Source organism: Oryzias latipes, chromosome 17 (genome assembly GCF_053564925.1).
Source record: "Oryzias latipes strain Hd-rR chromosome 17, Olatipes_Hd-rR_3.1".
Lineage (NCBI taxonomy): Eukaryota > Metazoa > Chordata > Actinopteri > Beloniformes > Adrianichthyidae > Oryzias > Oryzias latipes.
This window is the reverse complement of record NC_136253.1, coordinates 13,380,567-13,524,745: the sequence shown is the minus strand read 5'-3', so window position 1 is coordinate 13,524,745 and position 144,179 is coordinate 13,380,567. Positions and strand designations below refer to the sequence as shown.

The 144,179-nt window shown below is 42.8% G+C and overlaps 1 protein-coding gene and 1 long non-coding RNA gene across 4 annotated transcripts; both read left to right on the top strand.

Moving 5' to 3' along the window:
* Positions 1–43,647: 43,647 nt before the first annotated feature.
* Positions 43,648–47,268, top strand: LOC144986702 (uncharacterized). The gene is made up of 3 exons (XR_013650553.1): positions 43,648–43,730; positions 44,682–44,739; positions 47,059–47,268. It is a non-coding gene; the product is annotated as an uncharacterized LOC144986702 (long non-coding RNA).
* A 1,286-nt stretch (positions 47,269–48,554) lies between these two features.
* On the top strand, positions 48,555–125,814 carry LOC144986701 (uncharacterized). 3 transcript variants are annotated; one of them, XM_078934475.1, is made up of 15 exons: positions 48,555–48,821; positions 51,310–51,409; positions 51,546–51,649; positions 51,719–51,994; positions 52,103–52,196; positions 52,276–52,343; positions 52,449–52,667; positions 52,856–52,921; positions 53,000–53,122; positions 53,214–53,279; positions 53,388–53,468; positions 53,564–53,629; positions 53,845–53,896; positions 124,400–124,689; positions 124,806–125,814. In XM_078934475.1, exons 2-15 carry the CDS (start codon positions 51,310–51,312, stop codon positions 124,938–124,940), a joined length of 1,740 nt encoding a protein of 579 aa, XP_078790601.1. In that variant the 5' UTR covers positions 48,555–48,821; the 3' UTR covers positions 124,941–125,814. The 3 variants fall into 3 exon arrangements, with proteins under 3 accessions (XP_078790601.1, XP_078790602.1, XP_078790603.1); XM_078934476.1 differs by having other exon boundaries at positions 53,845–53,878; positions 124,806–124,940; XM_078934477.1 differs by lacking the exon at positions 52,856–52,921.
* The last annotated feature ends 18,365 nt before the right edge of the window (positions 125,815–144,179 follow it).

Genomic DNA, 144,179 nt, shown 5'->3' with positions numbered 1-144,179 from the left:
ACCCGTTCTTTGAGGGCTTTTTGAGGCGTTTTCGTGTCTTTGTCGTCATTTTTGCGACTACAATTTTGTCGTTTGTGCGGTGGTGTTGTGCGTGTGTGTGTATATTTTTGTTGCGTTACACAATTGTCGTGTCGTTTTGTGCTTTGGGCGACTTTTGACCCCGTTTTTTGGCGTTTTGACGCGTTTTTTTGACGTTTTGGACCTTTTTGAGTGTTCGACCCTCGTACCAGTTACAATATGGTCCTTGCACTCTGTGAGTGCTGCGGGCCATAATAATAAAAAAACTTTCGAAAAACAATATAGAAGTTTTTGCAGTCAGGTGGCCTATGTATTTCAATGCAGCCTGTCTTTTACTATAGGCTGGGCATGTCTTTTTAGCTTTAAACCCGTCTTTTGAGGGCTTTTTGGGGCTTTTTTGGGTTTTTGTCGTCATTTTTGCGACTACAATTTTGTCGTTTTTGCGTTGGCGTTGTGCGTGTGTGTGTGTATTTTTGTTGCGTTACACAATTGTCGTGTCGTTTTGTGCTTTGGGCGACTTTTGACCCCATTTTCTGGCGTTTTGACGCGTTTTTTTGACGTTTTGGACCTTTTTGAGTGTTCGACCCTCGTACCAGTTACAATATGGTCCTTGCACTCTGTGAGTGCTGCGGGCCATAATAATGAAACGAAGCAGAAACAATATAGAAGTTTTTGCAGTCAGGTGGCCTATGTATTTCAATGCGGCCTGTCTTTTACTATAGGCTGGGCATGTCTTTTTGGCTTTAAACCTGTTCTTTGAGGGCTTTTTGGGGCTTTTTTGGCTTTTTGTCGTCATTTTTGCGACTACAATTTTGACGTTTGTGCATTGGTGTTGTGCGTGTGTGTGTGTATTTTTGTTGCGTTACACAATTGTCGTGTCGTTGTGTGCTTTGGGTGACTTTTGACCCCATTTTTTGGCGTTTTGACGCGTTTTTTTGACGTTTTGGACTTTTTGAGTGTTCGACCCTCGTACCAGTTACAATATGGTCCTTGCAGTCTATGACTGCTGCGGGCCATAATAATAATAATGAAACGAAGCAGAAACAATATAGAAGTTTTTGCAGTCAGGTGGCCTATGTATTTCAATGCGCCTGTCTTTTACTATAGGCTGGGCATGTGTTTTTGGCTTTAAACCCGTCTTTTGAGGGCTTTTTGGGGGTTTTTTGGGTTTTTGTCGTCATTTTTGCGACTACAATTTTGACGTTTGTGCGTTGGTGTTGTGCGTGTGTGTGTGTATTTTTGTTGCGTTACACAATTGTCGTGTCGTTGTGTGCTTTGGGCGACTTTTGACCCCATTTTTTGGCGTTTTGACGCGTTTTTTTGACGTTTTGGACTTTTTGAGTGTTCGACCCTCGTACCAGTTACAATATGGTCCTTGCAGTCTATGACTGCTGCGGGCCATAATAATAAACATTCGAAAAACAATATAGAAGTTTTTGCAGTCAGGTGGCCTATGTATTTCAATGCGGCCTGTTTTTTACTATAGGCTGGGTATGTCTTTTTGGCTTTAAACCCGTCTTTTGAGGGCTTTTTGGGGCTTTTTCGGGTTTTTGTCGTCATTTTTGCGACTACAATTTTGACGTTTGTGCGTTGGTGTTGTGCGTGTGTGTGTGTATTTTTGTTGCGTTACACAATTGTCGTGTCGTTTTGTGCTTTGGGCGACTTTTGACCCCATTTTTTGGCGTTTTGACGCGTTTTTTTTGACGTTTTGGACCTTTTTGAGTGTTCGACCCTCGTAGCAGTTACAATATGGTCCTTGCAGTCTATGACTGCTGCGGGCCATAATAATTAAAGCCGCAAGCGGCGTTGTATGGCCCGCAGACGCAACCCACTTTCCACGCCCAACTCTACGCACCACCGCCCTCACCGCCCTCACCGCCCACTTTTGATAATGGCTAGTCAAAACTGCATATGCTAATTATGCTAACTATGCTAGCTATGCTAATGTGGCTAAAAGTGCTAGCATTGCGATCAGCATCATCAACTGACTCAGAAAAACACATTACCTAAAATGCTAATTATGCGAACTATGCTAATTATGCTAATGTGGCTAAAAGTGCTAGCATATCGATCAGCATCATCAACTGACTCAGAAAAACACATTACCTAAAATGCTAATTATGCTAACTATGCTAGCTATGCTAATGTGGCTAAAATTGCTAGCATAGCGATCAGCACCATCAACTGACTCACAAAAACACATTGCCTAAAATGCTAATTATGCTAACTATGCTAGCTATGCTAATGTGGCTAAAATTGCTAGCATAGCGATCATCATCATTTACTGACTCAGAAAAACACATTCCTCCATTGGTGAAAGCTATATGTCATAAGTTGATAAAAAACCTACTTTTTCCAAAATGGTGGCTTTTCTGTTTATTTTATCTCCATAGCAACCATTTTATGTTTTGCTTATTTTGAGAAGACGAACTGATTGACGTCAGTTTCGGACAAATCGGTAAAAGTAAACTTTTTGTCGTCCTTAGCAACAGTGGTTTTATGCTAACCACGCCCACATTCCTTATATGTCCATATCCAGTCTTTTTCAATGTATTCAGTTTCAGGCATGAATGCATGCATTCAATTTTTACTGTTTTGTATTGAAATGCATGGGAGTTATAACAGTGCACCACTTTGCTAGCTTGCCACGCGCACGCCGTTCAAAATCTACAACTTGTAATTCCAACATTTTTTCCACAGTAGCTTGCCATTGATGCCCAAAAAGTTTCGAGACGATCGATGAAAATTCCAACGACAAGTTTACGTTTGAATCCAGTGGCAAAGGTGTTTTTTATAGAAAATTCAAGATGGCCGCCTTTTCCCGAGGTCAAAGGTCGACGAAACTCCAGAGGTAATTGTAGACTTATGCTACGGACGTGCGAGTCAAATTTCGTGAAAATTGCTCGAAAAGAAGTTCATTTTTCTATATTGTGTAAAAACGCGAAAAACTCAAAATGGCAGATTTTGGCACAAAATGGCCGCCAAACCGTGGGTCATGTCGCCATCACGTAATGATTTCAAATCTTTGTTTGGATATACCCGACAAAGTTATCTGGGTTTGGCTAGCCGATTCTTAAAAAAAAAATCCGAATTTTTTTTTTTTTGCCGAGTCGGCACTTTTTTTTGCGATCGTTTTTTGTTTACCACGGCCACATTCCTTTATCGATTTTGTCGTATCTGACATCGTTTTGTTCAGTGTGGGCCAGGGAATCGTATATTTCATTTTCACAACATTCCGATAAAATATGTGCGAGCTAGCTAAAATGGCGATGGTTGCGAATTCGCCACGCGCACGCGTTTCAAATTCTACAACTTCTAATTCCAACATTTTGTCCACAGTAGCTTGCCATTGATGCCCGAGAAGTTTCAAAAAGATCGATGAAAATTCCTAGGACGAGTTTTCGTTTGAATACCTTACTAAAGGTGCTTTTTTATGAAAATTCAAGATGGCCGCCCCTTCCCAAGGTCAAAGGTCAACAAAACTTCTTTGGTAGTTGTAGAATCGTGTTTGTGGCATGTGTGTGCAATTTCGTGAAAATCGCTTGAACAAAAGTGTTGTTTTCCCATATTGTGAAAAAACACGAAAATCGCCATTTCTCTGAGTTCGCCACAAAATGGCCGCCAAGCCGTAAGTCGTGTGGCCATCCCATAATGATTTCGTAACTTCTTTGGGATATCTCCAACACGCGTGTTTTGGTTTTGTAACTGTATTTCAAAATATGTTTTTTTGGCCCCATAAGCGATTTTCGGCCCATTCATTTTTTTTACGGGAACGCTCGCCGTGATGTCATCGTCGTGGGGGGGGGTGACGTTCTCTTTGTCGAAAATTCATTTTCAATTTATCCCAGGTGTGTGCCAATTTTGGTGAGTTTTCGGGTATGTGGCGGGGGTCAAATTTGAGCTCAACGGATCCGTAAGAAAGAAGAAACGTAATTAAAGCCGCAAGCGGCGTTGTATGGCCCGCAGACGCAACCCACCTTCCTCGCCCAACTCTACGCACCACCGCCCTCACCGCCCTCACTGCCCACTTTTGATAATGGCTAGTCAAAACGGCATATGCTAATTATGCTAACTATGCTAGCTATGCTAATGTGGCTAAAAGTGCTAGCATTGCGATCAGCATCATCAACTGACTCAGAAAAACACACTACTTAAAATGCTAATTATGCTAACTATGCTAGCTATGCTAATGTGGCTAAAAGTGCTAGCATTGTGATCAGCACCATCAACTGACTCAGAAAAACACATTACCTAAAATGCTAATTATGCTAACAATGCTAGCTATGCTAATGTGGCCAAAAGTGCTAGCATAGCGATCAGCATCATCAACTGACTCAGAAAAACACATTACCTAAAATGCTTATTATGCTAACTATGCTAGTTATGCTAACATAGCTAAAAGTGCTAGCATAGCGATCAGCGTCTTCAACTGACTCAGAAAAACACATTCCTCCATTGGCGAGAGCTATATTTCATAAGTTGATGAAAAAACCACTTTTTCCAAAATGGCGGCTTTTCTGTTGATTTTATCTCCATAGCAACCATTTTATGTTTTGGTCCCCTCGGGAGGACGAACAGATTGACGTCAGTTTCGGACAAATCAGTAAAAGTAAACTTTTTGTTGTCCTTAGCAACAGTAGTTTTATGGTAACCACGCCCACATTCCTTATATGTCCATATCCAGTGTTTTTCAATGTATTCAGTTTCCGGCTTTAATGCATGCATTCAATTTTCACTGTATTGTATTGAAATGCATGGGAGTTATAACAGTGCGCCACTTTGCTAGCTTGTCACGCGCACGCCGTTCAAAATCTACAACTTCTAATTCCAACATTTTTTACACAGTAGCTTGCCATTGATGCCCAAAAAGTTTTGAGACGATCGAAGAAAATTCCAACGACAAGTTTAAGTTTGAATCTGGTGGTTAAGGTGTTTTTTATATAAAATTCAAGATGGCCGCCTTTTCCCGAGGTCAAAGGTCGACGAAACTCCAAAGGTGATTGTAGACTTACGCTAGGGACATGCGAGTCAAATTTCGTGAAAATCGCTCGAAAAAAAGTTCATTTTTCCATATCGTGTAAAAACGCGAAAAACTCAAAATGGCAGATTTTGGCACAAAATGGCCGCCAAACCGTAGGTCGTGTCGCCATCACGTAATGATTTCAAAACTTTCTTTGGATATACCCGACAAAGTTATGTGGGTTTCGTTAGCCGATTCTTAAAAATAAAATCCGAAAAAAAATTTTTTTGCCGAGTCAGCACTTTTTTTTGCGACGGTTTTTTGTTTACCACGGCCACATTCCTTTATTGATTTTGTCGTATGTGACATCGTTTTGTTCAGTGTGGGCCAGGGTATCGCATATTTCAGTTTCAGGCTATTCCGATAAAATATGTGCGAGCTAGCTAAAATGGCGACGGTTGCGAATTCGCCACGCGCACGTGTTTCAAATTCTACAACTTCTAATTCCAACATTTTGTCCACAGTAGCTTGCCATTGATGCCTGAGAAGTTTCAAAAAGATCGATAAAAATCCCTAGGACGAGTTTTCGTTTGTATACGTTACTAAAGGTGCTTTTTTATCAAAATTCAAGATGGCCGCCCCTTCCCAAGGTCAAAGGTCAACGAAACTTCTTTGGTTATTGTAGAATCAGGGTCTTGGCATGTGTGTGCAATTTCGTGACAATCGCATAAACAAAAGTGTCGTTTTCCCATATTGTCAAAAAACACGAAAATCGCCATTTCTCTGAGTTCGCCACAAAATGGCCGCCAAGCTGTAGGTCGTGTGGCCATCCCATAATGATTTCAAATCTTCTTTGGGATATCTCCAACACGCGTGTTTTGGGTTCGTAACTGTATTCCAAAATATTTTTTTTTGGCCCCATAAGCGATTTTCGGCCCATTCATTTTTTTTACGAGAACGCTCACCGTGATGTCATCGTCGTGGGGGGGTTGACGTTTTCTTTGCCGAAAATTCATTTTCAATTTATCCCAGATGTGTGCCAATTTTGGTGAGTTTTCGGGTATGTGGCGGGGTTCAAATTTGAGCTCAAAGACGCCGTTAGAAACGAGAAGAATAATTAAAGCCGCAAGCGGCGTTGTATGGCCCGCAGACGCAACCCGCCTTCCACGCCCAACTCTACGCACTACCGCGGCCCTCTCCGCCCTCACCGCCCACAAATTAAAAGCTAATCAAGGCTGGATTTGCTCATAATGCTAACTATGCTAACTATGCTATTGTGACTAAAAGTCCTAGCATAGCGATCAGCATAATCAACTCTCTCAGAAAAACACATTTCCTAAAATGCTAATTATGCTAACTATGCTAGCTATGCTAATGTGGCTAAAAGTGCTAGCATAGCGATCAGCATCATCAACTGACTCAGAAAAACACATTACCTAAAATGCTAATTATGCTAACTATGCTAACTATGCAAATGTGGCTAAAAGTGCTAGCATAGCAATCAGCATCTTCAACTGACTCAGAAAAACACATTACCTAAAATGCTAATTATGCTAACTATGCTAGCTATGCTAACATAGCTAAAAGTGCTAGCATAGCGATCAGCATCATCAACTGACTCAAAAAAACACATTTCCTAAAATGCTAATTATGCTAACTATGCTAGCTATGCTAATGTGGCTAAAATTGCTAGCATAGCGATCAGCATCATCAACTGACTCAGAAAAACACATTCCTCCATTGGTGAGAGTTATATGTCACAAGTTGCTAAAAAGCCCACTTTTTCCAAAATGGCGGCTTTTCTGTTGATTTTATCTCCATAGCAACCATTTTATGTTTTGGTCCCCTCGGGAGGACGAACAGATTGACGTCAGTTTCGGACAAATCGGTAAAAGTAAACTTTTTGTCGTCCTTAGCAACAGTGGTTTTATGCTAACCACGCCCACATTCCTTATATGTCCATATCCAGTGTTTTTCAATGTATTCAGTTTCAGGCATGAATGCATGCATTCAATTTTCACTGTATTGTATTGAAATGCATGGGAGTTATAACAGTGCGCCACTTTGCTAGCTTGCCACGCGCACGCCGTTCAAAATCTACAACTTCTAATTCCAACATTTTTTACACAGTAGCTTGCCATTGATGCCCAAAAAGTTTTGAGACGATCGAAGAAAATTCCAACGACAAGTTTACGTTTGAATCTGGTGGTTAAGGTGTTTTTTATAGAAAATTCAAGATGGCCGCCTTTTCCCGAGGTCAAAGGTCGACGAAACTCCAAAGGTGATTGTAGACTTACGCTAGGGACATGCGAGTCAAATTTCGTGAAAATCGCTCGAAAAAAAGTTCATTTTTCCATATCGTGTAAAAACGCGAAAAACTCAAAATGGCAGATTTTGGCACAAAATGGCCGCCAAACCGTAGGTCGTGTGGCCATCACGTAATGATTTCAAAACTTTCTTTGGATATACCCGACAAAGTTATCTGGGTTTTGTTAGCCGATTCTTAAAAATAAAATCCGAAAAAATTTTTTTTTGCCGAGTCAGCACTTTTTTTTGCGACGGTTTTTTGTTTACCACGGCCACATTCCTTTATCGATTTTGTCGTATGTGACATCGTTTTGTTCATTGTGGGCCAGGGTATCGCATATTTCAGTTTCAGGCTATTCCGATAAAATATGTGCGAGCTAGCTAAAATGGCGACGGTTGCGAATTCGCCATGCGCACGCGTTTCAAATTCTACAACTTCTAATTCCAACATTTTGTCCACAGTAGCTTGCCATTGATGCCTGAGAAGTTTCAAAAAGATCGATAAAAATCCCTAGGACGAGTTTTCGTTTGTATACGTTACTAAAGGTGCTTTTTTATGAAAATTCAAGATGGCCGCCCCTTCCCAAGGTCAAAGGTCAACAAAACTTCTTTGGTAGTTGTAGAATCGTGTTTGTGGCATGTGTATGAAATTTCGTGAAAATCGCTTAAACAAAAGTGTAGTTTTCCCATATTGTCAAAAAACACGAAAATCGCCATTTCTCTGAGTTCGCCACAAAATGGCCGCCAAGCCGTAGGTCGTGTGGGCATCCCATAATGATTTCATAACTTCTTTGGGATATCTCCAACACACGTGTTTTGGTTTCGTAACTGTATTTCAAAATATATTTTTTTGGCCCCATAAGCGATTTTCGGCCCATTCATTTTTTTAACGGGATCGCTCGCCGTGATGTCATCGACTTCGGGGGGGTGGCGTTCTCTTTGCCAAAAATTCATTTTCAATTTATCCCAGGTGTGTGCCAATTTTGGTGAGTTTTCGGGTATGTGGCGGGGGTCAAATTTGAGCTCAAAGTGGAAGAAAGAAAGTAGAAGAAAAATTAAAGCCGCAAGCGGCGTTGTATGGCCCGCAGACGCAACCCGCCTTCCACGCCCAACTCTACGCACCACCGCCCTCACCGCTTTCACCGCACACTTTTGATGAAGGCTAGTCAAAACTGCATATGCTAATTATGCTAACTATGCTAGCTATGCTAGCTATGCTAATGTGGCTAAAAGTGCTAGCATAGCGATCAGCATCATCAACTGACTCAGAAAAACACATTACCTAAAATGCTAATTATGCTAACTATGCTAGCTATGCTAATGTGGCTAAAAGTGCTAGCATTGCGATCAGCATCTTTAACTGACTCAGAAAAAAACATTATATAAAATGCTAATAATGCTAACTATGCTAGCTATGCTAATGTGGCTAAAAGTGCTAGCATAGCGATCAGCATCATCAACTGACTCAGAAAAACACATTACCTAAAATGCTAATTATGCTAACTATGCTAGCTATGCTAATGTGGCTAAAAGTGCTAGCATAGCGATCAGCATCTTTAACGGACTCAGAAAAAAACATTATATAAAATGCTAATAATGCTAACTATGCTAGCTATGCTAATGTGGCTAAAAGTGCTAGCATAGCGATCAGCATCATCAACTGACTCAGAAAAACACATTACCTAAAATGCTAATTATGCTAACTATGCTAGCTATGCTAATGTGGCTAAAAGTGCTAGCATAGCGATCAGCAACATTAACTGACTCAAAAAAACACATCACCTAAAATGCTAATTATGCTATCTATGCTAGCTATGCTAATGTGGCTAAAAGTGCTAGCATAGCGATCAGCATCATTAACTGACTCAGAAAAACACATTATCTAAAATGCTAATTATGCTAACTATGCTAGCTATGCTAATGTGGCTGAAAGTGCTAACATTGTGATCAGCATCATCAATTGACTCAGAAAATACATTACCTAAAATGCTAATTATGCTAACTATGCTAGCTATGCTAATGTGGCTAAAAGTGCTAGCATAGCAATCATTATCATCAATTGACTCAGAAAAACACATTAGCTAAAATGCTAATTATGCTAACTATGTTAGCTATGCCAACATAGCTAAAAGTGCTAGCATAGCGATCTGCATCATCAACTGACTCAGAAAAACACATTCCTCCATTGGTGAGAGCTATGTGTCATAAGTTGATAAAAAACCCACTTTTTCCAAAATGGCGGCTTTTCTGTTGATTTTATCTCCATAGCAACCATTTTATGTTTTGGTCCCCTCGGGATGATGAACAGATTGACGTCAGTTTCGGACAAATCGGTAAAAGTAAACTTTTTGTTGTCCTTAGCAACAGTGGTTTTATGCTAACCACGCCCACATTCCTTATATGTCCATATCCAGTGTTTTTCAATGTATTCAGTTTCAGGCATAAATGCATGCATTCAATTTTCACTGTATTGTATTGAAATGCATGGGAGTTATAACAGTGCGCCACTTTGCTAGCTTGCCACGCGCACGCCGTTCAAAATCTACAACTTCTAATTCCAACATTTTTTACACAGTAGCTTGCCATTGATGCCCAAAAAGTTTTGAGACGATCGAAGAAAATTCCAACGACAAGTTTACGTTTGAATCTGGTGGTTAAGGTGTTTTTTATAGAAAATTCAAGATGGCCGCCTTTTCCCGAGGTCAAAGGTCGACGAAACTCCAGAGGTGATTGTAGACTTACGCTAGGGACATGTGCGTCAAATTTCGTGAAAATCGCTCGAAAAAAAGTTCATTTTTCCATATCGTGTAAAAACGCGAAAAACGCAAAATGGCATATTTTGGCACAAAATGGCCGCCAAACCGTAGGTCGTGTCGCCATCACGTAATGATTCCAAAACTTTCTTTGGATATACCCGACAAAGTTATCTGGGTTTCGTTAGCCGATTCTTAAAAATAAAATCCGAAAAATTTTTTTTTTGCCGAGTCAGCACTTTTTTTTGCGACGGTTTTTTGTTTACCACGGCCACATTCCTTTATCGATTTTGTCGTATGTGACATCGTTTTGTTCAGTGTGGGCCAGGGTATCGCATATTTCAGTTTCAGGCTATTCCGATAAAATATGTGCGAGCTAGCTAAAATGGCGACGGTTGCAAATTCGCCACGCGCACGCGTTTCAAATTCTACAACTTCTAATTCCAACATTTTGTCCACAGTAGCTTGCCATTGATGCCCGAGAAGTTTCAAAAAGATCGATAAAAATCCCTAGGACGAGTTTTCGTTTGTATACGTTACTAAAGGTGCTTTTTTAAGAAAATTCAACATGGCCGCCCTTTCCCAAGGTCAAAGGTCAACGAAACTTCTTTGGTTATTGTAGAATCAGGGTCTTGGCATGTGTATGCAATTTCGTGACAATCGCTTAAACAAAAGTGTCATTTTCCCATATTGTCAAAAAACACGAAAATCGCCATTTCTCAGAGTTCGCCACAAAATGGCCGCCAAGCCGTAGGTCGTGTGGCCGTCCCATAATGATTTCAAAACATCTTTGGGATATCCCCGACACGTGTGTATTGGTTTGGCGACTGTATTTTGAAGTACATTTTGTTCGGCCCCATACGCGATTTTCGGCCCATTCATTTTTTTGACGGGATCGCTGGCCGTGATGTCATCGTCTTCGGGGGGGTGACGTTGACTTTGTGGAAAATTCATTTGCAATTTATCCCAGGTGTGTGCACATTTTGGTGACTTTTCGAGCATGCGGCGGGGGTCAAATTCTCGCTGAAAGGCGGCGAAGTCGTCGTTCCAACTGCGAAAACAATATGGTCCTTGCAGTCAGTGACTGCTGCTGCGGGCCATAATAAGGTATGAGGAATAGCAGTGCGCGACTTTGCGAGCTCGCCACGCGGACGCCGTTCAAAATCTACAACTTCTAATTGCAACATTTTTTTCACAGTAGCTTGACGTTGATGCCCAAAAAGTTTCGAGACGATCGCGGAAAATTCCAACGACAAGTTTACGATTGAATCCAGGGGTAAAGGCGTTTTTTATAGAAAATTCAAGATGGCGGCCTTTTCCCGAGGTCAAAGGTGGACGAAACTCCAGAGGTAGTTGTGGACCTGCTCTAGCAACATGTGAGTCAAATTTCGTGAAAATCGCTCGAAAAAATGTTTATTTTTCCATATTGTGTAAAAACGCGAAAAACGCAAAACGACAGATTTTGGCACAAAATGGCCGCCAAACCGTAGGTCGTGTCACCATCCCGTAATGATTTCAAAATGTCCTTTGGATATCGCGGACAAGGGTATATTGGTTTCGTTAGTCGATTCTCAAAAAAAAAGTTCCGAATGTTTTCGTTTTTGCCGAGTCGGCACATTTTTTTGCGACGGTTTTTTGCTTACCACGCCCACATTCCTTCATCGATCTTGTCGTGCGTAGCATCGTTTTGTTCAGCGCGGGCCAAGGAATCGCATATTTCCTCTTCACGACATTCCGATGAAAAATGTGCGAGCTAGCCGAGATGGCAACGGTTGCTAGCTCGCCACGCGCACGCCGTTCAAAATCTACAACTTCTAATTCCAACATTTTGTCCAGAGTAGCTGGCCGTTGGTGCCCGAAAAGTTACGAGACGATTGATGAAAATTCCAACGACGAGTTTTCGTTTGTATCTGGTGCTAAAGGTGCTTTTTTGAGAAAATTCCAGATGGCGGCCTTTTCCCAAGGTCAAAGGTCAACGACACTTCTGGGGTGTTTGTAGACTGGAGCTGGCAGCAAGTGTGTGCAATTGCGTGAAAATCGTTCAAACAAAAGTGTCTTTTCCCCATATTGTGGGAAAACACGAAAATCGCCAATTCTCAGAGTTCGCCACAAAATGGCCGCCAAGCCGTAGGTCGTGTGGCCGTCCCATAATGATTTCAAAACATCTTTGGGATATCCCCGACACGTGTGTATTGGTTTGGCGACTGTATTTTGAAGTACATTTTGTTCGGCCCCATACGCGATTTTCGGCCCATTCATTTTTTTGACGGGATCGCTGGCCGTGATGTCATCGTCTTCGGGGGGGTGACGTTGACTTTGTGGAAAATTCATTTGCAATTTATCCCAGGTGTGTGCACATTTTGGTGACTTTTCGAGCATGCGGCGGGGGTCAAATTCTCGCTGAAAGGCGGCGAAGTCGTCGTTCCAACTGCGAAAACAATATGGTCCTTGCAGTCAGTGACTGCTGCTGCGGGCCATAATAAGGTATGAGGAATAGCAGTGCGCGACTTTGCGAGCTCGCCACGCGGACGCCGTTCAAAATCTACAACTTCTAATTGCAACATTTTTTTCACAGTAGCTTGACGTTGATGCCCAAAAAGTTTCGAGACGATCGCGGAAAATTCCAACGACAAGTTTACGATTGAATCCAGGGGTAAAGGCGTTTTTTATAGAAAATTCAAGATGGCGGCCTTTTCCCGAGGTCAAAGGTGGACGAAACTCCAGAGGTAGTTGTGGACCTGCTCTAGCAACATGTGAGTCAAATTTCGTGAAAATCGCTCGAAAAAATGTTTATTTTTCCATATTGTGTAAAAACGCGAAAAACGCAAAACGACAGATTTTGGCACAAAATGGCCGCCAAACCGTAGGTCGTGTCACCATCCCGTAATGATTTCAAAATGTCCTTTGGATATCGCGGACAAGGGTATATTGGTTTCGTTAGTCGATTCTCAAAAAAAAAGTTCCGAATGTTTTCGTTTTTGCCGAGTCGGCACATTTTTTTGCGACGGTTTTTTGCTTACCACGCCCACATTCCTTCATCGATCTTGTCGTGCGTAGCATCGTTTTGTTCAGCGCGGGCCAAGGAATCGCATATTTCCTCTTCACGACATTCCGATGAAAAATGTGCGAGCTAGCCGAGATGGCAACGGTTGCTAGCTCGCCACGCGCACGCCGTTCAAAATCTACAACTTCTAATTCCAACATTTTGTCCAGAGTAGCTGGCCGTTGGTGCCCGAAAAGTTACGAGACGATTGATGAAAATTCCAACGACGAGTTTTCGTTTGTATCTGGTGCTAAAGGTGCTTTTTTGAGAAAATTCCAGATGGCGGCCTTTTCCCAAGGTCAAAGGTCAACGACACTTCTGGGGTGTTTGTAGACTGGAGCTGGCAGCAAGTGTGTGCAATTGCGTGAAAATCGTTCAAACAAAAGTGTCTTTTCCCCATATTGTGGGAAAACACGAAAATCGCCAATTCTCAGAGTTCGCCACAAAATGGCCGCCAAGCCGTAGGTCGTGTGGCCGTCCCATAATGATTTCAAAACATCTTTGGGATATCCCCGACACGTGTGTATTGGTTTGGCGACTGTATTTTGAAGTACATTTTGTTCGGCCCCATACGCGATTTTCGGCCCATTCATTTTTTTGACGGGATCGCTGGCCGTGATGTCATCGTCTTCGGGGGGGTGACGTTGACTTTGTGGAAAATTCATTTGCAATTTATCCCAGGTGTGTGCACATTTTGGTGACTTTTCGAGCATGCGGCGGGGGTCAAATTCTCGCTGAAAGGCGGCGAAGTCGTCGTTCCAACTGCGAAAACAATATGGTCCTTGCAGTCAGTGACTGCTGCTGCGGGCCATAATAAGGTATGAGGAATAGCAGTGCGCGACTTTGCGAGCTCGCCACGCGGACGCCGTTCAAAATCTACAACTTCTAATTGCAACATTTTTTTCACAGTAGCTTGACGTTGATGCCCAAAAAGTTTCGAGACGATCGCGGAAAATTCCAACGACAAGTTTACGATTGAATCCAGGGGTAAAGGCGTTTTTTTATAGAAAATTCAAGATGGCGGCCTTTTCCCGAGGTCAAAGGTGGACGAAACTCCAGAGGTAGTTGTGGACCTGCTCTAGCAACATGTGAGTCAAATTTCGTGAAAATCGCTCGAAAAAATGTTTATTTTTCCATATTGTGTAAAAACGCGAAAAACGCAAAACGACAGATTTTGGCACAAAATGGCCGCCAAACCGTAGGTCGTGTCACCATCCCGTAATGATTTCAAAATGTCCTTTGGATATCGCGGACAAGGGTATATTGGTTTCGTTAGTCGATTCTCAAAAAAAAAGTTCCGAATGTTTTCGTTTTTGCCGAGTCGGCACATTTTTTTGCGACGGTTTTTTGCTTACCACGCCCACATTCCTTCATCGATCTTGTCGTGCGTAGCATCGTTTTGTTCAGCGCGGGCCAAGGAATCGCATATTTCCTCTTCACGACATTCCGATGAAAAATGTGCGAGCTAGCCGAGATGGCAACGGTTGCTAGCTCGCCACGCGCACGCCGTTCAAAATCTACAACTTCTAATTCCAACATTTTGTCCATAGTAGCTGGCCGTTGGTGCCCGAAAAGTTACGAGACGATTGATGAAAATTCCAACGACGAGTTTTCGTTTGTATCTGGTGCTAAAGGTGCTTTTTTGAGAAAATTCCAGATGGCGGCCTTTTCCCAAGGTCAAAGGTCAACGACACTTCTGGGGTGTTTGTAGACTGGAGCTGGCAGCAAGTGTGTGCAATTGCGTGAAAATCGTTCAAACAAAAGTGTCTTTTCCCCATATTGTGGGAAAACACGAAAATCGCCAATTCTCAGAGTTCGCCACAAAATGGCCGCCAAGCCGTAGGTCGTGTGGCCGTCCCATAATGATTTCAAAACATCTTTGGGATATCCCCGACACGTGTGTATTGGTTTGGCGACTGTATTTTGAAGTACATTTTGTTCGGCCCCATACGCGATTTTCGGCCCATTCATTTTTTTGACGGGATCGCTGGCCGTGATGTCATCGTCTTCGGGGGGGTGACGTTGACTTTGTGGAAAATTCATTTGCAATTTATCCCAGGTGTGTGCACATTTTGGTGACTTTTCGAGCATGCGGCGGGGGTCAAATTCTCGCTGAAAGGCGGCGAAGTCGTCGTTCCAACTGCGAAAACAATATGGTCCTTGCAGTCAGTGACTGCTGCTGCGGGCCATAATAAGGTATGAGGAATAGCAGTGCGCGACTTTGCGAGCTCGCCACGCGGACGCCGTTCAAAATCTACAACTTCTAATTGCAACATTTTTTTCACAGTAGCTTGACGTTGATGCCCAAAAAGTTTCGAGACGATCGCGGAAAATTCCAACGACAAGTTTACGATTGAATCCAGGGGTAAAGGCGTTTTTTTATAGAAAATTCAAGATGGCGGCCTTTTCCCGAGGTCAAAGGTGGACGAAACTCCAGAGGTAGTTGTGGACCTGCTCTAGCAACATGTGAGTCAAATTTCGTGAAAATCGCTCGAAAAAATGTTTATTTTTCCATATTGTGTAAAAACGCGAAAAACGCAAAACGACAGATTTTGGCACAAAATGGCCGCCAAACCGTAGGTCGTGTCACCATCCCGTAATGATTTCAAAATGTCCTTTGGATATCGCGGACAAGGGTATATTGGTTTCGTTAGTCGATTCTCAAAAAAAAAGTTCCGAATGTTTTCGTTTTTGCCGAGTCGGCACATTTTTTTGCGACGGTTTTTTGCTTACCACGCCCACATTCCTTCATCGATCTTGTCGTGCGTAGCATCGTTTTGTTCAGCGCGGGCCAAGGAATCGCATATTTCCTCTTCACGACATTCCGATGAAAAATGTGCGAGCTAGCCGAGATGGCAACGGTTGCTAGCTCGCCACGCGCACGCCGTTCAAAATCTACAACTTCTAATTCCAACATTTTGTCCAGAGTAGCTGGCCGTTGGTGCCCGAAAAGTTACGAGACGATTGATGAAAATTCCAACGACGAGTTTTCGTTTGTATCTGGTGCTAAAGGTGCTTTTTTGAGAAAATTCCAGATGGCGGCCTTTTCCCAAGGTCAAAGGTCAACGACACTTCTGGGGTGTTTGTAGACTGGAGCTGGCAGCAAGTGTGTGCAATTGCGTGAAAATCGTTCAAACAAAAGTGTCTTTTCCCCATATTGTGGGAAAACACGAAAATCGCCAATTCTCAGAGTTCGCCACAAAATGGCCGCCAAGCCGTAGGTCGTGTGGCCGTCCCATAATGATTTCAAAACATCTTTGGGATATCCCCGACACGTGTGTATTGGTTTGGCGACTGTATTTTGAAGTACATTTTGTTCGGCCCCATACGCGATTTTCGGCCCATTCATTTTTTTGACGGGATCGCTGGCCGTGATGTCATCGTCTTCGGGGGGGTGACGTTGACTTTGTGGAAAATTCATTTGCAATTTATCCCAGGTGTGTGCACATTTTGGTGACTTTTCGAGCATGCGGCGGGGGTCAAATTCTCGCTGAAAGGCGGCGAAGTCGTCGTTCCAACTGCGAAAACAATATGGTCCTTGCAGTCAGTGACTGCTGCTGCGGGCCATAATAAGGTATGAGGAATAGCAGTGCGCGACTTTGCGAGCTCGCCACGCGGACGCCGTTCAAAATCTACAACTTCTAATTGCAACATTTTTTTCACAGTAGCTTGACGTTGATGCCCAAAAAGTTTCGAGACGATCGCGGAAAATTCCAACGACAAGTTTACGATTGAATCCAGGGGTAAAGGCGTTTTTTTATAGAAAATTCAAGATGGCGGCCTTTTCCCGAGGTCAAAGGTGGACGAAACTCCAGAGGTAGTTGTGGACCTGCTCTAGCAACATGTGAGTCAAATTTCGTGAAAATCGCTCGAAAAAATGTTTATTTTTCCATATTGTGTAAAAACGCGAAAAACGCAAAACGACAGATTTTGGCACAAAATGGCCGCCAAACCGTAGGTCGTGTCACCATCCCGTAATGATTTCAAAATGTCCTTTGGATATCGCGGACAAGGATATATTGGTTTCGTTAGTCGATTCTCAAAAAAAAAGTTCCGAATGTTTTCGTTTTTGCCGAGTCGGCACATTTTTTTGCGACGGTTTTTTGCTTACCACGCCCACATTCCTTCATCGATCTTGTCGTGCGTAGCATCGTTTTGTTCAGCGCGGGCCAAGGAATCGCATATTTCCTCTTCACGACATTCCGATGAAAAATGTGCGAGCTAGCCGAGATGGCAACGGTTGCTAGCTCGCCACGCGCACGCCGTTCAAAATCTACAACTTCTAATTCCAACATTTTGTCCAGAGTAGCTGGCCGTTGGTGCCCGAAAAGTTACGAGACGATTGATGAAAATTCCAACGACGAGTTTTCGTTTGTATCTGGTGCTAAAGGTGCTTTTTTGAGAAAATTCCAGATGGCGGCCTTTTCCCAAGGTCAAAGGTCAACGACACTTCTGGGGTGTTTGTAGACTGGAGCTGGCAGCAAGTGTGTGCAATTGCGTGAAAATCGTTCAAACAAAAGTGTCTTTTCCCCATATTGTGGGAAAACACGAAAATCGCCAATTCTCAGAGTTCGCCACAAAATGGCCGCCAAGCCGTAGGTCGTGTGGCCGTCCCATAATGATTTCAAAACATCTTTGGGATATCCCCGACACGTGTGTATTGGTTTGGCGACTGTATTTTGAAGTACATTTTGTTCGGCCCCATACGCGATTTTCGGCCCATTCATTTTTTTGACGGGATCGCTGGCCGTGATGTCATCGTCTTCGGGGGGGTGACGTTGACTTTGTGGAAAATTCATTTGCAATTTATCCCAGGTGTGTGCACATTTTGGTGACTTTTCGAGCATGCGGCGGGGGTCAAATTCTCGCTGAAAGGCGGCGAAGTCGTCGTTCCAACTGCGAAAACAATATGGTCCTTGCAGTCAGTGACTGCTGCTGCGGGCCATAATAAGGTATGAGGAATAGCAGTGCGCGACTTTGCGAGCTCGCCACGCGGACGCCGTTCAAAATCTACAACTTCTAATTGCAACATTTTTTTCACAGTAGCTTGATGTTGATGCCCAAAAAGTTTCGAGACGATCGCGGAAAATTCCAACGACAAGTTTACGATTGAATCCAGGGGTAAAGGCGTTTTTTTATAGAAAATTCAAGATGGCGGCCTTTTCCCGAGGTCAAAGGTGGACGAAACTCCAGAGGTAGTTGTGGACCTGCTCTAGCAACATGTGAGTCAAATTTCGTGAAAATCGCTCGAAAAAATGTTTATTTTTCCATATTGTGTAAAAACGCGAAAAACGCAAAACGACAGATTTTGGCACAAAATGGCCGCCAAACCGTAGGTCGTGTCACCATCCCGTAATGATTTCAAAATGTCCTTTGGATATCGCGGACAAGGGTATATTGGTTTCGTTAGTCGATTCTCAAAAAAAAAGTTCCGAATGTTTTCGTTTTTGCCGAGTCGGCACATTTTTTTGCGACGGTTTTTTGCTTACCACGCCCACATTCCTTCATCGATCTTGTCGTGCGTAGCATCGTTTTGTTCAGCGCGGGCCAAGGAATCGCATATTTCCTCTTCACGACATTCCGATGAAAAATGTGCGAGCTAGCCGAGATGGCAACGGTTGCTAGCTCGCCACGCGCACGCCGTTCAAAATCTACAACTTCTAATTCCAACATTTTGTCCATAGTAGCTGGCCGTTGGTGCCCGAAAAGTTACGAGACGATTGATGAAAATTCCAACGACGAGTTTTCGTTTGTATCTGGTGCTAAAGGTGCTTTTTTGAGAAAATTCCAGATGGCGGCCTTTTCCCAAGGTCAAAGGTCAACGACACTTCTGGGGTGTTTGTAGACTGGAGCTGGCAGCAAGTGTGTGCAATTGCGTGAAAATCGTTCAAACAAAAGTGTCTTTTCCCCATATTGTGGGAAAACACGAAAATCGCCAATTCTCAGAGTTCGCCACAAAATGGCCGCCAAGCCGTAGGTCGTGTGGCCGTCCCATAATGATTTCAAAACATCTTTGGGATATCCCCGACACGTGTGTATTGGTTTGGCGACTGTATTTTGAAGTACATTTTGTTCGGCCCCATACGCGATTTTCGGCCCATTCATTTTTTTGACGGGATCGCTGGCCGTGATGTCATCGTCTTCGGGGGGGTGACGTTGACTTTGTGGAAAATTCATTTGCAATTTATCCCAGGTGTGTGCACATTTTGGTGACTTTTCGAGCATGCGGCGGGGGTCAAATTCTCGCTGAAAGGCGGCGAAGTCGTCGTTCCAACTGCGAAAACAATATGGTCCTTGCAGTCAGTGACTGCTGCTGCGGGCCATAATAAGGTATGAGGAATAGCAGTGCGCGACTTTGCGAGCTCGCCACGCGGACGCCGTTCAAAATCTACAACTTCTAATTGCAACATTTTTTTCACAGTAGCTTGACGTTGATGCCCAAAAAGTTTCGAGACGATCGCGGAAAATTCCAACGACAAGTTTACGATTGAATCCAGGGGTAAAGGCGTTTTTTTATAGAAAATTCAAGATGGCGGCCTTTTCCCGAGGTCAAAGGTGGACGAAACTCCAGAGGTAGTTGTGGACCTGCTCTAGCAACATGTGAGTCAAATTTCGTGAAAATCGCTCGAAAAAATGTTTATTTTTCCATATTGTGTAAAAACGCGAAAAACGCAAAACGACAGATTTTGGCACAAAATGGCCGCCAAACCGTAGGTCGTGTCACCATCCCGTAATGATTTCAAAATGTCCTTTGGATATCGCGGACAAGGGTATATTGGTTTCGTTAGTCGATTCTCAAAAAAAAAGTTCCGAATGTTTTCGTTTTTGCCGAGTCGGCACATTTTTTTGCGACGGTTTTTTGCTTACCACGCCCACATTCCTTCATCGATCTTGTCGTGCGTAGCATCGTTTTGTTCAGCGCGGGCCAAGGAATCGCATATTTCCTCTTCACGACATTCCGATGAAAAATGTGCGAGCTAGCCGAGATGGCAACGGTTGCTAGCTCGCCACGCGCACGCCGTTCAAAATCTACAACTTCTAATTCCAACATTTTGTCCAGAGTAGCTGGCCGTTGGTGCCCGAAAAGTTACGAGACGATTGATGAAAATTCCAACGACGAGTTTTCGTTTGTATCTGGTGCTAAAGGTGCTTTTTTGAGAAAATTCCAGATGGCGGCCTTTTCCCAAGGTCAAAGGTCAACGACACTTCTGGGGTGTTTGTAGACTGGAGCTGGCAGCAAGTGTGTGCAATTGCGTGAAAATCGTTCAAACAAAAGTGTCTTTTCCCCATATTGTGGGAAAACACGAAAATCGCCAATTCTCAGAGTTCGCCACAAAATGGCCGCCAAGCCGTAGGTCGTGTGGCCGTCCCATAATGATTTCAAAACATCTTTGGGATATCCCCGACACGTGTGTATTGGTTTGGCGACTGTATTTTGAAGTACATTTTGTTCGGCCCCATACGCGATTTTCGGCCCATTCATTTTTTTGACGGGATCGCTGGCCGTGATGTCATCGTCTTCGGGGGGGTGACGTTGACTTTGTGGAAAATTCATTTGCAATTTATCCCAGGTGTGTGCACATTTTGGTGACTTTTCGAGCATGCGGCGGGGGTCAAATTCTCGCTGAAAGGCGGCGAAGTCGTCGTTCCAACTGCGAAAACAATATGGTCCTTGCAGTCAGTGACTGCTGCTGCGGGCCATAATAAGGTATGAGGAATAGCAGTGCGCGACTTTGCGAGCTCGCCACGCGGACGCCGTTCAAAATCTACAACTTCTAATTGCAACATTTTTTTCACAGTAGCTTGACGTTGATGCCCAAAAAGTTTCGAGACGATCGCGGAAAATTCCAACGACAAGTTTACGATTGAATCCAGGGGTAAAGGCGTTTTTTTATAGAAAATTCAAGATGGCGGCCTTTTCCCGAGGTCAAAGGTGGACGAAACTCCAGAGGTAGTTGTGGACCTGCTCTAGCAACATGTGAGTCAAATTTCGTGAAAATCGCTCGAAAAAATGTTTATTTTTCCATATTGTGTAAAAACGCGAAAAACGCAAAACGACAGATTTTGGCACAAAATGGCCGCCAAACCGTAGGTCGTGTCACCATCCCGTAATGATTTCAAAATGTCCTTTGGATATCGCGGACAAGGGTATATTGGTTTCGTTAGTCGATTCTCAAAAAAAAAGTTCCGAATGTTTTCGTTTTTGCCGAGTCGGCACATTTTTTTGCGACGGTTTTTTGCTTACCACGCCCACATTCCTTCATCGATCTTGTCGTGCGTAGCATCGTTTTGTTCAGCGCGGGCCAAGGAATCGCATATTTCCTCTTCACGACATTCCGATGAAAAATGTGCGAGCTAGCCGAGATGGCAACGGTTGCTAGCTCGCCACGCGCACGCCGTTCAAAATCTACAACTTCTAATTCCAACATTTTGTCCATAGTAGCTGGCCGTTGGTGCCCGAAAAGTTACGAGACGATTGATGAAAATTCCAACGACGAGTTTTCGTTTGTATCTGGTGCTAAAGGTGCTTTTTTGAGAAAATTCCAGATGGCGGCCTTTTCCCAAGGTCAAAGGTCAACGACACTTCTGGGGTGTTTGTAGACTGGAGCTGGCAGCAAGTGTGTGCAATTGCGTGAAAATCGTTCAAACAAAAGTGTCTTTTCCCCATATTGTGGGAAAACACGAAAATCGCCAATTCTCAGAGTTCGCCACAAAATGGCCGCCAAGCCGTAGGTCGTGTGGCCGTCCCATAATGATTTCAAAACATCTTTGGGATATCCCCGACACGTGTGTATTGGTTTGGCGACTGTATTTTGAAGTACATTTTGTTCGGCCCCATACGCGATTTTCGGCCCATTCATTTTTTTGACGGGATCGCTGGCCGTGATGTCATCGTCTTCGGGGGGGTGACGTTGACTTTGTGGAAAATTCATTTGCAATTTATCCCAGGTGTGTGCACATTTTGGTGACTTTTCGAGCATGCGGCGGGGGTCAAATTCTCGCTGAAAGGCGGCGAAGTCGTCGTTCCAACTGCGAAAACAATATGGTCCTTGCAGTCAGTGACTGCTGCTGCGGGCCATAATTAAAGCCGCAAGCGGCGTTGTATGGCCCGCAGACGCAACCCGCCTTCCACGCCCAACTCTACGCACTACCGCGGCCCTCTCCGCCCTCACCGCCCACAAATTAAAAGCTAATCAAGGCTGGATTTGCTCATAATGCTAACTATGCTAACTATGCTATTGTGACTAAAAGTCCTAGCATAGCGATCAGCATAATCAACTCTCTCAGAAAAACACATTTCCTAAAATGCTAATTATGCTAACTATGCTAGCTATGCTAATGTGGCTAAAAGTGCTAGCATAGCGATCAGCATCATCAACTGACTCAGAAAAACACATTACCTAAAATGCTAATTATGCTAACTATGCTAACTATGCAAATGTGGCTAAAAGTGCTAGCATAGCAATCAGCATCTTCAACTGACTCAGAAAAACACATTACCTAAAATGCTAATTATGCTAACTATGCTAGCTATGCTAACATAGCTAAAAGTGCTAGCATAGCGATCAGCATCATCAACTGACTCAAAAAAACACATTTCCTAAAATGCTAATTATGCTAACTATGCTAGCTATGCTAATGTGGCTAAAATTGCTAGCATAGCGATCAGCATCATCAACTGACTCAGAAAAACACATTCCTCCATTGGTGAGAGTTATATGTCATAAGTTGCTAAAAAGCCCACTTTTTCCAAAATGGCGGCTTTTCTGTTGATTTTATCTCCATAGCAACCATTTTATGTTTTGGTCCCCTCGGGAGGACGAACAGATTGACGTCAGTTTCGGACAAATCGGTAAAAGTAAACTTTTTGTCGTCCTTAGCAACAGTGGTTTTATGCTAACCACGCCCACATTCCTTATATGTCCATATCCAGTGTTTTTCAATGTATTCAGTTTCAGGCATGAATGCATGCATTCAATTTTCACTGTATTGTATTGAAATGCATGGGAGTTATAACAGTGCGCCACTTTGCTAGCTTGCCACGCGCACGCCGTTCAAAATCTACAACTTCTAATTCCAACATTTTTTACACAGTAGCTTGCCATTGATGCCCAAAAAGTTTTGAGACGATCGAAGAAAATTCCAACGACAAGTTTACGTTTGAATCTGGTGGTTAAGGTGTTTTTTATAGAAAATTCAAGATGGCCGCCTTTTCCCGAGGTCAAAGGTCGACGAAACTCCAAAGGTGATTGTAGACTTACGCTAGGGACATGCGAGTCAAATTTCGTGAAAATCGCTCGAAAAAAAGTTCATTTTTCCATATCGTGTAAAAACGCGAAAAACTCAAAATGGCAGATTTTGGCACAAAATGGCCGCCAAACCGTAGGTCGTGTGGCCATCACGTAATGATTTCAAAACTTTCTTTGGATATACCCGACAAAGTTATCTGGGTTTTGTTAGCCGATTCTTAAAAATAAAATCCGAAAAAAATTTTTTTTGCAGAGTCAGCACTTTTTTTTGCGACGGTTTTTTGTTTACCACGGCCACATTCCTTTATCGATTTTGTCGTATGTGAAATCGTTTTGTTCATTGTGGGCCAGGGTATCGCATATTTCAGTTTCAGGCTATTCCGATAAAATATGTGAGAGCTAGCTAAAATGGCGACGGTTGCGAATTCGCCATGCGCACGCGTTTCAAATTCTACAACTTCTAATTCCAACATTTTGTCCACAGTAGCTTGCCATTGATGCCTGAGAAGTTTCAAAAAGATCGATAAAAATCCCTAGGACGAGTTTTCGTTTGTATACGTTACTAAAGGTGCTTTTTTATGAAAATTCAAGATGGCCGCCCCTTCCCAAGGTCAAAGGTCAACAAAACTTCTTTGGTAGTTGTAGAATCGTGTTTGTGGCATGTGTATGAAATTTCGTGAAAATCGCTTAAACAAAAGTGTAGTTTTCCCATATTGTCAAAAAACACGAAAATCGCCATTTCTCTGAGTTCGCCACAAAATGGCCGCCAAGCCGTAGGTCGTGTGGGCATCCCATAATGATTTCATAACTTCTTTGGGATATCTCCAACACACGTGTTTTGGTTTCGTAACTGTATTTCAAAATATTTTTTTTTGGCCCCATAAGCGATTTTCGGCCCATTCATTTTTTTAACGGGATCGCTCGCCGTGATGTCATCGACTTCGGGGGGGTGGCGTTCTCTTTGCCAAAAATTCATTTTCAATTTATCCCAGGTGTGTGCCAATTTTGGTGAGTTTTCGGGTATGTGGCGGGGGTCAAATTTGAGCTCAAAGTGGAAGAAAGAAAGTAGAAGAAAAATAATAATAATAATTAAAGCCGCAAGCGGCGTTGTATGGCCCGCAGACGCAACCCGCCTTCCACGCCCAACTCTACGCACTACCGCGGCCCTCTCCGCCCTCACCGCCCACAAATTAAAAGCTAATCAAGGCTGGATTTGCTCATAATGCTAACTATGCTAACTATGCTAATGTGACTAAAAGTCCTAGCATAGCGATCAGCATAATCAACTCTCTCAGAAAAACACATTTCCTAAAATGCTAATTATGCTTACTATGCTAGCTATGCTAATGTGCCTAAATGAGCTAGCATTGCGATTAGCATCATCAACTGACTCAAAAAAACACATTTCCTAAAATGCTAATTATGCTAACTATGCTAGCTATGCAAATGTGGCTAAAAGTGCTAGCATAGCGATCAGCATCATCAACTGACTCAGAAAAACACATTACCTAAAATGCTAATTATGCTAACTATGCTAACTATGCTAATGTGGCTAAAAGTGCTAGCATAGCAATCAGCATCTTCAACTGACTCAGAAAAACACATTTTTAAAAATGCTAATTATGCTAACTATGCTAGCTATGCTAATGTGGCTAAAAGTGCTAGCATAGCGATCAGCATCATCAACTAACTCAGAAAAACACATTACCTAAAATGCTAATTATGCAAACTATGCTAGTTATGCTAACTTAGCTAAAAGTGCTAGTTTAGCGATCAGCATCATCAACTGACTCAGAAAAACAAATTCCTCCATTGGTAAGAGTTATATGTCATAAGTTGCTAAAAAAAACACTTTTTCCAAAATGGCGGCTTTTCTTTTGATTTTATCTCCGTAGCAACCATTTTATGTTTTGGTCCCCTCGGGAGGACGAACAGATTGACGTCAGTTTCGGACAAATCGGTAAAAGTAAACTTTTTGTCGTCCTTAGCAACAGTGGTTTTATGCTAACCACGCCCACATTCCTTATATGTCCATATCCAGTGTTTTTCAATGTAATCTGTTTCAGGCATGAGTGCATGCATTCAATTTTCACTGTATTGTATTGAAATGCATGAGAGTTATAACAGTGCGCCACTTTGCTAGCTTGCCACGCACACGCCGTTCAAAATCTACAACTTCTAATTCCAACATTTTTTCCACAGTAGCTTGCCATTGATGCCCAAAAAGTTTCGAGACGATTGATGAAAATTCCAACGACAAGTTTACGTTTGAATCCGGTGGTAAAGGTGTTTTTTATAGAAAATTCAAGATGGCCGCCTTTTCCCGAGGTCAAAGGTCGACGAAACTCCAGAGGTGATTATACACTTACGCTAGGGACATGCGAGTCAAATTTCGTCAAAATCGCTCGAAAAAAAGTTCATTTTTCCATATTGTGTAAAAACGCGAAAAACGCAAAATGGTAGATTTTGGCACAAAATGGCCGCCAAACCGTAGGTCGTGTCGCCATCACGTAATGATTTCAAAACTTTCTTTGGATATACCTGACAAAGTTATCTGAGTTTCGTTAGCCGATTCTTAAAAATAAAATCCTAAAAAATTTTTTTTAGCCGAGTCAGCACTTTTTTTTGCGACGGTTTTTTGTTTACCACGGCCACATTCCTTTATCGATTTTGTCATGCGTGACATCGTTTTGTTCAGTGTGGGCCAGGGTATCGCATATTTCAGTTTCAGGCTATTCCGATAAAATATGTGCGAGCTAGCTAAAATGGCGACGGTTGCGAATTCGCCACGCGCACGCGTTTCAAATTCTACAACTTCTAATTCCAACATTTTGTCCACAGTAGCTTGCCATTGATGCCCGAGAAGTTTCAAAAAGATCGATAAAAATCCCTAGGACGAGTTTTCGTTTGTATCCGTCAATAAAGGTGCTTTTTTATGAAAATTCAAGATGGCCGCCCCTTCCCAAGGTCAAAGGTCAACAAAACTTCTTTGGTAGTTGTAGAATCGTGTTTGTGGCATGTGTATGAAATTTCGTGAAAATCGCTTGAACAAAAGTGTAGTTTTCCCATATTGTCAAAAAACACGAAAATCGCCATTTCTCTGAGTTCGCCACAAAATGGCCGCCAAGCCGTAGGTCGTGTGGCCATCCCATAATGATTTCATAACTTCTTTGGGATATCTCCAACACGCGTGTTTTGGTTTCGTAACTGTATTTCAAAATATTTTTTTTTGGCCCCATAAGCGATTTTCGGCCCATTCATTTTTTTTACGGGATCGCTCGCCGTGATGTCATCGACTTCGGGGGGGTGGCGTTCTCTTTGCCGAAAATTCATTTTCAATTTATCCCAGGTGTGTGCCAATTTTGGTGAGTTTTCGGGTATGTGGCGGGGGTCAAAATTAAGCTCAAAGACGCCGTTAGTGTGCAAGAAGAATAATAATTAAAGCCGCAAGCGGCGTTGTATGGCCCGCAGACGCAACCCGCCTTCCACGCCCAATTCTACGCAACACCGCGGCCCTCTCCGCCCTCACCGCCCACAAATTAAAAGCTAGTCAAGGCTGGATTTGCTAATAATGCTAACTATGCTAACTATGCTAATGTGACTAAAAGTCCTAGCATAGCGATCTGCATAATCAACTCTCTCAGAAAAACACATTACCTAAAATGCTAATTATGCTAACTATGCTAGCTATGCTAATGTGGCTAAAAGTGCTAGCATAGCGATCTGCATCATCAACTGACTCAGAAAAACACATTACCTAAAATGCTAATTATGCTAACTATGCTAGTAATGCTAACATAGCTAAAATTGCTAGCAAAGCGATCTGCATCATCAACTGACTCAGAAAAACACATTCCTCCATTGGTGAGAGCTACATGTCATAAGTTGATAAAAAAACCACTTTTTCCAAAATGGCCGCTTTTCTGTTGATTTTATCTCCATAGCAACCATTTTATGTTTTGGTCCCCTCGGGAGGACGAACAGATTGACGTCAGTTTCGGACAAATCGGTAAAAGTAAACTTTTTGTTGTCCTTAGCAACAGGGGTTTTATGCTAACCACGCCCACATTCCTTATATGTCCATATCCAGTGTTTTTCAATGTATTCTGTTTCAGGCATTAATGCATGCATTCAATTTTCACTGTATTGTATTGAAATGCATGGGAGTTATAACACTGCGCCACTTTGCTAGCTTGCCACGCGCACGCCGTTCAAAATCTACACCTTCTAATTCCAACATTTTTTCCACAGTAGCTTGCCATTGATGCCCAAAAAATTTTGAGACGATTGATGAAAATTCCAACGACAAGTTTACGTTTGAATCCGGTGGTAAAGGTGTTTTTTATAGAAAATTCAAGATGGCCGCCTTTTCCCGAGGTCAAAGGTCGACGAAACTCCAGAGGTGAATGTAAACTTACGCTAGGGACATGCGAGTCAAATTTCGTGAAAATCGCTCGAAAAAAAGTTCATTTTTCCATATTGTGTAAAAACGCGAAAAACTCAAAATGGCAGATTTTGGCACAAAATGGCCGCCAAACCGTAGGTCGTGTCGCCATCACGTAATGATTTCAAAACTTTCTTTGGATATACCCGACAAAGTTATCTGGGTTTCGTTAGCCGATTCTTAAAAATAAAATCCGAAAAAATTTTTTTTTGCAGAGTCAGCACTTTTTTTTGCGATCGTTTTTTGTTTACCACGGCCACATTCCTTTATCGATTTTGTTGTATGTGACATCGTTTTGTTCAGTGTGGGCCAGGGTATCGCATATTTCAGTTTCAGGCTATTCCGATAAAATATGTGCGAGCTAGCTAAAATGGCGACGGTTGCGAATTCGCCACGCGCACGCGTTTACAATTCTACAACTTCTAATTCCAACATTTTGTCCACAGTAGATTGCCATTGATGCCCGAGAAGTTTCAAAAAGATCGATAAAAATCCCTAGGACGAGTTTTCGTTTGTATCCATTACTAAAGGTGCTTTTTTATGAAAATTCTAGATGGCCGCCCCTTGCCAAGGTCAAAGGTCAACGAAACTTCTTTAGTTATTGTAGAATCAGGGTCTTGGCATATGTGTGCAATTTCGTGAAAATCGCTTAAACAAAAGGGTCGTTTTCCCATTTTGTCAAAAAACATGAAAATCGCCATTTCTCTGTGTTCGCCACAAAATGGCCGCCAAGCCGTAGGTCGTGTGGCCATCCCATAATGATTTCATAACTTCTCTGGGATATATCCAACACGCGTGTTTTGGTTTCGTAACTGTATTTCAAAATATTTTTTTTTGGCCCCATAAGCGATTTTCGGCCCATTCATTTTTTTTACGGGAACGCTCGCTGTGATGTCATCGACTTCGGGGGGGTGACGTTCTCTTTGTCGAAAATTCATTTTCAATTTATCCCAGATGTGTGCCAATTTTGGTGAGTTTTCGGGTATGTGGCGGGGGTCAAAATTAAGCTCAAAGACGCCGTTAGTGTGCAAGAAGAATAATAATTAAAGCCGCAAGCGGCGTTGTATGGCCCGCAGACGCAACCCGCATTCCACGCCCAATTCTACGCAACACCGCGGCTCTCTCCGCCCTTCACCGCCCTCACCGCCCACAAATTAAAAGATAGTCAAGGCTGGATTTGTTAATATTGCTAACTATGCTAACTATGCTAATGTGACTAAAAGTCCTAGCATAGCGATTACCATAATCAACTCTCTCAGAAAAACACATTACCTAAAATGCTAACTATGCTAACTATGCTAGCTATGCTAATGTGGCTAAAAGTGCTAGCATTGCGATCAGCATCTTCAACCTACTCAGAAAAAAACATTTCCTAAAATGCAAATTATGTTAACTATGCTAGTTTGACATACCGGATCGGTCGAGGCCCGGGTTAACAACGACCGCCACCGATGCTGTTAACCTACAGGGTGTCGGTGGAAATTTGACTACTGTTGGTCGAAGAAAGAGGGGAGGCAGAAGGGTCCGTGGCCAGAGAGAGAAGGGAAAAGGCAGGAACATAGGTTTGAGAATAGGGACTCTTAACGTTGGCACAATGACAGGGAAAGGCAGAGAGCTGGCAGACATGATGGAGAGAAGGAAGGTAGATGTACTGTGTGTGCAGGAGACAAGGTGGAAGGGCAGCAAGGCACGTAGTATTGGAGGAGGATACAAACTGTTCTATCATGGTGTTGATAGGAAGAGAAACGGGGTAGGTGTGATTCTGAAGGGGGAGTTTGTAAACAGTGTTCTAGAGGTGAAAAGAGTCTCAGACAGGATGATGAGTCTAAAGTTAGAAATTGAAGGGGTGATGGTGAATGTAGTCAGTGGGTATGCGCCACAGGTTGGCTGTGAGTTAGAAGTGAAGGAGAGATTCTGGAGTGAGTTGGATGAGGTCATAGAGGGTATCCCCAGAGGAGAGAGAGTTGTTATTGGAGCAGACTTTAATGGGCATGTTGGTGAGGGCAACAGAGGTGATGAGGAGGTGATGGGCAGGTTTGGTGTGAAGGAAAGGAATCTGGAGGGACAGATGGTGGTGGACTTTGCGAAGAGGATGGAAATGGCTGTAGTCAACACTTACTTCCAGAAGAGAGAGGAACATAGAGTGACATACAGAAGTGGAGGTAGGAGTACTCAGGTGGACTACATCCTATGTAGACGAGGTCATTTGAGAGAGGTTAATGACTGCAAAGTGGTGGTAGGAGAGAGTGTAGCCAAACAGCACCGCATGGTGGTGTGTAAGATGACTCTGGAGGTCAGGAAGAAGAAGAGAGGGAAAACAGAAAAGAAGACCAAGTGGTGGAAGCTACAGAATGAAGAAACTTGTGAGGAATTTAGGCAGAAGTTGAGGCAGGTCCTGGGTGGTCAGGATGAGCTTCCAGAGGACTGGGAAACTACAGCAGAGATTATCAGGGAAACAGGTAGGAAGGTGCTAGGTGTGTCATCTGGAAAGAGGAAAGACGGTAAAGAGACTTGGTGGTGGAATGAGGAAGTACAGGAATGCGTCCAGAGGAAGAGGTTGGCTAAAAGGAAGTGGGATGTAGAAAGGACTGAGGAAGGTAGACAGGAGTACAAGGAAGCGCAGCGTAGAGTGAAGAGAGAGGTGGCAAAGGCCAAACAGAAAGCTTACGATGAGCTATATGACAGGTTAGACACAAAGGAAGGAGAGAAGGACTTGTACAGGCTAGCCAGACAGAGAGACAGAGATGGGAAGGACGTGCAACAGATAAGGGTGATTAAGGACAGAGACGGAAAGGTGCTAACAACCCAGGAGAGTGTACAGAAAAGATGGAAGGAGTATTTTGAGGAGCTGATGAACGAGGAAAATGACAGGGAAAGAAGGGAGGAAGATGTGGTTGTTGTGGAGCAGGAAGTAGCAGAGATTGGAAAGGATGAGGTTAGGAAGGCTCTGAAAAGGATGAAGAGCGGAAAGGCCGTTGGTCCTGATGACGTACCTGTGGAGGTATGGAAGTGCTTAGGAGAGACAGCAGTGGAATTTCTAACGAGTTTTTTCAATAGGATTCTAGAGAGTGAGAAGATGCCTGAGGAATGGAGGAGAAGCGTTCTGGTTCCGATCTTTAAGAACAAGGGTGACACGCAGAACTGCAGCAACTATAGAGGAATAAAGTTGATGAGCCACACAATGAAGCTGTGGGAAAGAGTAGTGGAAGCCAGGCTTAGGAAAGAGGTGGAGATTTGTGAGCAGCAGTATGGTTTCATGCCCCGTAAGAGCACCACTGATGCCATTTTTGCTTTGAGAATGTTGATGGAAAAGTACAGAGAAGGTCAGAAGGAGCTGCATTGTGTGTTCGTAGATTTAGAGAAGGCGTATGACAGGGTGCCGAGGGAGGAGCTGTGGTACTGTATGAGGTCGTCTGGAGTGGCAGAGAAGTATGTCAGAGTAGTTCAGGACATGTATGAGAGAAGTATGACGGTGGTGAGATGTGCTGTAGGTCAGACAGATGAGTTCAAGGTGGAGGTGGGACTACACCAAGGATCAGCTTTGAGTCCTTTTTTGTTTACTATGCTGATGGACAGGCTGACAGACGAGGTAAGACAGGAATCTCCCTGGACAATGATGTTTGCGGATGACATCGTAATTTGCAGTGAGAGTAGAGAGCAGGTGGAGGAACAGCTAGAGAGGTGGAGGTTTGCTCTGGAAAGAAGAGGCATGAAGGTCAGTCGTAGTAAGACAGAATACATGTGTCTGAACGAGAGGGATCAAGGTAGAAGCGTTAGGTTACAGGGGGCTGAGGTGAAGAAGGTGCAGGAGTTTAAGTACTTGGGGTCAACAGTTCAGTGTGATGGGGAGTGTGGAAAAGAGGTGAAGAGGCGAGTGCAGGCAGGTTGGAGCGGGTGGAGGAAAGTGTCAGGAGTGTTGTGTGACAGAAGAGTGTCAGCAAGACTCAAAGGAAAGGTGTACAAGACAGTGGTGAGACCAGCTCTGCTCTATGGGTTAGAGACGGTAGCAGTGAGACAGAGACAAGAGGCTGAGATGGAGGTAGCGGAGATGAAGATGTTGAGGTTCTCCTTAGGAGTGACCAGGTTAGACAGGATAAGGAACGAGTACATCAGAGGGACGGCTCATGTTGCCTGTGTTAGCGACAAAGTCAGAGAAGCCAGACTGAGATGGTTTGGACATGTTCAGAGGAGGGATAGTGGATATATTGGTAGAAGGATGTTGGAGATGGAGCTGCCTGGCAGGAGGGCAAGAGGACGGCCAAAGAGGAGATACATGGATGTCTTGACAGAGGACATGAAGTTGGCTAATGTTAGGGTAGAAGATGTTCACGATAGAGTGAGGTGGAAAAGGATGATTCGCTGTGGCGACCCCTGATGGGAAAAGCCGAAAGAGAAAGAAGAAGAAGATGTTAACTATGCTAGTTATGCTAACATAGCTAAAAGTGCTAGCATAGCGATCAGCATCATCAACTGACTCAGAAAAACACATTACCTGAAATGCTAATTATGCTAACTATGCTAGCCATGCTAATGTGGCTAAAAGTGCTAGCATAGCGATCAGCATCATCAACTGACTCAGAAAAACACATTACCTAAAATGCTAATTATGCTAAGTATGCTAGTTATGCTAACATAGCTAAAAGTGCTAGCATAGCGATCAGCATCATCAACGGACTCAGAAAAACACATTCCTCCATTGGTGAGAGCTACATGTCATAAGTTGCTAAAAAACCCACTTTTTCCAAAATGGCGGCTTTTCTGTTGATTTTATCTCCATAGCAACCATTTTATGTTTTGGTCCCCTCGGGAGGACGAACAGATTGACGTCAGTTTCGGACAAATCGGTTAAAGTAAACTTTTTGTCGCCCTTAGCAACAGTGGTTTTATGCTAACCACGCCCACATTCCTTATATGTCCATATCCAGTGTTTTTCAATGTAATCTGTTTCAGGCATGAATGCATGCATTCAATTTTCACTGTATTGTATTGAAATGCATGGGAGTTATAACAGTGCGCCACTTTGCTAGCATGCCACGCGCACGCCGTTCAAAATCTACAACTTCTAATTCCAACATTTTTTCCACAGTAGCTTGCCATTGATGCCCAAAAAGTTTCGAGATGATTGATGAAAATTCCAACGACAAGTTTAAGTTTGAATCCAGTGGTAATGGTGTTTTTTATATAAAATTCAAGATGGCCGCCTTTTCCCGAGGTCAAAGGTCGACGAAACTCCAAAGGTGATTGTAGACTTACGCTAGGGACATGCGAGTCAAATTTCGTCAAAATCGCTCGAAAAAAAGTTCATTTTTCCATATTGTGTAAAATCGCGAAAAACTCAAAATGGCAGATTTTGGCACAAAATGGCCGCCAAACCGTAGGTCGTGTCGCCATCACGTAATGATTTCAAAACTTTCTTTGGATATACCCGACAAAGTTATCTGGGTTTCGTTAGCCGATTCTTAAAAATAAAATCCGATTTCTTTTTTTTTTTGCCGAGTCAGCACTTTTTTTTGCGATCGTTTTTTGTTTACCACGGCCACATTCCTTTATCGATTTTGTCGTATGTGATATCGTTTTGTTCAGTGTGGGCCAGGGTATCGCATATTTCAGTTTTAGGCTATTCCGATAAAATATGTGCGAGCTAGCTAAAATGGCGACGGTTGCGAATTCGCCACGCGCACGCGTTTCAAAATCTACAACTTCTAATTCCAACATTTTGTCCACAATTGATTGCCATTGATGCCCAAGAAGTTTCAAAAAGATCGATGAAAATTCCTAGGACGAGTTTTCGTTTGAATACCTTACTAAAGGTGCTTTTTTTTGAAAATTCAAGATGGCCGCCTCTTCCCAAGGTCAAAGGTCAACGAAACTTCTTTGGTAGTTGTAGAATCGTGCTAGTGGCATGTATGTGCAATTTCGTGAAGATCGCTCAAACAAAAGTATCGTTTTCCCATATTGTGAAAAAACACAAAAATCGCCATTTCTCTGAGTTCGCCACAAAATGGCCGCCAAGCCGTAGGTCGTATGGCCATCCCATAATGATTTCATAACTTCTTTGGGATATTTCCAACACGCGTGTTTTGGTTTCGTACCTGTATTTCAAAATATTTTTTTTTGGCCCCATAAGCGATTTTCGGCCCATTCATTTTTTTTACGGGAACGCTCGCCGTGATGTCATCGACTTCGGGGGGTTGACGTTTTCTTTGCCGAAAATTCATTTTCAATTTATCCTAGGTGTGTGCCAATTTTGGTGAGTTTTCGGGTATGTGGCGGGGGTCAAATTTGAGCTCAAAGGCGCAGATAGAAAGCGGAATAATAATTAAAGCCGCAAGCGGCGTTGTATGGCCCGCAGACGCAACCCGCCTTCCACGCCCAACTCTACGCACCACCGCCCTCAACGCCCTCACCGCCCTCACCACCCTCACCGCTCAAAAATTAAAAGCTAGTCGAGGCTGCATTTGCTTATTATGTTAACTATGCTAACAATGCTAATGTCGCTTAAAGTGCTAGCATAGCGATCAGCATCATCAACCCTCTCAGAAAAACACATTGATCAAAATGCTAATTATGCTAACAATGCTAACTATGCTTATGTGGCTAAAAGTGCTAGCATAGCGATCAGCATCATCAACTGACTCAGAAAAACACATTACCTAAAATGCTAATTATGCTAACTATGCTAGCTATGCTAATGTGGCTAAAAGTGCTAGCATAGCGATCAGCATCATCAACTGACTCAGAAAAACACATTACCTAAAATGCTAATTATGCTAACTATGCTAGTTATGCTAACATAGCTAAAAGTGCTAGCATAGCAATCAGCATCATCAACTTATTCAGAAAAACACATTCCTCCATTGGTGAGAGCTATATGTCATGAGTTCATAAAAAACCCACTTTTTCCAAAATGGCGGCTTTTCTGTTGATTTTATCTCCATAGCAACCATTTTATGTTTTGGTCCCCTCGAGAAGACGAACAGATTGACGTCAGTTTCGGACAAATCGGTAAAAGTAAACTTTTTGTTGTCCTTAGCAACAGGGGTTTTATGCTAACCACGCCCACATTCCTTATATGTCCATATCCAGTGTTTTTCAATGTATTCAGTTTCAGGCATTAATGCATGCATTCAATTTTCACTGTATTGTATTGAAATGCATGGGAGTTATAACAGTGCGCCGTTTTTGCTAGCTTGCCACCCGCACGCCGTTCAAAATCTACAACTTCTAATTCCAACATTTCTTCCACAGTAGCTTACCATTGATGCCCAAAAAGTTTCGCGACGATCGATAAAAATTCCAACGACAAGTTTACGTTTGAATCCGGTGGCAAAGGTGTTTTTTATAGGAAATTTAAGATGGCCGCCTTTTCCCGAGGTCAAAGGTCGATGAAACTCCAGAGGTAATTGTAGACTTATGCTACGGACATGCGAGTCAAATTTCGTGAAAATCGCTCGAAAAAAAGTTCATTTTTCCATATTGTGTAAAAACGCGAAAAACGCAAAATGACAGATTTTGGCACAAAATGGCCGCCAAACCGTAGGTCGTGTCACCGTCCCGTAATGATTTCAAAACGTCCTTTGGATATCGCGGACAAGGGTATATTGGTTTCGTTAGTCCATTCTCAAAAAAAAAGTTCCGAATTTTTTCGTTTTTGCCGAGTCGGCACATTTTTTTGCGACGGTTTTTTGCTTACCACGGCCACATTCCTTTATCGATCTTGTCGTGCGTAGCATCGTTTTGTTCAGCGCGGGCCAAGGAATCGCATATTTCCTCTTCACGACATTCCGATGAAAAATGTGCGAGCTAGCCGAGATGGCAACGGTTGCTAGCTCGCCACGCGCACGCCGTTCAAAATCTACAACTTCTAATTCCAACATTTTGTCCAGAGTAGCTGGCCGTTGGTGCCCGAAAAGTTACGAGACGATTGATGAAAATTCCAACGACGAGTTTTCGTTTGTATCTGGTGCTAAAGGTACTTTTTTGAGAAAATTCCAGATGGCGGCCTTTGCCCAAGGTCAAAGGTCAACGACACTTCTGGGGTGTTTGTAGAGTGGAGCTGGCAGCAAGTGTGTGCAATTGCGTGAAAATCGCTCAAACAAAAGCGTCTTTTCCCCATATTGTGGGAAAACACGAAAATCGCCAATTCTCAGAGTTCGCCACAAAATGGCCGCCAAGCCGTAGGTCGTGTGGCCGTCCCATAATGATTTCAAAACATCTCTGGGATATCCCCGACACGTGTGTCTTGGTTTCGCGGCCGTATTTTGAAGTACATTTTGTTCGGCCCCATACGCGATTTTCGGCCCATTCATTTTTTTGACGGGATCGCTGGCCGTGATGTCATCGTCTTCGGGGGGGTGACGTTGACTTTGTGGAAAATTCATTTGCAATTTATCCCAGGTGTGTGCACGTTTTGGTGACTTTTCGAGCATGCGGCGGGGGTCAAATTCTCGCTGAAAGGCGGCGAAGTCGTCGTTCCAACTGCGAAAACAATATGGTCCTTGCAGTCAGTGACTGCTGCTGCGGGCCATAATAAGGTATGAGGAATAGCAGTGCGCGACTTTGCGAGCTCGCCACGCGGACGCCGTTCAAAATCTACAACTTCTGATTGCAACATTTTTTTCACAGTAGCTTGCCGTTGATGCCCAAAAAGTTTCAAGACGATCGCGGAAAATTCCAACGACAAGTTTACGATTGAATCCAGCGTTAAAGGCGTTTTTTATAGAAAATTCAAGATGGCGGCCTTTTCCCGAGGTCAAAGGTGGACGAAACTCCAGAGGTAGTTGTGGACTTGCTCTAGCAACATGCGAGTCAAATTTCGTGAAAATCGCTCGAAAAAAAGTTCATTTTTCCATATTGTGTAAAAACGCGAAAAACGCAAAATGACAGATTTTGGCACAAAATGGCCGCCAAACCGTAGGTCGTGTCACCGTCCCGTAATGATTTCAAAACGTCCTTTGGATATCGCGGACAAGGGTATATTGGTTTCGTTAGTCCATTCTCAAAAAAAAAGTTCCGAATTTTTTCGTTTTTGCCGAGTCGGCACATTTTTTTGCGACGGTTTTTTGCTTACCACGGCCACATTCCTTTATCGATCTTGTCGTGCGTAGCATCGTTTTGTTCAGCGCGGGCCAAGGAATCGCATATTTCCTCTTCACGACATTCCGATGAAAAATGTGCGAGCTAGCCAAGATGGCAACGGTTGCTAGCTCGCCACGCGCACGCCGTTCAAAATCTACAACTTCTAATTCCAACATTTTGTCCAGAGTAGCTGGCCGTTGGTGCCCGAAAAGTTACGAGACGATTGATGAAAATTCCAACGACGAGTTTTCGTTTGTATCTGGTGCTAAAGGTGCTTTTTTGAGAAAATTCCAGATGGCGGCCTTTGCCCAAGGTCAAAGGTCAACGACACTTCTGGGGTGTTTGTAGAGTGGAGCTGGCAGCAAGTGTGGACAATTGCGTGAAAATCGCTCAAACAAAAGCGTCTTTTCCCCATATTGTGGGAAAACACGAAAATCGGCAATTCTCAGAGTTCGCCACAAAATGGCCGCCAAGCCGTAGGTCGTGTGGCCGTCCCATAATGATTTCAAAACATCTCTGGGATATCCCCGACACGTGTGTCTTGGTTTCGCGGCCGTATTTTGAAGTACATTTTGTTCGGCCCCATACGCGATTTTCGGCCCATTCATTTTTTTGACGGGATCGCTGGCCGTGATGTCATCGTCTTCGGGGGGTGACGTTGACTTTGTGGAAAATTCATTTTCAATTTATCCCAGGTGTGTGCACGTTTTGGTGACTTTTCGAGCATGCGGCGGGGGTCAAATTCTCGCTGAAAGGCGGCGAAGTCGTCGTTCCAACTGCGAAAACAATATGGTCCTTGCAGTCAGTGACTGCTGCTGCGGGCCATAATAAGGTATGAGGAATAGCAGTGCGCGACTTTGCGAGCTCGCCACGCGGACGCCGTTCAAAATCTACAACTTCTGATTGCAACATTTTTTTCACAGTAGCTTGCCGTTGATGCCCAAAAAGTTTCAAGACGATCGCGGAAAATTCCAACGACAAGTTTACGATTGAATCCAGCGGTAAAGGCGTTTTTTATAGAAAATTCAAGATGGCGGCCTTTTCCCGAGGTCAAAGGTGGACGAAACTCCAGAGGTAGTTGTGGACTTGCTCTAGCAACATGCGAGTCAAATTTCGTGAAAATCGCTCGAAAAAAAGTTCATTTTTCCATATTGTGTAAAAACGCGAAAAACGCAAAATGACAGATTTTGGCACAAAATGGCCGCCAAACCGTAGGTCGTGTCACCGTCCCGTAATGATTTCAAAACGTCCTTTGGATATCGCGGACAAGGGTATATTGGTTTCGTTAGTCCATTCTCAAAAAAAAAGTTCCGAATTTTTTCGTTTTTGCCGAGTCGGCACATTTTTTTGCGACGGTTTTTTGCTTACCACGGCCACATTCCTTTATCGATCTTGTCGTGCGTAGCATCGTTTTGTTCAGCGCGGGCCAAGGAATCGCATATTTCCTCTTCACGACATTCCGATGAAAAATGTGCGAGCTAGCCAAGATGGCAACGGTTGCTAGCTCGCCACGCGCACGCCGTTCAAAATCTACAACTTCTAATTCCAACATTTTGTCCAGAGTAGCTGGCCGTTGGTGCCCGAAAAGTTACGAGACGATTGATGAAAATTCCAACGACGAGTTTTCGTTTGTATCTGGTGCTAAAGGTGCTTTTTTGAGAAAATTCCAGATGGCGGCCTTTTCCCAAGGTCAAAGGTCAACGACACTTCTGGGGTGTTTGTAGAGTGGAGCTGGCAGCCAGTGTGGACAATTGCGTGAAAATCGCTCAAACAAAAGCGTCTTTTCCCCATATTGTGGGAAAACACGAAAATCGCCAATTCTCAGAGTTCGCCACAAAATGGCCGCCAAGCCGTAGGTCGTGTGGCCGTCCCATAATGATTTCAAAACATCTCTGGGATATCCCCGACACGTGTGTCTTGGTTTCGCGGCCGTATTTTGAAGTACATTTTGTTCGGCCCCATACGCGATTTTCGGCCCATTCATTTTTTTGACGGGATCGCTGGCCGTGATGTCATCGTCTTCGGGGGGGTGACGTTGACTTTGTGGAAAATTCATTTGCAATTTATCCCAGGTGTGTGCACGTTTTGGTGACTTTTCGAGCATGCGGCGGGGGTCAAATTCTCGCTGAAAGGCGGCGAAGTCGTCGTTCCAACTGCGAAAACAATATGGTCCTTGCAGTCAGTGACTGCTGCTGCGGGCCATAATAAGGTATGAGGAATAGCAGTGCGCGACTTTGCGAGCTCGCCACGCGGACGCCGTTCAAAATCTACAACTTCTGATTGCAACATTTTTTTCACAGTAGCTTGCCGTTGATGCCCAAAAAGTTTCAAGACGATCGCGGAAAATTCCAACGACAAGTTTACGATTGAATCCAGCGGTAAAGGCGTTTTTTATAGAAAATTCAAGATGGCGGCCTTTTCCCGAGGTCAAAGGTGGACGAAACTCCAGAGGTAGTTGTGGACTTGCTCTAGCAACATGCGAGTCAAATTTCGTGAAAATCGCTCGAAAAAAAGTTCATTTTTCCATATTGTGTAAAAACGCGAAAAACGCAAAATGACAGATTTTGGCACAAAATGGCCGCCAAACCGTAGGTCGTGTCACCGTCCCGTAATGATTTCAAAACGTCCTTTGGATATCGCGGACAAGGGTATATTGGTTTCGTTAGTCCATTCTCAAAAAAAAAGTTCCGAATTTTTTCGTTTTTGCCGAGTCGGCACATTTTTTTGCGACGGTTTTTTGCTTACCACGGCCACATTCCTTTATCGATCTTGTCGTGCGTAGCATCGTTTTGTTCAGCGCGGGCCAAGGAATCGCATATTTCCTCTTCACGACATTCCGATGAAAAATGTGCGAGCTAGCCAAGATGGCAACGGTTGCTAGCTCGCCACGCGCACGCCGTTCAAAATCTACAACTTCTAATTCCAACATTTTGTCCAGAGTAGCTGGCCGTTGGTGCCCGAAAAGTTACGAGACGATTGATGAAAATTCCAACGACGAGTTTTCGTTTGTATCTGGTGCTAAAGGTGCTTTTTTGAGAAAATTCCAGATGGCGGCCTTTGCCCAAGGTCAAAGGTCAACGACACTTCTGGGGTGTTTGTAGAGTGGAGCTGGCAGCAAGTGTGGACAATTGCGTGAAAATCGCTCAAACAAAAGCGTCTTTTCCCCATATTGTGGGAAAACACGAAAATCGGCAATTCTCAGAGTTCGCCACAAAATGGCCGCCAAGCCGTAGGTCGTGTGGCCGTCCCATAATGATTTCAAAACATCTCTGGGATATCCCCGACACGTGTGTCTTGGTTTCGCGGCCGTATTTTGAAGTACATTTTGTTCGGCCCCATACGCGATTTTCGGCCCATTCATTTTTTTGACGGGATCGCTGGCCGTGATGTCATCGTCTTCGGGGGGGTGACGTTGACTTTGTGGAAAATTCATTTGCAATTTATCCCAGGTGTGTGCACGTTTTGGTGACTTTTCGAGCATGCGGCGGGGGTCAAATTCTCGCTGAAAGGCGGCGAAGTCGTCGTTCCAACTGCGAAAACAATATGGTCCTTGCAGTCAGTGACTGCTGCTGCGGGCCATAATTAAAGCCGCAAGCGGCGTTGTATGGCCCGCAGGCGCTACCCGCCCCTTCCCTCGCTGCCCACCTCTACGCACCATTCGCTCCCAGCCCCCGCCTCTACGTCCCACCCGCCCTCGCTTCCCACGTCTACGCACCACCCGCCCTCGCTCCCTGGTTCTACGCACCCCCCCCCCCCCCTCCTTCCCTGCCTCTACACCCCACCCGCCCCTGCTGCCCTGGTGTAGGCACCACCAGTGCTCTCACCACCCACCGTTAACCAGACCCCTCTTGCTAAGCAGCCACTTCATACCCCTGACCCCCCCCTTCTCTTCCTGTAAGTCTGATTGCATGTGCATGTGATATAAGTGAAGTCCAGGGTGAGCCTTAGCCCAACAGTAGCCAGACTCTTGCAGCTCTGTGTCCCCACAAAGGATCAAACTGGTGAAGGATATGAATGGCTGGATATAAACTTGACTTTCTAGGTTAAACATCCTCAGCAGGTCACATTTTTCTTGTGTTGTTGCACTGTAAACTTGGTAGCTCCTTAGTATGAAAGTATGAAGAGTTTGTTTGAATTTATGAACCCATTTTTCAGTATGTGTTACTGTCCAGCAGTGAAAGTTTTCACATATTTGACAAGAATGTGTCTTTGAGTCAAAGCTTTTTAAATGAAGGGCCAGAACTTGAGTGAAGAGATGAATGCATGAATCTTCCATTCAGATAACAGTTCATTTGACTATAGCTCATAGAATCAATGTTATTTTAGGTCTTATGCTAATATGTGAAAACAGACATGAAAAACACCTGTTCATTTCTCCATTGTGAAGAGACTTTTATTTCTGCAACACAGTTATTTATAAGATTTTTACTTTCATGACTGACACAATCTGAAACCACTATGAACAAAAAAGCCTTGTAAACACAAACGTCAGTGTGAATGTATGTGTGTGTGTGATTGTGAGGATGTGCAGACTTCTGTCTTGCTGGTCCTTGGAGGAGCATGAAGAGTCCATCAGCGTCTTCATCACTGCAGCTTCTGCTTTCCATCAACTGATGTAGAAAAGAGAACTCCCTTTAGAACAAAGCAGGAATTTTATCTGTTCAATGAGTTTACATCAGGGTTCCTGGAAGTTTCTTCTAGTTCAATTGAAGACTTTTTGAGACCTTTTTAGAAAATTCAGACCAATGTCTCAGCCTGTTTCCCAGGACCTCTGACAAAGAAAAGGAAATCCTGCAGTGTCCCATCAGAAAATTCTTAAACAAACAAAACCACAGCACTTGTGAAAGAGGAAGAAAATCCACTTGGGGGGTCAACAGCATGTTTGTAGTCCAGCCAGGGGTCTAACCTGGGTACCACCTCCATGTTGTATGATGTCATCACGACCAGCTCATATCACCGTCGTCATTTCTTCATGTCAGGTGAGTCTTCATGTCAGGTGAGTTTGCAAACTAATTTTCTGCATTTATAACCTTTAACAGTTGGTCACTGTAAGCTGTAGAGTTACTTTAAAGCTATACCAAACCGTGAGTCACCAGAGAGGCAGAGGTCAGCGGTTTATAATCACTATTTATATTGAACTGCTATTAGCATGCCGTGTAGCATTAGCAAGTTCGCCCGAGCAAAGATCACACACATTGATTCTAGTTAAAATGCATTCGCTTTTCTTGTATTTGTGTGGTCTGTTTCTACTAACTGCAACGCTGACTGTTTTTGGTAAATACATAAGAGCATTTGTAACGTTGGGAGCTTTTTAAATTATAAATAATTTAAAATATAGTGGTGAAATAAGTCCCATTTTTTAAAATGACTTCTCTCATTTTTGCTTCCAAGATTAGTTGTAAAATGATCCAACAGAAACAGTGATGTTAGTTTACTGCTCAATTAACCAGAAAGTTGACAAAAAACCTTTAGAGCTCAACATTCATGATTATTCAATATTATTTCTTTCTTTCAATGTTATGGTTTATTCATATACTTATTATTTGTTGGTTTGTATTTCTTGTTTAAAAAATTATAATCGATTATTTTAGATGCATTGTTTTAATTTTCATACATCCGGTTCAAAGACAAACACCAGCATAACATTTAACTGCTAAGAAATGTGGTTTGATCTGTGAATTGTTGATCTTGGTTCCTGAATTGAATCAGATATTTGTTTCTATGTGTTGATTACCAGCTACCAGAAACTAACTGGATTCACCTTCAGTTAACACAATTTCCAATTGAACAAACATTGTCTAGAAATGACTTAAAATGAGTGTAGTGATGTATAGATGTGGGGCTTTCTGCTCTTTCTTCAGGGAAGTGCAGGTGGACTGTGTCTGTGTCTAGTAACTTCAATGGTTCTGGGTGCTGAGCAACATTCACCTTTAAATGACAGCTATTAAGTCCTCCAAAGACAATGGAAGTCATTTTTATAGCAAATTGTTTTACAGAAGCATGTGTCAGTGGTTCAGGACATGAAGCTGGATCCTGCTCACATGTTGAGACTTTATCTGAATATTCCATCATATTTCACTGACCTGAAATCTCTGGATGTGTCTGCTGAGCTCCTCATCAAACGCACAGCTGAGTCTGAGCTGACTGATCAGAAGATTCAGACTGAAGAAACTTCCTTTGTAAAATTGATAGATGTTACATTTGTTCTTTAATTTCCTGACATAAAGCTGAAACTGATTGAACAAAGGATATAAAAATAAGATTTTTCCTGAATCAGAAAATCCAACTTTAGGTTCAAAGTACATTTTGGGGCTTCTTTTAAATACCTAATGTAATTCTAACATCCTTGTTGTGTTTTTTAGCAGGACTCAGTGACAGAAAAATGTTTAGACACACCTGAAATGTGTGTATTTGATAAATGTGTTTGTCTTTTCCAGTCATCATGAACCTGCAGCTGCTGGATTCTCTCAGTCGACTTTTCCAGAGTGAGGATGCAGGATTTGAACAATTGGTCTAGACGCTACACACAGACGTTCAGCTCCATCCAGGACCCACAGTCAGCACCATCCTCAGCAAACATTGTTCCAGCTCCAGAGGACAGGTACACTCTGCTGTTCTCTGTTCATTGATAGGAAATGATATTTGGAGGAGATTTTTGTTTTTCATGATGTGTGTTTCTGTCTCTAAGAATCTTCAAAGGGGGGGGGGGGGGGTGAGGAGGCTCCATCTGCCAGGTGCTGCACTTTGGACTGCATCCCTTCCTCTTCCAACACGGTCCATGAAGACATGGAGGTCAGAGTCTGTGGGATGACCTGGACTGACCTGCACAGAGTCTGAACTGGATGGACGACACTTCAGTTCATGTGAGTCAAGGCAGGTGAGCGTATACTTTTGGTACTATAGTGTACATGTGAGTACATCACAGAGGTGCTCTGCAAAGTTCCTAAGCAGCTGGGGGGAGATAAATTCTGATCCTGCTGCTTCCCTGCTCTTCAGTGGCCTGGAGTGAGAAACCTGATGTGGTTTATTGCTGCATGAAGGTCTCTGTGGATGTTTTCTTTTCTAAAGTTCTGTCCTTGTTCTGAGCAGAACAAAGGAGCAGGATCTTCCAGAAATAATTTTAATATTTTATTTACAAGTATTTACAAATACATTTATATTAACAGATATATTTAAAAATTTACATATTTATTCGCTCATGAATAAAATAGAAATAATTTATTTTGATCCACAATTATAATTCGCTATGTTCACTCTGAGTGTAGTACATTTTTTTTGTCCACTAGATGATGCCAAGAGTGGTGGACAAAATAGTTGGTACTCCTCAGTTAAAGAAAGTCCCCAATGCTCACTGAAATGACTTGAAACGTTCAAAAGTAACAATAAATAAAACATTTTTGAAAGTTAAATAATCACAATCAGCCATTACTTTTGAGTTGTTGATTAACAGAATTAAAAAAAAAAAAAACTAATGAAATAGGGCCAAGAGACCAAGCTTTCTGACACTATGCAGCACATTTCTACCCGGAATGCCTTGATAATCTGGAGATTTAATTTGACCTTGCTCAACTTCCAGACTCCCTGTGCCAGATGCAGCAAAGCAGCCCCAAAACAGAACTGAGCCTCCTCCATGTTTCACAGTAGGGACAATGTTCTTTTGGTTGTATGCTTTATTTTTGAGTCTACCAACATAGAGCTGATGTTTCTTACCAAAAAGCTCCAGTTTGGTCTCATCTGTCCAAAGGACATATTCCCAGAAGCTTTGTGGTTTGTTAACATGCATTTTTGCTAATTCCAGTCTGGCTTTTGTATGATTTCCTTTCAACAGTGGTGTCCTCCTTGGTCGTCTCCTATGAAGTCCACTCTGGTTGAAAGAACCACGAATGGTGCGATCTGACACTGATGTACTTTGATCTAGGAGTTTACTTTTGATGTCTTTAGAGCAGTGTTTTTCAACCAGTGTGCCGCGGCACACTAGTGTGCCGTGGGAGATGGTCAAGTGTGCCGTGGAAAATTTCCCTCATTAACTGATCTAAAAACATTTCCCCTCTCCAGGAAATCAGCTCTTTGTTCATCCAAACAGGCCCTGATAAAACACTGAGTAGTTAGGAATATGAAAGATCATAAAATACTTTTTTCTTTGTGTTTATTTGATTCTATTAAAGACATTTTGATAAGAATTACGGTAACGCGATTTAGCTGCAGCTATAACTGTTTTCTGAAAAGTCCCGCAGCTTTTACTGTCTCCACGACTCCACCAATCATTCTTAAAGGCTAAATCACATGTCATCAGTCTGACCAATCAGAAGTGTTTAAAGTCTTGACTTCCTTGTTCCGATTCTTCTCATAAAGTCTCTCAGTTCCAACAAAAACACCAGCTAAAGCTCGTCTTTAGCGGTGCAGCTTTCCACAGAATCCGGTATCAGACCGTGGAACAAATGAACAAAACAATGAAGCTCAGAGACGCGAGTCTTTCTGCTGTTCTCGCAGTATTCACACTACATCTCCCATGATGCATTGGCTTAAAGGGACAGCGCCTCAGCGTACAATGAGTCGTTCTTGTTACACGTGTTGAAACCACAACGAACATACCGTTTGTATGTAACTTAACTTTTATTACATCTTTTAGAAAAAACATCTGCAACTTCCTGCTTTTTCTGCCACAATTATCACAAAAATGCACGTCAGATTGCGGGGGGGGGGGGGGGGGGGGGGGGTAGATCAAAACAGACTGAGTTTCTGCTTTTTTGTTTTGGGATACTGGTGTGCCGCGGGATTTTTGTCAAGGTTAAAGTGTGCCGTGGCTCCGAAGAGGTTGAACAAAACTGCTTTAGAGGTTGTTCTAGGTCAGGGGTATTCAATTAAAATTCAAAAAGTTCCAATTACTAAAATTTTCTCCCAGCAAAGGTCCGGATCTTATGTTGTCACTTAACATAATGTACCTTCATGTTAATAAAATCAATAACGCACATACATTTCTATATAATTTATTGTTACATTTCAACTGTTTTCAAAGTAATATGCTTTTATCATACCGAAAAGTCTGAACTTGAATGGCACTTGAATGGAAAACAACACTGAAATTATTCTGAATAAAATAAATAAAAGTGCAAACACAGCTTTGAGCAGCCTGAACTTAGGGCCTATTTCAAGTAATGTAAAACAGTCAGAATCTTTTGAATAAAATAAAAGTGCTTTTAATCTTTAAGAAAAAAATTTAAAAAGACATTTGAGCGCCCACCTTTTTAAAACATGAACTACATTTCAAATAAAATAACACAGGAAGCTTTTCAAGTAAAATAGAACAGGGCAGAATTTACTGAATAAAAAAGTGCAGAACTTTGAGCAGCTCCCCTTTTCATCTCTCCTTCCAAACTTTCCTTACTCCCTTTCAATCTATTTTTCCTAGTGAGAGAAATGGGCATGTAACTGTCCTGCCAGCAGTTTCTGCAGCCGCATTAAAGCACTCCTTTACAACTGTCACATCGCTGAATGCTTTCTTGTGTTGCGCCAAAATCCACGCGATCTTTAACGAACATTTGCACGTTGCTGCCCGGTAAATGCATGCATGATGACACGAGCAGACCTGTCATCCTGTGCTTTCAATTCCATGATTTGACTTGCCCTCACTCACTACGGACTTCTGCGCGTACATTTCCTCAAACGACCCGTGTTTGGTCTCATAGTGACGCTTAACGTTGCCACTTTGATTAACGCCACATTTTCACAGCATATGAGACACAAAGGTTTAGAACTGGCTGCAGGCAGAATAAACATGTATTTGTCCGTCCATTCATCTTTAAAAGTTCGGTTTTCAGCACTACTTTTCTCATTTTTGAGCAAGCCGTTTTCTCTCATCTCCTCTCTATCTCTCTCTCAAACTCGCCGTTGCTGAAAGGTAAACAATCGATTTGATTGGCTTGGCTATTGATGACGCTCCTGTCACAATTACTAGATTAGTTGCGCATGAACAAATTATTAATATTTTTTTCAATATCAAATCCGGTCCGGGCAGAGTCGTCACTCGGTCCGGACTCGGACCGCGGTCCGCCATTTGACGATGCCCGTTCTAGGTTCTTTGGATACAGTTACAACTATCCGTCTCCTCAGTTTGTCATCAATGTTCCTCTTCCATCATCCAGTGAGGTTGGCTACTGTCCCGTGGGTCTTAAACTTCTGAATAATATGTGCCACTGTTGTCACAGGAACTTCAAGCTGCTTAGAGATGCGGAGCAGATGTCGCCTGTGACGTCTGCACTGGAAAATACGACTCGCCCTGAAGTCCTGTCTGACCTGCTTTGCTCCTTCCTGTGAGGAACACCTTCAGCCTCATTTGAAAGCAGCTGCATTGAAGAAACACAAGCTGGTGGGACCCTCCAAGAACCTGCAGGAGAACTTCTGCTCCTCCAGTCATGATGAGGTGATGAGGATGTTCTGTCACACTGATCACAATCTGTTCTCTCTGCTCTGTGGAAGAACATAACACTGTCTCATCTCACAGCTGCTTCAACAGCAGGTGGAGGAGAGTCTGGAGGTCTTCACTGAGATTATCCGTCTCATCCAGAAGAGAAGAGGTGAAGTGAAGAACAGGATCAGATTCCAACAGCTAACTGAAGTGAGGCGGGTCAAAGGTCTTCAGAAGGAGCTGGAGCAGGACATGACTGAGCTGATGAGGAGATGCTGTGAGCGTCAGCAGAGACGGGATAGAAAAGCAATTATCTGTCACTGAAACCTGTGTTCTTTATGATATGAATAAATCAAGTTAACGTGGTATTCTGTCATTTTCTCACTGAGTGAAGATGCTTGAATGCTTCCCATAACCTACAATGATTGACATGTAACACTCACAAAAGCTCATCTAGCTTACATACTGATGTGGTAGCAATTTTAACTTTTTTAAGAATTCAAACAACTTTATGTGTGTGAACATGTTAAAAAAATCATGTTAGGCCAGAATTAAAGAAAACCATCAGTCTTTAAAGGAGAAATGGAGCAGTTCAAACCTCATTGAATGTGGACAGGTGGGTATTTCTTTTTTCTGATGAGATAAAGATGCTTTGTACTTAAAAATAGGCTACCAAATTTCAGGGGAACAAATGTAACCAAAAAAAATCTATAATCATTTTTAAATACAAAGGTGTTTTTTTTATTTAAATTGAAAATAGTAATCAGGTTTTAGGGGGGGGGGGGGGGGGGGACATTGATACAGACATGCTCATAAGTCATCACCAATAAAAAAAACTGCTATCTGCTAACAAAGTATGATTAAAAAAACATCTTGTCCATTCACAAAGGTGTATTTTATGTCAAATTAGTTTGTATTGCCTAGAAATGTCACAAAAGAGTCATTTATAAAAAATACATTATATATTAAACGTTTTTATTCCACCAGGGAGCCGCCATTTTGTGAAGCTGCTGTGTTAGACAAATTTTGAAAGGAATTAAATAAATGCTGATACTATTTTATATAAAAGCATTGTCACTGTTGTAATTCACAGATTCACTCTTTTTTTCTGTAAACAGTAAGTAATGCTGAGTCGGTGCTTAAAACGTTGTGAATAATAAAGTATTATGATTTTGTAGTTGCAAAAGTCCTACAAATGGTTTTGCCCGTTTTCTATCCAATCACGTAAAAAAATTGGGGTGTGGCTGTCTGTGATTGGTCCAAGCTGGTAGAACCTTCTGGAACGGTGGTGAATTCGTCCCTTTTCACACGGGACTTCTGAGTGATCGGACGTGTCTGTCAGAGCTCTGTGAGAAAAGGTTTTCCTTGGTTTCTGTATCCAGAGGATCGGCTGATTTTCGCCAGAGAAGCATCTCTACTGCCTGTTACTTCGACCAAAAGAGGATTTAACTCCATCTTTTCCCCCAGAGTTTTTATTCTCCACCCATCCCCCCGTTTTTTCTTTTCTACTCTCTCTTGTAGGACTCCATTTTTTTGCCCCGGCCCACTTTTTAGGACGAGAAGGTAAGCGTTTTATAAATATCTCAGACGTATTTGAGAGTAAAATGCTTGTGCTTTATATTTCTGCTGTTGTAAAAAAGAGTGTTGCATTTTAGTAGTCACTTTGTTTGCTGTGTGTCGAAGTTTAGCCGAACTTCAAAGCATTGCCGTTTTAAGCTAGCTAACTAGCGTTAGCAAGCCAGAACATTGAAAGACCCAAATTTAAAAGTATTTGAGTAAAATGCTTGGTTTATTTTTCTGCTGTTGTGAAGATGAGTGTTGCATTTGTGTAATTTTATCGGTGACTTTGCCTCGTGTTGAAGTTAGCTTAACTTCAAAAGGATAACATTTTGAAGCTAGCTAGCTAGCGCGTTAGCTAGCTAGTCCAGACCCAAACTTGAAAGTATTTGAGAGTAAAATGCTTGATTTATTTTTCTGCTGTTGTAAATATAAAACATGAGTGTTGCATTTGTGTGATTTTTATCAGTGACCTTGCCTCGTGTTGAAGTTATCTTAACATCAAGTGGATGTTTTTTCTGAAGCAAGCTAGTTTGTGTTAGCTTTGTCAGTATGGAATTACCCAAAGTTAAAGTATTGAGAGCAAAATGCTCGTGTTTCATATTTTTGCTGTTGTGAGTGTTGCATTTGTGTAATTTATTAGTGGCTTAGCTTCGACTTGGCTTTAGCTTTAACTTCAGAGGACAGTCGGTGTGTTTGATGTTGCCGGAATGGGGTGTGTGTGTGTGTGTGTGTGGGGGGGGGGGGGGGGGGGTGTCGGTCGGTGTTCACTCATCTGTTAATGCGGTTTGCTGCTTTATTGCTGTGGCATTGTCTAATTTTATTGTTATTGCTTGGTGATTTTATATATATTTTACTGTTATTCAATTCAGTGCTGATTGTATTGCTTTCATTCAGTTTAGAACTAAAAATGTCTTAAAATGCATTAAAAGTTGCATTTAAAAAACAATCTAACTGCACATGAAAAAATTCAGCTATGTTCTAAATATTTTGTCAAAGAGGTAAATCATTTATTGAACGTTCTTTTGTTAAGTCATGAGAGTTTATTAAAACATATGACATTTTTAAATTGGGGTATTTATTTTGTGTTTAAAATGTTCCAAGTTCACATAGATTTGTAAGATCATTACAAATAGAACCTGCTAGGATTCTTTTTTTTTTTTTTTTGTTCATTTTACCTGAAATGTGACACACACTGGGTTACATTTGCATGTAGGTAGATGCTATTATGTATTAGTTACTGTCTTCGCAGTGACTGTTACTGTGGACTCCTGGATGTTGTGATTGATAATGTTATTTGGTAGATTTAATTTGAATGCTGTGATTTTTAGTGTGAATTTACCTATGGATAGTTTGGGCTTGCTGGTGCAGCTGGTTTCTTCTAATCTAAATGATCACTCATGGAGCTGCATGTTGTTTTGATGCAAGTTTGTGAGCTTGTGTAACCTGAGCCAAATGATGAAGTTGAATTTAGTCAGATCTGTGGATTTATGGCTGAGGATCTCCTGAAACTGTAAAGTTTATCTGCTGGCTTGATGCGAAATTAAAGGCCTGTTTGTGATCTTTGTATCCTCTGGAGGAAAATATTGGTAAAAAGTTAGATTTTCTTTAAGATCTGTTTGTTAAAACAAAAAAGATTTAAAGCACATTATTTCATTCTGTAGAAGTGTTTTGGAAAATATTAATAGAAGTAATGAATAAAGAACTGATGGCTCACCAAAATAGACTTCATATATGTAGCAGAAGAAGCCATTTTGAACTAGTAATGTTACTTTTCAAAGGGTATCTTATTAAAAACAGGTGTGCTTTTCTCCAAAGGGTAAAAAACCTCTGGAAAAAATATGCTTTCTAGTATTTCAACTATTTTTTTTTTTAAATGAAATGACAGTTCAGATAAAAATCTTAATTGTAATAAATGTAACTTGCAGCTGCAGTCAGAAGTCAGACGGGGTTTTCTGCTGCAAACATTTTGAACATGCTGGTTGCTGCACTAAATCAGTTTTCCTGACATGAAAGAGGCCTGTTAATGCACCTGGCTGATTTTTGTTTTTATTATTTTGTCGTTTTGGTCATTTCCTGCTGCTTGGCCAGATTTATCTTATTCCTGGGCTGACTGTCCATGTGAATTTTAGCATGTCCTGCTTCTGCTGCTGCAGTGGTCAGCAAAAAGTTATATTTTCTTTAAGATCTGTTTTTTAAAACAAAAAAGATATATAGCACACTATTTCATTCTGTGTTTTGGAATCGATTAATAGAAATACTGAATAAGACTGACTGCTCATCAACAGTGGCAACTATTTTTGCTTGCTGTAAATCTTTTTCTAAAGTTTATTCTGAAAGTAACATACAATGCTTTTTAAACGTACTGCTATTTATATTGTCAAGGAAAATTAGTTTTAATGTATATTGGACAAAATGATCTTATATTATAAAAGTACTGGTTGTGCTAAAAGTGTTTTTTGTGTCTTTTTGTGTGTTTATGATCTTTGTGTAGATGCCACGGGGCAAGGACCACCGCAGAGCCCGTGCCAGGAACTTCGCGCCCATGGACCTGGGACCGACTGGCCATCCAAGCCCGAGTGCTCAGAGTTCACGTAAGTAACTGAGATTTTTTTTCTCTCTCCATTATTGCATCAGTTTTATTCTGCTCCCTAATCTTTTATGAATTGATGCACGTGTATGTGCTGTTGGCTAAAAAGAGAACACACCCTAACGTGTTGTGTTTCCCAGGCTCCGGCACTGGGTTTAGGCACCCCGTGCGAAGATGGCCAGTGTCTTCTGCCACCGGGAAGAGCCACAAGTGCCTTGTGCCGCCAGAGTCTCCCGGGGAGAAGGTAAAGTACCTGTGACTGACTGTTACCCAGTGTAAGTTATGGCTATGACAACAACTGCATGTGTTCCAGTTCGTCCTGGTGGTAGGAGACTCCCACCTTCGCGCCCTGGTGGACGGGATCGTCCGGATGCCTGGGGGTGGGGGCATGACCTTCGGGTTCATGTCCACCCCTGGCGCCAGTGCAACCGAGCTGTACAAAGAGGTAAGGCACGCAAACATTCCACGTACCCCCGATCTTGTGTGTCTTCTCGCCCCCAGCAACAACCTGACGGCCAGCCGGACGCTCCCCGAGGCAGCTGTGGACTTCAGGCGGCTCCTGGCTCTGCTCCAGTCCAAGTGGTCCAAGGTAAGTGTGTTTTCATCGTTGCACGTTGAAGAGAAGCAGAGGGGGATGCAGCAGCAGAAAGTGTAATTACTGAAGCTGGTTTGTGTGTTTGTGGGATTGTTTTACCAGCTCTTCGTCCTGGACTTCCCGCCTCGCCTGACTGTGGCCCCGGACCTGCAGACGTTCCTCCGCCAGGACTTCAACCGAGTGGCGGCGCAGATGGGTATAACATCATGTCCTTGTTGGTTGTCATGTAGATGATTGTCTGGGGGAACAGTTCACTAACTTTCATTCCTGTGCAGGCATTAAGTACCTGTCTGTTGCTGAGCACTTCAGCTTGGACCACTTGGCGCTGTGGGCCCGCGATGGGGTAGGTTGATGGTTCTGGTTGTTTTTGATGCAGACAGCTATTCTCAGTACAATAAGGCTCAAATAAAAGCTCTTGGGGTTTTCTTGTTTTTTTTGTGTCTCTCAGGTCCACCTGAGTGACGATGGAGGGATGGTCCTTCTGGCTTCCCTGCTGTGGAACTACTCTGCTCTGCAGCTGGTGGAGCCAGAGGTCCAGGCGCCTCCTCCTGCGTCGCCCCAGCCTGCCGTGCGGCGAGTCACTCCTAAGGTGGTTGTGAGGGAGCACCCTGTGTCCCCTCCTCCAACCAACCCTTTTGAGTGGGCTTGCAAGGTAGGGAAGGCAAAGGTAAGCGTCAGCTCATTTCATACAAATGAAATGATTTTTCCTGGTTTAAACTTGTCCATGTGTTCAAGGTGAATCCAGCTTCCTGAAAGCCAGACCAGAAGTGGCGTGTGCAGAGCAGGTCTGTGGTCCATGGAAGAGGCTAGTTTAAGTGTCTAAATAGTTTTCTCTTTCTTTCTCACTCTCTACAGAAAGCCAGTCCTTCGGGTGCAGACCGCTCTCCTCTGGCATCCTGGCACGGGCGGGGATTGGAGCAGGTGAGTTGCAGGAAAAATAAAACTGCAGTGTGTGTGTTGTGTCCACATGATAACATTTCTGTGTTTTCTATTCCACAGGCTGCTCCTCTCCCGGTGTCGCCCGTGCGCTTCAGCCCTGCTATTCTGGATCTGATGGACAAATTTTACCCGTCAGATCTGGACTGTGCTGGAGCTGCTGCGCCTGTTCCCGCTGGGAACAAGGTAACTGTTTTGTCTTGATGCTCAGAGTTCAGAATAGCTTTATAACTGCTCTTAAATACCTTTTTTTCTGGTGTTTGTCATTATTCCTCAGACGTCTCGTGCTAGACGTCGCCGGAGGGCTGTGGCTGCATCCCAGAGGGCTGCCCCCAGGCCCCAGGTAAGAAGACGACACATTTCAGTGTTATGTGTTGCAGAGGTCAAAATAGATTTTTAAAGTGAGATATTTAATGGTGTGTATTTCTGTGTTCTTTTGTTTTTCACTAAGGCGGAGGTCCCTGAGCACGTGGAGGTGAAACCCCGGCCTTCACCTGCCAGGCGTGCCAGGAAGGAGAGGGTTCCGGCCCAGGTATAATGACTTTGTAGTTTCATTTAGTCAGAATGCTGCAGCACCTAGTTCATGGTAAAAGTGTGACATTAAATACATTTCATGTTTGTATGCAGGACCGTGTGGGGGTGACACCTAGGTCACCTACCAAGGATGTGACGGTGGAGCGGCCTGTGGACCAGGTGAGAGAAGAACAGAAAAAAGCTCAATATTGATAATGGTTTTTATTTATTTATAGTCATTTTAAGTTTGACATGTTTGTTTGTGTTCCTACTTAAGCTTTTGTTGTGTGCTCTTGTAGTAGCAGACATGATTCTTGGGCAAGTATGATCAAAATGCTTCCTAAGCCTTGTATCCTTTTAAAGTAATGTCTTTCTTTTCTCCTCTTTTCCTAAAGGACCAGCAGCAGCGTGGACGGCCTGCTGCAGGAGGTAAGAAGAGCAGCAAAGGTAAGAGCTGTTCTCCTTCCTGCATCTGCTGTGTGGTTCAGCCATGTTCAGATCCCATCATCTCGTTTGGTCCCTCTGAATGTAACAGTGAGGTGGTTCCTGCTCCTGCCAGTTGTAGTGTTGAGGCTGTGTCAGACTCTAGTTCAGTTGACATGGAGGTTGGTGTAACGTTTGGCTCCTCGGATGATGAGCTGGTAACCTCTGAGGTCCAGGAGCCTGGTCCTGTTCCTGCTGCTGGTACGTTAAAGTTCCCCAGCATCAGAGGATCGTTTCACCAGGGCAGTGAGCTGTTTGGGAGCAACAGTGGGCGGCAGTGCATGGCCATCTCTTTGGTGGCTGCTGCCAAGCACACTGTTAAAGGTGTGTTTCAGTGGGACAGTTGTGAGTTGGATTCTGTGCTGCTTGCTGGAGATCAGGTTTACTCGGACCTGCAGAGACAGAACAAAATCACTGACTCTGCAGGTTTTCTGAGAGCGACTGATCTTCCAAGTCAAGTAGTGGTAGATGGGGTTGAACTGTCCTGCTTTTTTGGGGAAGTTGTTAGTGGGGATGCTAAAATCAATTCGGGTGAGTTTGTTGATGTGGGTGCGTTGGTTCCCCTGAAGGAGGGGTTGGCTAGGATGACGGCAAAGTACAACACATGTCTGCTGACACTGTGTGAGAACACGTGTGCCGTCATTGCTGAGAATGGACGCTGGGCTATTGTAGACTCCCATTCTCGCAGTCCTGAAGGGATGAGGGTCCCTGATGGATCCAGTGTAGTTTTGTTTTTTGACTCTGTGGGTGAAGTTCACGACTACCTGCAGAGGTCAGTCGAGGGCATTGTCCTCACAGAGTTTGAAATGGTTGGTGTTGTTTTTTCTGCTTCCAATACATTTGACCCTTTCTTAGGGAGTCCTGCAGAAAGTAACTCCCTGAACCTCTGCAAAGAGAGCCTCTTCCATGACACTTCGTTAGATGTCAATGTAGAACCCCAAAAGACAGCAACAAAACGTAAAATGGATTCAAAAATTGATTTTGCAGGCCCTTCAAGTGAAAACTTAAAGAAAGTGAAATTAGATGATGTTGCTGTGGAGGAACAGAAAGTAATTTTTAGTGAGCCTGAGCAGGAAATTTTCTATTTTAACCCTTTAAATCGGCATGTCTGCCAGGCTCTGTGCTCAATGTTAAATATTGAGTTCCAAAATTTTAATGCCCCACCTGCTCCTCCCATTGGTTTGTTGGGGCCCCCCTGCACCAACGAAAAAATCATTGGAGATGGAAATTGTTACTTTAGGGCCATCTCTCAGGCTGTGAGCGGATCCCAAAACAGCCACAGAAAAATTCGCTTAGCCATCGTTAAACAATTGGAAACGAACCCCGATCTGTATAGCTGGGTAATTGGGCGTGAGTACTCCTCTGTGGCTGAGTACATAACCAAATCTAGGATGCGGTTTGTCGGTGTTTGGGCCACAGACGTCGAAATTCAAGCAACGGCTGATTTATTAGGAGTAAATGTTTTTGTATTGTTTGATGGCAGGTGGCTTCGGCACCAGAGCAGCGGTCAACAATTATCTGAAAACGCCATTTATATAGAAAATTGTGGTGGAACACATTTTGAGACTGTTGTGTGCGTTAAAGATCCACAACAGGACCGCTGTGCTGGTTGTTGTCCCTCTGCCAACAAACAACCAAAAACATATTACACGCGTTCACATGAAAAAGATGACATGAAGTCAACAAACGTAAAAAGTAATGTAATGATTGACAACAAGAGCCCTTCCAGAAAACTGAGTTCCAAATACTTTCTTTTCCAAAGAAGACGAAAAATGGCAAAAAAGTATCGAGGTAAAATTTATCGAGACTGTAAGAATGAAAGCTTCAGGCACACCATCCACAAGAAGTATTTAGATAATGCAAGTTACAGACAAAAGGTTAAAGCAATAAATAGGACACGACTAAAACTTAAATACATAGATAATGAGGATCATAGAAATATGTTAAAGTCAAAAGCAAAAACAATATATTCAGATACAATGGAGAAAGTTAAAACAAAGAGAAAAATTAAATATGCTGAGGATGCAGCACATCGGACCATGATGAAAGCTCTGAGCATACAAAAGTATGCTCAAAAATTCATTTTGAATTTATCCTAGGTGTGTGCCAATTTTGGTGAGTTTTCGGGTATGTGGCGGGGGTCAAATTCTCGCTCAAAGTGGAAGAAAGAAAGAAGAAGAATAAAAATAATAATGAAACGAAGCAGAAACAATATAGAAGTTTTTGCGGTTAGGATTTCCCATGTATTTCAATGAGGCCTGTCTTTTACTATAGGCTGGGCATGTCTTTTTGGCTTTAAACCCGTTCTTTGAGGGCTTTTTGGGGCTTTTTTGTGTTTTTGTCGTCATTTTTGCGACTACAAATTTGTCGTTTGTGTGGTGGTGTTGTGCGTGTGTGTGTGTATTTTTGTTGCGTTACACAATTGTCGTCTCGTTGTCTGCTTTGGGCGACTTTTGACCCCATTTTTTGGCGTTTTGACGCGTTTTTTTGACGTTTTGGACTTTTTGAGTGTTCGACCCTCGTAGCAGTTACAATATGGTCCTTGCAGTCTATGACTGCTGCGGGCCATAATTAAAGCCGCAAGCGGCGTTGTATGGCCCGCAGACGCAACCCGCTTTCCACGCCCAACTCTACGCACCACCGCCTCCCTCACTGCCCACTTTTGATAAAGGCTAGTCAAAACGGCTTTTGCTAATTATGCTAACTATGCTAGCTATGCTGACTTGGCTAAAAGTGCTAGCATTGCGATCAGCATCATCAACTGACTCAGGAAAACAGATTACCTAAAATGCTATTTATGCTAACTATGCTAGCTATGCTAATGTGGCTAAAAGTGCTAGCATAGCGATCAGCATCATCAACTGACTCAGAAAAACACATTACCTAAAATGCTAATTATGCTAACTATGCTAGCTATGCTAATGTGGCTAAAAGTGCTAGCATAGCGATCAGCATCATCAACTGACTCAGAAAAACACATTACCTAAAATGCTAATTATGCTAACTATAATAGCTATGCTAATGTGGCTAAAAGTGCTAGCATAGCGATCAGCATAATCAACTGACTCAGAAAAACACATTACTAAAAATGCTAATTATGCTAACTGTGCTAGCTATGCTAATGTGGCTAAAAGTGCTAGCATAGCGATCAGCATCATCAACTGACTCAGAAAAACACATTGCCTAAAATGCTAATTATGCTAACTATGCTAGCTATGCTAAAGTGGCTAAAAGTGCTAGCATAGCGATCGGCATCATCAACAGACTCAGAAAAACACATTCCTCCATTGGTGAGAGCTATATGCCATAAGTTGATAAAAAACCCACTTTTTCCAAAATGGCGGCTTTTTTGTTTATTTTATCTCCATAGCAACCATTTTATGTTTTGTTCCCCTTGAGAAGACGAACAGATTGACGTCAGTTTCGGACAAATCGGTAAAAGTAAACTTTTTGTCGTCCTTAGCAACAGTGGTTTTATGCTAACCACGCCCACATTCCTTATATGTCCAGAACCAGTGTTTTTCAATGTATTCAGTTTCAGCCATGAATGCATGCATTCAATTTTCACTGTATTGTATTGAAATGCATGGGAGTTATAACACTGCGCCACTTTGCTAGCTTGCCACGCGCACGCCGTTCAAAATCTACAACTTCTAATTCCAACATTTTTTCCACAGTAGCTTGCCATTGATGCCCAAAAAGTGTTGAGACGATCGCTAAAAATTCCAACGACAAGTTTACGTTTGAATCTGGTGGTAAAGGTGTTTTTTACAGAAAATTCAAGATGGCCGCTTTTTCCCGAGGTCAAAGGTCGACAAAACTCCAGAGGTGACTGTAGACTTATGCTAGGGACATGCACGTCAAATTTCGTGAAAATCGTTCGAAAAAAAGTTCATTTTTCCATATTGTGTAAAAACGCGAAAAACTCAAAATGGCAGATTTTGGCACAAAATGGCCGCCAAACCGTAGGTCATGTCGCCATCACGTAATGATTTCAAATCTTTGTTTGAATATACCCGACAAAGTTATCTGGGTTTCGCTAGCCGATTCTTAAAAAAAAAAATCCGAATTTTTGTTTTTTTGCCGAGTCGGCACTTTTTTTTGCGATCGTTTTTTGTTTACCACGGCCACATTCCTTTATCTATTTTGTCGTATCTGACATCGTTTTGTTCAGTGTGGGCCAGGGAATCGTATATTTCATTTTCACAACATTCCGATAAAATATGTGCGAGCTAGCTAAAATGGCGATGGTTGCGAATTCGCCACGCGCACGCGTTTCAAATTCTACAACTTCTAATTCCAACATTTTGTCCACAGTAGCTTGCCATTGATGCCCGAGAAGTTTCAAAAAGATCGATGAAAATTCCTTGGACGAGTTTTCGTTTGAATACCTTACTAAAGGTGCTTTTTTATGAAAATTCAAGATGGCCGCCCCTTCCCAAGGTCAAAGGTCAACAAAACTTCTTTGGTAGTTGTAGAATCGTGTTTGTGGCATGTGTGTGCAATTTCGTGAAAATCGCTTGAACAAAAGTGTTGTTTTCCCATATTGTGAAAAAACACGAAAATCGCCATTTCTCTGAGTTCGCCACAAAATGGCCGCCAAGCCGTAGGTCGTGTGGCCATCCCATAATGATTTCGTAACTTCTTTGGGATATCTCCAACACGCGTGTTTTGGTTTTGTAACTGTATTTCAAAATATTTTTTTTTGGCCCCATAAGCGATTTTCGGCCCATTCATTTTTTTTACGGGAACGCTCGCCGTGATGTCATCGTCGTAGGGGGGGTGACGTTCTCTTTGCCGAAAATTCATTTTCAATTTATCCCAGGTGTGTGCCAATTTTGGTGAGTTTTCGGGTATGTGGCGGGGGTCAAATTTGAGCTCAACGGATCCGTAAGAAAGAAGAAACGTAATTAAAGCCGCAAGCGGCGTTGTATGGCCCGCAGACGCAACCCGCCTTCCACGCCCAACTCTACGCACCACCGCTGACCTCACCGCCCTCACAGCCCGCAAATTAAAAGCTAGTCAAGGCTGGATTTGCTAATTATGCTAACAATGCTAACTATGCTAATGTGGCTAAAAGTGCTAGCATTGTAATCAGCATCATCAACTAACTCAGAAAAACACATTACCTAAAATGCTAACTATGCTAACTATGCTAGCTATGCTAATGTGGCTAAAAGTGCTAGCATAGCGATCACCATCATCAACTGACTCAGAAAAACCCATTACCTAAAATGCTAATTATGCTAACTATGCTAGCTATGTTAATGTCGCTAAAATTGCTAGCATAGCGATCAGCATCATCAACTGACTCAGAAAAACACAATACCTGAAATGCTAATTATGCTAACTATGCTAGTTATGCTAACATAGCTTAAAGTGCTAGCATAGCGATTAGCATCATCAACTGACTCAGAAAAACACATTCCTCCATTGGCGAGAGCTACATGTCATAAGTTGATAAAAAACCCACTTTTTCCAAAATGGCGGCTTTTCTGTTGATTTTATCTCCATAGCAACCATTTTATGTTTTGGTCCCCTCTGGAGGACGAACAGATTGACGTCAGTTTCGGACAAATCGGTAAAAGTAAACTTTTTGTTGTCCTTAGCAACAGTGGTTTTATGCTAACCACGCCCACATTCCTTATATGTCCATATCCAGTGTTTTTCAATGTATTCTGTTTCAGGCATTAATGCATGCATTCAATTTTCACTGTATTGTATTGAAATGCATGGGAGTTATAACAGTGCGCCACTTTGCTAGCTCGCCACGCGCACGCCGTTCAAAATCTACAACTTTTAATTCCAACATTTTTTCCACAGTAGCTTACCATTGATGCCCAAAAAGTTTCGACCCAATCGATGAAAATTCCAACGACAAGTTTACGTTTGAATCTGGTGGTAAAGGTGTTTTTTATAAAAAATTCAAGATGGCCGCCTTTTCCCGAGGTCAAAGGTCGACGAAACTCCAGAGGTGATTGTAGGCTTACGCTAGGGACATGTGCGTCAAATTTCGTGAAAATCGCTCGAAAAAAAGTTCATTTTTCCATATTGTGTAAAAACGCGAAAAACTCAAAATGGCAGATTTTGGCACAAAATGGCCGCCGAACCGTAGGTCGTGTCGCCATCACGTAATGATTTCAAAACTTTCTTTGGATATACCCGACAAAGGTATCTGGGTTTCTCTAGCCGATTCTTAAAAATAAAATCCGAAAAAAAGTTTTTTTGCCGAGTCAGCACTTTTTTTTGCGATCGTTTTTTGTTTACCACGGCCACATTCCTTCATCGATTTTGTCGTATGTGACATCGTTTTGTTCAGTGTGGGCCAGGGTATCGCATATTTCAGTTTCAGGCTATTCCGATAAAATATGTGCGAGCTAGCTAAAATGGCGACGGTTGCGAATTCGCCACGCGCACGCGTTTCAAAATCTACAACTTCTAATTCCAACATTTTGTCCACAGTAGCTTGCCATTGATGCCTGAGAAGTTTCAAAAAGATCGATAAAAATCCCTAGGACGAGTTTTCGTTTGTATCCGTTACTAAAGGTGCTTTTTTTTGAAAATCCAAGATGGCCGCCCCTTGCCAAGGTCAAAGGTCAACGAAACTTTATTGGCAGCTGTAGAATCGTGTTTTTGGCATGTGTATGCAATTTCGTGAAAATCGCTTGAACAAAAGTGTCGTTTTCCCATATTGTGAAAAAACACAAAAATCGCCATTTCTCTGAGTTCGCCAAAAAATGGCCGCCAAGCCGTAGGTCGTGTGGCCATCCCATAATGATTTCATAACTTCTTTGGGATATCTCCAACACACGTGTTTTGGTTTCGTAACTGTATTTCAAAAAAAAATTTTTTGGCCCCATAAGCGATTTTCGGCCCATTCATTTTTTTTACGAGAACGCTCGCCGTGATGTCATCGTCGTGGGGGGGTTGACGTTTTCTTTGCCGAAAATTCATTTTCAATTTATCCCAGATGTGTGCCAATTTTGGTGAGTTTTCGGGTATGTGGCGGGGGTCAAATTTGAGCTCAAAGACGCCGTTAGAAACGAGAAGAATAATAATAATAATTAAAGCCGCAAGCGGCGTTGTATGGCCCGCAGACGCAACCCGCCTTCCACGCCCAACTCTACGCACCACCGCCCTCACCGCCCTCACTGCCCACTTTTAATAATGGCTAGTCAAAACTGCATATGCTAATTATGCTAACTATGCTAGCTATGCTAATGTGGCTAAAAGTGCTAGCATAGCGATCAGCATCATTAACTGACTCATAAAAACACATTACCTAAAATGCTAATTATGCTAACTATGCTAGCTATGCTAATGAGGCTAAGAGTGCTAGCATTGCAATCAACATCATCAACTGACTCAGAAAAACACATTACCTAAAATGCTAATTATGCTAACTATGCTAGCTATGCTAATGTGGCTAAAAGTGCTAGCTTAGCGATCAACATCATTAACTGACTCAGAAAAACACATTACTTAAAATGCTAATTATGCTAACTATGCTAGCTATGCTAATGTGGCTAAAAGTACTAGCATTGCGATCAGCATCATCAACTGACTCAGAAAAACACATTACCTAAAATGCTAATTATGCTAACTATGCTAACTATGCTAATGTGGCTAAAAGTGCTAGCATTGCGATCAGCATCATCAACTCACTCGGAAAAACACATTACCTAAAATGCTAATTATGCTAACTATGCTAGCTATGCTAATGTGGCTAAAAGTGCTAGCATAGCGATCAGCATCATCAACTGATTCAGAAAAACACATTCCTCCATTGGTGAGAGCTATATGCCATAAGTAGATAAAAACCCCACTTTTTCCAAAATGGCGGCTATTCTGTTGATTTTATCTCCATAGCAACCATTTTATGTTTTGGTCCCCTTGAGAAGACGAACAGATTGACTTCAGTTTCGGACAAATCGGTAAAAGTAAACTTTTTGTTGTCCTTAGCAACAGTGGTTTTATGCTAACCACGCCCACATTCCTTATATGTCCATATCCAGTGTTTTTCAATGTATTCAGTTTCATGCATGAATGCATGCATTCAATTTTCACTGTATTGTATTGAAAGGCATGGGAGTTATAACAGTGCGCCACTTTGCTAGCTTGCCACGCGCACGCCGTTCAAAATCTACAACTTCTAATTCCAACATTTTTTCCACAGTAGCTTGCCATTAATGCCCAAAAAGTTTCGAGACGATCGATAAAAATTCCAACGACAAGTTTACGTTTGAATCCAGTGGCAAAGGTGTTTTTTATAGAAAATTCAAGATGGCCGCCTTTTCCCGAGGTCAAAGGTCGACGAAACTCCAGAGGTAATTGTAGACTTATGCTACGGACATGCGAGTCAAATTTCGTGAAAATCGCTCAAAAAAAAGTTCCTTTTTCCATATTGTGTAAAAACGCGAAAAACTCAAAATGGCCGATTTTGGCACAAAATGGCCGCCAAACCGTAGGTCGTGTCGCCATCACGTAATGATTTCAAAACTTTGTTTGGATATACCCGACAAAGTTATCTGGGTTTCGCTAGCCGATTCATAAAAAAAAAATCCGAATTTTTTTTTTTTAGCCGAGTCAGCACTTTTTTTTGTGATCGTTTTTTGTTTACCACGGCCACATTCCTTTATCAATTTTGTCGTATCTGACATCGTTTTGTTCAGTGTGGGCCAGGGTATCGTATATTTCATTTTCACGACATTCCGATAAAATATGTGCAAGCTAGCTAAAATGGCGACGGTTGCGAATTCGCCACGCGCACGCGTTTCAAAATCTACAACTTCTAATTCCAACATTTTGTCCACAATTGATTGCCATTGATGCCCAAGAAGTTTCAAAAAGATCGATGAAAATTCCTAGGACGAGTTTTCGTTTGAATACCTTACTAAAGGTGCTTTTTTATGAAAATTCAAGATGGCCGCCCCTTCCCAAGGTCAAAGGTCAACAAAACTTCTTTGGTAGTTGTAGAATCGTGTTTGTGGCATGTGTGTGCAATTTCGTGAAAATCGCTTGAACAAAAGTGTCGTTTTCCCATATTGTGAAAAAACACGAAAATCGCCATTTCTCTGAGTTCGCCACAAAATGGCCGCCAAGCCGTAGGTCGTGTGGCCATCCCATAATGATTTCATAACTTCTTTGGGATATCTCCAACACGCGTGTTTTGGTTTTGTAACTGTATTTCAAAATATTTTTTTTTGGCCCCATAAGCGATTTTCGGCCCATTCATTTTTTTTACGGGAACGCTCGCCGTGATGTCATCGTCGTGGGGGGGGTGACGTTCTCTTTGCCGAAAATTCATTTTCAATTTATCCCAGCTGTGTGGCAATTTTGGTGAGTTTTCGGGTATGTGGCGGGGGTCAAATTTGCGATCAATGGATCCGTAAGAAAGAAGAAACGTAATAATAATAATAATAATTAAAGCCGCAAGCGGCGTTGTATGGCCCGCAGACGCAACCCGCCTTCCACGCCCAACTCTACGCACCACCGTCCTCGCCGCCCACTTTTGATAAAGGCAAGTCAAAACGGCATATGCTAATCATGCTAACTATGCTAGCTACACTAATGTGGCTAAAAGTGCTAGCATTGCGATCAGCATCATCAACTGACTCAGAAAAACACATGACCTAAAATGCTAATTATGCTAACTATGCTAGCTATGTTAATGTGGCTAAAAGTGCTAGCATAGTGATCAGCATCATCAATTGACTCAGAAAAGCACATTACCTAAAATGCTAATTATGCTAACTATGCTAGCTATGCTAACGTCGCTAAAATTGCTAGCATAGCGATCAGCATCATCAACTGACTCAGAAAAACACATTACCTGATATGCTAATTATGCTAACTATGCTAGTTATGCTAACATAGCTAAAAGTGCTAGCATAGCGATTAGCATCATCAACTGACTCAGAAAAACATATTCCTCCATTGGCGAGAGATATATGTCAAAGGTTGATAAAAAAAAAACACTTTTTCCAAAATGGCGGCTTTTCTGTTGATTTTATCTCCATAGCAACCATTTTATGTTTTGGTACCCTCGGGAGGACGAACAGATTGACGTCAGTTTCGGACAAATCGGTAAAAGTAAACTTTTTGTTGTCCTTAGCAACAGGGGTTTTATGCTAACCACGCCCACATTCCTTATATGTCCATTTCCAGTGTTTTTCAATGTATTCAGTTTCAGGCATTAATGCATGCATTCAATTTTCACTGTATTGTATTGAAATGCATGGGAGTTATAACAGTGCGCCACTTTGCTAGCTTGCCACGCGCACGCCGTTCAAAATCTACAACTTCTAATTCCAACATTTTTTCCACAGTAGCTTGCCATTGATGCCCAAAAGGTTTCGTGACGATCAATGAAAATTCCAACGACAAGTTTACGTTTGAATCCAGTGGTAAAGGTGTTTTTTATAGAAAATTCAAGATGGCCGCCTTTTCCCGAGGTCAAAGGTCGACGAAACTCCAGAGGTGATTGTAGACTTATGCTAGGGACATGCGCGTCAAATTTCATGAAAATCGCTCGAAAAAAAGTTCATTTTTCCATATTGTGTAAAAACGCGAAAAACGCAAAATGGCAGATTTTGGCACAAAATGGCCGCCAAACCGTAGGTCGTGTCGCCATCACATAATGATTTCAAAACTTTCTTTGGATATACCCGACAAAGTTATCTGGGTTTCGTTAGCCGATTCTTAAAAATAAAATCCGAAAAAAACTTTTTTTGCCGAGTCAGCACTTTTTTTTGCGATCGTTTTTTGTTTACCACGGCCACATTCCTTTATCGATTTTGTCGTATGTGACATCGTTTTGTTCAGTGTGGGACAGGGTATCGCATATTTCAGTTTCAGGCTATTCCGATAAAATATGTGCAAGCTAGCTAAAATGGCGACGGTTGCGAATTCGCCACGCGCACGCGTTTCAAATTCTACAACTTCTAATTCCAACATTTTGTCCACAGTAGCTTGCCATTGATGCCCGAGAAGTTTCAAAAAGATCGATAAAAATCCCAAGGACGAGTTTTCGTTTGTATCTGTTACTAAAGGTGCTTTTTTTTGAAAATCCAAGATGGCCGCCCCTTGCCAAGGTCAAAGGTCAACGAAACTTCTTTGGTAGTTGTAGAATCGTGTTTTTGGCATGTGTATGCAATTTCGTGAAAATCGCTTGAACAAAAGTGTCGTTTTCCCATATTGTGAAAAAACACGAAAATCGCCATTTCTCTGAGTTCGCCACAAAATGGCCGCCAAGCCGTAGGTCGTGTGGCCATCCCATAATGATTTCATAACTTCTTTGGGATATCTCCAACACGCGTGTTTTGGTTTCGTACCTGTATTTCAAAATATTTTTTTTTGGCCCCATAAGCGATTTTCGGCCCATTCATTTTTTTTACGGGAACGCTCGCTGTGATGTCATCATCGTGGGGGGGGTGACGTTCTCTTTGCCGAAAATTCATTTTCAATTTATCCCAGGTGTGTGCCAATTTTGGTGAGTTTTCGGGTATGTGGCGGGGGTCAAATTTAAGCTCAAAGACGCCGTTAGAGGACAAGAAGAATAATAATAATAATTAAAGCCGCAAGCGGCGTTGTATGGCCCGCAGACGCAACCCGTCTTCCACGCCCAACTCTACGCACCACCGCCCTCACCGCCCACTTTTGATAATGGCTAGTCAAAACTGCATATGCTAATTATGCTAACTATGCTAGCTATGCTAATGTGGCTAAAAGTGCTACCATTGCGATCAGCATCATCAACTGACTCAGAAAAACACATTACCTAAAATGCTAATTATGCTAACTATGCTAGCTATGCTAATGTGGCTAAAATTGCTAGCATAGCGATCAGCATCATCAACTGACTCAGAAAAACACATTACCTAAAATGCTAATTATGCTAACTATGCTAGCTATGCTAATGTGGCTAAAAGTGCTAGCATAGCGATCAGCACCATCAACTGACTCAGAAAAACACATTACCTAAAATGCTAATTATGCTAACTATGCTAGCTATGCTAATGTGGCTAAAATTGTTAGCATAGCGATCAGCATCATTTACTGACTCAGAAAAACACATTCCTCCATTGGTGAAAGCTATATGTCATAAGTTGATAAAAAAAAACCTACTTTTTCCAAAATGGCGGCTTTTCTGTTTATTTTATCTCCATAGCAACCATTTTATGTTTTGGTCATTTTGAGAAGACGAACTGATTGACGTCAGTTTCGGACAAATCGGTAAAAGTAAACTTTTTGTCGTCCTTAGCAACAGTGGTTTTATGTTAACCACGCCTACATTCCTTATATGTCCATATGCAGTCTTTTTCAATGTATTCAGTTTCAGGCAGGAATGCATGCATTCAATTTTCACTGTTTTGTATTGAAATGCATGGGAGTTATAACAGTGCGCCACTTTGCTAGCTTGCCACGCGCACGCCGTTCAAAATCTACAACTTCCAATTCCAACATTTTTTCCACAGTAGCTTGCCATTGATGCCCAAAAAGTTTCGAGACGATCGATGAAAATTCCAACGACAAGTTTACGTTTGAATCTGGTGGTAAAGGTGTTTTTTATAAAAAATTCAAGATGGCCGCCTTTTCCCGAGGTCAAAGGTCGACGAAACTCCAGAGGTGATTGTAGACTTATGCTACGGACATGCGCGTCAAATTCCGTGAAAATCGCTCGAAAAAAAGTTCATTTTTCCATATCGTGTAAAAACGCGAAAAACTCAAAATGGCAGATTTTGGCACAAAATGGCCGCCAAACCGTAGGTCGTGTCGCCATCACGTAATGATTTCAAAACTTTCTTTGGATATACCAGACAAAGTTATCTGGGTTTCGCTATCTGATTCAAAAAAAAAAAATCCGAATTTTTTTTTTTTAGCCGAGTCAGCACTTTTTTTTACGATCGTTTTTTGTTTACCACGGCCACATTCCTTTATCGATTTTGTCGTATCTGACATCGTTTTGTTCAGTGTGGGCCAGGGAATCGTATATTTCATTTTCACGACATTCCGATAAAATATGTGCAAGCTAGCTAAAATGGCGACGGTTGCGAATTCGCCACGCGCACGCGTTTCAAAATCTACAACTTCTAATTCCAACATTTTGTCCACAATTGATTGCCATTGATGCCCAAGAAGTTTCAAAAAGATCGATGAAAATTCCTAGGACGAGTTTTCGTTTGAATACCTTACAAAAGGTGCTTTTTTATGAAAATTCAAGATGGCCGCCCATTCCCAAGGTCAAAGGTCAAAAAAACTTCTTTGGTAATTGTACAATCGTGTTTGTGGCATGTGTCTGCAATTTCGTGAAAATCGCTTGAACAAAAGTGTCGTTTTCCCATATTGTGAAAAAACACGAAAATCGCCATTTCTCTGAGTTCGCCACAAAATGGCCGCCAAGCCGTAGGTTGTGTGGCCATCCCATAATGATTTCATAACATCTTTGGGATATCTCCAACACATGTGTTTTGGTTTCGTAACTGTATTTCAAAATATTTTTTTTTGGCCCCATAAACGATTTTCGGCCCATTCATTTTTTTTACGGGGACGCTCGCCGTGATGTCATCATCGTGGGGGGGGTGACGTTCTCTTTGCCGAAAATTCATTTTCAATTTATCCCAGCTGTGTGGCAATTTTGGTGAGTTTTCGGGTATGTGGCGGGGGTCAAATTTGCGATCAACGGATCCGTAAGAAAGAAGAAACGTAATAATAATAATAATAATAATTAAAGCCGCAAGCGGCGTTGTATGGCCCGCAGACGCAACCCGCCTTCCACGCCTTCCACGCCCAACCCTACGCACCACCGCCCTCACCGCCTTCACCGCCCACTTTTGATGAAGGCTAGTCAAAACTGCATATGCTAATTATGCTAACTATGTTAGCTATGCTAATGTGGCTAAAAGTGCTAGCATAGCGATCAGCATCATCAACTGACTCAGAAAAACACATTACCTAAAATGTTTCTTATGCTAACTATGCTAGCTATGCTAATGTGCCTAATAGTGCTAGCATAGGGATCAGCATCATCAACTGACTCAGAAAAACACATTACCTAAAATGCTTCTTATGCTAACTATGCTAGCTATGCTAATGTGGCTAATAGTGCTAGCATAGGGATCAGCATCATCAACTGACTCAGAAAAACACATTACCTAAAATGCTAATTATGCTATGCTAGCTATGCTAATGTGGCTAAAAGTGCTAGCATAGCGATCAGCATCATCAACTGACTCAGAAAAACACATTACCTAAAATGCTAATTATGCTAACTATGCTATCTATGCTAATGTGGCTAAAAGTGCCACCATAGCGATCAGCATCATCAACTGACTCAGAAAAACACATTCCTCCATTGGTGAGAGCTATAAGCCATAAGTTGATAAAAAACCCACTTTTTCCAAAATGGCGGCTTTTTTGTTTATTTTATCTCCATAGCAACCATTTTATGTTTTGGTCCCCATGGGAGGACGAACAGATTGACGTCAGTTTTGGACAAATCGGTAAAAGTAAACTTTTTGTTGTCCTTAGCAACAGTGGTTTTATGCTAACCACGCCCACATTCCTTATATGTCCATATCCAGTGTTTTTCAATGTATTCTGATTCAGGCATTAATGCATGCATTCAATTTTCACTGTATTGTATTGAAATGCATGGGAGTTATAACAGTGCGCCACTTTGCTAGCTTGCCACGCACACGCCGTTCAAAATCTACAACTTCTAATTCCAACATTTTTTCCACAGTAGCTTGCCATTGATGCCCAAAAGGTTTCGTGACGATCGATGAAAATTCCAACGACAAGTTTACGTTTGAATCCAGTGGTAAAGGTGTTTTTTATAGAAAATTCAAGATGGCCGCCTTTTCCCGAGGTCAAAGGTCGACGAAACTCCAGAGGTGATTGTAGACTTATGCTAGGGACATGCGCGTCAAATTTCATGAAAATCGCTCGAAAAAAAGTTCATTTTTCCATATTGTGTAAAAACGCGAAAAACGCAAAATGGCAGATTTTGGCACAAAATGGCCGCCAAACCGTATGTCGTGTCGCCATCACATAATGATTTCAAAACTTTCTTTGGATATACCCGACAAAGTTATCTGGGTTTCGTTAGCCGATTCTTAAAAATAAAATCCGAAAAAAACTTTTTTTGCCGAGTCAGCACTTTTTTTTGCGATCGTTTTTTGTTTACCACGGCCACATTCCTTTATCGATTTTGTCGTATGTGACATCGTTTTGTTCAGTGTGGGCTAGGGTATCCCATATTTCAGTTTCAGGCTATTCCGATAAAATATGTGCAAGCTAGCTAAAATGGCGACGGTTGCGAATTCGCCACGCACACGCGTTTCAAATTCTACAACTTCTAATTCCAACATTTTGTCCACAGTAGCTTGCCATTGATGCCCGAGAAGTTTCAAAAAGATCGATAAAAATCCCTAGGACGAGTTTTCGTTTGTATCTGTTACTAAAGGTGCTTTTTTTTGAAAATCCAAGATGGCCGCCCCTTGCCAAGGTCAAAGGTCAACGAAACTTCTTTGGTAGTTGTAGAATCGTGTTTTTGGCATGTGTATGCAATTTCGTGAAAATCGCTTGAACAAAAGTGTCGTTTTCCCATATTGTGAAAAAACACGAAAATCGCCATTTCTCTGAGTTCGCCACAAAATGGCCGCCAAGCCGTAGGTCGTGTGGCCATCCCATAATGATTTCATAACTTCTTTGGGATATCTCCAACACGCGTGTTTTGGTTTCGTAACTGTATTTCAAAATATTTTTTTTTGGCCCCATAAGCGATTTTCGGCCCATTCATTTTTTTTACGGGAACGCTCGCTGTGATGTCATCATCGTGGGGGGGGTGACGTTCTCTTTGCCGAAAATTCATTTTTAATTTATCCCAGGTGTGTGCCAATTTTGGTGAGTTTTCGGGTATGTGGCGGGGGTCAAATTTAAGCTCAAAGACGCCGTTAGAGGACAAGAAGAATAATAATAATAATTAAAGCCGCAAGCGGCGTTGTATGGCCCGCAGACGCAACCCGCCTTCAACGCCCAACTCTACGCACCACCGCCTCCCTCACTGCCCACTTTTGATAAAGACTAGTCAAAAAGGCTTTTGCTAATTATGCTAACTATGCTAGCTAAGCTGATTTGGCTAAAAGTGCTAGCATTGCGATCATCATCATCAACTGACTCAGGAAAACAGATTATTAAAAATGCTAATTATGCTAACTATGCTAGCTATGCTAATGTGGCTAAAATTGCTAGCATAGCGATCAGCATCATCAACTGACTCAGAAAAACACATTGCCTAAAATGCTAATTATGCTAACTATGCTAGCTATGCTAATGTGGCTAAAAGTGCTAGCATAGCGATCAGCATCATCAACTTACTCAGAAAAACACATTACTAAAAATGCTAATTATGCTAACTATGCTAGCTATGCTAATGTGGCTAAAAGTGCTAGCATTGCGATCAGCATCATCAACTGACTCAGAAAAACACATTGCCTAAAATGCTAATTATGCTAACTATGCTAGCTATGCTAATGTGGCTAAAAGTGCTAGCATAGCGATCGGCATCATCAACTGACTCAGAAAAACACATTCCTCCATTGGTGAGAGCTATATGCCATAAGTTGATAAAAAACCCACTTTTTCCAAAATGGCGGCTTTTTTGTTTATTTTATCTCCATAGCAACCATTTTATGTTTTGTTCCCCTTGAGAAGACGAACAGATTGACGTCAGTTTCGGACAAATCGGTAAAAGTAAACTTTTTGTCGTCCTTAGCAACAGTGGTTTTATGCTAACCACGCCCACATTCCTTATATGTCCATATCCAGTGTTTTTCAATGTATTCAGTTTCAGGCATGAATGCATGCATTCAATTTTCACTGTATTGTGTTGAAATGCATGGGAGTTATAACAGTGCGCCACTTTGCTAGCTTGCCAAGCGCACACCGTTCAAAATCTACAACTTCTAATTCCAACATTTTTTCCACAGTAGCTTGCCATTGATGGCCAAAAAGTTTCGAGACGATCGATAAAAATTCCAACGACAAGTTTACGTTTGAATCCAGTGGCAAAGGTGTTTTTTATAGAAAATTCAAGATGGCCGCCTTTTCCCGAGGTCAAAGGTCGACGAAACTCCAGAGGTGATTGTAGACTTATGCTACGGACATGCGAGTCACATTTCGTGAAAATCGCTCAAAAAAAAGTTCCTTTTTCCATATTGTGTAAAAACGCGAAAAACTCAAAATGGCCGATTTTGGCACAAAATGGCCGCCAAACCGTAGGTCGTGTGGCCATCACGTAATGATTTCAAAACTTTCTTTGGATATACCCGACAAAGTTATCTGGGTTTCGTTAGCCGATTCTTAAAAATAAAATCCGAAAAACATTTTTTTTTGCCGAGTCAGCACTTTTTTTTGCGACGGTTTTTTGTTTACCACGGCCACATTCCTTTATCGATTTTGTCGTATGTTACATCGTTTTGTTCAGTGTGGGCCAGGGTATCGCATATTTCAGTTTCAGGCTATTCCGATAAAATATGTGCGAGCTAGCTAAAATGGCGACGGTTGCGAATTCGCCACGCGCACGCGTTTCAAATTCTACAACTTCTAATTCCAACATTTTGTCCACAGTAGCTTGCCATTGATGCCTGAGAAGTTTCAAAAAGATCGATAAAAATCCCTAGGACGAGTTTTCGTTTGTATACGTTACTAAAGGTGCTTTTTTATGAAAATTCAAGATGGCCGCCCCTTCCCAAGGTCAAAGGTCAACGAAACTTCTTTGGTTATTGTAGAATCAGGGTCTTGGCATGTGTGTGCAATTTCGTGACAATCGCATAAACAAAAGTGTCGTTTTCCCATATTGTCAAAAAACACGAAAATCGCCATTTCTCTGAGTTCGCCACAAAATGGCCGCCAAGCTGTAGGTCGTGTGGCCATCCCATAATGATTTCAAATCTTCTTTGGGATATCTCCAACACGCGTGTTTTGGGTTCGTAACTGTATTCCGAAATATTTTTTTTTGGCCCCATAAGCGATTTTCGGCCCATTCATTTTTTTTACGAGAACGCTCGCCGTGATGTCATCGTCGTGGGGGGGTTGACGTTTTCTTTGCCGAAAATTCATTTTCAATTTATCCCAGATGTGTGCCAATTTTGGTGAGTTTTCGGGTATGTGGCGGGGGTCAAATTTGAGCTCAAAGACGCCGTTAGAAACGAGAATAATAATAATAATAATAATTAAAGCCGCAAGCGGCGTTGTATGGCCCGCAGACGCAACCCGCCTTCCACGCCCAACCCTACGTACCACCGCCCTCACCGCCCTCACCGCCCACTTTTGATGAAGGCTAGTCAAAACTGCATATGCTAATTATGCTAACTATGCTAGCTATGCTAATGTGGCTAAAAGTGCTAGCATAGCGATCAGCATCATCAACTGACTCAGAAAAACACATTACCTAAAATGCTAATTATGCGAACTATGCTAGTTATGCTAACATAGCTAAAAGTGCTAGCATTGCGATCAGCATCATCAACTGACTCAGAAAAACACATTACCTAAAATGCTAATTATGCTAACTATGCTAGCTATGCTAATGTGGCTAAAAGAGCTAGCATAGCGATCAGCATCATTAACTGACTCAGAAAAACACATTACCTAAAATGCTAATTATGCTAACTATGCTAGCTATGCTAACATAGCTAAAAGTGCTAGCATAGCGATCAGCATCATCAACTGACTAATAATAATAATAATAATTAAAGCCGCAAGCGGCGTTGTATGGCCCGCAGACGCAACCCGCCTTCCACGCCCAACCCTACGTACCACCGCCCTCACCGCCCTCACCGCCCACTTTTGATGAAGGCTAGTCAAAACTGCATATGCTAATTATGCTAACTATGCTAGCTATGCTAATGTGGCTAAAAGTGCTAGCATAGCGATCAGCATCATCAACTGACTCAGAAAAACACATTACCTAAAATGCTAATTATGCGAACTATGCTAGTTATGCTAACATAGCTAAAAGTGCTAGCATTGCGATCAGCATCATCAACTGACTCAGAAAAACACATTACCTAAAATGCTAATTATGCTAACTATGCTAGCTATGCTAATGTGGCTAAAAGAGCTAGCATAGCGATCAGCATCATTAACTGACTCAGAAAAACACATTACCTAAAATGCTAATTATGCTAACTATGCTAGCTATGCTAACATAGCTAAAAGTGCTAGCATAGCGATCAGCATCATCAACTGACTCAGAAAAATATATTATCTAAAATGCTAATAATGCTAACTATGCTAGCTATGCTAATGTGGCTAAAAGTGCTAGCATTGCGATCAGCATCATCAACTCACTCGGAAAAACACATTACCTAAAATGCTAATTATGCTAACTATGCTAGCTATGCTAATGTGGTTAAAAGTGCTAGCATAGCGATCAGCATCATCAACTGATTCAGAAAAACACATTCCTCCATTGGTGAGAGCTACATGTCATAAGTTGATAAAAAAAACACTTTTTCCAAAATGGCCGCTTTTCTGTTGATTTTATCTCCATAGCAACCATTTTATGTTTTGGTCCCCTCGGGAGGACGAACAGATTGACGTCAGTTTCGGACAAATCGGTAAAAGTAAACTTTTTGTTGTCCTTAGCAACAGGGGTTTTATGCTAACCACGCCCACATTCCTTATATGTCCATATCCAGTGTTTTTCAATGTATTCAGTTTCAGGCATGAATGCATGCATTCAATTTTCACTGTATTGTATTGAAATGCATGGGAGTTATAACAGTGCGCCACTTTGCTAGCTCGCCACGCGCACGCCGTTCAAAATCTACAACTTCTAATTCCATCATTTTTTCCACAGTAGCCTGCCATTGATGCCCAAAAAGTTTCGTGACAATCGATGAAAATTCCAACGACAAGTTTACGTTTGAATCTGGTGGTAAAGGTGTTTTTTATAAAAAATTCAAGATGGCCGCCTTTTCCCGAGGTCAAAGGTCGACGAAACTCCAGAGGTGATTGAAGGCTTACGCAAGGGACAAGTGCGTCAAATTTCGTGAAAATCGCTCGAAAAAAAGTTCATTTTTCCATATTGTGTAAAATCGCGAAAAACTCAAAATGGCATATTTTGGCACAAAATGGCCGCCAAACCGTAGGTCGTGTCGCCATCACGTAATGATTTCAAAACTTTGTTTGGATATACCCGACAAAGTTATCTGGGTTTCGTTAGCCGATTCTTAAAAATAAAATCCGAAATTTTTTTTTTTAGCCGAGTCAGCACTTTTTTTTGCGATCGTTTTTTGTTTACCACGGCCACATTCCTTTATCGATTTTGTCGTGCGTGACATCTTTTTGTTCAGTGTGGACCAAGGTATCGCATATTTTAGTTTCAGGCTATTCCGATAAAATATGTGCGAGCTAGCTAAAATGGCGACGGTTGCGAATTCGCCACGCGCACGCGTTTCAAATTCTACAACTTCTAATTCCAACATTTTGTCCACAGTAGCTTGCCATTGATGCCCGAGAAGTTTCAAAAAGATCGATAAAAATCCCTAGGACGAGTTTTCATTTGTATCCGTTACTAAAGGTGCTTTTTTATGAAAATTCAAGATGGCCGCCCCTTGCCAAGGTCAAAGGTCAACGAAACTTATTTGGTTATTGTAGAATCAAGGTCTTGGCATGTGTGTGCAATTTCGTCAAAATCGCTTAAACAAAAGTGTCGTTTTCCCATATTGTGAAAAAACACGAAAATCGCCATTTCTCTGAGTTCGCCGCAAAATGGCCGCCAAGCCGTAGGTCGTGTGGCCATCCCATAATGATTTCATAACGTCTTTGGGATATCTTCAACACGTGTGTTTAGGTTTCATAAGTCTATCTTGAAATATTTTTTTTTGGCCCCATAAACAAATTTCAGCCCATTCATTTTTTTGACGGGATCGCTCGCCGTGATGTCATCATCGTGGGGGGGGTGACGTTCTCTTTGCCGAAAATTCATTTTCAATTTATCCTAGGTGTGTGCCAATTTTGGTGAGTTTTCGGGTATGTGGCGGGGGTCAAATTTTCACTCAAAGTGGAAGAAAGAAAGAAGAAGAATAAAAATTAAAGCCGCAAGCGGCGTTGTATGGCCCGCAGACGCAACCCGCCTTCCACGCCCAACTCTACGCACCACCGCCCTCACCGCCCTCACCGCCCACTTTTGATGAAGGCTAGTCAAAACTGCATATGCTAATTATGCTAACTATAATAGCTATGCTAATGTGGCTAAAAGTGTTAGCATAGCGATCAGCATCATCAACTGACTCAGAAAAACACGTTACCTAAAATGCTAATTATGCTAACTATGCTAGCTATGCTAATGTGGCTAATAGTACTAGCATTGCGATCAGCATCATCCACTGACTCAGAAAAACACATTACCTAAAATGCTAATTATGCTAACTATGCTAGCTATGCTAATGTGGCTAAAAGTGCTAGCATTGCGATCAGCATCATCAACTGACTCATAAAACACATTATCTAAAATGCTAATTATGCTAACTATGCTAGCTATGCTATTGTGGTTAAAAGTGCTAGCATTGCTATCAGCATCAACTGACTCAGAAAAACACATTACCTAAAATGCTAATTATGCTAACTATGCTAGCTATGCTAAAGTGGCTAAAAGTGCTAGCATTGCTATCAGCATCATCAACTGACTCAGAAAAACACATTATCTAAAATGCTAATTATGCTAACTATGCTAGCTATGCTAATGTGGCTGAAAGTGCTAGCATAGTGATCAGCATCATCAATTGACTCAGAAAATACATTACCTAAAATGCTAATTATGCTAACTATGCTAGCTATGCTAATGTGGCTAAAAGTGCTAGCATAGCAATCATTATCATCAATTGACTCAGAAAAACACATTAGCTGAAATGCTAATTATGCTAACTATGCTAGTTATGCTAACATAGCTAAAAGTGCTAGCAAAGCGATCTGCATCATCAACTGACTCAGAAAAACACATTCCTCCATTGGTGAGAGCTATGTGTCATAAGTTGATAAAAAACCCACTTTTTCCAAAATGGCGGCTTTTCTGTTGATTTTATCTCCATAGCAACCATTTTATGTTTTGGTCCCCTCGGGATGACGAACAGATTGACGTCAGTTTCGGACAAATCGGTAAAAGTAAACTTTTTGTTGTCCTTAGCAACAGTGGTTTTATGCTAACCACGCCCACATTCCTTATATGTCCATATCCAGTGTTTTTCAATGTATTCAGTTTCAGGCATTAATGCATGCATTCAATTTTCACAGTAGTCCAATGAAAAGCATGGGAGTTACAACAGTGCGCCACTTTGCTAGCTCGCCACGCGCAGGCCGTTCAAAATCTACAACTTCTAATTCCAACATTTTTTCCACAGTAGCTTGCCATTGATGCCCAAAAAGTTTAGAGACGATCGAAGAAAATTCCAACGACAAGTTTACGTTTGAATCTGGTGGTTAAGGTGTTTTTTATAGAAAATTCAAGATGGCCGCCTTTTCCTGAGGTCATAGGTCGACGAAACTCCAGAGGTGATTGTAGACTTACGCTAGGGACATGCGCGTCAAATTTCGTGAAAATCGCTCGAAAAAAAGTTCATTTTTCCATATCGTGTAAAAACGCGAAAAACGCAAAATGGCAGATTTTGGCACAAAATGGCCGCCAAACCGTAGGTCGTGTCGCCATCACGTAATGATTTCAAAACTTTCTTTGGATATACCCGACAAAGTTATCTGGGTTTCGTTAGCCGATTCTTAAAAATAAAATCCGAAAAAAATTTTTTTTGCCGAGTCAGCACTTTTTTTTGCGACGGTTTTTTGTTTACCACGGCCACATTCCTTTATCGATTTTGTCGTATGTGACATCGTTTTGTTCAGTGTGGGCCAGGGTATCGCATATTTCAGTTTCAGACTATTCCGATAAAATATGTGCGAGCTAGCTAAAATGGCGACGGTTGCGAATTCGCCACGCGCACGCGTTTCAAATTCTACAACTTCTAATTCCAACATTTTGTCCACAGTAGCTTGCCATTGATCCCTGAGAAGTTTCAAAAAGATCGATAAAAATCCCTAGGACGAGTTTTCGTTTGTATACGTTACTAAAGGTGCTTTTTTATGACAATTCAAGATGGCCGCCCCTTCCCAAGGTCAAAGGTCAACGAAACTTCTTTGGTTATTGTAGAATCAGGGTCTTGGCATGTGTGTGCAATTTCGTGACAATCGCATAAACAAAAGTGTCGTTTTCCCATATTGTCAAAAAACACCAAAATCGCCATTTCTCTGAGTTCGCCACAAAATGGCCGCCAAGCTGTAGGTCGTGTGGCCATCCCATAATGATTTCAAATCTTCTTTGGGATATCTCCAACATGCGTGTTTTGGTTTCGTAACTGTATTCCAAAATATTTTTTTTTGGCCCCATAAGCGATTTTCGGCCCATTCATTTTTTTTACGGGAACGCTCGCCGTGATGTCATCGTCGTGGGGGGGTTGACGTTTTCTTTGCCGAAAATTCATTTTCAATTTATCCCAGATGTGTGCCAATTTTGGTGAGTTTTCGGGTATGTGGCGGGGGTCAAATTTGAGCTCAAAGACGCCGTTAGAAACGAGAATAATAATTAAAGCCGCAAGCGGCGTTGTATGGCCCGCAGACGCAACCCGCCTTCCACGCCCAACTCTACGCACCACCGCCCTCACTGCCCTCACCGCCCTCACCGCCCTCACCGCCCTCACCGCCCTCACCGCCCTCACCGCCCACTTTTGATGAAGGCTAGAAAAACTGCATATGCTAATTATGCTAACTATGCTAGCTATGCTAATGTGGCTAAAAGTGCTAGCATAGCGATCAGCATCATCAACTGACTCAGAAAAACACATTACCCAAAATGCTAATTATGCTAACTATGCTAGCTATGCTAATGTGGCTAAAAGTGCTAGCATAGCGATCAGCATCATCAAATGACTCAGAAAAACACATTACCTAAAATGCTACTTATGCTAACTATGCTAGCTATGCTAATGTGGCTAAAAGTGCTAGCATAGCGATCAGCATCATTAACTGACTCAGAAAAACACATTACCTAAAATGCTAATTATGCTAACTATGCTAGTTATGCTAACATAGCTAAAAGTGCTAGCATAGCGATCAGCATCATCAACTGACTCAGAAAAACACATTCCTCCATTGGTGAGAGCTATATGTCATAAGTTGATAAAAAACCCACTTTTTCCAAAATGGCGGCTTTTATGTTGATTTTATCTCCATAGCAACCATTTTATGTTTTGTTCCCCTCGGGAGGACGAACAGATTGACGTCAGTTTCGGACAAATCGGTAAGAGTAAATTTTTTGTCGTCCTTAGCAACAGTGGTTTTATGCTAACCACGCCCACATTCCTTATATGTCCATATCCAGTGTTTTTCAATATATTCAGTTTCAGGCATTTATGCATGCATTCAATTTTCACTGTATTGTATTGAAATGCATGGGAGTTATAACAGTGCGCCACTTTGCTAGCTTGCCACGCGCACGCCGTTCAAAATCTACAACTTCTAATTCCAACATTTTTTCCACAGTAGCTTGCCATTGATGCCCAAAAAGTTTCAAGACGATTGATAAAAATTCCAACGACAAGTTTACGTTTGAATCTGGTGGCAAAGGTGTTTTTTATAGAAAATTCAAGATGGCCGCCTTTTCCCGAGGTCAAAGGTCGACAAAACTCCAGAGGTAATTGTAGACTTATGCTACGGACATGCGAGTCAAATTTCGTGAAAATCGCTCGAAAAAAAGTTCATTTTTCCATATTGTGTAAAAACGCGAAAAACTCAAAATGGCAGATTTTGGCACAAAATGGCCGCCAAACCGTAGGTCGGGTCGCCATCACGTAATTATTTCAAAACTTTGTTTGGATATACCCGACAAAGTTATCTGGGTTTCGTTAGCCGATTCTTAAAAATAAAATCCGGAAAATTTTTTTTTTGCCGAGTCAGCACTTTTTTTTGCGATCGTTTTTTGTTTACCACGGCCACATTCCTTTCTTGATTTTGTCGTATGTGACATCGTTTTGTTCAGTGTGGGCTAGGGTATCGCATATTTCAGTTTCAGGCTATTCCGATAAAATATGTGCGAGCTAGCTAAAATGGCGACGGTTGCGAATTTGCCACGCGCACGCCTTTCAAATTCTACAACTTCTAATTCCAACATTTTGTCCACAGTAGCTTGCCATTGATGCCCGAGAAGTTTCAAAAAGATCGGAAAAAATCCCTAGGACGAGTTTTCGTTTGTATCCGTTACTAAAAGTGCTTTTTTATGAAAATTCAAGATGGCCGCCCCTTCCCAAGGTCAAAGGTCAACAAAACTTCTCTGGTAGTTGTAGAATCGTGTTTGTGGCATGTGTATTCAATTTCGTAAAAATCGCTTGAAGAAAAGTGTCATTTTCCCATATTGTGAAAAAACACGAATATCGCCATTTCTCTGAGTTCGCCACAAAATGGCCGCCAAGCCGTAGGTCGTGTGGCCATCCCATAATAATTTTATAACTTCTTTGGGATATTTCCAACACACGTGTTTTGGTTTCGTTACTGTATTTCAAAATATTTTTTTTTGGCCCCATAAGTGATTTTCGGCCCATTCATTTTTTTTACGGGAACGCTCGCCGTGATGTCATCATCGTGGGGGGGGTGACGTTCTCTTTGCCGAAAATTCATTTTCAATTTATCCCAGATGTGTGCCAATTTTGGTGAGTTTTCGGGTATGTGGCGGGGGTCAAATTTGAGCTCAAAGTATCCGTTAGAAAGAAGAAGAATAATTAAAGCCGCAAGCGGCGTTGTATGGCCCGCAGACGCAACTCGCCTTCCACGCCCAACTCTACGCACCACCGCCCTCACCGCCCTCACCGCACACTTTTGATGAAGGCTAGTCAAAACTGCATATGCTAATTATGCTAACTATGCTAGCTATGCTAGCTATGCTAATGTGGCTAAAAGTGCTAGCATAGCGATCAGCATCATCAACTGACTCAGAAAAACACATTACCTAAAATGCTAATTATGCTAACTATGCTAGCTATGCTAATGTGGCTAAAAGTGCTAGCATTGCGATCAGCATCTTTAACTGACTCAGAAAAACACATTATCTAAAATGCTAATAATGCTAACTATGCTAGCTATGTTAATGTGGCTAAAAGTGCTAGCATAGCGATCAGCATCATCAACTGACTCAGAAAAACACATTACCTAAAATGCTAATTATGCTAACTATGCTAGCTATGCTAATGTGGCTAAAAGTGCTAGCATAGCGATCAGCAACATTAACTGACTCAAAAAAACACATCACCTAAAATGCTAATTATGCTATCTATGCTAGCTATGCTAATGTGGCTAAAAGTGCTAGCATAGCGATCAGCATCATTAACTGACTCAGAAAAACACATTATCTAAAATGCTAATTATGCTAACTATGCTAACTATGCTAATGTGGCTGAAAGTGCTAGCATTGTGATCAGCATCATCAATTGACTCAGAAAATACATTACCTAAAATGCTAATTATGCTAACTATGCTAGCTATGCTAATGTGGCTAAAAGTGCTAGCATAGCAATCATTATCATCAATTGACTCAGAAAAACACATTAGCTAAAATGCTAATTATGCTAACTATGCTAGTTATGCAAACATAGCTAAAAGTGCTAGCATAGCGATCTGCATCATCAACTGACTCAGAAAAACACATTCCTCCATTGGTGAGAGCTATGTGTCATAAGTTGATAAAAAACCCACTTTTTCCAAAATGGCGGCTTTTCTGTTGATTTTATCTCCATAGCAACCATTTTATGTTTTGGTCCCCTCGGGATGATGAACAGATTGACGTCAGTTTCGGACAAATCGGTAAAAGTAAACTTTTTGTTGTCCTTAGCAACAGTGGTTTTATGCTAACCACGCCCACATTCCTTATATGTCCATATCCAGTGTTTTTCAATGTATTCAGTTTCAGGCATTAATGCATGCATTCAATTTTCACTGTATTGTATTGAAATGCATGGGAGTTATAACAGTGCGCCACTTTGCTAGCTTGCCACGCGCACGCCGTTCAAAATCTACAACTTCTAATTCCAACATTTTTTACACAGTAGCTTGCCATTGATGCCCAAAAAGTTTTGAGACGATCGAAGAAAATTCCAACGACAAGTTTACGTTTGAATCTGGTGGTTAAGGTGTTTTTTATAGAAAATTCAAGATGGCCGCCTTTTCCCGAGGTCAAAGGTCGACGAAACTCCAGAGGTGATTGTAGACTTACGCTAAGGACATGTGCGTCAAATTTCGTGAAAATCGCTCGAAAAAAAGTTCATTTTTCCATATCGTGTAAAAACACGAAAAACGCAAAATGGCATATTTTGGCACAAAATGGCCGCCAAACCGTAGGTCGTGTCGCCATCACGTAATGATTCCAAAACTTTCTTTGGATATACCCGACAAAGTTATCTGGGTTTCGTTAGCCGATTCTTAAAAATAAAATCCGAAATTTTTTTTTTTTGCCGAGTCAGCACTTTTTTTTGCGACGGTTTTTTGTTTACCACGGCCACATTCCTTTATCGATTTTGTCGTATGTGACATCGTTTTGTTCAGTGTGGGCCAGGGTATCGCATATTTCAGTTTCAGGCTATTCCGATAAAATATGTGCGAGCTAGCTAAAATGGCGACGGTTGCGAATTCGCCACGCGCACGCGTTTCAAATTCTACAACTTCTAATTCCAACATTTTGTCCACAGTAGCTTGCCATTGATGCCCGAGAAGTTTCAAAAAGATCGATAAAAATCCCTAGGACGAGTTTTCGTTTGTATACGTTACTAAAGGTGCTTTTTTAAGAAAATTCAACATGGCCGCCCCTTCCCAAGGTCCAAGGTCAACGAAACTTCTTTGGTTATTGTAGAATCAGGGTCTTGGCATGTGTGTGCAATTTCGTGACAATCGCTTAAACAAAAGTGTCTTTTTCCCATATTGTCAAAAAACACGAAAATCGCCATTTCTCTGAGTTCGCCACAAAATGGCCGCCAAGCCGTAGGTCGTGTGGCCATCCCATAATGATTTCATAACTTCTTTGGGATATCTCCAACACGCGTGTTTTGGTTTCGTAACTGTATTTCGAAATATTTTTTTTTGGCCCCATAAGCGATTTTCGGCCCATTCATTTTTTTGACGGGAACGCTCGCCATGATGTCATCATCGTGGGGGGGCTGACGTTCTCTTTGCCGAAAATTCATTTCACATTTATCCCAGATGTGTGCCAATTTTGGTGAGTTTTCGGGTATGTGGCGGGGGTCAAATTTGAGCTCAAACTGTCCGTTAGAAACCAGAAGAATAATAATAATAATAATAAAAAAACATTCGAAAAACAATATAGAAGTTTTTGCAGTCAGGTGGCCTATGTATTTCAATGCGGCCTGTCTTTTACTATAGGCTGGGCATGTCTTTTTGGCTTTAAACCCGTCTTTTGAGGGCTTTTTGGGGCTTTTTTGGTTTTTTGTCGTCATTTTTGCGACTACAATTTTGACGTTTGTGCGTTGGTGTTGTGCGTGTGTGTGTGTATTTTTGTTGCGTTACACAATTGTCGTGTCGTTTTGTGCTTTGGGCGACTTTTGACCCCATTTTTTGGCGTTTTGACGCGTTATTTTGACGTTTTGGACCTTTTTGAGTGTTCGACCCTCGTACCAGTTACAATATGGTCCTTGCAGTCTATGACTGCTGCGGGCCATAATTAAAGCCGCAAGCGGCGTTGTATGGCCCGCAGACGCAACCCGCCTTCCACGCCCAACTCTACGCACCACCGCCCTCAACGCCCTCACCGCCCTCACCACCCTCACCGCTCAAAAATTAAAAGCTAGTCGAGGCTGCATTTGCTTATTATGTTAACTATGCTAACAATGCTAATGTCGCTTAAAGTGCTAGCATAGCGATCAGCATCATCAACCCTCTCAGAAAAACACATTGATCAAAATGCTAATTATGCTAACAATGCTAACTGTGCTTATGTGGCTAAAAGTGCTAGCATAGCGATCAGCATCATCAACTGACTCAGAAAAACACATTACCTAAAATGCTAATTATGCTAACTATGCTAGCTATGCTAATGTGGCTAAAAGTGCTAGCAGAGCGATCAGCATCATCAACTGACTCAGAAAAACACATTACCTAAAATGCTAATTATGCTAACTATGCTAGTTATGCTAACATAGCTAAAAGTGCTAGCATAGCAATCAGCATCATCAACTTATTCAGAAAAACACATTCCTACATTGGTGAGAGCTATATGTCATGAGTTCATAAAAAACCCACTTTTTCCAAAATGGCGGCTTTTCTGTTGATTTTATCTCCATAGCAACCATTTTATGTTTTGGTCCCCTCGAGAAGACGAACAGATTGACGTCAGTTTCGGACAAATCGGTAAAAGTAAACTTTTTGTTGTCCTTAGCAACAGGGGTTTTATGCTAACCACGCCCACATTCCTTATATGTCCATATCCAGTGTTTTTCAATGTATTCAGTTTCAGGCATTAATGCATGCATTCAATTTTCACTGTATTGTATTGAAATGCATGGGAGTTATAACAGTGCGCCGTTTTTGCTAGCTTGCCACCCGCACGCCGTTCAAAATCTACAACTTCTAATTCCAACATTTCTTCCACAGTAGCTTACCATTGATGCCCAAAAAGTTTCGCGACGATCGATAAAAATTCCAACGACAAGTTTACGTTTGAATCCGGTGGCAAAGGTGTTTTTTATAGGAAATTTAAGATGGCCGCCTTTTCCCGAGGTCAAAGGTCGATGAAACTCCAGAGGTAATTGTAGACTTATGCTACGGACATGCGAGTCAAATTTCGTGAAAATCGCTCGAAAAAAAGTTCATTTTTCCATATTGTGTAAAAACGCGAAAAACGCAAAATGACAGATTTTGGCACAAAATGGCCGCCAAACCGTAGGTCGTGTCACCGTCCCGTAATGATTTCAAAACGTCCTTTGGATATCGCGGACAAGGGTATATTGGTTTCGTTAGTCCATTCTCAAAAAAAAAGTTCCGAATTTTTTCGTTTTTGCCGAGTCGGCACATTTTTTTGCGACGGTTTTTTGCTTACCACGGCCACATTCCTTTATCGATCTTGTCGTGCGTAGCATCGTTTTGTTCAGCGCGGGCCAAGGAATCGCATATTTCCTCTTCACGACATTCCGATGAAAAATGTGCGAGCTAGCCAAGATGGCAACGGTTGCTAGCTCGCCACGCGCACGCCGTTCAAAATCTACAACTTCTAATTCCAACATTTTGTCCAGAGTAGCTGGCCGTTGGTGCCCGAAAAGTTACGAGACGATTGATGAAAATTCCAACGACGAGTTTTCGTTTGTATCTGGTGCTAAAGGTACTTTTTTGAGAAAATTCCAGATGGCGGCCTTTGCCCAAGGTCAAAGGTCAACGACACTTCTGGGGTGTTTGTAGAGTGGAGCTGGCAGCAAGTGTGTGCAATTGCGTGAAAATCGCTCAAACAAAAGCGTCTTTTCCCCATATTGTGGGAAAACACGAAAATCGGCAATTCTCAGAGTTCGCCACAAAATGGCCGCCAAGCCGTAGGTCGTGTGGCCGTCCCATAATGATTTCAAAACATCTCTGGGATATCCCCGACACGTGTGTCTTGGTTTCGCGGCCGTATTTTGAAGTACATTTTGTTCGGCCCCATACGCGATTTTCGGCCCATTCATTTTTTTGACGGGATCGCTGGCCGTGATGTCATCGTCTTCGGGGGGGTGACGTTGACTTTGTGGAAAATTCATTTGCAATTTATCCCAGGTGTGTGCACGTTTTGGTGACTTTTCGAGCATGCGGCGGGGGTCAAATTCTCGCTGAAAGGCGGCGAAGTCGTCGTTCCAACTGCGAAAACAATATGGTCCTTGCAGTCAGTGACTGCTGCTGCGGGCCATAATAAGGTATGAGGAATAGCAGTGCGCGACTTTGCGAGCTCGCCACGCGGACGCCGTTCAAAATCTACAACTTCTGATTGCAACATTTTTTTCACAGTAGCTTGCCGTTGATGCCCAAAAAGTTTCAAGACGATCGCGGAAAATTCCAACGACAAGTTTACGATTGAATCCAGCGGTAAAGGCGTTTTTTATAGAAAATTCAAGATGGCGGCCTTTTCCCGAGGTCAAAGGTGGACGAAACTCCAGAGGTAGTTGTGGACTTGCTCTAGCAACATGCGAGTCAAATTTCGTGAAAATCGCTCGAAAAAAAGTTCATTTTTCCATATTGTGTAAAAACGCGAAAAACGCAAAATGACAGATTTTGGCACAAAATGGCCGCCAAACCGTAGGTCGTGTCACCGTCCCGTAATGATTTCAAAACGTCCTTTGGATATCGCGGACAAGGGTATATTGGTTTCGTTAGTCCATTCTCAAAAAAAAAGTTCCGAATTTTTTCGTTTTTGCCGAGTCGGCACATTTTTTTGCGACGGTTTTTTGCTTACCACGGCCACATTCCTTTATCGATCTTGTCGTGCGTAGCATCGTTTTGTTCAGCGCGGGCCAAGGAATCGCATATTTCCTCTTCACGACATTCCGATGAAAAATGTGCGAGCTAGCCAAGATGGCAACGGTTGCTAGCTCGCCACGCGCACGCCGTTCAAAATCTACAACTTCTAATTCCAACATTTTGTCCAGAGTAGCTGGCCGTTGGTGCCCGAAAAGTTACGAGACGATTGATGAAAATTCCAACGACGAGTTTTCGTTTGTATCTGGTGCTAAAGGTGCTTTTTTGAGAAAATTCCAGATGGCGGCCTTTGCCCAAGGTCAAAGGTCAACGACACTTCTGGGGTGTTTGTAGAGTGGAGCTGGCAGCAAGTGTGGACAATTGCGTGAAAATCGCTCAAACAAAAGCGTCTTTTCCCCATATTGTGGGAAAACACGAAAATCGGCAATTCTCAGAGTTCGCCACAAAATGGCCGCCAAGCCGTAGGTCGTGTGGCCGTCCCATAATGATTTCAAAACATCTCTGGGATATCCCCGACACGAGTGTCTTGGTTTCGCGGCCGTATTTTGAAGTACATTTTGTTCGGCCCCATACGCGATTTTCGGCCCATTCATTTTTTTGACGGGATCGCTGGCCGTGATGTCATCGTCTTCGGGGGGTGACGTTGACTTTGTGGAAAATTCATTTTCAATTTATCCCAGGTGTGTGCACGTTTTGGTGACTTTTCGAGCATGCGGCGGGGGTCAAATTCTCGCTGAAAGGCGGCGAAGTCGTCGTTCCAACTGCGAAAACAATATGGTCCTTGCAGTCAGTGACTGCTGCTGCGGGCCATAATAAGGTATGAGGAATAGCAGTGCGCGACTTTGCGAGCTCGCCACGCGGACGCCGTTCAAAATCTACAACTTCTGATTGCAACATTTTTTTCACAGTAGCTTGCCGTTGATGCCCAAAAAGTTTCAAGACGATCGCGGAAAATTCCAACGACAAGTTTACGATTGAATCCAGCGGTAAAGGCGTTTTTTATAGAAAATTCAAGATGGCGGCCTTTTCCCGAGGTCAAAGGTGGACGAAACTCCAGAGGTAGTTGTGGACTTGCTCTAGCAACATGCGAGTCAAATTTCGTGAAAATCGCTCGAAAAAAAGTTCATTTTTCCATATTGTGTAAAAACGCGAAAAACGCAAAATGACAGATTTTGGCACAAAATGGCCGCCAAACCGTAGGTCGTGTCACCGTCCCGTAATGATTTCAAAACGTCCTTTGGATATCGCGGACAAGGGTATATTGGTTTCGTTAGTCCATTCTCAAAAAAAAAGTTCCGAATTTTTTCGTTTTTGCCGAGTCGGCACATTTTTTTGCGACGGTTTTTTGCTTACCACGGCCACATTCCTTTATCGATCTTGTCGTGCGTAGCATCGTTTTGTTCAGCGCGGGCCAAGGAATCGCATATTTCCTCTTCACGACATTCCGATGAAAAATGTGCGAGCTAGCCAAGATGGCAACGGTTGCTAGCTCGCCACGCGCACGCCGTTCAAAATCTACAACTTCTAATTCCAACATTTTGTCCAGAGTAGCTGGCCGTTGGTGCCCGAAAAGTTACGAGACGATTGATGAAAATTCCAACGACGAGTTTTCGTTTGTATCTGGTGCTAAAGGTGCTTTTTTGAGAAAATTCCAGATGGCGGCCTTTGCCCAAGGTCAAAGGTCAACGACACTTCTGGGGTGTTTGTAGAGTGGAGCTGGCAGCAAGTGTGGACAATTGCGTGAAAATCGCTCAAACAAAAGCGTCTTTTCCCCATATTGTGGGAAAACACGAAAATCGGCAATTCTCAGAGTTCGCCACAAAATGGCCGCCAAGCCGTAGGTCGTGTGGCCGTCCCATAATGATTTCAAAACATCTCTGGGATATCCCCGACACGTGTGTCTTGGTTTCGCGGCCGTATTTTGAAGTACATTTTGTTCGGCCCCATACGCGATTTTCGGCCCATTCATTTTTTTGACGGGATCGCTGGCCGTGATGTCATCGTCTTCGGGGGGGTGACGTTGACTTTGTGGAAAATTCATTTGCAATTTATCCCAGGTGTGTGCACGTTTTGGTGACTTTTCGAGCATGCGGCGGGGGTCAAATTCTCGCTGAAAGGCGGCGAAGTCGTCGTTCCAACTGCGAAAACAATATGGTCCTTGCAGTCAGTGACTGCTGCTGCGGGCCATAATAAGGTATGAGGAATAGCAGTGCGCGACTTTGCGAGCTCGCCACGCGGACGCCGTTCAAAATCTACAACTTCTGATTGCAACATTTTTTTCACAGTAGCTTGCCGTTGATGCCCAAAAAGTTTCAAGACGATCGCGGAAAATTCCAACGACAAGTTTACGATTGAATCCAGCGGTAAAGGCGTTTTTTATAGAAAATTCAAGATGGCGGCCTTTTCCCGAGGTCAAAGGTGGACGAAACTCCAGAGGTAGTTGTGGACTTGCTCTAGCAACATGCGAGTCAAATTTCGTGAAAATCGCTCGAAAAAAAGTTCATTTTTCCATATTGTGTAAAAACGCGAAAAACGCAAAATGACAGATTTTGGCACAAAATGGCCGCCAAACCGTAGGTCGTGTCACCGTCCCGTAATGATTTCAAAACGTCCTTTGGATATCGCGGACAAGGGTATATTGGTTTCGTTAGTCCATTTTCAAAAAAAAAGTTCCGAATTTTTTCGTTTTTGCCGAGTCGGCACATTTTATTGCGACGGTTTTTTGCTTACCACGGCCACATTCCTTTATCGATCTTGTCGTGCGTAGCATCGTTTTGTTCAGCGCGGGCCAAGGAATCGCATATTTTCTCTTCACGACATTCCGATAAAAATGTGCGAGCTAGCCAAGATGGCAACGGTTGCTAGCTCGCCATGCGCACGCCGTTCAAAATCTACAACTTCTAATTCCAACATTTTGTCCAGAGTAGCTGGCCGTTGGTGCCCGAACAGTTACGAGACGATTGATGAAAATTCCAACGACGAGTTTTCGTTTGTATCTGGTGCTAAAGGTGCTTTTTTGAGAAAATTCCAGATGGCGGCCTTTGCCCAAGGTCAAAGGTCAACGACACTTCTGGGGTGTTTGTAGAGTGGAGCTGGCAGCAAGTGTGTGCAATTGCGTGAAAATCGCTCAAACAAAAGCGTCTTTTCCCCATATTGTGGGAAAACACGAAAATCGGCAATTCTCAGAGTTCGCCACAAAATGGCCGCCAAGCCGTAGGTCGTGTGGCCGTCCCATAATGATTTCAAAACATCTCTGGGATATCCCCGACACGTGTGTCTTGGTTTCGCGGCCGTATTTTGAAGTACATTTTGTTCGGCCCCATACGCGATTTTCGGCCCATTCATTTTTTTGACGGGATCGCTGGCCGTGATGTCATCGTCTTCGGGGGGGTGACGTTGACTTTGTGGAAAATTCATTTGCAATTTATCCCAGGTGTGTGCACGTTTTGGTGACTTTTCGAGCATGCGGCGGGGGTCAAATTCTCGCTGAAAGGCGGCGAAGTCGTCGTTCCAACTGCGAAAACAATATGGTCCTTGCAGTCAGTGACTGCTGCTGCGGGCCATAATAAGGTATGAGGAATAGCAGTGCGCGACTTTGCGAGCTCGCCACGCGGACGCCGTTCAAAATCTACAACTTCTGATTGCAACATTTTTTTCACAGTAGCTTGCCGTTGATGCCCAAAAAGTTTCAAGACGATCGCGGAAAATTCCAACGACAAGTTTACGATTGAATCCAGCGGTAAAGGCGTTTTTTATAGAAAATTCAAGATGGCGGCCTTTTCCCGAGGTCAAAGGTGGACGAAACTCCAGAGGTAGTTGTGGACTTGCTCTAGCAACATGCGAGTCAAATTTCGTGAAAATCGCTCGAAAAAAAGTTCATTTTTCCATATTGTGTAAAAACGCGAAAAACGCAAAATGACAGATTTTGGCACAAAATGGCCGCCAAACCGTAGGTCGTGTCACCGTCCCGTAATGATTTCAAAACGTCCTTTGGATATCGCGGACAAGGGTATATTGGTTTCGTTAGTCCATTCTCAAAAAAAAAGTTCCGAATTTTTTCGTTTTTGCCGAGTCGGCACATTTTTTTGCGACGGTTTTTTGCTTACCACGGCCACATTCCTTTATCGATATTGTCGTGCGTAGCATCGTTTTGTTCAGCGCGGGCCAAGGAATCGCATATTTCCTCTTCACGACATTCCGATGAAAAATGTGCGAGCTAGCCAAGATGGCAACGGTTGCTAGCTCGCCACGCGCACGCCGTTCAAAATCTACAACTTCTAATTCCAACATTTTGTCCAGAGTAGCTGGCCGTTGGTGCCCGAAAAGTTACGAGACGATTGATGAAAATTCCAACGACGAGTTTTCGTTTGTATCTGGTGCTAAAGGTACTTTTTTGAGAAAATTCCAGATGGCGGCCTTTGCCCAAGGTCAAAGGTCAACGACACTTCTGGGGTGTTTGTAGAGTGGAGCTGGCAGCAAGTGTGTGCAATTGCGTGAAAATCGCTCAAACAAAAGCGTCTTTTCCCCATATTGTGGGAAAACACGAAAATCGCCAATTCTCAGAGTTCGCCACAAAATGGCCGCCAAGCCGTAGGTCGTGTGGCCGTCCCATAATGATTTCAAAACATCTCTGGGATATCCCCGACACGTGTGTCTTGGTTTCGCGGCCGTATTTTGAAGTACATTTTGTTCGGCCCCATACGCGATTTTCGGCCCATTCATTTTTTTGACGGGATCGCTGGCCGTGATGTCATCGTCTTCGGGGGGGTGACGTTGACTTTGTGGAAAATTCATTTGCAATTTATCCCAGGTGTGTGCACGTTTTGGTGACTTTTCGAGCATGCGGCGGGGGTCAAATTCTCGCTGAAAGGCGGCGAAGTCGTCGTTCCAACTGCGAAAACAATATGGTCCTTGCAGTCAGTGACTGCTGCTGCGGGCCATAATAAAGCCGCAAGCGGCGTTGTATGGCCCGCAGACGCAACCCGCCTTCCACGCCCAACTCTACGCACCACCGCCCTCAACGCCCTCACCGCCCTCACCACCCTCACCGCTCAAAAATTAAAAGCTAGTCGAGGCTGCATTTGCTTATTATGTTAACTATGCTAACAATGCTAATGTCGCTTAAAGTGCTAGCATAGCGATCAGCATCATCAACCCTCTCAGAAAAACACATTGATCAAAATGCTAATTATGCTAACAATGCTAACTATGCTTATGTGGCTAAAAGTGCTAGCATAGCGATCAGCATCATCAACTGACTCAGAAAAACACATTGATCAAAATGCTAATTATGCTAACAATGCTAACTATGCTTATGTGGCTAAAAGTGCTAGCATAGCGATCAGCATCATCAACTGACTCAGAAAAACACATTACCTAAAATGCTAATTATGCTAACTATGCTAGCTATGCTAATGTGGCTAAAAGTGCTAGCATAGCGATCAGCATCATCAACTGACTCAGAAAAACACATTACCTAAAATGCTAATTATGCTAACTATGCTAGTTATGCTAACATAGCTAAAAGTGCTAGCATAGCAATCAGCATCATCAACTTATTCAGAAAAACACATTCCTCCATTGGTGAGAGCTATATGTCATGAGTTCATAAAAAACCCACTTTTTCCAAAATGGCGGCTTTTCTGTTGATTTTATCTCCATAGCAACCATTTTATGTTTTGGTCCCCTCGAGAAGACGAACAGATTGACGTCAGTTTCGGACAAATCGGTAAAAGTAAACTTTTTGTTGTCCTTAGCAACAGGGGTTTTATGCTAACCACGCCCACATTCCTTATATGTCCATATCCAGTGTTTTTCAATGTATTCAGTTTCAGGCATTAATGCATGCATTCAATTTTCACTGTATTGTATTGAAATGCATGGGAGTTATAACAGTGCGCCGTTTTTGCTAGCTTGCCACCCGCACGCCGTTCAAAATCTACAACTTCTAATTCCAAAATTTCTTCCACAGTAGCTTACCATTGATGCCCAAAAAGTTTCGCGACGATCGATAAAAATTCCAACGACAAGTTTACGTTTGAATCCGGTGGCAAAGGTGTTTTTTATAGGAAATTTAAGATGGCCGCCTTTTCCCGAGGTCAAAGGTCGATGAAACTCCAGAGGTAATTGTAGACTTACGCTACGGACATGCGAGTCAAATTTCGTGAAAATCGCTCGAAAAAAAGTTCATTTTTCCATATTGTGTAAAAACGCGAAAAACTCAAAATGGCAGATTTTGGCACAAAATGGCCGCCAAACCGTAGGTCGTGTGGCCATCAAGTAATGATTTCAAAACTTTCTTTGGATATACCCGACAAAGTTATCTGGGTTTCGTTAGCCGATTCTTAAAAAAAAAATCCGAAAATTTTTTTTTTTGCCGAGTCAGCACTTTTTTTTGCGACGGTTTTTTGTTTACCACGGCCACATTCCTTTCTTGATTTTGTCGTATGTGACATCGTTTTGTTCAGGGTGGGCCAGGGTATCGCATATTTCAGTTTCAGGCTATTCCGATAAAATATGTGCGAGCTAGCTAAAATGGCGACGGTTGCGAATTCGCCACGCGCACGCCTTTCAAATTCTACAACTTCTAATTCCAACATTTTGTCCACAGTAGCTTGCCATTGATGCCCGAGAAGTTTCAAAAAGATCGATAAAAATCCCTAGGACGAGTTTTCGTTTGTATACGTTACTAAAGGTGCTTTTTTAAGAAAATTCAAGATGGCCGCCCCTTCCCAAGGTCAAAGGTCAACGAAACTTCTTTGGTTATTGTAGAATCAGGGTCTTGGCATATGTGCGCAATTTCGTGAAAATCGCTTAAACAAAAGTGTCGTTTTCCCATATTGTGAAAAAACACGAAAATCGCCATTTCTCTGAGTTCGCCACAAAATGGCCGCCAAGCCGTAGGTCGTGTGGCCATCCCATAATGATTTCAAAACTTCTTTGGGATATCTCCAACACGCGTGTTTTGGTTTCATAGCTCTAATTCGAAATATTTTTTTTTGGCCCCATAAAGAGATTTCGGCCCATTCATTTTTTTTACGGGAACGCTCGCTGTGATGTCATCGATTTCGGGGGGGTGACGTTCTCTTTGCCGAAAATTCATTTTCAATTTATCCCAGGTGTGTGCCAATTTTGGTGAGTTTTCGGGTATGTGGCGGGGGTCAAAATTAAGCTCAAAGACGCCGTTAGAGGACAAGAAGAATAATAATAATAATTAAAGCCGCAAGCGGCGTTGTATGGCCCGCAGACGCAACCCACCTTCCACGCCCAACTCGACGCACCACCGCCCTCACCGCCCACTTTTGATAATGGCTAGTCGAAACTGCATATGCTAATTATGCTAACTATGCTAGCTATGCTAATGTGGCTAAAAGTGCTAGCATTGCGATCAGCATCATCAACTGACTCACAAAAACACATTACCTAAAATGCTAATTATGCTAACTATGCTAGCTATGCTAATGTGGCTAAAAGTGCTAGCATAGCGATCAGCATCATCAACTGACTCAGAAAAACACATTACTAAAAATGCTAATTACGCTAACTATGCTAGCTATGCTAATGTGGCTAAAAGTGCTAGCATAGCGATCAGCATCATCAACTGACTCAGAAAAACACATTACTAAAAATGCTAATTACGCTAACTATGCTAGCTATGTTAATGTGGCTAAAAGTGCTAGCATAGCGATCGGCATCATCAACTGACTCAGAAAAACACATTCCTCCATTGGTGAGAGCTATATGTCATAAGTTGATAAAAAAACCCACTTTTTCCAAAATGGCGGCTTTTCTGTTGATTTTATCTCCATAGCAACCATTTTATGTTTTGGTCCCCTCGGGAGGACGAACAGATTGACGTCAGTTTCGGACAAATCGGTAAAAGTAAACTTTTTGTCGTCCTTAGCAACAGTGGTTTTATGCTAACCACGCCCACATTCCTTATATGTCCATATCCAGTGTTTTTCAATGTATTCTGTTTCAGGCATGAATGCATGCATTCAATTTTCACTGTATTGTATTGAAATGCATGGGAGTTATAACAGTGCGCCACTTTGCTAGCTTGCCACGCGCACGCCGTTCAAAATCTACAACTTCTAATTCCAACATTTTTTACACAGTAGCTTGCCATTGATGCCCAAAAAGTTTCGAGATGATTGATGAAAATTCCAACGACAAGTTTAAGTTTGAATCCAGTGGTAAAGGTGTTTTTTAAATAAAATTCAAGATGGCCGCCTTTTCCCGAGGTCAAAGGTCGACGAAACTCCAAAGGTGATTGTAGACTTACGCTAGGGACATGCGAGTCAAATTTCGTGAAAATCGCTCGAAAAAAAGTTCATTTTTCCATATCGTGTAAAAACGCGAAAAACTCAAATTGGCAGATTTTGGCACAAAATGGCCGCCAAACCGTAGGTCGTGTGGCCATCACGTAATGATTTCAAAACTTTCTTTGGATATACCCGACAAAGTTATCTGGGTTTTGTTAGCCGATTCTTAAAAATAAAATCCGAAAAAAATTTTTTTTGCCGAGTCAGCACTTTTTTTTGCGACGGTTTTTTGTTTACCACGGCCACATTCCTTTATCGATTTTGTCGTATGTGACATCGTTTTGTTCAGTGTGGGCCAGGGTATCGCATATTTCAGTTTCAGGCTATTCCGATAAAATATGTGCGAGCTAGCTAAAATGGCGACGGTTGCGAATTCGCCACGCGCACGCGTTTCAAATTCTACAACTTCTAATTCCAACATTTTGTCCACAGTAGCTTGCCATTGATGCCCGAGAAGTTTCAAAAAGATCGATAAAAATCCCTAGGACGAGTTTTCGTTTGTATCCGTCAATAAAGGTGCTTTTTTATGAAAATTCAAGATGGCCGCCCCTTCCCAAGGTCAAAGGTCAACAAAACTTCTTTGGTAGTTGTAGAATCGTGTTTGTGGCATGTGTATGAAATTTCGTGAAAATCGCTTGAACAAAAGTGTAGTTTTCCCATATTGTCAAAAAACACGAAAATCGCCATTTCTCTGAGTTCGCCACAAAATGGCCGCCAAGCCGTAGGTCGTGTGGCCATCCCATAATGATTTCATAACTTCTTTGGGATATCTCCAACACGCGTGTTTTGGTTTCGTAACTGTATTTCAAAATATTTTTTTTTGGCCCCATAAGCGATTTTCGGCCCATTCATTTTTTTTACGGGATCGCTCGCCGTGATGTCATCGACTTCGGGGGGGTGGCGTTCTCTTTGCCAAAAATTCATTTTCAATTTATCCCAGGTGTGTGCCAATTTTGGTGAGTTTTCGGGTATGTGGCGGGGGTCAAAATTAAGCTCAAAGACGCCGTTATAGGACAAGAAGAATAATAATAATAATTAAAGCCGCAAGCGGCGTTGTATGGCCCGCAGACGCAACCCGCCTTCCACGCCCAACTCTACGCACCACCGCCCTCACCGCCCACAAATTAAAAGCTAGTAAAGGCTGGATTTGCTAATTATGCTAACTATGCTAGCTATGCTAATGTGGCTAAAAGTGCCAGCATAGCGATCAGCATCATCAACTGACTCAGAAAAACACATTACCTAAAATGCTAATTATGCTAACTATGCTAGCTATGCTAATGTGGCTAAAAGTGCTAGCATAGCGATCAGCATCATCAACTGACTCAGAAAAACACATTACCTAAAATGCTAATTATGCTAACTATGCTAGTTATGCTAACATAGCTAAAAGTGCTAGCATAGCGATCAGCATCATCAACTGATTCAGAAAAACACATTCCTCGATTGGTGAGAGCTATATGCCATAAGTTGATAAAAAAAACCACTTTTTCCAAAATGGCGGCTTTTTTGTTTATTTTATCTCCATAGCAACCATTTTATGTTTTGGTCCCCTTTAGAAGACGAACAGATTGACGTCAGTTTCGGACAAATCGGTAAAAGTAAACTTTTAGTCGTCCTTAGCAACAGTGGTTTTATGCTAACCACGCCCACATTCCTTATATGTCCATATCCAGTGTTTTTCAATGTAATCTGTTTCAGGCATGAATGCATGCATTCAATTTTCACTGTATTGTATTGAAATGCATGGGAGTTATAACAGTGCGCCACTTTGCTAGCATGCTACGCGCACGCCGTTCAAAATCTACAACTTCTAATTCCAACATTTTTTCCACAGTAGCTTGCCATTGATGCCCAAAAAGTTTCGAGATGATTGATGAAAATTCCAACGACAAGTTTAAGTTTGAATCCAGTGGTAAAGGTGTTTTTTAAATAAAATTCAAGATGGCCGCCTTTTCCCGAGGTCAAAGGTCGACGAAACTCCAAAGGTGATTGTAGACTTACGCTAGGGACATGCGAGTCAAATTTCGTCAAAATCGCTCAAAAAAAGTTCATTTTTCCATATTGTGTAAAATCGCGAAAAACTCAAAATGGCAGATTTTGGCACAAAATGGCCGCCAAACCGTAGGTCGTGTCGCCATCACGTAATGATTTCAAAACTTTATTTGGATATACCCGACAAAGTTATCTGGGTTTCGTTAGCCGATTCTTAAAAATAAAATCCGATTTTTTTTTTTTTTTGCCGAGTCAGCACTTTTTTTTGCGATCGTTTTTTGTTTACCACGGCCACATTCCTTTATCGATTTTGTCGTATGTGATATCGTTTTGTTCAGTGTGGGCCAGGGTATCGCATATTTCCGTTTCAGGCTATTCCGATAAAATATGTGCGAGCTAGCTAAAATGGCGACGGTTGCGAATTCGCCACGCGCACGCGTTTCAAAATCTACAACTTCTAATTCCAACATTTTGTCCACAATTGATTGCCATTGATGCCCAAGAAGTTTCAAAAAGATCGATGAAAATTCCTAGGACGAGTTTTCATTTGAATACCTTACTAAAGCTGCTTTTTTTTGAAAATTCAAGATGGCCGCCTCTTCCCAAGGTCAAAGGTCAACGAAACTTCTTTGGTAGTTGTAGAATCGTGCTAGTGGCATGTATGTGCAATTTCGTGAAAATCGCTCAAACAAAAGTATCGTTTTCCCATATTGTGAAAAAACACGAAAATCGCCATTTCTCTGAGTTCGCCACAAAATTGCCGCCAAGCAGTAGGTCGTATGGCCATCCCATAATGATTTCATAACTTCTTTGGGATATTTCCAACACGCGTGTTTTGGTTTCGTACCTGTATTTCAAAATATTTTTTTTTGGCCCCATAAGCGATTTTCGGCCCATTCATTTTTTTTACGGGAACGCTCGCCGTGATGTCATCGACTTCGGGGGGTTGACGTTTTCTTTGCCGAAAATTCATTTTCAATTTATCCTAGGTGTGTGGCAATTTTGGTGAGTTTTCGGGTATGTGGCGGGGGTCAAATTTGCGATCAACGGATCCGTAAGAAAGAAGAAACGTAATAATAATTAAAGCCGCAAGCGGCGTTGTATGGCCCGCAGACGCAACCCGCCTTCCACGCCCAACTCTACGCACTACCGCGGCCCTCTCCGCCCTCACCGCCCACAAATAAAAAGCTAATCAAGGCTGGATTTGCTCATAATGCTAACTATGCTAACTATGCTAATGTGACTAAAAGTCCTAGCATAGCGATCAGCATAATCAACTCTCTCAGAAAAACACATTTCCTAAAATGCTAATTATGCTAACTATGCTAGCTATGCTAATGTGCCTAAATGAGCTAGCATTGCGATTAGCATCATCAACTGACTCAAAAAAACACATTTCCTAAAATGCTAATTATGCTAACTATGCTAGCTATGCTAATGTGGCTAAAAGTGCTAGCATAGCGATCAGCATCATCAACTGACTCAGAAAAACACATTACCTAAAATGCTAATTATGCTAGTTATACTAACATAGCTAAAAGTGCTAGCATAGAGATCAGCATCATCAACTGACTCAGAAAAACAGATTACCTAAAATGCTAATTATGCTAGCTATGCTAATGTGGCTAAAAGTGCTAGCATAGCGATCAGCATCATTAACTGACTCAGAAAAACACATTACCTAAATTGCTAATTATGCTAACTATGCTAGCTATGCTAATGTGGCTAAAAGTGCTAGCATAGCGATCAGCATCATCAACTGACTCAGAAAAACACATTACCTAAATGCTAATTATGCTAACTTTGCTAGTAATGCTAACATAGCTAAAATTGCTAGCATAGCGATCTGCATCATCAACTGACTCAGAAAAACACATTACCTAAAATGCTAATTATGCTAACTATGTTAGTAATGCTAACATAGCTAAAATTGCTAGCATAGCGATCTGCATCATCAACTGACTCAGAAAAACACATTCCTCCATTGGTGAGAGCTACATGTCATAAGTTGATAAAAAAACCACTTTTTCCAAAATGGCCGCTTTTCTGTTGATTTTATCTCCATAGCAACCATTTTATGTTTTGGTCCCCTCGGGAGGACGAACAGATTGACGTCAGTTTCGGACAAATCGGTAAAAGTAAACTTTTTGTTGTCCTTAGCAACAGGGGTTTTATGCTAACCACGCCCACATTCCTTATATGTCCATATCCAGTGTTTTTCAATGTATTCTGTTTCAGGCATTAATGCATGCATTCAATTTTCACTGTATTGTATTGAAATGCATGGGAGTAATAACACTGCGCCACTTTGCTAGCTTGCCACGCGCACGCCGTTCAAAATCTACAACTTCTAATTCCAACATTTTTTCCACAGTAGCTTGCCATTGATGCCCAAAAAATTTTGAGACGATTGATGAAAATTCCAACGACAAGTTTACGTTCTAATCCGGTGGTAAAGGTGTTTTTTATAGAAAATTCAAGATGGCCGCCTTTTCCCGAGGTCAAAGGTCGACGAAACTCCAGAGGTGAATGTAAACTTACGCTAGGGACATGCGAGTCAAATTTCGTGAAAATCGCTCGAAAAAAAGTTCATTTTTCCATATTGTGTAAAAACGCGAAAAACTTAAAATGGCAGATTTTGGCACAAAATGGCCGCCAAACCGTAGGTCGTGTCGCCATCACGTAATGATTTCAAAACTTTGTTTGGATATACCCGACAAAGTTATCTGGGTTTCGTTAGCCGATTCTTAAAAATAAAATCTGAAAAAATTTTTTTTTGCCGAGTCAGCACTTTTTTTTGCGATCGTTTTTTGTTTACCACGGCCACATTCCTTTATCGATTTTGTCGTATGTGACATCGTTTTGTTCAGTGTGGACCAGGGTATCGCATATTTCAGTTTCAGGCTATTCCGATAAAATATGTGCGAGCTAGCTAAAATGGCGACGGTTGCGAATTCGCCACGCGCACGCGTTTCAAATTCTACAACTTCTAATTCCAACATTTTGTCCACAGTAGCTTGCCATTGATGCCCGAGAAGTTTCAAAAATATCGATAAAAATCCCTAGGACGAGTTTTCGTTTGTATCCGTTACTAAAGGTGCTTTTTTATGAAAATTCAAGATGGCCGCCCCTTCCCAAGGTCAAAGGTCAACGAAACTTCATTGGTAGTTGTAAAATCATGGTCTTGGCATGTGTGTGCAATTTCGTGAAAATCGCTTAAACAAAAGTGTCGTTTTCCCATTTTGTCAAAAAACACGAAAATCGCCATTTCTCTGTGTTCGCCACAAAATGGCCGCCAAGCCGTAGGTCGTGTGGCCATCCCATAATGATTTCATAACTTCTCTGGGATATATCCAACACGCGTGTTTTGGTTTCGTAACTGTATTTCAAAATATTTTTTTTTGGCCCCATAAGCGATTTTCGGCCCATTCATTTTTTTTACGGGAACGCTCGCTGTGATGTCATCATCGTGGGGGGGGTGACGTTCTCTTTGCCGAAAATTCATTTTCAATTTATCCCAGCTGTGTGGCAATTTTGGTGAGTTTTCGGGTATGTGGCGGGGGTCAAATTTGCGATCAACGGATCCGTAAGAAAGAAGAAACGTAAAAATAATTAAAGCCGCAAGCGGCGTTGTATGGCCCGCAGACGCAACCCGCCTTCCACGCCCAACTCTACGCACCACCGCCCTCACCGCCCTCACCGCCCACACCGCCCTCACCGCCCTCACCGCCCTCACCGCCCTCACTCCCCACTTTTGATGAAGGCTAGTCAAAACTGCATATGCTAATTATGCTAACTATGCTAGCTATGCTAATGTGGCTAAAAGTGCTAGCATTGCGATCAGCATCATTAACTGACTCAGAATAACACATTACCTAAAATGCTAATTATGCTAACTATGCAAGCTATGCTAACGTGGCTAAAAGTGCTAGCATAGCGATCATCATAATCAACTGACTCAGAAAAACACATTACCTAAAATGCTAATTATGCTAACTATGCTAGCTATGCTAATGTGGTTAAAAGTGCTAGCATAGCGATCAGCATCATTAACTGACTCAGAAAAACACATTACCTAAAATGCTAATTATGCTAACTATGCTAGCTATGCTAATGTGGCTAAAAGTCCTAGCATAACGAGCAGCATCATTAACTGACTCAGAAAAACACATTCCTCCATTGGTTAAAGCTATATGTCATAAGTTAGTAAAAAAAACCACTTTTTTCAAAATGGCTTTTCTGTTGATTTTATCTCCATAGCAACCATTTTATGTCTTGGTCCCCTCAAGAGGACGAACAGATTGACGTCAGTTTCGGACAAATCGGTTAAAGTAATATTTTTGTCGTCCTTAGCAACAGTGGTTTTATGCTAACCACGCCCACATTCCTTATATGTCCATGTCCAGTGTTTTTCCATGTATTCAGTTTAAGGCATGAATGGATGCATTCAATTTTCACTGTACTGTATTGAAATGTATGGGAGTTATAACAGTGCGCCACTTTGCTAGCTCGCCACGCACACGCCGTTCAAAATCTACAACTTCTAATTCCAACATTCTTTCCACAGTAGCCTGCCATTGATACCCAAAATGTTTCGAGACGATCGATAAAAATTCCAACGACAAGTTTACGTTTGAATCCAGTGGCAAAGGTGTTTTTTATAGGAAATTCAAGATGGCCGCCTTTTCCCGAGGTCAAAGGTCAACGAAACTCCAAAGGTAATTGTAGACTTATAATACGGACATGCGAGTCAAATTTCGTGAAAATCGCTCGAAAAAAAGTTCCTTTTTCCATATTGTGTAGAAACTCGAAATACTCAAAATGGCAGATTTTGGCACAAAATGGCCGCCAAACCGTAGGTCGTGTCACCATCCCGTAATGATTTCAAAACGTCCTTTGGATATCGCGGACAAGGGTATATGGGTTTCGTTAGCCGATTCTCAAAAAAAAAGTTCCGAATTTTTTCGTTTTTGCCGAGTCGGCACATTTTTTTGCGACGGTTTTTTGCTTACCACGCCCACATTCCTTTATCGATCTTGTCGTGCGTAGCATCGTTTTGTTCAGCGCGGGCCAAGGAATCGCATATTTCCTCTTCACGACATTGCGATGAAAAATGTGCGAGCTAGCCAAGATGGCAACGGTTGCTAGCTCGCCACGCGCACGCCGTTTAAAATCTACAACTTCTAATTCCAACATTTTGTCCAGAGTAGCTGGCCGTTGGTGCCCGAAAAGTTACGAGACGATTGAGGAAAATTCCAACGACGAGTTTCTGTTTGTATCTGGTGCTAAAGGTGCTTTTTTGAGAAAATTCCAGATGGCGGCCTTTTCCCAAGGTCAAAGGTCAACGACACTTCTGGGGTGTTTGTAGACTGGAGCTGGCAGCAAGTGTGTGCAATTGCGTGAAAATCGCTCAAACAAAAGTGTCTTTTCCCCATATTGTGGGAAAACACGAAAATCGCCAATTCACAGAGTTCGCCACAAAATGGCCGCCAAGCCGTAGGTCGTGTGGCCGTCCCATAATGCTTTCAAAACATCTTTGGGATATCCCCGACACGTGTGTATTGGTTTGGCGACTGTATTTTGAAGTACATTTTGTTCGGCCCCATACGCGATTTTCGGCCCATTCATTTTTTCGACGGGATCGCTGGCCGTGATGTCATCGTCTTCGGGGGGGTGACGTTGACTTTGTGGAAAATTCATTTGCAATTTATCCCAGGTGTGTGCACGTTTTGGTGACTTTTCGAGCATGCGGCGGGGGTCAAATTCTCGCTGAAAGGCGGCGAAGTCGTCGTTCCAACTGCGAAAACAATATGGTCCTTGCAGTCAGTGACTGCTGCTGCGGGCCATAATAAGGTATGAGGAATAGCAGTGCGCGACTTTGCGAGCTCGCCACGCGGACGCCGTTCAAAATCTACAACTTCTAATTGCAACATTTTTTTCACAGTAGCTTGCCGTTGATGCCCAAAAAGTTTCGAGACGATCGCGGAAAATTCCAACGACAAGTTTACGATTGAATCCAGGGGTAAAGGCGTTTTTTATAGAAAATTCAAGATGGCGGCCTTTTCCCGAGGTCAAAGGTGGACGAAACTCCAGAGGTAGTTGTGGACTTGCTCTAGCAACATGTGAGTCAAATTTCGTGAAAATCGCTCGAAAAAAAGTTCCTTTTTCCATATTGTGTAGAAACTCGAAATACTCAAAATGGCAGATTTTGGCACAAAATGGCCGCCAAACCGTAGGTCGTGTCACCATCCCGTAATGATTTCAAAACGTCCTTTGGATATCGCGGACAAGGGTATATGGGTTTCGTTAGCCGATTCTCAAAAAAAAAGTTCCGAATTTTTTCGTTTTTGCCGAGTCGGCACATTTTTTTGCGACGGTTTTTTGCTTACCACGCCCACATTCCTTTATCGATCTTGTCGTGCGTAGCATCGTTTTGTTCAGCGCGGGCCAAGGAATCGCATATTTCCTCTTCACGACATTGCGATGAAAAATGTGCGAGCTAGCCAAGATGGCAACGGTTGCTAGCTCGCCACGCGCACGCCGTTTAAAATCTACAACTTCTAATTCCAACATTTTGTCCAGAGTAGCTGGCCGTTGGTGCCCGAAAAGTTACGAGACGATTGAGGAAAATTCCAACGACGAGTTTCTGTTTGTATCTGGTGCTAAAGGTGCTTTTTTGAGAAAATTCCAGATGGCGGCCTTTTCCCAAGGTCAAAGGTCAACGACACTTCTGGGGTGTTTGTAGACTGGAGCTGGCAGCAAGTGTGTGCAATTGCGTGAAAATCGCTCAAACAAAAGTGTCTTTTCCCCATATTGTGGGAAAACACGAAAATCGCCAATTCACAGAGTTCGCCACAAAATGGCCGCCAAGCCGTAGGTCGTGTGGCCGTCCCATAATGCTTTCAAAACATCTTTGGGATATCCCCGACACGTGTGTATTGGTTTGGCGACTGTATTTTGAAGTACATTTTGTTCGGCCCCATAAGCGATTTTCGGCCCATTCATTTTTTCGACGGGATCGCTGGCCGTGATGTCATCGTCTTCGGGGGGGTGACGTTGACTTTGTGGAAAATTCATTTGCAATTTATCCCAGGTGTGTGCACGTTTTGGTGACTTTTCGAGCATGCGGCGGGGGTCAAATTCTCGCTGAAAGGCGGCGAAGTCGTCGTTCCAACTGCGAAAACAATATGGTCCTTGCAGTCAGTGACTGCTGCTGCGGGCCATAATAAGGTATGAGGAATAGCAGTGCGCGACTTTGCGAGCTCGCCACGCGGACGCCGTTCAAAATCTACAACTTCTAATTGCAACATTTTTTTCACAGTAGCTTGCCGTTGATGCCCAAAAAGTTTCGAGACGATCGCGGAAAATTCCAACGACAAGTTTACGATTGAATCCAGGGGTAAAGGCGTTTTTTATAGAAAATTCAAGATGGCGGCCTTTTCCCGAGGTCAAAGGTGGACGAAACTCCAGAGGTAGTTGTGGACTTGCTCTAGCAACATGTGAGTCAAATTTCGTGAAAATCGCTCGAAAAAAAGTTCCTTTTTCCATATTGTGTAGAAACTCGAAATACTCAAAATGGCAGATTTTGGCACAAAATGGCCGCCAAACCGTAGGTCGTGTCACCATCCCGTAATGATTTCAAAACGTCCTTTGGATATCGCGGACAAGGGTATATGGGTTTCGTTAGCCGATTCTCAAAAAAAAAGTTCCGAATTTTTTCGTTTTTGCCGAGTCGGCACATTTTTTTGCGACGGTTTTTTGCTTACCACGCCCACATTCCTTTATCGATCTTGTCGTGCGTAGCATCGTTTTGTTCAGCGCGGGCCAAGGAATCGCATATTTCCTCTTCACGACATTGCGATGAAAAATGTGCGAGCTAGCCAAGATGGCAACGGTTGCTAGCTCGCCACGCGCACGCCGTTTAAAATCTACAACTTCTAATTCCAACATTTTGTCCAGAGTAGCTGGCCGTTGGTGCCCGAAAAGTTACGAGACGATTGAGGAAAATTCCAACGACGAGTTTCTGTTTGTATCTGGTGCTAAAGGTGCTTTTTTGAGAAAATTCCAGATGGCGGCCTTTTCCCAAGGTCAAAGGTCAACGACACTTCTGGGGTGTTTGTAGACTGGAGCTGGCAGCAAGTGTGTGCAATTGCGTGAAAATCGCTCAAACAAAAGTGTCTTTTCCCCATATTGTGGGAAAACACGAAAATCGCCAATTCACAGAGTTCGCCACAAAATGGCCGCCAAGCCGTAGGTCGTGTGGCCGTCCCATAATGCTTTCAAAACATCTTTGGGATATCCCCGACACGTGTGTATTGGTTTGGCGACTGTATTTTGAAGTACATTTTGTTCGGCCCCATACGCGATTTTCGGCCCATTCATTTTTTCGACGGGATCGCTGGCCGTGATGTCATCGTCTTCGGGGGGGTGACGTTGACTTTGTGGAAAATTCATTTGCAATTTATCCCAGGTGTGTGCACGTTTTGGTGACTTTTCGAGCATGCGGCGGGGGTCAAATTCTCGCTGAAAGGCGGCGAAGTCGTCGTTCCAACTGCGAAAACAATATGGTCCTTGCAGTCAGTGACTGCTGCTGCGGGCCATAATAATGAAACAAAGCAGAAACAATATAGAAGTTTTTGCAGTCAGGTGCCCTATGTATTTCAATGCGGCCTGTCTTTTACTATAGGCTGGGCATGTCATTTTGGCTTTAAACCCGTCTTTTGAGGGCTTTTTTGGGCTTTTTTGTGTTTTTGTCGTCATTTTTGCGACTACAATTCTAACGTTTGTGCGATGGTGTTGTGCGTGTGTGTGTGTATTTTTGTTGCGTTACACAATTGTCGTGTCGTTTTGTGCTTTGGGCGACTTTTGACCCCATTTTTTGGCGTTTTGACGCGTTTTTTTGACGTTCTGGACTTTTTGAGTGTTCGACCCTCGTACCAGTTACAATATGGTCCTTGCAGTCTATGACTGCTGCGGGCCATAATAATAATAATGAAACAAAGCAGAAACAATATAGAAGTTTTTGCAGTCAGGTGGCCTATCTATTTCAATGAGGCCTATCTTTTACTATAGGCTGGGCATGTCTTTTTGGCTTTAAACCCGTTCTTTGAGGGCTTTTTGGGGCTTTTTTGTGTTTTTGTCGTCATTTTTGCGACTACAAATTTGTCGTTTGTGTGGGGGTGTTGTGCGTGTGTGTGTGTATTTTTGTTGCGTTACACAATTATCGTCTCGTTGTGTGCTTTGGGCGACTTTTGACCCCATTTTTTGGCGTTTTGACGCGTTTTTTTGACGTTTTGGACTTTTTGAGTGTTCGACCCTCGTACCAGTTACAATATGGTCCTTGCAGTCTATGACTGCTGCGGGCCATAATAATGAAACGAAGCAGAAACAATATAGAAGTTTTTGCAGTCAGGTGGCCTATGTATTTCAATGCGGCCTGTCTTTTACTATAGGCTGGGCATGTCTTTTGGGCTTTATACCTGTCTTTTGAGGGCTTTTTGGGGCTTTTTTGTGCTTTTGTCGTCATTTTTGCGACTACAATTTTTACGTTTTTGCGTTGGTGTTGTGCGTGTGTGTGTGTATTTTTGTTGCGTTACACAATTGTCGTGTCGTTGTGTGCTTTGGGCGACTTTTGACCCCATTTTTTGGCGTTTTGACGCGTTTTTTTGACGTTTTGGACCTTTTTGAGTGTTCGACCCTTGTACCAGTTACAATATGGTCCTTGCAGTCTATGACTGCTGCGGGCCATAATGAAACGAAGCAAAAACAATATAGAAGTTTTTGCGGTTAGGATTTCCTATGTATTTCAATGCGGCCTGTCTTTTACTATAGGCTGGGCATGTCTTTTTGGCTTTAAACCTTTCTTTTGAGGGCTTTTTGGGGCTTTTTTGTGTTTTTGTCGTCATTTTGCGATTACAACGTTGTCGTTTGTGCGATGGTGTTGTGCGTGTGTGTGTGTATTTTTGTTGCGTTACACAATTGTCGTGTCATTGTGTGCTTTGGGCGACTTTTGACCCCATTTTTTGGCGTTTTGACGCGTTTTTTTGACGTTTTGGAGCTTTTTGAGTGTTCGACCCTCGTAGCAGTTACAATATGGTCCTTGCACTCTGTGAGTGCTGCGGGCCATAATAAAAAAACTTTCGAAAAACAATATAGAAGTTTTTGCAGTCAGGTGGCCTATGTATTTCAATGCAGCCTGTCTTTTACTATAGGCTGGGCATGTCTTTTTAGCTTTAAACCCGTCTTTTGAGGGCTTTTTGGGGCTTTTTTGGGTTTTTGTCGTCATTTTTGCGACTACAATTTTGTCGTTTTTGCGTTGGCGTTGTGCGTGTGTGTGTGTATTTTTGTTGCGTTACACAATTGTCGTGTCGTTTTGTGCTTTGGGCGACTTTTGACCCCATTTTCTGGCGTTTTGACGCGTTTTTTTGACGTTTTGGACCTTTTTGAGTGTTCGACCCTCGTACCAGTTACAATATGGTCCTTGCACTCTGTGAGTGCTGCGGGCCATAATAATAATAATAATGAAACGAAGCAGAAACAATATAGAAGTTTTTGCAGTCAGGCGGCCTATGTATTTCAATGCGGCCTGTCTTTTACTATAGGCTGGGCATGTCTTTTTGGCTTTAAACCCGTCTTTTGAGGGCTTTTTTGGGCTTTTTTGTGCTTTTGTCGTCATTTTTGCGACTACAATTCTAACGTTTGTGCGATGGTGTTGTGCGTGTGTGTGTGTATTTTTGTTGCGTTACACAATTGTCGTGTCGTTTTGTGCTTTGGGCGACTTTTGACCCCATTTTTTGGCGTTTTGACGCGTTTTTTTGACGTTCTGGACTTTTTGAGTGTTCGACCCTCGTACCAGTTACAATATGGTCCTTGCAGTCTATGACTGCTGCGGGCCATAATAATAATAATGAAACAAAGCAGAAACAATATAGAAGTTTTTGCAGTCAGGTGGCCTATCTATTTCAATGAGGCCTATCTTTTACTATAGGCTGGGCATGTCTTTTTGGCTTTAAACCCGTTCTTTGAGGGCTTTTTGGGGCTTTTTTGTGTTTTTGTCGTCATTTTTGCGACTACAAATTTGTCGTTTGTGTGGGGGTGTTGTGCGTGTGTGTGTGTATTTTTGTTGCGTTACACAATTATCGTCTCGTTGTGTGCTTTGGGCGACTTTTGACCCCATTTTTTGGCGTTTTGACGCGTTTTTTTGACGTTTTGGACTTTTTGAGTGTTCGACCCTCGTACCAGTTACAATATGGTCCTTGCACTCTGTGAGTGCTGCGGGCCATAATAATAATAATAATAATGAAACAAAGCAGAAACAATATAGAAGTTTTTGCAGTCAGGTGGCCTATGTATTTCAATGCGGCCTGTCTTTTACTATAGGCTGGGCATGTCTTCTTGGCTTTAAACCCTTCCTTTGAGGGCTTTTTGGGGCTTTTTTGGGTTTTTGTCGTCATTTTTGCGACGACAATTTTAACGTTTGTGCGATGGTGTTGTGCGTGTGTGTGTGTATTTTTGTTGCGTTACACAATTGTCGTCTCGTTGTGTGCTTTGGGCGACTTTTGACCCCATTTTTTGGCGTTTTGACGCGTTTTTTTGACGTTTTGGACTTTTTGAGTGTTCGACCCTCGTACCAGTTACAATATGGTCCTTGCAGTCTATGACTGCTGCGGGCCATAATAATGAAACGAAGCAGAAACAATATAGAAGTTTTTGCAGTCAGGTGGCCTATGTATTTCAATGCGGCCTGTCTTTTACTATAGGCTGGGCATGTCTTTTGGGCTTTATACCTGTCTTTTGAGGGCTTTTTGGGGCTTTTTTGTGCTTTTGTCGTCATTTTTGCGACTACAATTTTTACGTTTTTGCGTTGGTGTTGTGCGTGTGTGTGTGTATTTTTGTTGCGTTACACAATTGTCGTGTCGTTGTGTGCTTTGGGCGACTTTTGACCCCATTTTTTGGCGTTTTGACGCGTTTTTTTGACGTTTTGGACCTTTTTGAGTGTTCGACCCTTGTACCAGTTACAATATGGTCCTTGCAGTCTATGACTGCTGCGGGCCATAATGAAACGAAGCAAAAACAATATAGAAGTTTTTGCGGTTAGGATTTCCTATGTATTTCAATGCGGCCTGTCTTTTACTATAGGCTGGGCATGTCTTTTTGGCTTTAAACCTTTCTTTTGAGGGCTTTTTGGGGCTTTTTTGTGTTTTTGTCGTCATTTTGCGATTACAACGTTGTCGTTTGTGCGATGGTGTTGTGCGTGTGTGTGTGTATTTTTGTTGCGTTACACAATTGTCGTGTCATTGTGTGCTTTGGGCGACTTTTGACCCCATTTTTTGGCGTTTTGACGCGTTTTTTTGACGTTTTGGAGCTTTTTGAGTGTTCGACCCTCGTAGCAGTTACAATATGGTCCTTGCACTCTGTGAGTGCTGCGGGCCATAATAAAAAAACTTTCGAAAAACAATATAGAAGTTTTTGCAGTCAGGTGGCCTATGTATTTCAATGCAGCCTGTCTTTTACTATAGGCTGGGCATGTCTTTTTAGCTTTAAACCCGTCTTTTGAGGGCTTTTTGGGGCTTTTTTGGGTTTTTGTCGTCATTTTTGCGACTACAATTTTGTCGTTTTTGCGTTGGCGTTGTGCGTGTGTGTGTGTATTTTTGTTGCGTTACACAATTGTCGTGTCGTTTTGTGCTTTGGGCGACTTTTGACCCCATTTTCTGGCGTTTTGACGCGTTTTTTTGACGTTTTGGACCTTTTTGAGTGTTCGACCCTCGTACCAGTTACAATATGGTCCTTGCACTCTGTGAGTGCTGCGGGCCATAATAATAATAATAATGAAACGAAGCAGAAACAATATAGAAGTTTTTGCAGTCAGGCGGCCTATGTATTTCAATGCGGCCTGTCTTTTACTATAGGCTGGGCATGTCTTTTTGGCTTTAAACCCGTCTTTTGAGGGCTTTTTTGGGCTTTTTTGTGCTTTTGTCGTCATTTTTGCGACTACAATTTTTACGTTTTTGCGTTGGTGTTGTGCGTGTTTGTGTGTATTTTTGTTGCGTTACACAATTGTCGTGTCGTTGTGTGCTTTGGGCGACTTTTGACCCCATTTTTAGGCGTTTTGACGCGTTTTTTTGACGTTTTGGACTTTTTGAGTGTTCGACCCTCGTACCAGTTACAATATGGTCCTTGCACTCTGTGAGTGCTGCGGGCCATAATAATGAAACGAAGCAGAAACAATATAGAAGTTTTTGCGGTTAGGATTTCCCATGTATTTCAATGCGGCCTGTCTTTTACTATAGGCTGGGCATGTCTTTTTGGCTTTAAACCCGTCTTTTGAGGGCTTTTTGGGGCTTTTTAGGGTTTTTGTCGTCATTTTTGCGACTACAATTTTGACGTTTGTGCGTTGGTGTTGTGCGTGTGTGTGTGTATTTTTGTTGCGTTACACAATTGTCGTGTCGTTTTGTGCTTTGGGCGACTTTTGACCCCATTTTTTGGCGTTTTGACGCGTTTTTTTGACGTTTTGGACTTTTTGAGTGTTCGACCCTCGTACCAGTTACAATATGGTCCTTGCAGTCTATGACTGCTGCGGGCCATAATAATGAAACGAAGCAGAAACAATATAGAAGTTTTTGCAGTCAGGTGGCCTATGTATTTCAATGCGGCCTGTCTTTTACTATAGGCTGGGCATGTCTTTTTGGCTTTAAACCCGTCTTTTGAGGGCTTTTTGGGGCTTTTTTGGGTTTTTGTCGTCATTTTTGCGACTACAATTTTGACATTTGTGCGTTGGTGTTGTGCGTGTGTGTGTGTATTTTTGTTGCGTTACACAATTGTCGTGTCGTTGTGTGCTTTGGGCGACTTTTGACCCCATTTTTTGGCGTTTTGACGCGTTTTTTTGACGTTTTGGACTTTTTGAGTGTTCGACCCTCGTACCAGTTACAATATGGTCCTTGCAGTCTATGACTGCTGCGGGCCATAATAATAATGAAACGAAGCAGAAACAATATAGAAGTTTTTGCAGTCAGGTGGCCTATGTATTTCAATGCGGCCTGTCTTTTACTATAGGCTGGGCATGTCTTTTTGGCTTTAAACCCGTTCTTTGAGGGCTTTTTGGGGCTTTTTTGGTTTTTTGTCGTCATTTTTGCGACTACAATTTTGACGTTTGTGCGTTGGTGTTGTGCGTGTGTGTGTGTATTTTTGTTGTGTTACACAATTGTCGTGTCGTTTTGTGCTTTGGGCGACTTTTGACCCCATTTTTTGGCGTTTTGACGCGTTTTTTTTGACGTTTTGGACTTTTTGAGTGTTCGACCCTCGTACCAGTTACAATATGGTCCTTGCAGTCTATGACTGCTGCGGGCCATAATAATAATGAAACGAAGCAGAAACAATATAGAAGTTTTTGCGGTTAGGATTTCCCATGTATTTCAATGCGGCCTGTCTTTTACTATAGGCTGGGCATGTCTTTTTGGCTTTAAACCCGTCTTTTGAGGGCTTTTTTGGGCATTTTTGTGTTTTTGTCGTCATTTTTGCGACTACAATTTTTACGTTTTTGCGTTGGTGTTGTGCGTGTGTGTGTGTATTTTTGTTGCGTTACACAATTGTCGTGTCGTTGTGTGCTTTGGGCGACTTTTGACCCCATTTTTTGGCGTTTTGACGCGTTTTTTTGACGTTTTGGACTTTTTGAGTGTTCGACCCTCGTACCAGTTACAATATGGTCCTTGCAGTCTATGACTGCTGCGGGCCATAATAATGAAACGAAGCAGAAACAATATAGAAGTTTTTGCAGTCAGGTGGCCTATGTATTTCAATGCGGCCTGTCTTTTACTATAGGCTGGGCATGTCTTTTTGGCTTTAAACCCGTCTTTTGAGGGCTTTTTGGGGCTTTTTTGGGTTTTTGTCGTCATTTTTGCGACTACAATTTTGACGTTTGTGCGTTGGTGTTGTGCGTGTGTGTGTGTATTTTTGTTGCGTTACACAATTGTCGTGTCGTTGTGTGCTTTGGGCGACTTTTGACCCCATTTTTTGGCGTTTTGACGCGTTTTTTTGACGTTTTGGACTTTTTGAGTGTTCGACCCTCGTACCAGTTACAATATGGTCCTTGCAGTCTATGACTGCTGTGGGCCATAATGAAACAAAGCAGAAACAATATAGAAGTTTTTGCGGTTAGGATTTCCCATGTATTTCAATGCGGCCTGTCTTTTACTATAGGCTGGGCATGTCTTTTTGGCTTTAAACCTGTCTTTTGAGGGCTTTTTAGGGCTTTTTTGGTTTTTTGTCGTCATTTTTGTGACTACAATTTTTACGTTTTTGCGTTGGTGTTGTGCGTGTGTGTGTGTATTTTTGTTGCGTTACACAATTGTCGTGTTGTTTTGTGCTTTGGGCGACTTTTGACCCCATTTTTTGGCGTTTTGACGCGTTTTTTTGACGTTTTGGACCTTTTTGAGTGTTCGACCCTCGTACCAGTTACAATATGGTCCTTGCAGTCTATGACTGCTGCGGGCCATAATAATAATGAAACAAAGCAGAAACAATATAGAAGTTTTTGCGGTTAGGATTTCCCATGTATTTCAATGCGGCCTGTCTTTTACTATAGGCTGGGCATGTCTTTTTGGCTTTAAACCTGTCTTTTGAGGGCTTTTTAGGGCTTTTTTGGTTTTTTGTCGTCATTTTTGTGACTACAATTTTTACGTTTTTGCGTTGGTGTTGTGCGTGTGTGTGTGTATTTTTGTTGCGTTACACAATTGTCGTGTTGTTTTGTGCTTTGGGCGACTTTTGACCCCATTTTTTGGCGTTTTGACGCGTTTTTTTGACGTTTTGGACCTTTTTGAGTGTTCGACCCTCGTACCAGTTACAATATGGTCCTTGCAGTCTATGACTGCTGCGGGCCATAATAATAATGAAACAAAGCAGAAACAATATAGAAGTTTTTGCGGTTAGGATTTCCCATGTATTTCAATGCGGCCTGTCTTTTACTATAGGCTGGGCATGTCTTTTTGGCTTTAAACCTGTCTTTTGAGGGCTTTTTAGGGCTTTTTTGGTTTTTTGTCGTCATTTTTGTGACTACAATTTTTACGTTTTTGCGTTGGTGTTGTGCGTGTGTGTGTGTATTTTTGTTGCGTTACACAATTGTCGTGTTGTTTTGTGCTTTGGGCGACTTTTGACCCCATTTTTTGGCGTTTTGACGCGTTTTTTTGACGTTTTGGACCTTTTTGAGTGTTCGACCCTCGTAGCAGTTACAATATGGTCCTTGCAGTCTATGACTGCTGCGGGCCATAATAATGAAACAAAGCAGAAACAATATAGAAGTTTTTGCAGTCAGGTGGCCTATGTATTTCAATGCGGCCTGTCTTTTACTAAAGGCTGGGCATGTCTTTTTGGCTTTAAACCCGTCTTTTGAGGGCTTTTTGGGGCTTTTTTGGGTTTTTGTCGTCATTTTTGCGACTACAATTTTGACATTTGTGCGTTGGTGTTGTGCGTGTGTGTGTGTATTTTTGTTGCGTTACACAATTGTCGTGTCGTTGTGTGCTTTGGGCGACTTTTGACCCCATTTTTTGGCGTTTTGACGCGTTTTTTTGACGTTTTGGACTTTTTGAGTGTTCGACCCTCGTACCAGTTACAATATGGTCCTTGCAGTCTATGACTGCTGCGGGCCATAATAATGAAACAAAGCAGAAACAATATAGAAGTTTTTGCAGTCAGGTGGCCTATGTATTTCAATGCGGCCTGTCTTTTACTATAGGCTGGGCATGTCTTTTTGGCTTTAAACCCGTCTTTTGAGGGCTTTTTGGGGCTTTTTTGGGTTTTTGTCGTCATTTTTGCGACTACAATTTTGACGTTTGTGCGTTGGTGTTGTGCGTGTGTGTGTGTATTTTTGTTGCGTTACACAATTGTCGTGTCGTTTTGTGCTTTGGGCGACTTTTGACCCCATTTTTTGGCGTTTTGACGCGTTTTTTTGACGTTTTGGACCTTTTTGAGTGTTCGACCCTCGTAGCAGTTACAATATGGTCCTTGCAGTCTATGACTGCTGCGGGCCATAATAATGAAACGAAGCAGAAACAATATAGAAATTTTTGCGGTTAGGATTTCCTATGTATTTCAATGCGGCCTGTCTTTTACTATAGGCTGGGCATGTCTTTTTGGCTTTAAACCTGTCTTTTGAGGGCTTTTTGGGGCTTTTTTGTGTTTTTGTCGTCATTTTTGCGACTACAATTTTGACGTTTTTGCGTTGGTGTTGTGCGTGTGTGTGTGTATTTTTGTTGCGTTACACAATTGTCGTGTCGTTGTGTGCTTTGGGCGACCTTTGACCCCATTTTTTGGCGTTTTGACGCGTTTTTTTGACGTTTTGGACCTTTTTGAGTGTTCGACCCTCGTACCAGTTACAATATGGTCCTTGCACTCTGTGAGTGCTGCGGGCCATAAAAATCGATTCTCTTGTCTCATCATTTATTTGGAATAAAAAAACACCCAGAATTAAAAAAGTTTTTTTGCAAAGACCAAAATCCCATGGTCCCATATAAGAAAACATTTTAAATGGAATTTTTGTTCAGTACAAATGCCGTTGACCAACAATCAAGCTTATAAATTACTATCACATGATACATTTAAACAATGGGGCTCTAAAGGGATCCACTTAGTAGCAGATTTGTTCATAAATAAGACTTTCTCTACATTTGACCAATTAAAACAAAAATATAATCTTGATAACAAAGACTTTTTCAAATATTTACAGATTCGCGACCTTATTAGGGCAATCTTTCCCACCTTTCCCAGTCAACCAGAAGAAAATGTCATGGATAAGATTCCCCACACCTACAGTTCATCAGATTCGATTGTTTCTCCCCTTCTTCTCCTCCTCAAAACTGTGCTTTTATGCTTCTATGAGATCAGAGGTCAGTTCACCTTTCGTGAGCCGCGTCTATCGTTGGCAGCCAGACACCATAGTGTTTGCTCCACGTCATGTTTCACACCGAAACGGTTTCTGATCCTACTCGCGATCGAGAAGAAATTCGCCTTAGCTTTTGAAAAATCTCAAGAGTTGAGCTTAAATGTAAGTGCGGACGAGCCAATTTATTCGCCCAAAACAGAAAAGAAATACAACCTTTTTGGTAAAGTTACATTTGTGATTAAGACGAAAGAAAACCGATAATTCAAATAATTCAATCTCTTCAGTGGCTGTAAGTGATTGTGTAAAAAACAGCCCTGCAGCTTTTGCACATTTCATCCACAAGGTGACAGCATTCTCCACAACAAAATCCACTGCCAACCTATTTGAATCCCTGTAAAAACAGCAACTTAATAGCAAATCAAATGACAATAAAACAATCCAACATAAAGAACACAACAGCTCAATGAGGGTGAGTTTGGAAAGTCATAGTCTTTATCGGTCTGAAAAGGACCTCTTTGCACCAAATCCATTCTTACTGGATCAGAGAGTGTGGTTGGTCATTCAGCTGGATCAACTGGATTTAAGTTTGGGCGAATTTTGGATCCAGTCTGCTCCTCTTCCATACACGCCTCTCTTGGAGCCTCTGGAACATAAGATACAGAGCTACAATAAAAGCAAACAGTTAAAAGAAAAACAGTCAAATGTTTCCCTTTCAACAGTAGATGTGGTGACAGAAGTTTCTTCTGCAGATAAAAAACAAGAATTATTATTGTACAATAATCAATGATAAAGCCAATAAAATATCTATAGCAGAATAATAATATATTGGCTCGTTTAAAATCTGTGTGCAGGTTTTTCACAATTTCATGATCTTTTTATATATTTATGAGAGATTTATTGTTTGATTGTATATTTGCATAAGGTCATATTTCATTATGCAGACACTGTTTTTTTTTTTTATTACTCCAAAACTTTTTAATACTTTTTGAGAGCAGAAGAAACTGTCGGCTGAGATGGAACTGTGCAAAACATCATCATTATGTAAACTAAAACTGCAAAATATAAATGAGAAATAAATGTACCTATTTATAAATAATAAAATGTGAACACTAATTTGAGAATAAGTGGAAATATAAGCCTTTAATACACTTCTTTTTGTATTATTTTGTATGTTCATAATTTTAAAATTAGTACATTTATTTTGTTTGTCATTTATAGATGAGAACCTTTATTTCCTGACACACTCGTTGTAAAACTCAGACTACCTGACTGTCTATAACAGATAAACAGCAGTTTTTATGCTGTAATAAACCGAAAAATGCAGAACGCACTAAATATGTGTTACCAAAACAATGAAACAAAACGATAACGTGAGTTAATTGCGCAGCTGCACAGAACTGCTGGATAATGTAAAAATAAAGCCCCAACATCCTCCAAACTTACCTGGTGACTGATGTTGAAGTTTTTTTTTAAATCCCTTTTAGCTCCTGGTGGATAAAGTCTCTGAGGAATTAAGTTTTCTTGTTGTCGAGTTGATCAGTGACAAAATGTGCTGGTTCGTTGATTTGTTGTTAGGAACCCACCTTGAAACGGAAGGCATCCACCTAAGGGCTGTGTAAACATTACCTGGTGACTGATGTTGAAGTTTTTTTTTTTATCCCTTTTAGCTCCTGGTAGATAAAGTCTCTGAGGAATTAAATTTTCTTGTTGTCGAGTTGATCAGTGACAAAATGTGCTGGTTCGTTGATTTGTTGTTAGGAACCCACCTTGAAACGGAAGGCATCCACCTAAGGGCTGTGTAAACATTAAGGTTAACGTTTTTTAGGTTTCCTGCTTTTCTATTCCCGTTTTTGCTTGTTCCTTTAGCATAAATCCTTTTAAATTTGATTCTGTCAGGTTAGGTTATGTGGACAGTGTTTAAGTCCAAAATACATTTAAAAAATAAATAAAAATACAGATCGGGAGAGGTGCAGGAGGGATAGACCAGCATTTTATGTATGTATGTATGTATGTATGAATGTATGTGTGTGTGTTGAAGGCCGATAATCATTTTATTACCATTTAGCTTATAATCTTGTTTATGTTTACGCTGAACACTTTTATTGAAACTGCTGAAACTTTTATATAACTTTTGCATTATCTTAAAGTAGATGTGGATTTTACTTAAATGTGTTTGCTAGATCTGTTTTTTTTTTTTTAAGGAGGGGCGTGATGGTGACCTCAGGCCTTGTCTACAGAATCAATGTATTTTCTCTTTATTTTATCGCAAAGCCCTTTTCGCACCTTCAAGGAGTTGTAAAGTGCTATATGTATGAACAAAGTGTCATTCGTTCAGGTTCCCTTAAATGAAATAATTGTTTCTGACAGAGGCAAAACGACGGGGGAAAATAGTGTATGAGGATTCATACCTGCAGATCGTTCCCGACATTCCACAAAGCGTTCGTATCGCCAGAAGAGCGTTCAACTCCGTGTGCACGCACCTCATCGAGAGGAATATACGCTTCCAGATGGCTTATCCAGCAACACTGTCCTTCACAATCAACGGACCTGAAAAGACTTTCAGAGACTCGAAAGAGGCTGAACTATTTCTAAAAATTGCCCACAAATGAGGTACTGTACTTCTATTCCAACCTCAATAATAATCTGGTGAGTAAACGTCGCAGTAATGAATGACTAATGTTTGTTAAGGGTATTGAATGAATTGCACTCCTCGGGAGAGAGAAATTTGACTTGAGTTTACTTTAATGACTATGGTAATCTTTATGTTTCTTAAATTTTTACTTATTTTTTGTTTACTATGTTTTGTTTGTTGCGGGAATTTGGGAAAGTGTCTTCACAGAGTCTTCTACTTGCAATCTGGACATTTTTCTGACTCAATATTTCTACAACTAAAACATAATAATGCAAAAAGTATTGTTATTGGAGTAATATATCACCCACCAGACTCTGATTATGACATATTTAGAGACAAACTTGAAAACATTCTTCTCCACATAAACCTAACGAACATAAATTGTCTTATTATGGGTGATTTAAATATAGATCTATCCAAGGACAATAAAACCAACAATGACTTTATTAATACTCTTTTCTCCTCATCCTTTTTCCCAAAAATCAATAAGTACACCAGAGTTGCGGAAAAAAAAAAAGCAAATCCATTTTGGACAACATGATAACTAATACAGTAAATATTGAATATAAATCAGGGGTTGTATACTCAGACATTACAGACCATTATCCTATTGCATGCTATATGAAACTAAATAAAAAACCGTCAATCCCACGTACAAGGAGAAAAGTGAAAGTTGTAAACACCCAAACTTTAGCAAACCTAATCAGTCACCTTCAGACCAAAAGGTGGGACGCAGTATTCAACACCACAGATCCCGAATCTGCATATAATTCATTAATTGAAGAATTAACTGACTCAATTAGCATAACAATCCCAGAAAAAAAAATAGACAAAAAGACATTTAAAGTAAAACCTTGGATAACCAAGGGAATACTAAATTCAATCAAACAAAAGAATAAATTGTACAAAAAGTATATAAAAAAACAAATTATTTAACTTACATAAAATATAAAAACAATCTAACAAAACTATTACAAATAAGCAAACAAAATCATTTTACTACACAACTGAAGGTTGCATCTGGAGATCGAAAAAAAAAAAAGTCTTGGAGGGTGTTAAATGACATTCTCAGCCGCAGAACAAAAACTACAGTCATCCCTGATGCCTTAGAGCAGTGGTTCCCAAACTTTTTCTGCAGGGCCCCCCTTTCTAAAGATTAGAATATTTTCGAGCCCCCCCACACTGACACAAACATACAAATCCTTTGTTTCTAAACTCCACTGCGCCTTATAACATGTGGTTAATGAGAAATCTCTCTCTGAACGGTAGAATTCTGTTATCTGAAGCTGAAGGAATCTCTAGATCTGTCTATGTGTCTCTGTCTTTAGAAATGCCAAAACACATCTGTAACCTATTAAACAAAACATTATTTGATTTTGGAGGAAAAAATGTCATTACTTAAGGAAAAATATTTGTGTAACAGCAGAAAACATTGGGGCATGGATGTATTAACCTTTGAAACTTTAAACAACTCTTTTAAAATAAAGTGGTTAAGTAATTTATTGAAAGGGGAAGACAATATCTGGAATGCATTTCCCAAATATATATTTGACACAATGGGAGGCATTCAATTCTTGCTAAAATGTAATTGTAAAAATGAAAAATTACCCACAAAACTTTCAAACTTTTACAATGAAGCCCTGCTGGCCTGGAAACTCCTTTATAAACATAATTTTTCTCCAACAACTTGTTTTATTTGGAATAACAGTAATGTACAATACTAGAATAAATCACTTTTTTCCCTAGATGGTATGATAATGATATTGTTTTAATCAGACAACTTTTCAATTCTCATGGACATCTTCTGACGAATGAAGAATTTCTTTTAAAATTCGGTATTCCTGTTCCACCCAGAGAATATGCAATAGTGTTAGATGCCATTCCAACCAGTCTACTTCAACTGTTTAAAGGGATTTATAACATAAGTCAATTAAGAACCCAGACAATTTTTTTGGACAATGTGGATATGTGTGTTAATTCAGTTTCCAATAAACAAATAAGAAATCTTTTACAGACCACAACCTTACCTGCTGGGAGGTTTTACTGGGAATCCAAATTTGTGGACATAAAATGGGCTTATGCTTGGACTATTAGTAATAAATACTGTCTAAATAACAAAATAAAAGAGGTGTCCTTCAAAATATTGCATTGTATATATCCTACCAAAACTTTGAGTAGATTTGTTGTGGACATGGACCTGTTTTGTTCATTCTGTGGAACTCAGGAGGAAACTATTTTTATGTTTATATTTTTGTTATATCCAAAAAAATTGTCTGGGTTCTTAATTGACTTATGTTATAAATCCCTTTAAACAGTTGAAGTAGACTGGTTGGAATGGCATCTAACACTATTGCATATTCTCTGGGTGGAACAGGAATACCGAATTTTAAAAGAAATTCTTCATTCGTCAGAAGATGTCCATGAGAATTGAAAAGTTGTCTGATTAAAACAATATCATTATCATACCATCTAGGGAAAAAAGTGATTTATTCTAGTATTGTACATTACTGTTATTCCAAATAAAACAAGTTGTTGGAGAAAAATTATGTTTATAAAGGAGTTTCCAGGCCAGCAGGGCTTCATTGTAAAAGTTTGAAAGTTTTGTGGGTAATTTTTCATTTTTACAATTACATTTTAGCAAGAATTGAATGCCTCCCATTGTGTCAAATATATATTTGGGAAATGCATTCCAGATATTGTCTTCCCCTTTCAATAAATTACTTAACCACTTTATTTTAAAAGAGTTGTTTAAAGTTTCAAAGGTTAATACATCCATGCCCCAATGTTTTCTGCTGTTACACAAATATTTTTCCTTAAGTAATGACATTTTTTCCTCCAAAATCAAATAATGTTTTGTTTAATAGGTTACAGATGTGTTTTGGCATTTCTAAAGACAGAGACACATAGACAGATCTAGAGATTCCTTCAGCTTCAGATAACAGAATTCTACCGTTCAGAGAGAGATTTCTCATTAACCACATGTTATAAGGCGCAGTGGAGTTTAGAAACAAAGGATTTGTATGTTTGTGTCAGTGTGGGGGGGCTCGAAAATATTCTAATCTTTAGAAAGGGGGGCCCTGCAGAAAAAGTTTGGGAACCACTGCTCTAAGGCATCAGGGATGACTGTAGTTTTTGTTCTGCGGCTGAGAATGTCATTTAACACCCTCCAAGACTTTTTTTTTTTTCGATCTCCAGATGCAACCTTCAGTTGTGTAGTAAAATGATTTTGTTTGCTTATTTGTAATAGTTTTGTTAGATTGTTTTTATATTTTATGTAAGTTAAATAATTTGTTTTTTTATATACTTTTTGTACAATTTATTCTTTTGTTTGATTGAATTTAGTATTCCCTTGGTTATCCAAGGTTTTACTTTAAATGTCTTTTTGTCTATTTTTTTTTCTGGGATTGTTATGCTAATTGAGTCAGTTAATTCTTCAATTAATGAATTATATGCAGATTCGGGATCTGTGGTGTTGAATACTGCGTCCCACCTTTTGGTCTGAAGGTGACTGATTAGGTTTGCTAAAGTTTGGGTGTTTACAACTTTCACTTTTCTCCTTGTACGTGGGATTGACGGTTTTTTATTTAGTTTCATATAGCATGCAATAGGATAATGGTCTGTAATGTCTGAGTATACAACCCCTGATTTATATTCAATATTTACTGTATTAGTTATCATGTTGTCCAAAATGGATTTGCTTTTTTTTTTTCCGCAACTCTGGTGTACTTATTGATTTTTGGGAAAAAGGATGAGGAGAAAAGAGTATTAATAAAGTCATTGTTGGTTTTATTGTCCTTGGATAGATCTATATTTAAATCACCCATAATAAGACAATTTATGTTCGTTAGGTTTATGTGGAGAAGAATGTTTTCAAGTTTGTCTCTAAATATGTCATAATCAGAGTCTGGTGGGTGATATATTACTCCAATAACAATACTTTTTGCATTATTATGTTTTAGTTGTAGAAATATTGAGTCAGAAAAATGTCCAGATTGCAAGTAGAAGACTCTGTGAAGACACTTTCCCAAATTCCCGCAACAAACAAAACATAGTAAACAAAAAATAAGTAAAAATTTAAGAAACATAAAGATTACCATAGTCATTAAAGTAAACTCAAGTCAAATTTCTCTCTCCCGAGGAGTGCAATTCATTCAATACCCTTAACAAACATTAGTCATTCATTACTGCGACGTTTACTCACCAGATTATTATTGAGGTTGGAATAGAAGTACAGTACCTCATTTGTGGGCAATTTTTAGAAATAGTTCAGCCTCTTTCGAGTCTCTGAAAGTCTTTTCAGGTCCGTTGATTGTGAAGGACAGTGTTGCTGGATAAGCCATCTGGAAGCGTATATTCCTCTCGATGAGGTGCGCGCACACGGAGTTGAACGCTCTTCTGGCGATACGAACGCTTTGTGGAATGTCGGGAACGATCTGCAGGTATGAATCCTCATACACTATTTTCCCCCGTCGTTTTGCCTCTGTCAGAAACAATTATTTCATTTAAGGGAACCTGAACGAATGACACTTTGTTCATACATATAGCACTTTACAACTCCTTGAAGGTGCGAAAAGGGCTTTGCGATAAAATAAAGAGAAAATACATTGATTCTGTAGACAAGGCCTGAGGTCACCATCACGCCCCTCCTTAAAAAAAAAAAACAGATCTAGCAAACACATTTAAGTAAAATCCACATCTACTTTAAGATAATGCAAAAGTTATATAAAAGTTTCAGCAGTTTCAATAAAAGTGTTCAGCGTAAACATAAACAAGATTATAAGCTAAATGGTAATAAAATGATTATCGGCCTTCAACACACACACATACATTCATACATACATACATACATACATAAAATGCTGGTCTATCCCTCCTGCACCTCTCCCGATCTGTATTTTTATTTATTTTTTAAATGTATTTTGGACTTAAACACTGTCCACATAACCTAACCTGACAGAATCAAATTTAAAAGGATTTATGCTAAAGGAACAAGCAAAAACGGGAATAGAAAAGCAGGAAACCTAAAAAACGTTAACCTTAATGTTTACACAGCCCTTAGGTGGATGCCTTCCGTTTCAAGGTGGGTTCCTAACAACAAATCAACAAACCAGCACATTTTGTCACTGATCAACTCGACAACAAGAAAACTTAATTCCTCAGAGACTTTATCTACCAGGAGCTAAAAGGGATAAAAAAAAAACTTCAACATCAGTCACCAGGTAATGTTTACACAGCCCTTAGGTGGATGCCTTCCGTTTCAAGGTGGGTTCCTAACAACAAATCAACGAACCAGCACATTTTGTCACTGATCAACTCGACAACAAGAAAACTTAATTTCTCAGAGACTTTATCCACCAGGAGCTAAAAGGGATTAAAAAAAAAACTTCAACATCAGTCACCAGGTAAGTTTGGAGGATGTTGGGGCTTTATTTTTACATTATCCAGCAGTTCTGTGCAGCTGCGCAATTAACTCACGTTATCGTTTTGTTTCATTGTTTTGGTAACACATATTTAGTGCGTTCTGCATTTTTCGGTTTATTACAGCATAAAAACTGCTGTTTATCTGTTATAGACAGTCAGGTAGTCTGAGTTTTACAACGAGTGTGTCAGGAAATAAAGGTTCTCATCTATAAATGACAAACAAAATAAATGTACTAATTTTAAAATTATGAACATACAAAATAATACAAAAAGAAGTGTATTAAAGGCTTATATTTCCACTTATTCTCAAATTAGTGTTCACATTTTATTATTTATAAATAGGTACATTTATTTCTCATTTATATTTTGCAGTTTTAGTTTACATAATGATGATGTTTTGCACAGTTCCATCTCAGCCGACAGTTTCTTCTGCTCTCAAAAAGTATTAAAAAGTTTTGGAGTAATAAAAAAAAAAAACAGTGTCTGCATAATGAAATATGACCTTATGCAAATATACAATCAAACAATAAATCTCTCATAAATATATAAAAAGATCATGAAATTGTGAAAAACCTGCACACAGATTTTAAACGAGCCAATATATTATTATTCTGCTATAGATATTTTATTGGCTTTATCATTGATTATTGTACAATAATAATTCTTGTTTTTTATCTGCAGAAGAAACTTCTGTCACCACATCTACTGTTGAAAGGGAAACATTTGACTGTTTTTCTTTTAACTGTTTGCTTTTATTGTAGCTCTGTATCTTATGTTCCAGAGGCTCCAAGAGAGGCGTGTATGGAAGAGGAGCAGACTGGATCCAAAATTCGCCCAAACTTAAATCCAGTTGATCCAGCTGAATGACCAACCACACTCTCTGATCCAGTAAGAATGGATTTGGTGCAAAGAGGTCCTTTTCAGACCGATAAAGACTATGACTTTCCAAACTCACCCTCATTGAGCTGTTGTGTTCTTTATGTTGGATTGTTTTATTGTCATTTGATTTGCTATTAAGTTGCTGTTTTTACAGGGATTCAAATAGGTTGGCAGTGGATTTTGTTGTGGAGAATGCTGTCACCTTGTGGATGAAATGTGCAAAAGCTGCAGGGCTGTTTTTTACACAATCACTTACAGCCACTGAAGAGATTGAATTATTTGAATTATCGGTTTTCTTTCGTCTTAATCACAAATGTAACTTTACCAAAAAGGTTGTATTTCTTTTCTGTTTTGGGCGAATAAATTGGCTCGTCCGCACTTACATTTAAGCTCAACTCTTGAGATTTTTCAAAAGCTAAGGCAAATTTCTTCTCGATCGCGAGTAGGATCAGAAACCGTTTCGGTGTGAAACATGACGTGGAGCAAACACTATGGTGTCTGGCTGCCAACGATAGACGCGGCTCACGAAAGGTGAACTGACCTCTGATCTCATAGAAGCATAAAAGCACAGTTTTGAGGAGGAGAAGAAGGGGAGAAACAATCGAATCTGATGAACTGTAGGTGTGGGGAATCTTATCCATGACATTTTCTTCTGGTTGACTGGGAAAGGTGGGAAAGATTGCCCTAATAAGGTCGCGAATCTGTAAATATTTGAAAAAGTCTTTGTTATCAAGATTATATTTTTGTTTTAATTGGTCAAATGTTGAGAAAGTCTTATTTATGAACAAATCTGCTACTAAGTGGATCCCTTTAGAGCCCCATTGTTTAAATGTATCATGTGATAGTAATTTATAAGCTTGATTGTTGGTCAACGGCATTTGTACTGAACAAAAATTCCATTTAAAATGTTTTCTTATATGGGACCATGGGATTTTGGTCTTTGCAAAAAAACTTTTTTAATTCTGGGTGTTTTTTTATTCCAAATAAATGATGAGACAAGAGAATCGATTTTTTTTTTAAAAACTTTTAATGAATTATAATAGGGATGCATTGGAAAAGGAATAAATATTTTGGCAATACGTTCATTCTAACTATATTTACACGACCAGCTAATGAGATGGGTACATTACCTAGACGCTTAAATTGTTTGTCTGTTTGTTGGTAAAGATTCAGAAAATTTTGTTTAAAAAGTCCAGATATATCTTTTGTTATGTTAATGCCAAGGTATCTGAAATTGTTCGAAACTGAAAATCTTATTCTGGGTTAATAAAAACAAGAAATCTAAAGCATACTTGGAATGTTCAACAGCAAAAAATATATATATATTAAAAGATACAACAAAATGAAAACTCAGCCATCATAAGATTACATAGAAAATGAATGCGGGTCATTTTAGACCCATGTTGCGCATCTAAGGGTTAAATATACTAGAAAGCACACATAAATGTCACAGAGTTTAGTATTAAAAACCTCCATAGATTTAAATCTGTGTGGGTTCTGAGGTGTCTGACATGACATGGCACAATGATAGAATAGCTAATTCTGATCCTTGAGTTAAAATGTATGTGTTTATGGTAAAGGAGCAACCATAAACTTCGGAACTTTTGATTTACGACCTTGCTCCTCAACCTTATTAGGAAGTCAGACTCCAGACAGAGGATTTAAATAAAGGCCTCCCCATTCTACTTCAGGCTTTCCCCAGGACAACAGATTGGAGCACAAGATGGAAGATCTTAGCATTATTCACGAAAGAAATTTAGACGGGACAACTTTTACCCCTTCATTTTTTTCTGCAGATCTTAAGGACCTCCAAGGTTTTGGTTCACCTGAACCTGGCTCAGGGAAGAGGTGTTTTTGCCTCTGTGGAGGACAATACCTGTGCTGTGAAGGCATCAATAGAAACCTAACCAGTTTCCAAGATGAAAAGATGATAGAAGATGTCACATCTTCAACTGAAGGCACTCCAACAGCAGACAAACCTGCGAAGATTGACAAAGGCGTGCAGACAGAAAGTGATGAAAAATTCACTTTGAAGACAAAAAACCAGAGACCACTTTCAATAAACCATAACATGCAACCCAACCAGGTAATGTATTGTTTTTTTTTTTTTTACTTTTCAAGCAATTTTGATTCATTATTCTTTAATGAATAATTAATGCAATTACACATGAAATTTCCCTAACGTCTTTATATCTTTTACAGATGGAAATCTATGGGGAACATGCGATACCTTACAGTCATGTTGGAGTCATTTATATCGGCAGTTCTTCTGATGAGGACGACGATGACATGAAGGAAGATGGCGCTGATGTGGACCGGACCTCCCCCCCAGAATGACATGTTATTTTCGTTACTTTTCAAGCCACATATAAGCTCTTTATAAAAGTAATAGCAATCATTAATTGTAATCAATATATGTAACCAACGTAGTTCGACACGTGTGCATCACATGAGAAAATGTAGAAAAATATTATATCATCATCTTTGAGTTGTCTTTACATTTTAAGAAATGTTTTAATCTCTATTTTTGATATATCTGGTAAGCCCACATATGACCGGGAAAACTCACCGTTTTGTAACAAAGCCATGTAAACACGTGAAGCTTGTAAACATTAAATCTCAAGGTTCCAAAAGTCCTGAAAAGCTGTGTCCGAATTCCCTCCCTAATTGATAACTATAACGGCATACAGTGCTGCACAATTTAGTGTTTATAGTTTTTAAAAGCAATTAAATGCGTGCGTGGTAGACCGCATAGCTTCTGATTTCCGGTTCCTGCAGCTTGACAAGAAAAACAGAATGGTGCAATACTGCCACCACCTGGTGTGGAGGTATTGCACCAACTGGTCCTGTCTTAAAACTGATTTTCCAAAAAGCGAGCTGAGACACAACTTTTTTTTTTTTTTTTTAAAGCAAAAACAAACAACAAAAAAAGAAACCAAAAAATAAATAAAAGGTATTTAATAATAATCTAAAGTCTTACAGTTGCAACAGGTTTTTTTTTTAAAAAAAAAAAGAAAGACATAAAACATAATCAAACGTCCCAGCTACCTGAAATTACACTTATCTTGTCTTTAACAATTAGTTCAGCCTTCTGTCTTACTGTTGATCTGTAATGTTGTTTTTTATTGTAAATGTTTGATGTTATTTGTGTTGTGATTAATCAGTTGTTACGCATACCAAAAAAGTAAATGAGGCACAATTTTGACCAAAATTGTTTTATTTGTTCATCTAATTTTTGTGTGAAGTCAAAGTCACATTTCAACAGAAAAATATTAATAATATAACAATTATATTTAATTAGATTTTAAGAATATGTGGGAACACTAAATTTTTCCATACTATTTGCACATTATACATTATTTACATACCAAACATTAATTCACTCTTCAAAACAAAAAAGTCCTTGACAATTTGCCAAAACACGGCAGTTAAGCCAGATCTGATTCACACTGCCCATCAGTGTGAGCGGCACGAGAGAGTCCCTGATGTGAAAGGACTTTATCCTACAGATCACTCTTTCCACCATAATTCTGAGGCGGGGCATGACTGCGTTTGTTCCGTTTCCTCCTTGCTGATGGAGCTGAACGCTTAAAAGGTGGAATGATGAGCTTAGATCCAATGTCAGTAATGAGGTCTTGAACGAGGAACTCTTTGTCCGCCATGACATCGACTCCTGGCTCCAGCAAAGGAACTTGGCTTCTAAGTCATGGAAAGCCTCATCCAGAGCACCTGTGAAGATAAAGAAATTAAAAATCAGTATTAAAACATTTGCTACCTTTCACCACAACACAGTAATCATGATTTGAAAAGTATGTTAAGTATTTAATTACAAAAAGGTTTCATTTATTTTTGTTAAAGAAAATACAAAATGACAAAATACTCTAAATTAATTAAATACATGTAATTAAAATAGGTGAGAGCATGAACAGCTTTTATTATCAGTGATGAAAGTCAGGCAAGGAAAAAATCCCTGAACTTTTCTTTGAGCGATATGGCGGGCACAGAGCGAAATTTTGGAAAAATACGTGGTCTTAGATGCATTCTGGTGCATTCTGGCAGCTAGTTATTCACTTCTTTATCAAGAAACTAAGACTAATTGGAGCATCATGATTTGTCATTCAAACCCCTAGTTTGACTCTCCATTAAGGACTTGCTGGTCCTAAAAAAGAATTTGGAAAATTGCTCAAAGTAACACAATCCTACAATCTACGCTTTTCCTTAAAGCTGCAAAACATACAATTGCTAAAATATAGTAACATCAAAGCCCCAAATGGCAAAAAGAACACCAGTAACTATGATATTCTATGAAAATACCTCAGTTATTTATACATTATTTCTGCTTTAGAAATGACTGATGTACAACATCCACTTGCACTGTTTTCTCAAACTATAATTACATCAAAATATGGGATCTGCTTTAAACTATAATTCTATAACATAATACATCAATTCTTTAACACCAATACTAAGTAATCTGGGAAATATCAAAACAAACATACAAACTAAACTAAACATTGTAAACATTATTTTTTAAGGGAGTGCGGGTCCAAACCATCAAATACTTATAATTAATGTTAACTATACTGAACTAAATCATGGTAATTAGGAAATACAAATAAATTAGATAGAGAAATGTATTCAAAATAAAAACTGAAACTCAAAACTAAAATTGAAATTATTTCAAAATGTGGTTTTGAGATTATTTTACACAAAAAAGTATTTGACCTACACTACCTTAAAAATCTTTTTTTTTTTTTTTCCAGCCAAGACCACTTCAATTTGTTTTTTATCGTCTTCTCACAACTGAGGTCGTGACCACGCTCAATAATGACGATGCCTGCCATTATTTTAACACAAATTTGATCGCAAACTCTTCAGATGTGTTTGTGAAAGTTTAGCGTGGGTCCGCCAGTTTTGGTCTCTAGGGAAGCAAGTCACGCTGACCACGTGGTGCAGACAGAGCCAATCAGACCCGTCGACGCATCCGAAAGCAACTAAAACGTCCCGTCATTGGTCAATTAGGCCGGGAAGACGAAAGATGGCCACGACCATAGAGGAAGCCATCTGCGGAGAAATATAGAAAATAAAGCTAAAATTAGCTGATTTCAGACCATTTTCTAATCCGGAAAGCGATTTGTCCGTAGAGATCAGGTCTTTATTTCCCGGAAAGTACGTTCGGTTTGCTCAAAAACCCGGATTTCCGGGAATTCCCGGAAGACTTTCATCACTGATTATAAACATTAATTTGTTCAGGTAGAAATGCATTTATCCAATAACGGTACACATAGTTGACTAACGTTAACCAAACACATTATGAACAACCTTACCTGCAGGTGGGTGTGTCACGTAGTCCTGATCCATTTACTGCCTTAGCTTAGCCACCATGTTGCTATCTTCACAGCATAGCTGCATAGCCCGATGTTTGAGGTTCTGTCATATAATGACTCCATTCTCAAAGGAGCAGTAAAGTTTTTCCAAGGGAAAAGGCTCGGGACAACACCACTCTTCGGGCGACGAACGACGCAGCCGCACCACAATCCGGAGTGAAATTGCCGGCAGCAGAGCAGAGGGTGCCACCTGTGTTTACATTAAACTATGCCCTTCCTCTCTTCGGATCGCCTATATCATTTGGGTTTGAGGTTTGGATCCACAGGAAAATAATGAAATGAAAAGTAGGGCTGTTTTTGGTTGGAAGACGAACAGCCTGGAACACCACAGAAACTGCAATTCTTCCACTCTGCCATTCTTCATATGTGCCGCTATGCTAACAGGAAGTTGTTTTACGTTCCTGCAGCTTGACAAGAAAAACAGAATGGTGCAATACTGCCACCACCTGGTGTGGAGGTATTGCACCAACTGCTCCTGTCTTAAAACTGATTTTCCAAAAAGCGAGCTGAGACACAACTTTTTATTTTTTGAAAGCAAAAACAAACAACAAAAAAAGAAACAAAAAAATAAATAAAAGGTATTTAATAATAATCTAAAGTCTTACAGTTGCAACAGGTTTTTTTTTTTTAAAAAAAAGAAAGGCATAAAACATAATCAAAAGTCCCAGCTAAAAAGAAAAAGTCGCTGTAAAGTTTACCTACCTTGACTCATGCCTTGCTGGAGTGAAAAATGGTTGAAAGAAAAAAAAAACAACAAGAAAAAAAACACATCAACTCCATCATTGTTTTATTGAGTTTCACAGGCAAGCTTACTGTAACACAAGCAACCGTGAAAAGACAAAAGCATTTTTTTTTTTTTTACAAAAACAACAACAATATTTCACACACTCAAAGCGTCACAGGAACAGGCTGGACTGCGAATAGTAGTCGCAAACTCCACAGCGCGAGGGGTATGAAAATAAATAAATAAATAGATTGATGCCCCCCCCCAATCCCCTCCACCCTCTGGGGGATCATGCAGACCCCAAAGCACATGCCCACCTGAGCGAGTGGGAGGGGTAAGGAAAATGAAGAGTGGATGAAAAAAAGCATTGTCTCGCGGGGTCATTTGCACTCCGTAAAACAGCGGAGTGAACGCTTTTTTTTTTTTAATAATTCGGGTTCGAATGCACGCGAAAGCACAGCGCGAGGGGTATGAAAATAAATTTAAAAAAAAAATTGATCCCCCCCCCCCTTCCCCCTGGTGGTCGTGCAGTGTAAGGAAAATGAAGATAGGAAAATAAAAAAGCATAGCCTCGTGGGGTCATTTGCACTCCCTAAAACAGCGGAGTGAACGCTTTTGCTTTTGGAGAAAAAAAAAATAGTATTGTCTCTTGGGGTCATTTGCACTCCGTAAAACAGCGGAGTGAACGCTTTTTTTTTTTTTGAGAAAAAAAAAATAAAGTATTGTCTCTTGGGGTCATTTGAGCTCCGTAAAACAGCGGAGTGAACGCTTTTTTTTTTTTAATAATACGGGGTCGAATGCACGCCAAAGCACAGCGCGAGGGGTATAAAAATAAATTTAAAAAAAATGATACCCTCCTCCCTCCCTCTCCACCCCCTGGTCTTGGGGTGTAAAGAAAATGAAGAGAGGATGGAGAGAGAAAAAAAATAAAGTATTGTCTCGTGGGGTCACTTATGCCCTGTAAAACAGCGGAGGGAATGGGTTTCGTGTTGGCCACCGAGAAATGCCTCGTGGGGTCACTTATGCCCTGTAAAACAGCGGAGAGGATGGAGAGAAAAAAAATAAATAAATTATTGTCTCGTGGGGTCACTTATGCCCTGTAAAACAGCGGAGGGAATGGGTTTCGTGCTGGCCACCGAGAAATGCCTCGTGGGGTCACTTATGCCCTGTAAAACAGCGGAGGGAGTTATATTTTTTTGGAGGGGGGTCATGCAGACCCCAAAGCACATGCCAACCTAAGCGAGCGGAAGGGTTATATTGACAAACCAATACCTATTTACATGCTTATCACAGGTAAGATTGATAACCCTTGTGCTGTCTTAGGGGGAAAGAAAAGCACGGATTAAAAAAAAGGTAAGGAGGGGGGGTCATTTTAAAAACGCATACCCCCCTTTGGTATTGACCCCAGACAGGTACACCCGGTCTGGCCTCCGGGAATCGAAGAGGGTGAAGTTCCTGAATTTATTTTCACTGTGGATTTACTCAGTCAAATTCAGTGGGGAAATCCAGCTTCTTTCAGTCAAAGCAGCTGGTTAAAGTCAAATTATTTTAATCAATAAAGCACTTTGACACAGTAATCTGCGCCTTTGTTTCTATTCGACTGGATTACTGTAACTCTCTTTCCATCTCTCACTCGTCCTTATCCTGTCTCAAACTGGCAAAGATCGCTGCTGTACGTTTGTTAACTTGCATGTGGAACAGAGAGCATATTACTCAAGTTCTGACTTCTCTACACTGGCTGACTGTTCCTTTTAAAATTCTTTTATTTTATTTTTTAAATCTTTAAACAGTCTGGCTCTGCCCTGTCTCTCTGAGCGGCTACAGCTGCATTCCTCTTAGATCAGCTGACCAGCTGCTGCTGGATGTGCCAAGGACACAGGGGAAACTCAGAGTGTATGGGGCATTTTCCTTTTCTGGCCTCGGTCTGGCCTCCGGGAATCGAAGAGGGTGAAGTTCCTGAATTTATTTTCACTGTGGATTTACTCAGTCAAATTCAGTGGGGAAATCCAGCTTCTTTCAGTCAAAGCAGCTGGTTAAAGTCAAATTGTTTTAATCAATAAAGCACTTTGACACAGTAATCTGCGCCTTTGTTTCTATTCGACTGGATTACTGTAACTCTTTTTCCATCTCTCACTCGTCCTTATCCTGTCTCAAACTGGCAAAGATCGCTGCTGTATGTTTGTTAACTGGCATGTGGAACAGAGAGCATATTACTCAAGTTCTGACTTCTCTACACTGGCTGACTGTTCATTTTAAAATTCTTTTATTTTATTTTTTAAATCTTTAAACAGTCTGGCTCTGCCCTGTCTCTCTGAGCTGCTACAGCTGCATTCCTCTTAGATCAGCTGACCAGCTGCTGCTGGATGTGCCAAGGACACAGGGGAAACTCAGAGTGTATGGGGCATTTTCCTTTTCTGGCCTCGGTCTGGCCTCCGGGAATCGAAGAGGGTGAAGTTCCTGAATTTATTTTCACTGTGGATTTACTCAGTCAAATTCAGTGGGGAAATCCAGCTTCTTTCAGTCAAAGCAGCTGGTTAAAGTCAAATTGTTTTAATCAATAAAGCACTTTGACACAGTAATCTGCGCCTTTGTTTCTATTCGACTGGATTACTGTAACTCTTTTTCCATCTCTCACTCGTCCTTATCCTGTCTCAAACTGGCAAAGATCGCTGCTGTATGTTTGTTAACTGCCATGTGGAACAGAGAGCATATTACTCAAGTTCTGACTTCTCTACACTGGCTGACTGTTCATTTTAAAATTCTTTTATTTGTTTCTAAATCTTTAAACAGTCTGGCTCTGCCCTGTCTCTCTGAGCTGCTACAGCTGCATTCCTCTTAGATCAGCTGACCAGCTGCTGCTGGATGTACCAAGGACACAGGGGAAACTCAGAGTGTATGGGGCATTTTCCTTTGCTGGCCTCAGCTTGTGGGATGCACTGCTCATGCAGGTTAGGCAGGCCCATTCTTCGAATGATTTTAAATCCAAGTTGAAAACTCAGTTTTTCTCACTGGCTTTTAACTTAGTTTGAGTTGGTGATTGTACTGATTTTCATTACTTTTGTATTATGTTGTTCATTTTGGATCGTTGTCTTGTTTTATCTTTCATCATTAAGCACTTTGGTCAGCCTCTGCTGTCACAAAAGCACTTTATAGATAAAGTTTACTTGACTCATGCCTTGCTGGAGTGAAAACATAGTTGAAAGAAAGAAACAAAAACAACAAACAAAACACATCAACCCCGTCATTGTTTTTATTGAGTTTCACAGGCAAGTTTACTTTAGCACAAGCAACAGTAAAAAAGCAAAAGCATTTTTAAAACTAAAAAAAAAAAATATTTCACACACTCAAAGCGTCTGCCAGCACAGAGTCCTTTCACTGCTAGCATATTTCACAGGAACAGGCTGGACTGTGAATAGTAGTCGCCATCCCCGTATGTTTTGGCAGCATTAAGACCGTCTCGATGAGCGTTGTGCGACATGAAGGCGTCTGTATTTTTCCCGTCGCCTTGCCTCTCTTTGAGCACTGTGGAGGTGAGCACCATGGTGATCACGTACATGGCGTATATGAGGATGTTGAACACTGCTATGGCGCACTCCACGTTGTGCATCCTGTGTTCGTCCCGAATCAGCGGCCTGTACAAGAGCTCCATGCAACCAGAGACGACTGCCATGAACAGCTCCAGATTCATCATGATCAGACAGGCCAGCACCGTCCGGGTGCCTTTGTTGAGCCTCCTGGTTCCGTCCTCGGCGTCGTCCATCTTGCGCTTGCTCTTGGCCGCGAAAAAGCTCAGCACCACGCTCACGACCATCGCCAGACAGCCCATGGTTATCACAGCTATGCCGCCGTGTATGTAAGCGTGATCGTAGCTACTCCTCTCCTGAGCCGTAGAGGAGCCGAAGGAGACGTCCCGCGCGCTCCCCCTCACGGCGTGACTGCTATCTATCAGGTAGAGGATGTTGTTGGGCAAGGCGAGGAACCCGACAATGAGAGAGGTGATGACCGCGATGGCGGCCCCCAACTTTCCCCTGAACCTGGCAACGCTCAGTACGGGGTTGGACTTCCTCCCCATCAACATCTCTTTTCCGGACGAAATCAAAGAATCGAAGCCTCCGACGAGGCCGGACCTGGTCCGCTGCATCCCGCCCAGCAGAGGTGGGCAGACGGGGTCGCGTCCTGCGCACGAGAGGGCCGAGTCAGCATAAGTTACCAACCCCCCTTTAACGGTTACTGCCGCACAGCGTCTTGGTCCACCCCGAGACATTTAATACGATGAAGCTCGGGAGGCCCGTGATCGAGTTCAGAGGGTCGAGAAGAGACCTCCAGGCGAAGGCTGTGACGCAGGACTGGTGGTACAGGGTCCGCGGCATCACGAGGACCTTGGATTCGATCGCGCGCCGCAGGAGAGGCGTCCGATCTCACAACATGATATGTGTGGACCTATACGCTAGGTTCCTTAGCCACCTCGTCCGTGACCGACGAAACCCGCTCGGCTGGTTGTCTCATCACTTGGCCATCCTGAACGCGCCTGAGGACCCAGCCCGTAAGTTTGAGGGCGAGTTGAGACGCCTGCTGGCACACGGCTCTCTCAACTTTGAGTCGTGCAGGCGCGCCTGGGACAGGAGCCGCATGTCCAGGGGCATAGGAAACGCAGTAGACGCTCAGTGCAAGGACGTGTTCAACGGAAAGAAGGCTGCTTCAGAGACCGGGCCCGTGTCTCGCCTCCTGCTCGCCCAGCTCGAGGCCCTGCGCCTCAAGCCGATCTGCGCGGGCCTCAAAGTGGCCGGCGTGCCCACGCCCGACCGAGGCGGCAGCACGTACCACAACGGCTGCACCCGGGGCTGCGGGCCACTGCCTGGATGGAACACCTTCTACACGGAAGTGGACCTGCTGGCTCACGATGCAACGACCGACACCGTGGCCCTCCTAGAGCTCAAGACCCGAAACAGCGACGTTTTGGATGCCCCTACCCTGTGGCGGTACAACGCCCAGCTGTGGCTGACCTGGACGATGTTCTCGCTCACGTACCCGAGCGTGGCGGAGCGCTCAAACGCTTACCTGGTGATCGTGAGGCCAGGCACGAACACAGTCACCATAAGGAGCTGTCTGAGGCCCTCCGTGACCAAGACGCTGCGCACCAAGTTCCCCACGGATAAACTGCCTTTGTCCGCAGGTGCTCAACTGCCTCACGCCGACCTGTGTCAACGTGAGAGTGCAGGCCTATCCGAAGCCAGGCTCTGGCGGCAGGGCGAGCATCGACCCGAACGACCTCTGTTACAGGAACGTCATGTTCAACCGAGAAAAGGCCAGAGTGCGTCAGAGACGTTACCCCGATCAGGGATCGCAAGGCCGTCCACCGCACCCAACGCCCTCCTCCTCCGAGACGAGCGGGGCCCCCAGGGGTCCTGGGTCCGCATCACGTAGGCATGACACTCGATAAAAAGCCCCGCATGTTCGAGCGCTGGATGGAAACTGACGGACAACTAGAACTGACATGGGTCTGAGGCACCAAGCGCTCCACGGCATGCTGGCCAACCCAGACATGTCCCCTTTCAAAGTAATCGAGAAACCCAGCGAACAGCAGGACTGGATCCTGATAGACCATCTCATGGTCATACACACAGTCAGAGAAAGCGATTACAGGGAGAGCGAACCAGAGATGTCGGTCGCGAGGATGGCGAGCTATTTCGCATCCTGGTACGTCAGAGAGAGGGCCCACGGCCGATGCGTCGTGCTCGTAAAAGACGGTCCCGGGGCGCAGAAGCCTAGCGTGAGGGAAGAAAGGGCCAACAGGACGGTCCCTGGTCACTTGAAGTTCTGTAAGGCTCACCTGGCCGAGATAGAGTACGGCACGATGAAACTGTTGGCCGACGTGGGCATGAGAGACAGCTTTTTCTTAGTCACGGGGGCGGTAGGCGAGTCGCGCTGGGCCGAGACCGCCGGCGAGCGCGCCAGCAACCTGGTCTCGTTCCACAACGAGCGCGGGGGAGAGGGGGCCAGTCCACTCACGGAGCCAGACCACTTCAAAATCGAGACCCTCCATTTTCCCGTCGTGGATCTGAGCTACTGCGACGGCAAGACCTACAGGCCTGAGGGGACGCCTGGAGTTTTCTTGACAGCTTTCGGGAGCCCGGAAGACGAGCGGCTCCAGGGCTTGCTAAAGGCTTGCGTCGAGTGTCGAGAAACGGAGGCCGACACGCTGATGGTGGAGTTGGCCAACGCCCTAACGGGCTCAGTGACAGTGTGCACAGGGGACACAGATCTGATAGCCGTGCTCGCTGCGAGCGGACGGCCCGGCCTGACACTGAGGTTGGACAACAAAAGCTACACTGAGGACAGAGCCATGCACGAATCGCCCTTCGGCGAGCTCCTTGTCGAGCCAGCGGTCCGACGGACCGCCAACAGAGCGCCGGGTGCCACAGACGACTGGCTGAGCGCACTGTGTGACCTGGGCTCCGCAGAGCACCACCTGTTGCCCAACGGCGCGGCGGAAAGACACGCCGATCTGGGTCGCCTTCTGGAGAGCCACGGGGGCGAGGCGTTCAAACTCTCAGTGTACGAGTTCTTGTACCGGGGCGGTGTTCGAGGCTCGGTTTACGTCGCTTTCCTGAGCGCGTTCTTCGAGTCTGACGCGAGGAGCAAACTGAGTGAACTGGCACTGGAGAGCCAGAAAACGTACCCCCCCGGCACACGCAGCGCAAACACGTTACGCTTCGCCTTCACGGTCCTGTGCGGCGCGGATGACCCGAAAGTCTTAGGCGCGGGGAACGCGCCCTCGTCGCAACTTTTCGGTAACGCAGCACGCTCGGTCGAGCGGGGATCTAAGCGCCCCCGCGAGCCAGAGGTCGACCGGGAGGGCGAAGCAGAACCAGAGATCGGATCCGACCCCCAGAAGACCAAGGTAAAGATCACGGCTGGGCTCAAGCGCACGGCCAAAGCCTACGCGGACGGAGCAATCCCGGAGTCCACTCACGCCCGTTACCTCAGACTGGCTCGCTCCGGAAGGCACCTGTTCCTGAGAGCCAAAGCCAGAGCGCAGGAGGACCAGAGCGTCCGATCCAAACACTTGCTGTTCATGGCCCTCTGCGGAACAGACTACAGCTTCACTCCAGTGGGGCTGGGAATCAAAAGGTTGCTGAGTGGCGCGATACGCAACCGAGAGAAGTTCAGCTCTTGGTGCGCCAAGCTCGTGACCGCGCTGTGGTCCCGGGACGGAGAGGATGGCGGAGGGAGCGAAAGGTCCCTTGAGTTTCGCGCCATGGGCGAACAGTTGGCCAGCCTCACAGGAGTCCCCAAGTCTACGAGCTCAAAGCATTGGACTGGAAAAAAGTTTGAAATCATGTGCAGGACGCTCAAATACGTGTGCGACCTGTGGACCCTGAAGGGTCCCCGGATCGGTCCCCATTATGGGTTTCGTGTGCACGACGGAGTCGTGCGTTTCATAGAAGAGGAAGACCCAGAGTCTGTGTCTTGAGAGTTGATACAGGGGCGAGATGTATTTCATTTCATTTTCTGTGTAAAAAATGAAGAAGAAAAAAAAAACGAGCGAACAAACACAATAAGAGGATGACCCAGAGTCTGTGTCTTGAAAGTTGATACAGGGGCGAGATGTATTTCATTTCAATTCCAATTTCTGTGTAAAAAATGAAGAAGAAAAAAAAATAAGCGAACAAACACGATGGAAACAATAAAAGTAAATTCAAACACACCAGTGCAGTTTTCAGAGTTTAATTTCATTCGGGCACGTCTGTATTTACACCACACAATGTCGATTTCAACTCTCGAAGCCATCTCTGAATTACCGCTGGAGTTCGTCGTGTGTCAACCGAAAGGATGATTGGCATACTCGAGCTTGCTCATCCATGTACATTAGGGTCATAGGCGGCGCTAAGGATGAACAAAGGCCGCAAAAGAACACTAAGAAGCAGGTCGAGGCCCCTGGCCCACAAGCGGGGAACAAGAGCGGTCGAGCCAGAGGATCCTCGGCCCGACTCGCAAGGGCAGCGCGGGGGGCCGAAGCCGGGCCGCTACGAACCCTACGACTGGGATTCGGACTCAGACGGGGGACACGGAGACGGAGGGGGTCACGGTCGAGTCGGCCGCAAAACTCGCGCGGGCCGGCGATCCCATCCGCCGGGGGACAAAGCCCGTGAGCCTGATGCGGCAGCGGTGGAGCCCGTGGGTCCTCGGCACGACTCGGAAGGGCAGCGCGGGGCCCCGAAGCCGGGCCGCTATGAACCCTACGACTGGGATTCGGACTCAGACGGGGGAGACGGAGGGGGCCACGGTCCGCCGCGGGACGAAGCCCTCGAGCCTGATGCGGCAGCGGTCGAGCCCGAGGGTCCTCGGCACGACTCGGAAGGGCAGGGCGGGGGAGACGGAGACAGAGGGGGCCACGGTCAGGTCGGCCGTGAAACTCTCGAGGACAGGCGATCCGATCCGCCGCGGGACGAAGCCCTCGAGCCTGATGCGGCAGCGGTCGAGCCCGAGGGTCCTCGGCACGACTCGGAAGGGCAGGGCGGGGGAGACGGAGACAGAGGGGGCCACGGTCAGGTCGGCCGTGAAACTCTCGAGGACAGGCGATCCGATCCGCCGCGGGACGAGGCCCACGAGCCTGACGATGGAGCGGTCGAGCCCGGGGGTCCTCAGCATGAATTGGAAGGGCAGGGCAGAGGCGACGAACCCTCCGATTGGGATTTGTACGAGTGTGAAACGGACGTGGACGAGCTCGATGGTTCTCAAAGTGAAACGGAAGAACAGCACCGGGGCCCCAGGTCATCGGGCGAGGAAGACGTCGAGGAAGCCGTTGAGGAAGACGCCGAGGAAGACATAGAGGAAGAACCAGCCGCAGAGAGCGCGAGCGTGTACCCGGATACATTTTCCTCCAAGAACGGTGAAATAAAGTGGTCAGCGAACGAGCGTGATCGGTCGAGCGTCCGGGCGTCCCCTCCTCACCAGGCCTCAGGGCCTACCACTGAGGCGAGGGAGGGGGCTCAAGACATCCTGTCTTCTTTTCTTTTGTTTTTCACTCCGAATGTAGAAAGACTGATTTTGATAGCTACCATCCGCCATAGCGCCGATAAGGCCCACGCCTCAAAGACTCCGAAACCCATGGACGAGATTGAACTGAGAGCCTACGTGGGACTGCTGATCTTGGCCGGGGTGTACAGGTCTCGAGGCGAAGCGTTGGTGAGCCTGTGGGAGCCCGAGTGCGGACGACCGATCTTCGGGGCAACCATGTCCCTTAGAAGCTTTTACCAGCGCTCTGCGACGCTCAGGTTCGACGATCGAAGCACGAGAGCCTCTAGGAGCGCTTCGGACAGATTGGCCGCAGTCAGAGAGGTGTGGGAAGAGTGGTGCGATCGGCTGCCCAGGCTTTACGACATCGGACCCGAGGTGACTGTGGACGAACGAATGGTTCCTTTCAAAGGTGCGGTTTCAGCCTCCCTTTTTACTGTTCTCAGGGTATCCTTGACGTATTCGGGTCTGTCTTAACTCTTCCTTTTGTTTTTCTTTCTCTACGCAGGACGTTGTTCTTTCAGACAGTACATTCCCAGCAAGCCTACCAAGTACGGCCTCAAACTATGGGTCGCTTGCGACGCAAGGACGAGCTACGCTTGGAGGGTCCAACCGTACATGGGCAAGCTGGCTTCGGGTGCTCGAGAGACAAACCTTGCGTCCCGAGTGGTTTCGGATCTCACCCGGGGACTGGAGCACCGTAACGTCACGTGCGACAATTTCTTCACTTCGTACGCGCTCGCCACCGAGCTCCTGAAACGGAACATCACCCTGCTCGGTACGATCAAAAGCAACAAACCCGAACTGCCTCCGGAGCTCGCGTCGGCCCGCGGACGAGAAGCACTCTCCTCCAGGTTCGCCTTTACGGACTGCGCCGCGGCCCTTTCCTACGTGCCCAAAAAGAACAAAAACGTCCTGCTCCTTAGCACGAAGCATTCGAGGGTCGAAATATGCCACGAACGCAGGGACAAAAAACCAGAGATGATCTTGGATTACAATAGAACCAAGGGCGGCGTGGACAACCTGGACAAACTGCTGGCCACGTACAGCTGCAGGAGAATGACCAAGCGCTGGCCCTTGGCTATGTTCCACAACATGATAGACATGTCGGCGTACAACGCGTACGTGATATGGAGGGAAATGCACCCGGACTGGATGCCGTGGAACCGCAACCGAAGGAGAATCTTCCTCGAGCAGCTGGGCAAAGATCTCGTCAGACCGCTCGTACTTCGCAGGAAGCGTGTTCCTCGCGCAAGGCCGGCCTACGATCTAATGGTCAGCATGCAAGAAGCCGGCGGGACGAGCGCGCGCAGCGAGGGCAAAAGAAAACGATGTCAGATATGCCCGCGCTCCAAGGACACAAAGATGCTGATCTCCTGCAAGAGCTGCGGAAAGAGCATCTGCAGAGGCTGCACTGTCCCCTTTTGCCCCCTTTGCTCCGAGCGCCAGGGAAGGGACGGCGACACAGACGCGTCCCAGTGAAAGGGATCGAGCTGTCTGGTAGCGCGACCTGATGCCTCGTTTCCCACTCGAGTAACTGAAAATCTGTTCTGTTTTGATATCAGCGAGTCTGTCCTCTGTGCCGCCCTGTATGTCCTCTGAAAATAAAACTGAGAACTGCTGTCGTACAAAGGTGTCTGTGTGCGCGTGTGTCTGTGTGAACATTCGAGAAGCAAAACTGTTGAAAGGGTTTGAGGGGTCTACGCGAAGGTACGGATAATTCGATCCAACGTGTTCGATTCACAAAGAAAGGCCTACAAACAGGGCTGGTTTGAGCTCGCAAAGCCTCTCAGCGCCCACAGGCCAACTCTGTCCTCGTTCGAGTGGATAAACAGAGTCAGCAGGGATTCTAAGCTTTACGGGGAGAGAATTGGCCTGCAAGCTCTGAGGCTTGGCGTTCTGGAGGTATCTTCACATTCAGAATGCTTGAGTCCGGAAAGATTTTTTTTTTTTTTCTTCCCACTCGAGCTGTCAGAATTACATGTGGAGCCAGTTTGGGGAGGGAACCGCAACAGCCGAGAGCTCAGCGGAAGGGGAAAAAAATGAGTTGGCCTTGTAGCACCAAATCTCTTATGAATCCTATGAGCTCTCCACCTAAACCTACTGTGAATGTTGTGTGAGATTTTCACTGGGTGTAAAATAAAATAAAAACAGAACAAATAATCGAAAAGAACCCAAACATTATAGTTTTTTTTTTTGTGTGATTCGGGGATGTCTTCTGATGCAAAAGGCTCGTAGCGCTGGCCAGCCTTCGCGATCTGGTCTGCGCCCTGGAAACGAGCAGCGTGGGTTTGCGAGGGAAGCCGAGCTGCCACACGGCTGCTCGTTCTGGGATAGGATTGGCCTGCGAGCTCCTCTCATCAACGACACGCTTCAGTTTGCCTCTGATTCGGCTTCCCTGACACAGCGCGCTGTGATGTGACTCGCAGAGCCACACATCAAACCCTTCCCATAGAGCTTCATGTGCTGTCAGAGGGGAGGCGATCGGCCTGCTCTGGGGCTGGGCTCCCCTTGGGGTTGCTTCACATTTGGAACATTTGGAGATACAAGCGGAGCCAGCCCGGAGAGGGAACAGAAACGGACCACAGCTCAACGGAAAGGAGAGAATGTTGGTCTTTGAGCACTCCGCCTGAAGCTATCGCGAATATTCCGTGAGGTTTTCACTGTCTGTAAAATAAAAATAAAAAACAGGACAGAAAATCCAAACGAACACAGAAATTGTTTTTATTTTGTAAGACTTTTTTATTACAACATGACCTGGGTATCCAACCCAGGGTGGAACCGAAACGGTCAGAGCTCAGCGGAATGGAGAAAGTCGGCCCTCCCTGACACAGAGCGCTGCGGTGTGACTCGTGGCATCCAGCCTGTCTCTCAGTCAGCTCACTCTCAGGCGCAGGCTGCGTGTGTTTTTCAGACGCGAAAGGCCCCAGCCTGTCTCTGAGGATGCACCCCTGCCCCCCGACACAGAGCTCTGTGGTGTGTGGATTGTGTTCTGAAAGGGTTTTCTCACTCGAGCGGTCAGAATTACATCCTGAGCCACGCAGAGCCGCTCGTGCGGTTCCCTTCACCCAAACCTGAGCCTCTCCACGGAGCTTCATGTGCTGTCAGAGGGGAGAGGGTCTGCATGCGGGCTGCTCTCAGCCAATGCACGATCTAGCCTGCCCCTGCGCGGTCCAGCCTTCCTCTCATTCTCCTCCCCTGCAGGCGCGGGCTGCGTGTGTGCCTCAGACAGGAAAGGCTCCAGCCTTCCTCTGCCTCGGCCCCCCTTGAAACAGCGCTCAGTGGCTTTACTTCACGCAGAGCCGCTCAGGATTTTTCCCTACACACACCCCAAGCCTTTCCGTCGAGCTTCATGTGCTGTCAGAGGGGACAGGCTCTGACTGCGGGCTGCGCTGCAGCTCGGCTTCCTTGAGGTTGCTTCAAAGTTAGAACGCTTGTGTTCGGAAAGGGTTTTCTCACTCCGGCTGTCAGAATTACATCCTGAGCCACCCTGGAGAGGGAACAGAAATGGCCCAGAGCTGAACAGACTGAAGAGAATGTCCTTCTTAGAGCTCTACGCCTGAATCTATCGCAAATGTTCCGTGAGGTTTTCACTGGCTGTAAAATAAAAATTAGAAAAAAACAGAACAGAAAATCCAAACGAATTTCCCCCCGGGAGGGGCTGCGTGTGTTTCTCAGACGCGAAAGGCTCCGGCCTGCCTCTGAGAGTGCACCCTGAGCCTCTGCAGAGAGCCTCCGTAGAGAGCCTGCCTGCGAGTGGGGACTTCCCGACAGAAGCGGAGCCCTGTGCCTTGTGACATCTGTTTCGAAAGACCGCAGCCTGCTTCTGCTTCTGCAGCTTGCTTGACACGGATTTCTGCGGAGCGTGGCTGGTGTTGGGAAAGATTTGTTTTCTCACTCGAGCGGTCAGAATTAAGTGCAGGGCCAGCTCTGGGAGTGAACCGAACGGGCCCGGAGCTCAGCAGAGTGAAGAGAAAGTTTGCCACCGAGCTCTTTGCCCGTAGCTGTCTAGAGTGTTCTGTGAGGTTTTTGCTGGCTGTGAAATAAAAATGAAAACAAAGTAAAAACGGGACAGAAAACCCAAAAGAACACAGAAAATTTCTTTTGTGTGATGACTTTTTTTATTACAACACGAGCTGGGTATCGAACCCAGGGGTGGAACAGAAACGGTCCGCAGCTCAGCCAACCCTGCCTGACACACAGCTCTGCCGTGTGACTCGTGGCATCCAGCCTGTCTCTCGCTCGGCTCACTCGCGGGCGGGGGCTGCCTGTGTTTCTCAGACGCGAAAGGCTCCGGCCTGCCTCTGAGGGTGCGGCCTGAGGAAAGGTTTTTTTTTTTTTTTTTCCCTCTTGAGCTTTCAGAATTACATGTGGAGCCAGCTTGGGGAGGGAACCGCGACAGCCAAAAGCTCAGCGGAATGGAGAAAGAGTTGGCCTTCTAGCACTAAATCTCTTATTGTTTTTGCAAATGAGCTGTCCACCTCATGCTACTGTGAATGTCGTGTGAGGTTTTCACTAGATGTAAAATAAAAAACAGAGCAAAAAATCCAAAAGAACCCAAAAATTATTGTAATTGTTTTATTTTTTATTTTTTGCATGATGATTTTCTTTGTTGTGACTCGGGGATGCCTCCTGATGCAAAAGGCTCATCGCGTTGGCCAGAAAGAGTTGCATTCAGAAAGAATTTTTCTCACTCGAGCTGTCAGAGATACAAGCGGAGCCAGCCCGAAGAGGGAACAGAAACGGGCCACAGCTCAACGGTCTGCCTGCGGGCCGCTCTCAGACAAAGCACGATCCAGCCTGCCTTCAGTCGCTCCCCTGCAGGCTCGTGTGCCTCAGACGCAAAAGGCTCCAGCCTTCCTCTGCGTTGGCCCCCCCTTGACACGAGCCTCCGTGTCTCTACTCCACACAGAGCCTGCCTGCGGGCCGCTCTCAGACAAAGCACGATCCAGCCTGCCTTCAGTCGCTCCCCTGCACGATCCAGCCTGCCTCTCATTCCCTCCCCTGCAGGCTCGTGTGCCTCAGACGCAAAAGGCTCCAGCCTTCCTCTGCGTTGGCCCCCCCTTGACACGAGCCTCCGTGTCTCTACTCCACACAGAGCCTGCCTGCGGGCCGCTCTCAGACAAAGCACGATCCAGCCTGCCTTCAGTCGCTCCCCTGCACGATCCAGCCTGCCTCTCATTCCCTCCCCTGCAGGCTCCCCCCTTGACACGAGCCTCCGTGTCTCTACTCCACACAGAGCCTGCCTGCGGGCCGCTCTCAGACAAAGCACGATCCAGCCTGCCTTCAGTCGCTCCCCTGCACGATCCAGCCTGCCTCTCAGCCTGCCTCCAGACTCTTCAGAGTCTGGAGGCAGGGCATCCCCGTCAGTTTTTTGCTGTGGGTTGGACACTTTCAGAGGCTGCCTCTTTTCGATCGTATCGTTTTGCTGGCGGTCGGGGCTGGTCTTTGCTACGTCGGAGATTTTAGATCGTGGCCGGACCCTTTCAGCGGCGGTCGGAGTCCTTCTGTGTAGCAAGGGGAACCTGTGTTGAGAAGAAGAAAGAAAAGAGGTGAATAAGAAAGAAGAAGAAGAAAATAGAAGAGAAAAGGAATTTAAAAATAAATAAAATAAAATAAAAATAAACCAAACACCTTGTGTCCAGTCTAAGTTCACTGTACCCCCCATTTTTTTTTTTTTCTGAGGAGAACGATGGATAGGCCCATTCCTTTCGTGAATTTGTTCCCCGACATCTTTCCGAAACGTAGAGCAGTATCGCCCTCGGAAAGAGGTTTGATCGGGCTCATGGTCAAGTCTGTGATGTTTCACAGGTTGGAGGAGGCACTCTTGTGCAGGGGCTTGGTGCTGCAGGCTCACAACGGCACCACGGTGTACACCACAGTGTGTTTCAAAGTGGTGGGCATAATGCCCGTGGTGGGCTATGACTTGGAATTGGACTCTGACCAGGGCGACGCCTGTGAGAGCTGGGAGCGGGTGAGTCGAGAGTGGCGCAGACACTTTGCTGCGGAGCCGGCTCACGTGAGAGTGGTGCACGACGACGTGAAAAGGGAAGTGAAGGCCGCTGCGTTCCCGCTGGGGAGCATAGCGCTGGCCAAAAAATATATGGAGACCGTAAAAGGAGCTCTCACGTTTGGGGATTTCCACCCAGAGAGCGGCTACTACGTTGCACGGGACGGCAACACGCCGGCCCTGTGCTGCGATGTCATGTACGGACGAGTGTATTTCTTGCCCGAGGAAAAGTGTGGCGGGACCCTGGTCCCAAGCGAGCTCGTGTACGACCACGAGAGGTCCGAAGAGGAGGCCAAGCTGTTTGACACCGTGCACGCGCCGCACGTCTACAGGGCCGCCTGTCTTGACATCGAGACCGTGGTGGACGAGGCCTTCCGCGATCGCTCCCTGAGGTGCGAGTTTTTCGCCCACAGGTTCCCCTACTGCACGGAGCGCAC

Excerpts from the sequence above, each read along its gene's own strand:
- LOC144986701 (XM_078934475.1), top strand. The coding sequence starts at position 51,310 with ATGCCACGGGGCAAGGACCACCGCAGAGCCCGTGCCAGGAACTTCGCG. Across the intron at positions 51,410-51,545 it reads CCCGAGTGCTCAGAGTTCAC|GCTCCGGCACTGGGTTTAGG; the intron begins GTAAGTAACTGA and ends TGTGTTTCCCAG. Across the intron at positions 52,668-52,855 it reads GCAAGGTAGGGAAGGCAAAG|AAAGCCAGTCCTTCGGGTGC; the intron begins GTAAGCGTCAGC and ends CACTCTCTACAG.